Genomic DNA, 140,153 nt, shown 5'->3' with positions numbered 1-140,153 from the left:
CCACGCTGTGGCGGACATCACTAGCCGGCCACAGAACTCTATCCACGCTGTGGCGGACATCACTAGCCAGACACAGAACTCTATCCACGCCGTGGCAGACATCACTAGTGGGCCACAGAACTCTATACACACACACACACACGCACACACACGCACACAGAGCAGGCATCACTAGCAGACCACAGAACCCCCCCCCCCCCCCCCAGCTCAGAGCTCAGGGCCTTCAGAGCCTGCTCCTTCCTCTCATCTCTCCACCACCTCCCCACACCTTGGCACCCAGCCTTGATTCTCTAGCCAGGGTTGCCAAGGTCTCGCTGCTGTCTCTGTCCGAGAGGACTGAGTCTCGCTTCAGGCCTCAGGTGGAAGCTACCTTCATCTCAAGACGCCTCCACACAGGACCCCAGAGGCCCGGCAGGGACTCACCACCCGTGCCGGCCTGGGAGACCCAGCCCCGGGCTGTCGACTCCAGATCCGGCGCCCTATTCGGATGCTGCCTGGGCTTGGTTGGGCAGGAAGAAGGCAGTGTTCCCGGGCTGTGACACTTGCAAACACTCCGCCATCACCCTGGATGAGTCCACCATTAGCAGGGCCGTCGGCAAGGCCCCTGGGCTCAGCACAGCCGTGAGGTCACTGGGAAGCGCAGAGGATGGAGAGCCATCCTCAGAGTCGGGGGGAATGCGGCCTCCAGCCCCCACGGCCGCACGGGGCCTACTGTCAGCCATCCGTGGGAATTCTGTCCTGAGCATGATTCCCAGCTGCCTGGACTCCCCTGCTGACCTTCTTGACACTTCCTGCCTCTTAAGGATCCCCAATACTGAGCCGGGTGCCAATGGCTCACACCTGTCATCCTAGCTACTCAGGAGGCTGAGATCTGAGGATCGCGGTTCAAAGCCAGCCCAGGCAGGAAAGTCCATGAGACTCTTATCTCCAATAAACCACCAGAAAACCGGAGGTGGTGCTGTGGCTCAAGTGGTAGAGCGCTCGCCTTGAGCAAAAGAGCTCGGGCTCTGAGTTCAAGCTCCAGGATTGGCAAAACAAACAAAACACAACAACAACAGCAACAAGTCCAATACTGGGGGACCCTGAGCAAAACACCCCTGAGCTTCTCATTTCTTCCTTTAAGCAGACATCTTTAAGGCGCCGTTCAGAGGGGTTTCCATGCAGCATGTGGGTTTGTGAGTGGGAGGTGTCTCCACTGGTGTCCCCTGGAACCAAACCTCCTGTCCTAAGCCTCCTCCGCCTCACATCCCCGGAGGAGACACGGCTGAGAAAACCTCTGCAGCAGGAAAAGGCATTTTTGAGTTTCCGGGGTCTGGGTGTGCAGATCTGCCGGCCCGACCCCAGCCGTGGGGCCTTCCAAACCCAGCCAGCGCTCCAGGGGAAACCACCCCAGCCACGCAAACCAGGGCATCTCCGTGGAACACCAACCACGCAGTCACAGACTGCCGGGAGCAGCTCCCCCTGCGGCCGGCAGGTGGAGCTCAGCCAGCCAGCAGCAGGGACCGGAGCCTGGAAGGAGCCTGGTGCACGCACGGCCCAGGGCGGGCAGGGGCTGCCCGGCCACCGAGGGTGGACGCGGGCCGGTCTCCAGCACCCCTGCGCTCCGGCCCGGCCACCAGGCCAAGCAAAGCCCAGCGCTGAGCCAGAAAGAAAAGCTCCTCCCCCTTCCCCCCCTCCCCCCCCTCCCCCCCCCCCCCCCCCCGCCACCGGCCCACGCCGCCTCGCCCGCGCCCTCTGGTGGCCACAGTGGCACACAGCGGCCGTGGAGAAGGCGCAGCCAGGAAACCATGGTGACGCTGCTGTCCCTGCTCATCCCCCTGCGGCTCTGTCGCTCCCAGAGGCTGAGGCTTCTCAGCCTGGGCCAGGGAACCAGACCCCAGCCTGGCCCGGCCCGGCCCTGCCTCTGCCCTGCCCTGCCCTGCCCCAGCCTTGCCCCAGCCCTGCCCTGCCCTGCCCTGCCCTCCCCTGCCCTGCCCTGCCCTGCCCTCCCCTGCCCTGCCCTGCCCTGCCCTGCCCTGCCCTCCCCTGCCCTGCCCTGCCCTGCCCTGCCCTCCCCTGCCCTGCCCTGCCCTGCCCTGCCCTGCTGCCCTGCCCTGCCCTGCCCTGCCCTGCCCTGCCCTCCCCTCCCCTGCCCTGCCCTGCCCTGCCCTGCCCTGCCCTGCCCTCCCCTCCCCTGCCCTCCCCTGCCCTGCCCTCCCCTGCCCTCCCCTGCCCTCCCCTGCCCTCCCCTGCCCTCCCCTGCCCTGCCCTCCCCTGCCCTCCCCTGCCCTGCCCTCCCCTGCCCTCCCCTGCCCTGCCCTGGCCTGCCCTGCCCAGCCCTGCCCTGCCCTCCCCTGCCCTGCCCTGCCCTGCCCCTGCCCTGCCCTGCCCTGCCCTGCCCTCCCCTGCCCTCCCCTGCCCTCCCCTGCCCTGCCCTGCCCTCCCCTGCCCCTGCCCTGCCCTCCCCTGCCCTGCCCTGCCCTGTCCTGCCCTGCCCTGCCCTCCCCTGCCCTGCCCTGCCCTGTCCTGCCCTGCCCTGCCCTCCCCTGCCCTGCCCTGCCCTGTCCTGCCCTGCCCTGCCCTCCTCTCCCCTGCCCTCCCCTGCCCTGCCCTGCCCTGCCCTGCCCTCCCCTGCCCTCCCCTGCCCCTGCCCTGCCCTCCCCTGCCCTCCCCTGCCCTCCCCTGCCCTCCCCTGCCCTCCCCTGCCCCTGCCCTGCCCTCCCCTGCCCTGCCCTGCCCTGTCCTGCCCTGCCCTCCCCTGCCCTGCCCTGCCCTCCCCTGCCCTGCCCTGCCCTGCCCTGCCCTCCCCTGCCCTGCCCTGCCCTCCCCTGCCCTGCCCTGCCCTGCCCTCCCCTGCCCTGCCCTCCCCTGCCCTCCCCTCCCCTGCCCTGCCCTGCCCTCCCCTGCCCTGCCCTGCCCTCCCCTCCCCTGCCCTGCCCTGCCCTCCCCTGCCCTGCCCTGCCCTGCCCTCCCCTGCCCTGCCCTGCCCTGCCCTGCCCTCCCCTGCCCTGCCCTGCCCTGCCCTCCCCTGCCCTCCCCTGCCCTGCCCTGCCCTCCCCTGCCCTCCCCTGCCCTGCCCTGCCCTGCCCTGCCCCTGCCCTGCCCTGCCCCTTCTGAATCCTCCACACCCTTAGTCTTCCAGTGCTTTTTACTTACCCCCTTATCCCGAACCCCCTCTCCGGGTCTGGTGCCGGCCCCCCCTCCCTCTCTCCAGGCACAGAGGCCCTGACCTCAGCAGGCCATGGCCCCTGTCCCTCTTCACGACTCTCGACTCAGCCCCAACCCCTGAGCAGATACGGGACGGAGCCTCCACCCTGGAGCCCTGCACGCATCCTACGGTCCAGCAGCACAGGGCTGGACACGCAGGGCAGGGGATGGACACGCAGGGCAGGTGGACACGCAGGGCAGGGGATGGACACGCAGGGCAGGTGGACACGCAGGGCAGGGGATGGACACGCAGGGCAGGTGGACACGCAGGGCAGGGGATGGACACGCAGGGCAGGGGATGGACACGCAGGGCAGCGGATGGACACGCAGGGCAGGGGATGGACACGCAGGGCAGGTGGACACGCAGGGCAGGTGGACACGCAGGGCAGGGGATGGACACGCAGGGCAGGTGGACACGCAGGGCAGGGGATGGACACGCAGGGCAGGGGATGGACACGCAGGGCAGGTGGACACGCAGGGCAGGTGGACACGCAGGGCAGGTGGACACGCAGGGCAGGGGATGGACACGCAGGGCAGGGGATGGACACGCAAGGCAGGTGGACACGCAGGGCAGGTGGACACGCAGGGCAGGTGGACACGCAGGGCAGGGGATGGACACGCAGGGCAGGGGATGGACACGCAGGGCAGGGGATGGACACGCAGGGCAGGTGGACACGCAGGGCAGGGGATGGACACGCAGGGCAGGTGGACACGCAGGGCAGGGGATGGACACGCAGGGCAGGGGATGGACACGCAGGGCAGCGGATGGACACGCAGGGCAGGGGATGGACACGCAGGGCAGGTGGACACGCAGGGCAGGTGGACACGCAGGGCAGGGGATGGACACGCAGGGCAGGTGGACACGCAGGGCAGGGGATGGACACGCAGGGCAGGGGATGGACACGCAGGGCAGGTGGACACGCAGGGCAGGGGATGGACATGCAGGGCAGGTGGACACACAGGGCAGGGGATGGACACGCAGGGCAGGTGGACACGCAGGGCAGGGGATGGACACGCAGGGCAGGTGGACACGCAGGGCAGGGGATGGACACGCAGGGCAGGGGATGGACACACAGGGCAGGTGGACACGCAGGGCAGGTGGACACGCAGGGCAGGGGATGGACACGCAGGGCAGGTGGACACGCAGGGCAGGTGGACACGCAGGGCAGGGACCCGACGTTGGCTCGCACCATCATCTCTGTGGGAAACCACGTTCCCACCGGCTGGACGCCGCCTCCTATCCAGGCGTCCTCCCCCCATACCCTCTCCTTCCTCCCCTCCCCCTCCCTCCTTCCCTCTCCTTCCTCCCCTCCCCCTCCCCCTTCCCTCTCCTTCCTCCCCTCCCCCTCCCCCCTCCTTCCTCCCCTCCCCCCCCTCCTTCCCTCTCCTTCCTCCCCTCCCCCTCCCCCCTCCTCCCCTCCCTCTCCCCTCTCCTTCCCTCTCCTTCCTCCCCTCCCCCTCCCCCCTCTCCTTCCTCCCCTCCACCTCCCCTCTCCTTCCCTCTCCTTCCTCCCCTCCCCCTCCCCCTTCCCTCTCCTTCCTCCCCTCCCCCTCCCCAGGTCTTCCCTCTTTCTCCAGAGCCCCCGAGCCAGCCCTCCCCCGAGTCTCCTCTCTTCCCTCATCTCCTGTGTTCCTCCCCCTTCCCAGCGCACCCTCAGACCCAGCCCAGATAACGGAAGAGGAGCAGCAAACAGCGGGGGCCACGTGGCTTCCTCCGCCTCCTCTGTGACCTCTGAACCTCAGGGCTCTGCCCAGGGCCAGGGCAGCAGCAAGGGCAGCGTGGAGAGGGAGGTGGGCGCGGGCCGGGACCGCAGCAAGGGCGGCGTGGAGAGGGAGGTGGGCCGGGGCCGGGGCAGCAGCAAGGGCGGCGTGGAGAGGGAGGTGGGCGCGGGCCGGGGCCGGGGCAGCAGCAAGGGCGGCGTGGAGAGGGAGGTGGGCGCGGGCCGGGGCAGCAGCAAGGGCGGCGTGGAGAGGGAGGTGGGCGCGGGCCGGGGCAGCGGCAAGGGCGGCGTGGAGAGGGAGGTGGGCGCGGGCCGGGGCAGCGGCAAGGGCGGCGTGGAGAGGGAGGTGGGCGCGGGCCGGGGCCGCGGCAAGGGTGGCGTGGAGAGGGAGGTGGGCGCGGGCCGGGGCCGTGCCCAGGGCTCTCGGGCAGCCCCCACCCCCCCACACGCATGAGTCCCTTGGGCCTTGTGATTCTGGAAGGCGGCGGTGGGGGCAGCTGGGGTCTGGCCCACCCCGAGCAACCTGCGTGCAGAGCATAGCACCAAGCCCCACACAAACCGCTCCCGACCGTCCCCAGCGCCAGGCGGCCACCTCTGCCACCCCCCGCCCCTCCCCACCACGCAGGCCCACCACGCAGGCCCACCACGCACACCACGCACGCCCACCACGCACACGCATGTACGCACGCCCACCACGCACACGCGTGTACACACACCACGCACGCCCACCATGCACACACGTGTACGCACACGGTCCCACGCATGCACGGTCCCACTCCTGCACATGGACACACAGGTGCATCCGTGCACACGCAGGAACAACCTGAGGAATGCAGGGGAGAGTCAGGCTGGCAGGAGCGCTGGACGGCCATCGAGACCCAAGCCTGCGCTCGGGAGTGGCCGGCCCACCAAGCACGGCCGCGGGCCTCCCGCCCGGCCCAAGGCTCCCGGACAGCCGCCTCCTGCCGTGTGCAGCAACCTGCAGTGACCAGCTACAGCCACAGGAGGGAGCCAGCGGCCCAGGAACGCAGGCCTGCTGTGGGAAGAGGCTCCGGGCCCTGGCACGGCCGGCCTGTCCCCACCCTGGCCTGGGTGGCCCTCACGCGCCTGCTCCTTGTGGCCGTCTGCGCCGATGGCTCAGGGCTGGGGCTGCCCCGCATGAAGATAACCCCGGGCGGGAACATTCGCCAGAGAGCTGTACGTTTAACGCCCAGAACTTCATTACAAACCAGCAAGACCCTCCTAGCCGCCTCTTGTTTAGAGAAGAGACGATCCTGAGAGAGACGGGGATAGAGCAAGAACCGACGTCGGCGACGCATCGTGGAGACGCGTTCCCTGCACATCACGGAGCCGGCGCAACACCACGCGCACATCCACGCCCGGGTCGGCTCAGGACTGACACCAAAAACAAATAAATAAATAATAAGTGGTGCCGCGCTTCTTTGGAACACTGAACCAATGTTACACGCAGCAGAACGTGGTTTATTTGAATTTGGCTGCGGGTGAAGCAACATTCTGCCCCCGGCCCCCCCAGGGGCTGCATGGAGAGGCATAAGGACCCCCAGCCCAGGCCCGTGTTAGGGGCTCGGCCTTCTGACCAGGGAGGGGAGGCTGGATGTCAGCTCCCGGGCCCCCACGCGGCTACCATGGTCCAGGAGCTCACAAGGCCCGGCCTCCCCAGCCCAGGCTCGGTGGGAGGGAAATCACCTGAGGCCGGGGACTTGCGCCGTGGGCCAGGCTGCAGAACATCGCCCACCTAGAAAGGGCCCGTGCATGTGTGAAGAATGAGAACGCAAGCTCGAGTCGGGGGTGATTGGCGCCCCCGGTGGGGCTGGTGGGGGGGAAGTGCAGCACGCAGCCCTGCGCGTGGATTTATGCCTCAGGGGTTTGATCAAACCCAGTCAGAAATAACCAATAGAAGTCAAAAGGGTGTTCAGGCGCGTGAGCGCCGGCCTGCGCGCCGTGCGGCCAAGCCCAGGCTCACGTCCAGCCAGCCCTGCGCTCCCTCACCCGTTTACCTCTTTGCTGGCTCTGCAGAGTGGTTTCCTGAACATCTGCCTCTCAAAAAGCAAGCGGGACCTCCAGAGGAGAGTGCTTCACCGGAGGGGTGGAGCGGCAGCCCGGGGTCCCCTGAAAGGTGGCGAGGCTCAGCCAAACACGGCGGCACCGCAGGGGAAATTGAGGCACGCCTCTGCAGGGCAGCCTGGACGGTCCGTCCCCAGCAGGCCGCGTTTCCTCCGCCGCTCCCGGGAGCCACAGCCCACGGACAGCGAGGGTCTCCTGTGCTGAGTTTCTCTGACCTTTTTTGTAGTCAGGTTTATGCGTTGGGTAATTTACTTTAACAACGAGCGTTTCAAAGTTTTGATGGTTACTGTCAATGACTATTTGCATCCAAAGACAATAAACTTGAGGCCAGTTTTACAGCCATTCAAAAGTTTACAACCTCTGAAATGACAGCAGAAAAAAAAAGATCCAGGCGTTCTTGCTCTGGACCCACTAACGGAGAGACAGCCAGTATTTCCTGTGAAACACGGGGAGTCTGGCGGAATACGAGCCCACCTTTTAGGTCAGATATTTCGGAATACAGCCACGCAGGAGACACGTGCGTGAATGGGCCGTGCGGGCTGAGCTCTCGTAGCGAGATCGGGGTCTGCGTGCGGGGTCTGTGTGTTTATCAGAAGCACATCGGATGCGCAGAGCATGCAGAGGACCGTTGACCGACCAGAGCCCCGGGCCACACGGTGCCCTCGGACGCCCCTCTTGCCATTTGGGGCATTGTAGCAGCCTTTGGTCACGCCGTGGGCTTGGGATTGAAGATGCACTAGTCCAGGCGGGCAGGCTCCGGAGACACCCCCTTTTTTGTTACCCCCCAAGCCAGATGCTGGACCGGTGGACCAGGCAGAAAGTCCCAGCCTCCCGCGTGGCTGCGACCCCTGATCCCACCCCGGGCAGCAAGGGTCGGATGACCTCGGCCCGACAGCCAGGGTACAAGCACGTTGGCCGTCCCAGAGTGTATGCGCACACCTGCCTGTGTGTGCACGCACGTGTGAGAGCACATTGGGGCATGCGTGTGAGTTTATGTGTGTGCGTGTGTCTGTGTGCGTGTAACGGAAGAGAACTCATTCACAGGGAATGTCCCTTAGCTAAACAAGGCCTTCACGTCTGCTCACGGGACAGCAACACACACTGCTGTTCATAGAGCGGGTAGACAACCAGAAAGTTCAGGTCTCAAAGGAAAGACCTCCCAGGCAGTGAACTCCAGGCCCCGCCAGGCCCGGGAACAGCGCTCAAACGCGCAGGAAAGGTAGGCTGGCTCCTGCGTTGCTCTGACCTGCTTCCTGCGTCTTTCTTAGTCTTTACCAAGTCCTGTCACCTCTCTTCCAGCTGGCGGGGCCCAGCCGGGCACCGGAACGTCCCACTGTCCACCTGCCAAGGGAGCGGGTTCGAGGTGCCCCCAGAGTGGGGCTGGATGCCTGTCAAACCAGGCCTGCATTCCCCCGTTTGAAAAGCCTGCCTGCCAGGCCGCCCGCTCCTCCCTGCGCGTAATTGTGGCCAGCTGCGTCTGGGAAAGGCTTCTTTTGTTGTGCGTCCCGCTGACGCGGGAACTGCCTTGTTCACATTTGGACTGTGCTGCGTCGCTGGATTTCTGATGAGGCGTTTTTGTGGCTTTAATTCCTGCTCCAAACACCTCTCCACAATGGTTTTGTGCCGACGTGAGTGGATTTGCCTCTCTGTTCATGCGTCGGGCAGAGGTGGGCAGACCTGTCTGGGTCGGTGGCCCGGCCGGCCGAGCCTCTTCCATTGGCTCAAGCCCTGTGGCCGGACAGGTGTCTCTGCTCGGGCAGGTTCTGGAAACACCCCGAATAAACACTCCACCCAAGCACAAGGTGGGGCTCGCGCGAAGGTCAGCCACAAGGTCAACCCTGGGGTGCTCTGCCCCATGGCCTGGGCTTCGCTGTGGCTCAAATGGTGTCTCCCCAACTCTGCAGTCTTCCTGTCTCCAAGGTCTGTCTGTCTCTGAGGTCTGTCCGTCTCTGAGGTCTGTCCGTCTCCAAGGTCTGTCTGTCTCTGAGGTCTGTCCGTCTCTGAGGTCTGTCTGTCTCTGAGGTCTGTCCTCTCCTAGGTCTGTCCGTCTCCGAGGTCTGTCTGTCTCCGAGGTCTGTCCGTCTCCGAGGTCTGTCCGTCTCCGAGGTCTGTCCGTCTCTGAGGTCTGTCCGTCTCTGAGGTCTGCCCTTCTCTGAGGTCTGTCTCTGAGGTCTGTCCGTCTCTGAGGTCTGTCCGTCTCTGAGGTCTGTCCGTCTCTGAGGTCTGTCTGTCTCTGAGGTCTGTCCGTCTCTAAGGTCTGTCCGTCTCTGAGGTCTGTCTCTGAGATCTGTCCGTCTCTGAGGTCTGTCTGTCTCTGAGGTCTGTCTGTCTCTGAGGTCTGTCCTTCTCTGAAGTCTGTCTCTGAGGTCTGTCTGTCTCTGAAGTCTGTCCGTCTCTGAGGTCTGTCTGTCTCTGAGGTCTGTCTGTCTCTGAGGTCTGTCCGTCTCTGAGGTCTGTCCGTCTCTGAGGTCTGTCTCTGAGGTCTGTCCGTCTCTGAGGTCTGTCCGTCTCCGAGGTCTGTCCGTCTCTGAGGTCTGTCCGTCTCTGAGGTCTGTCTGTCTCTGAGGTCTGTCCGTCTCCGAGGTCTGTCCGTCTCTGAGGTCTTGCCCAGTGGAAATTTCTCTGGGTCAAAGCGGTCACCCTTTATGGTTATGACGAGGAGCCGGAATCATCATTTCTCTCCTTAACTCTCAAAACAAGGAACTTTCTCTGCGGTCTAATCCCCCGCACTTACAGAGCACTCTCAGGGAGAACTTGGGGAAAAGGCAATCTGTTTGTGAAAATTAAACCTCCCAGCTAATTGGATTCCCTGGCTTTCCCTGGGAACTCGTTCTCTCTGAACTTTCCCTGCTGTTCTCTTTCAAACGATAGCATAACATGTTTCCATTAGCACGGGAACGTGATGAGCGGCCTGTGTGCTAATGTTCCAGAGCATTCCATCTCCCAGGGAGAACCGGAGACGCCTCAAGGGGTCCCGGCCACCCGCCCTGCCCGCCCCGCCGCGCGGCCCCCAACCGGCCGAGGGAGGCTGGCCTCCTTCCAGGGAACGGGTTCCTTTCCTCCTACCTCAAGGATTTATAAAAACAAACCATAATTTAATTTCACGAAAGGAACCAGATGGTGATGATTAGTGGCAGGCAGAAGGCTTTCTGGGGGGAAATGGAAGGATACTGCATCTGGGACCCTGCGCTGATTAGTTGACAGTCCATTGATTATTTGACAATCTACTGGTTGGTTTTTTGGTTATGTCACAGATAAGCAATATTTGGTTTCTAGAAGCAAAGTTTCTGGAGCACATTTCCTATTAATCTATTGTTTTATTGGTGTGTCATAGTTTCTTTTAATTGATTAATTATTTGTCAGTCGTGGGACTTGAACTCTGGGCCTCAGCTCTTCAGCTCGAGGCGAGCGCTCTACCACTTGAGCCACAGCCACTTCCATTCTCGTGTGGCTCACTGGAGATCAGAGTCTCACCACCTTTTCTGTCTGGGCTGGTTTTGAACCGTGGTCCTCAGATCTCAGCCTCCCGAGCGGCTAGGATGACAGGCGTGAGCCAGCGCGCCCGGCTGTGGTTTATTTCTGAGGGTAGGGACTTCTCAGGGGCTCTGTCTGTGCACCCTTTAACGTCAGGCTACTGCTTTTATGGAACCTTTGTGTCTCAGCCGCCTCCCGTCCCTGGGGCGCCCCGGGGTGCCCAGGCTGGGGCTTCGCCGTGGGCACCGCCACACTGAGCCGCGTCATAACGCAAACGGTGCGCTCACGGGACCGTTGGCGGGGCTGTGAGCCGGCCGTGTCCGAGTGTGAGCCATGACGTGAGTGGAAGCGTCGTTTCTACCTCTCGCGGCCGTGCTGTGAGTTCTCTCTCTGTGGTTCAGGAGACAGCGCCTTCACGAGGGCCAGCAGCGAGGCTGACATGGACCGCCCCGTCTCCGGGCAAAGCCAAGGTTTGGGCTGCTAAGGGTCTCAATCCTCCAATCTGAAGTCCACCAGAAGGAAGTACCAGTTGCTCACATTCTTGTGCCACATTTCGGAGCATTACTGAACACATACTACCGGCCTCAAAGCACATGTGGGTCCCAGCACAGGGGAGAGGGCACCCTGCGAGCCCATGCTCGTACCCACGCCTAAAAACCCAGCTGAGAACCCTCAGAACTGAGCGACCCCGCGGGCCACAGGGCCTGGGCAGAGACCTCCCTCCAGGAGCGGCACCGGGCTTTCTCCTGGGCAGCAGTGTGTGCCCCGCACGGAACACACTGTGGGACCCGGAGCAAGCTGTGGTGAACAAGAAAATGGAAATAACGCCGTGTTCTCTGTGTTCAAATAAAACTAGAACTCAACAGGAAACGAGACTGCTGAAAATATGCAAGCCCATGTGGAAATGATGGGAATGTCACTGCAGGAGGAAGGGCCAGGGGAAGCCAAAGACGCCGGAATGGAAGGGGACCGCGGGGGCAGGCACGCGGGGCCGACACGGGACGGCGCGGCAGGTGCGTCGGTGGCTCTAGGCTGGACACTGCGGAAAATGAGCTGTGCAACCTGGGGTGGGGACGGGAGGGAGAGGCTGTGAGAGCGGGAAGGTGTCCAGAGAGAGGCGCTCTCTACACCCGGCGCATGTCCATAACCGCGACCCCCGTACTTCACCTTTAGAACAGCAACCAACAGTGAGCACGCGGACCACCGGCTCCCTGGAGACACAGCTCGGGGGCGCTCACAGCTCTGAGCAACCAGATTAACACGAAGAGGAGAGTGGTCTCCAGCTCATAGCCTATCCAGGCAGCTCAAGTTCTTAGCAAAATAGGACTCAGCTAAACTCCCAGTTAGTGGTTGGGAGGGAGTAATAAAGTGTAGAAAAGAAATGGATACAAACGGGTCAGCCAGGCAGAATGGAGAGCCAGGCGTGGATTCAGAGTTGACCGATTTTCAACAAAGGAGCAAAGACAGCACTACAAAGATGGCCTTTTTTAAAACGCATATATCAGCCTGCCGAGACACCCATTCCCCACCCCAAGAAATAGACCCGGGACAGCTGGGGGCCGGGGGGAATTTACCACCATCCACCCACGCAGAGACCCTGGTCCCTCCAGAGGCAGAGATGCGCAGACCTGGCAGTCATGGAACAGGGATGTGTCCCAAACACAGCCAGCCGCTGAGCACAGCACAGAGAGCTAGGGGAACTCACAAACAGCCCAGACGCTCGGGGAACTAGTCGGCTTCGTCGAAGATGGAGCCCGGCCAAAGCTATCAGAACACGGGTGGGAATGATGGACGCTGCTACGGGACCGTCAAGGGCTTCAGTGATGCACGGGGGCTGTGGAGGGTGGGGGGCGTTCCCGACAAGGCCAAGGGCGAGCCCGAGCGAGGGACCGGTCACACACGCACGCACGCGCATGTGCACAGCTGTGGTCCCGCTCCCGAGCCCCCCGAGCCTCCCGGTGCCGGGGCAGAGCTGCTGGAGCCCCCCCGAGCCTCCCGGTGCCGGGGCAGAGCTGCTGGAGCCCCCCCGAGCCTCCTGGTGCCGGGCAGAGCTGCTGGAGCCCCATGGTGCCGGGCCCATGCAGTGTGCGTGGAGCGTGCACCATCCACGGCTCTGTCTCCCTCGGCCCCCACACGCTGCCCGGGGCTCCTTGCTGGGACTGGGCCTCCCCCAGGGCCTCTGACCTGACCCTCGACAAGGCCGGGGGCCAGGTCCTCCGAGGAGAACGTGGGAGGAGGGGCGCAGAGTGTGGCCGGGGCCTCGGCCTCCACACCCCACCCCAGCCCCGGCCTCCACACCCCACCCCAGCCCCAGCCTCCACACCCCAGCCCAGCCTCCACACCCCACCCCAGCCCAGCCTCCACACCCCAGCCCAGCCTCCACACCCCACCCCAGCCTCCACACCCCAGCCCAGCCTCCACACCCCACCCCAGCCTCCACACCCCACCCCAGCCTCCACACCCCACCCCAACCCTGGCCTCCACACCCCAGCCTCCACACCCCACCCCAGCCTCCACACCCCAGCCCAGCCTCCACACCCCACCCCAGCCTCCACACCCCACCCCAGCCCCGGCCTCCACACCCCAGCCTCCACACCCCACCCCAGCCTCCACACCCCACCCCAGCCTCCACACCCCACCCCAGCCTCCACACCCCAGCCTCCACACCCCAGCCTCCACACCCCACCCCAGCCTCCACACCCCACCCCAGCCTCCACACCCCACCCCAGCCTCCACACCTCACTCCAGCCTCCACACCCCAGCCCAGCCTCCACACCCCACCCCAGCCTCCACACCCCAGCCCAGCCCCAGCCTCCACACCCCACCACAGCCCAGCCTCCACACCCCACCCCAGCCTCCACACCCCACCCCAGCCTCCACACCTCACTCCAGCCTCCACACCCCAGCCCAGCCTCCACACCCCACCCCAGCCTCCACACCCCAGCCCAGCCCCAGCCTCCACACCCCACCACAGCCCAGCCTCCACACCCCACCCCAGCCTCCACACCCCAGCCCAGCCTCCACACCCCACCCCAGCCTCCACACCCCACCCCAGCCTCCACACCCACCCCAGCCCAGCCTCCACACCCCACCCCAGCCTCCACACCCCAGCCCCAGCCTCCACACCCCACCCCAGCCCAGCCTCCACACCCCACCCCAGCCTCCACACCCCACCCCAGCCTCCACACCCCACCCCAGCCTCGGCCTCCACACGCAGCCCCGACTCCAGGCCAGCCTCCACCACCTCCACCGTCAGCGTGTTCACCAGCAGGGGGAACGTGGCTGTCCGGGACAGGGCGGCGCTGCGTGGCCTGCCTGCCGCTGTGACCACGCACTTCCTCCCCGTGAGATCAGCACCGCGTGCTGTGTGGCCGCTGCCGTGTTCGTGTGGACGGAGGGGCTGGAGGGCGCGGGACGAGGTCGGGAGGGTGGGGAATTCCCCACTGGGGTCTGGGAGTCCCTGTGGGGAGAGGGGCCCCGCTCCGCCCGGCACGGAGACGCCGAGGCCTCGCAACTCGCTGTGGGTCAGAGGCCGAAATCTCAGCATGAGGGGCCGTCCCTCTGTCCGTCTCTATCTGCAGCTGGGGGTCACTCCCCTTCCCCCGCCCTGCCAGGCCTGGCGGTGTCTGCGGTCCCCAGCTCTGCCCGCCGCTGCCCGCTGCCCACCGCTGCCCGCTGCCCGCTGCCCGCCGCTGCCCGCTGCCCACTGCCCGCCGCTGCCCGCTGCCCGCCGCTGCCCGCTGCCCGCCGCCCGCCGCTGCCCGCTGCCCGCCGCTGCCCGCTGCCCGCCGCCCGCCGCTGCCTGCCGCCCGCCGCTGCCCGCTGCCTGCCGCTGCCCTCCCCCCCACGCGGCCCCCCCTCCACACCCCCCCCCCCCCCCGCGTCCTGTGCCCGCAGAGGTTTCCGCCGAGAGAGCGGGGAGCTCCAGACGCTGCCCTGGCCTCCACGCGGGCCGGGCTCCAGCAGGGCCGGCGGGAGACGCCGCGGGACAGAGAGGACGCGCTCGCACTCGGCTCTGCAGTTGGGCTCATCACCATAACCGGAGGCAGAGAAAAGGAGACCTCGGCGCCGCGCGCCGGCCGGAGCGTCTGCAGTGCCGGAGCCCGGGAGCGGCCTTTGCTTCGGTTTTAGCTTGTGTCGCCGGGTCCTCCATCCCCCGCGCAATGTCGCAGCTCTCCGGAGCCGCCCAAGACGGAGGCTCTCACATGTCCTGTAGCTGCACCCGTTTTTATCTCTTGCTTGTGCTTTCTAGCAAGATTTCCAATACACGAGAGAAACGAGAAGATTTTCTGCCACATGTATGCCCGTCTGCCATCATGCAGCTCATATATCCATAGGTTGGATGTTTTGTGCCATTTGAATCCTACATAGTTAAACCTCAGGATGCACCATGTATATATGCCTGCGTGCATGTAAAACATACCTGTGTATGTTTTAAGTTGGCGAATTTGTCTATCAATATCCTCGTTATTTGGGGCCGAATCCTGTCCCTCAGTATTCTAACAGGAACTCCAAAGAACAAGAGATGCCGTTGTTTGACAAAATCCACCTAGTGAGCACAAGGGCGTTCTTCCCATCTGTGGCTCTTCGGTGCGTTTTTCTAGAGTCGGTGAAGGATGCTCTGTCTGTGCTGACCTGGCACCTGTGCAAACCAGCCACGCCCCTCTGCAGCTCTGCGGGGGCTCGGTTATTCACGCACAGTTCTGCGGGGGCTCGGTTATTCACGCACAGTTCTGCGGGGGCTCGGTTATTCACGCACAGTTCTGCGGGGGCTAGGTTATTCACGCACAGTTCTGTGGGACTCAGCACTTCACGGCGGGGTAAACCGAGGTAGCGGTGACCCTGGCTTGGCAGGCGGCCATCTCCGCTTCTGGTCCCAGCTCTGACACACTCAGATGGCTCTGAGGGATGGGGACTGTGAACGCAGACTCGCCGTGAAATGACCCTTCGGGCTCCCTCCTGCCCACACCCTGTGCCCGAGCCCGGCCCCTCCACAGGAAAGTTCATGTGTTCATTGGTTTGGCCGGTCGTGGGCTGAACTCTGGGCCTGGGCACCGCCCCTGTGCTCCTCAGCTCAAGCCCAGCCCCACACCCCGGAGCCCCCTTCCCAGCCCCTAGAGTTCATTCTTAAAGGGAACGAACCCCAAACACAAGAGTGAAGACAGCAGCATTTGTCTAAGGTGCATGGCAGACGTGGCTGAAGCGACAGGTTTGTCTGATGACTGTGTGTGAACAGGTATGCTCACACGCAGGGACACGCGGACACACGCATGTGCGCGCACGACGGGCTGCGGGAGGGCTGGAAGGCCAGCGCACCGCACGCTTCTCCTCGCGCAAGCCATCTGCCGCGTTCCGAGCGAGAACGCCGCGGGATCCGAAGGTCTGGAACAAACAAGTGACGGAAACACGGAGAGAGAGCAGCTGAGACACTCGGAGGGAAGGCTCCAGCCCCGCTCTGCCGGGCGCTCGGCGGCCGACGCGCCCGGGCTCAGCTCCCAGCACAGAGGCGCAGGACCCCACGCCACGGAGGGGCAGAGGTCAGGGCTGGGCACTGCAGGCTGGAAAGCAGCAGTGAGCCAAAGGCAAGGCCGGCCTTGGACCCTTCACACACGTCCTGAACAAATCCCAGACTCTTCACAAGTCTGCTTTGAATGAGCGGAGGGGAGAGGGGGGGAGGGGGGGAGAGGGAGCCTTTGTTTCCCCTGCAGATGGCCGGGCTGCGGTGGAGCGGCAGCTGTTTGGGTGGGAGGCGGGCGGGGGCAGATGGCTGGCGTCTGAGCGCAGACCCCTGTGCGGTTCTGGTTCTGCCTGGCACCGGGGGGCTGTTTCCTCAGGGGATATCAATGCGCGGAGCTCGTGGGTTTGGAGGAGAGGAGAATCCTCTCGGCTGGGCCGGTCCTGAGCAGCCGGTTTTTGTCTTACGAACATGGAGCTCCCGCCTTGCTTGCTGACCGTCAGGAAGCTCAGAAGCTAATTTGCAACCCGTTCCCAGAGGGGCCTGCGGTGTCTGCAGCCGCCCGCAGAGTCACCGACAGGATCTTGGTTGCGCTGACCGCTCCCCACTGCGGCGTTTAGGCGGGGTCCTGGCACGAGGAAGCAACAGCATCTCTCGGGGTTTTTAATAAACCTTAGCAATCCTACTTAGCAAACAAGGATCCAACAGCCCAGAATGAACGGTACCGGCCAGGAAGTTGCGCCCCATCATTAGACCCCATCCACAGACTCGTGCTGAGCGGGTTCCCACACACCAGCCAACGTGGCCTGCAAAGGTGCCGAGACCCCTCCTGAACAGAACGCAGGTTCTGGGGCCTGCCCAGGACCCAGGGCTCCGTGCCGCTCAGGGCGCTCCTCAGAGGATTTCTGTGCGCGTTGAGTTTAAGAACTTCAGGGTTACGTAACTGACACCTGCCAGGCCAGGGGACGGGCTCAGACGCCCGGGTGGGCGGCCGGCCGCTCGGGAGCCCCGTCCCGAGTGTCTGGGGCCCAGCCCTGGGGTCTGCTGCACGCACTCTGAACCAAGACTTCACCATCCACCGGTTTGCAGTCACCAAGACGTCAGCAGGCCGGATCACTGGTGAAAACTTCGTTTGAAGAGAGCAGCTGAGGCAGGGACTTCGTTCGCTCTGCACCGTCCGGCGGTGCGGGCGTGTTGGAATACTGCATTTTGGAGAGATTTTCAACGGGATTGTCTTTATTTCCCAGAAAGCCTTGAGGAACCCCAGTTGGCTGAGCAAGGGAGAGGGCTCTGTGCCTGCCCGGGGCGAAATAACCCAGAGGCACAGGCCTGGGCCGGGTCTGAGGCGGGCGCCGGAGGGTGTCTGCAGTGTGTAGGGCTGGGGTGGGCCGGATGGGACACTGGGGTGTGGCACGGTGTGTGTGTGTGCGCGTATGTGTCTGCGCAAGTGTGTGTGCGCGTGTGTGCGTGTGTGTGCGTCTGTGTGTATATGTGTGTATGTGTGTGTGCGTGTGTACGTGTGTGCGCGTGTGTGTGTGTGCGTGAGAGTCCGGGGTGTGTGTGTGCATGTGTGTGTGCGCACGCGTGTGTATGTGTGTGCGTGTGTGTATGTGTGTGTGTGTGCGTGAGTGTGTGTGCATGTGCGTGTGTGTGCGTGCATATGTGAGAGTCCGGGTGTGTGCGTGTGTGTGCACGCGTGTGTGTGCACGCGTGCGTATGTGAGAGTCTGGGGTGTGTGCGTGTGTGTGCATGCGTGTGTGTGCGTGTGCGTGTGTGTGCGTGCATATGTGAGAGTCCAGGTGTGTGCGTGTGTGTGTGCGTGCATGCGTATGTGAGAGTCTGGGGTGTGTGCGTGTGTGTGCGTGCGTGTGTGTGCGTGTGTGCATGCATGTGTGTGTACACGCGTGTGTATGTGAGAGTCTGGGGTGTGTGCGTGTGTGTGCATGTGTGTGTGTGCGTGCGTGTGTGTGCGTGTGCGTGTGTGTGCATGCATATGTGAGAGTCCGGGTGTATGCGTGTGTGTGTGCGCACGTGCGTATGTGAGAGTCTGGGGTGTGTGCGTGTGTGTGCATGCATGTGTGTGTGCGCGTGTGCATGTGTGTGTGTGTGCGTGCGTGTGTGTGTGTGCGTCTGGGGTGTGTGGACACACTGTGCGCTGGGGACTCCGTTGTGTAATTGTTCTCGGCCTCTGCTGCCAGGGTGAGTAAGGACATGATCTGGTTTGCTCCCCGGATCGCAGAACAGAGCAAAAGCACACTTGCCTCTGTTCTGCTTGAGATTAAGAAAACATCTGCAGGGAAGCCTCGATGATCCCTAAGGCCCGGATTTCAGAATCACACAGTCCGCAAGCACAGAGGGGGAGGCACATAACACGTGCTTGTAAATTTCCAGAAAGCACCGTCGCACGGGCCTGCCAACTGGGTGAACTGGTGTGCGGATGAGGAGGTGGCAGCCGGGGCCCAGGCGGAGCTCTCCCTCCTCCGACTCAAGGCCGAGCCCGGTGTGCAGACTCCGGACCCAACCTCCTCCAAGAACAGACTCCGGCAAGCGGGCTCTGCCCACGGGGTGCTGGGGTTCGCCGCGCGGCCTGCCTCCTGATCTGGCCACAGTAAAGACCTCATTATAGCTCGGCTCCTGGTGAGGCTGTAAAGCTTTTCAGGTGGGCGGAAGCTCCGGCAGCAAGGTGGACGGCGTGTGCCAAGCGGGCGCAGACCGCGCTGCAGAGGGGAGGGACAGAGGACCTGAGTCCCGGCCCCAGCGCCATGCAGCCAGCCTGCCCCGCCCTCCTGGCTCCTCCCGCTGCTGACTGACCGCACTGCTGGCCGGCGGGAGGCCCACCACCCGGGAAACCGAGGCCCAGGAGTCCCACCACCCGGGAAACCGAGGCCGGGGGTGTCTGGAGAAGGACGTTGCCGAAAGCCGGTGCATTCCCTCGCTTTACCGGTATCAACAGATGCCAGCGTGCAGCCATGAGCCTCCTGGAAAAGAGTGTTCTCGGACTGTGTGTGTGTGTCGGGCAGCGGGGAGGGGAAGCCAGACCCGGCACGGGTGAACGCCGCCCCCACGGGCGCGAGTTAGAACCACACGTCCCGCGCCCCACAGCCTGTGCATTACCGTGGAGGCCCGTGCCTGCTGTGCGGGCCGGCGGCTGGGTTGGTACATGCCCCCTTTTCTCTGTGCCTGCCTCTCTCTGGTGCTGAGATTGCGCCGCCCGGCCCCACAGCCCGGCCCGCCCGGGCCACACCCGCAGCCTCTCACACTTCCAGAAAGGTGGCGTTTTAGCAGTCTGTTTATAAAACTGCCGAAGGCGCATCTGTCACGAGGTGAGCCGCAGAGGGCCACCGGCCAGAAGTGTTTCCCCGAGCGTGGACTCGCGTCTCCCGCAGACATGTCCCCTCTGGTCGCCCGCAGAGCGCGGCTCGGCGCAGCCTGGGCTGGGCCCGGGGCTTACTAAGGGAGCGTCTGCTCCTCTGACTGTTACAACCGACAAGAGTTGGCCCGTGGGTTTGATGCTTACAGCACCAGGGAGCCGCCTTCGTTGACGCGGCCAGCGCCTCGGCCCCAGCGTCCCGGCCCCAAAGGGCCATTCATTTGCCGAGTGGCCTGCGGCCAGGGGCGTTGGTCGTGCTGCCTGCCTCGCCGCGCGCAGGAGGCCCTGGGCTGCGTCCTCTCCCCGCACGCAGGTCTCGCAACTGGACCCGCAGGAGCTCACGCTGCCCGTGTGGCCTTGGACATCGCCAGCTCCCTTCCTGCCGTGTGGGGAGTGGTGCAGATATTCCCGAGGACGTGCAGGCTGGGGGGGGGGGGACCCCGTGTGTCCCGGAGGTCTGCGGTGACCTGAGGCTCCGGGCTCCTCCCGGGACTGTCCACTGAGGCTGGGCTGCACCTGCGGCTGCTGGTGGAAGAGGCGCAGGGGCGGGGCTGACCGCTACCGAACACCCCACCCCACAAGACTCTGCCCCGTCCCCCAAGAATCCCCCTGAAGACCACAGACTGTGGAATTCTCTGGAAATTCCGGAGCCGCTGCCACCGAGCAGGAAGTCTGCAGAGACGGTGCAAGCTCAGACGTGAAGTGTTTTCTTTCCCTCAACTTGCTATTCATAATTGAAGAAATCTCGTGAACAGAGCGTGCCAAACACTAAACGAAAATTGCATTTACAGTTCCCAGGGGAGAGGGAGAGGGGCCGGTGCCAAGCCCGGGTCTGTCCTTAATAGGTCGCGGGACCGCCTTCCGCTGTGGGTTGTAACTGTGTCTAAAAAAGATGGCCACAGAGGCAGGCGCCACCTTCCCGGCCTCCCTGGACCCACAGAGCTCCCAGAGACCGAGACGGAGGCAGGGAATATCTGTGTCCAGGCACGGACACCACCTTTGCAAAAAGAAAAACACCGTTCATGATTCTCTAGAGTGAGGAAATGGGAGACGGGTCTGAAACTTGGACGCAAGCAAAGGAGGGAAGGGAATCGAAAGAGCTGTGTGGAATTGAACCCTCGGCCCTGGCACTGCCCAGACAGAGCAACACAAGCCAACAAAAATACCCGAAAACTTCCATTTTGAAATTCTTAATTCATCCAAGGTTGCTGTCGGCAGTGTGTGTGCGCGTGCACGTGCGTGTGTGTCTGTGCGCGCGCGTGTGTGTGCGCATGTGTGTGTACGTGTGTGTGCACACGCGTGTGCACGCACGTTGGGGGCCCAGGTGATGTGGAAACACTGGTCAGGAGGAGCCTGACTAGGCTCAGGGAAGACGGTTTCTTACCACGCGGCCAAGCGACTGCACGTCTTCTACTCTACCCAAGAGCAATGACCACCCCAGACCTGGACAGCGGAGCCTACGCAAGCTTCACTCACAGTGGCCCAACCGGGAAGCAACCAAGGCCTGTGTCCTCCCGTGGACAGATGGATGAACACTGTGGCCTGTTCTGACAAAGGAATACCATCCCATTTTCATAAGGAATGAGTCCCGAAGTCCTGAAAAGACACCAGAGGAGACTTAAATGCGGGTCCCAGAGGCCACAGGCCTGGGCTCCCGTTCTGGGTGAGCGTGGGAATGGCAGCGCGCCTGAGGAGGCGGTACTGTGGGCTTTGAGGTCAGAGTGAGGGCTCAGAGCACAGAGGGCGCTCGGGAGGGAGGACCAGGTCTGTACGCGCCGTGGTGGACGCTCGGGAGGGAGGACCAGGTTTGTACGCGCTGAGGTGGATGCTCGGGAGGGGGACCAGGTCTGTACGCACCGTGGTGGGTGCTCGGGAGGGAGGACCAGGTCTGTACGCGCTGAGGTGGATGCTCGGGAGGGAGGACCAGGTCTGTATGCACCGTGGTGGATGCTCGGGAGGGAGCACCAGGTCTGTATGCACCGTGGTGGATGCTCGGGAGGGCGGACCAGGTCTGTATGCACCGTGGTGGATGCTCGGGAGGGCGGACCAGGTCTGTACGCGCTGTGGTGGATGCTCGGGAGGGCGGACCAGGTCTGTACGCGCTGAGGTGGATGCTCGGGACGGAGGACCAGGTCTGTATGCACCGTGGTGGATGCTCGGGACGGAGGACCAGGTCTGTACGCGCCGAGGTGGATGCTCGGGGGGGAGGATCAGGTCTGTACGCGCTGAGGTGGATGCTCGGGACGGAGGATCAGGTCTGTATGCACCGTGGTGGATGCTCGGGACTGAGGACCAGGTCTGTACGCGCTGTGGTGGATGCTCGGGAGGGAGGACCAGGTCTGTATGCGCCGTGGTGGATGCTCGGGGGGGAGGACAGGTCTGTATGCGCCGTGGTGGGCGCTCGGGGGGGAGGACCAGGTCTGTATGCGCCGTGGTGGGCGCTCGGGGGGGGAGGACCAGGTCTGTACGTGCCGTGGTGGATGCTCGGGAGGGAGGACCAGGTCTGTACACGCTGAGGTGGATGCTCGGGAGGGAGGACCAGGTCTGTATGCGCCGTGGTGGATGCTCGGGGGTGAGGACCAGGTCTGTATGCGCCGTGGTGGGCGCTCGGGGGGGAGGACCAGGTCTGTACGCACCGTGGTGCGGAGGCTGTGGCTGGATGCACGTCTGCCCCCGCTGGGTGGCGTCTCCAGTGTGTCCTCGGGTACACTGTGGCCGGGGAGCCGGGGGGCGGGGGGGTGGCGGCAGTCGGGAGCTGTGTGAGAAACGCCGTCCGTTCCCGGGAATGGCTCATAAAAAGTAACTGTTACTGATGAAAAGACATCACGTCTCCGAACCACTAGGAACACAAACCTGTGTCTTGCCAAATGAAAGAGGGCTCTTTTTTGGAATCAGGGCACCAGGGATTAACTTCTGTGTGACATCATTTGACACCAGAATTCCCGGTGCCTTTTTACATGTATATTTAAACTAAATATAATTCAATAACGTGCTTATTATGGCTCCGACTGCCAGTCACTTTGACAAGTACTATTGAGGCATATTAATCTTAAAATACACCGATCGGAGATGCTGGATCATCTTTATTCATGAAATCATGTTCCCAGAGACCGTCTGGATTTCACTCACGCGATTCACGCGGCGTGGCGTGGCGTCTGGCCCCACACCGAATTCTCCGCCTCTCTTCCGGAACATGCTAAGGTGCCCGCCGTGGTGCGTGTGCAGTGAGCTGTTCCCATGGCTTCACGGTCTGAACTCGGAGCGCCTCAGCAGGCCATGCGCTGCTAGCCCATTACACACTCCTCCCAGGACAGTTAACAACTATTTTAGTGGCCTTATCTATCAAAAGAAGAAACCCTACTCCAGCAGGGATGCCCTGGTGTCTGAGAGACAAGAGGGCGCGGGAGAGGCGGGCCATCTCCCCACGTCCGAGCCCTGAACACCGCACTCTTGGGAAACGTAGCGTCATGGAGGCTCCTTAGTTCCTTTTATCATTCTTCTCCCTTCTTGTCTTTTGTCTGGGGACGGAGTCTCCCTGTGTCCCGCAGGCTGGCCGTCCTGCATCCGTCTCCCAGGGCCGAGACCGTAGGCACGCGCGATCTGTGATTTCTCTCTTGATCAGGTGATAACATTTGCCCGGTTTCTCATTCTACGTTAATTTACATATACAGCAGATGCTCGTTTTCATAGCTAGGTAAAAGGAAAGTTCCAGAGGTCTAGGCTGTCGAGGGAAACCACAAAGCTAGGACGCGTCTCGGGGCAGCTCCGGGCCTCAGGGGCCTGGCATAGAGGGAGGTGTACGGGCACCGTGGGCACCGCGGGCACCGCGGCCCGGAAGCCAGTGTCTCCTCCCAGGTCCACGGCGCCGGGGCCCCGCGGGCACAGCCTGGCCACCCCGGGAGACGAGGAAAGAGATCCCAGGCCCCTGCTCTGGGTGGGCCGTGGGTCCGGACCCGAGTCCTGGGGCGGTAGAAGCGGTCCCCGTCGGCCGGGCACCTCCCGGAGCGCCTCCGGCTGCCGTGACCGTGCGTGTGCGTGTGCGTGGCTGCACGCCGTGTGTCCACGCAGGCCGTCACACCGCGTGCCACGCGACGTCACGCTCTGGGTTCCAGGAAGGTCGGGTTTCCGGAGGGGACTCCAGAAGCTCAGAGAAGGGCCTGTCTCTGCCGCCCTGGTGGCCGGCTGGGGTCCCCTCCCCAGGAGGGCGCGTTGGAGGGAAGGCCACCCGTCCCCACGCAGGGCGGTCTACGACCCCAACGCGCTCATTTCAAGCTCCTGCTTGTCATTTGATCGAATAAGCACATCCCCTCCCCCCAAAAAGTACAAAGTGCTCGGCAAATACAGATGCACTTTAGCACATTTATAAGCCCGGCTTCTATGGCTTTATTTAGAGGATAATTCTCACACTTTTCTTTTCTTACACCCACCCAAAGGAACATGCATAATAAGTGAAGCAGGCTTGGCAGGAACTCCACCAATAAGGTTAATTTGAAGTGTAGGCAGAACAGAAACTCTCCAGATGGCCACCAAGGGGTTTGTTCTTGCTTCAGACCGGCTGATTTCCAAACCACTGACTTGGCCTCTTGGAAGGAACCAGAGAGCAGGAAGTCCCAGGCCTGACCTCTGAACTCAGTCTCGGCATCAGCTGATGTGAGAGGCAGCCACCAGGGTTAAACCCTGGCAGTGTCCTCATGGCTCTACAGCGTTGGGTGAGAAGTTGCACCTGCCTCAGTTTCCCCGCTGTGACGCAGCACTGTGTGGAATTGTGCCTTGTCTACGTGGTTGCAAAGTTAGGTGATCGTGAGAAACGTTCGCCATGGAGCCTGGTATTATACTTATGAACAATATGGAAGCTCTTATGAAGTGCTTCGAGCCTGATTTTTGGACAGCGTAAGTCTGAATCGTAGCGGGAGGTGTCCCTTCAGGCACGGATGACCCTCAAAGAAGTGAGGCCTGCGGAAATGGCCAGCATGTTTGATTTCTTCCACATGAATGAAATTGCTTCTCTCCAGGGCTTTTTCCTCTCCGGACCTACATTTCCACACCCTGTGGGGCCCAGGGGCCTTCCGGATGATTCCTCAGGAAGTTAAGTGTGATGTGCAGCCAAGACGGGCATCTGGGGAGACAGAGGCTTCGGTGCCTCTGGTGTCAGTTGTGAATGTTTGCTCTCCAGGGCTGGTGTTGGGTGATGCCATGCGGTCTCCGCCATCCCTGAGCACAGGGCGCCGCGGTGTTGGCTGGGGCTGGGCCATGCCCTGGCAGCCGCCGCACGGGGCGCGGGCAGCCATTTCCCCACAGGGGTGGGTGTCGCGCGGCCCGGCACTGACGCCAAGCAGGGCTCCCCGCGGGGCCCACACGCCTCCCAGCAGCCCTCAGCCAGCTGGCTCCGGATCCAGCACAGCGCCACGGAACACGAGCCTCGCCCGGCCCCGCCGCGTGGGGTGTAGGGCGCGTCTCCAGAAACGGAGAGGAGGGGAATGGTTCCTCTGTGCCTGCTGGGCCTCGGTGGGGGGGGGAGGCAATCTGCCCCACCTCCTTGTCTCTCACTCTGCGCTCTGGGGTGGGGAGTGAGGGCAGACAAGTGCTGGGAAAGGGGGGAGGTCACAGACAGGAGTCTCTGGTTTCCCCTCAGAGCCACCAAAAAGCACACTGGAGGCCGACGTGTGCTGGAGATGATGGAGGCAGGGGTGTGCTGGGGATGATGGAGGCAGGGGTGTGCTGGAGATGATGGCGGCTGGGGTGTGCTGGAGGTGATGGAGGTGGGGTGTGCTGGGATGGTGGAGGCTGGGGTGTGCTGGGGATGGTGGAGGCCGACGTGTGCTGGAGATGATGGAGGCAGGGGTGTGCTGGGGATGATGGAGGCAGGGGTGTGCTGGAGATGATGGAGGCAGGGGGTGTGCTGGAGGTGGTGGAGGCAGGGGTGTGCTGGGGATGATGGCGGCTGGGGTGTGCTGGGGATGATGGAGGTAGGGTGTGCTGGAGGTGATGGCGGCTGGGGTGTGCTGGGGATGATGGAGGCAGGGGGTGTGCTGGGGATGATGGAGGCAGGGGTGTGCTGGGGATGGTGGAGGCAGGGGTGTGCTGGAGATGATGGCGGCTGGGGTGTGCTGGAGGTGATGGAGACAGGGGGTGTGCTGGGGATGATGGAGGCTGGGGTGTGCTGGGGATGATGGAGGCAGGGGTGTGCTGGGGATGGTGGAGGCAGGGGTGTGCTGGAGATGATGGAGGCAGGGGTGTGCTGGAGGTGATGGCGGCTGGGGTGTGCTGGGGATGATGGAGGCAGGGGTGTGCTGGGGATGATGGAGGCAGGGGTGTGCTGGGGATGGTGGAGGCAGGGGTGTGCTGGAGATGATGGCGGCTGGGGTGTGCTGGAGGTGATGGAGGTGGGGTGTGCTGGGATGGTGGAGGCTGGGGTGTGCTGGGGATGGTGGAGGCCGACGTGTGCTGGAGATGATGGAGGCAGGGGTGTGCTGGGGATGATGGAGGCAGGGGGTGTGCTGGAGATGATGGAGGCAGGGGGTGTGCTGGAGGTGGTGGAGGCAGGGGTGTGCTGGGGATGATGGCGGCTGGGGTGTGCTGGGGATGATGGAGGCAGGGTGTGCTGGAGGTGATGGCGGCTGGGGTGTGCTGGGGATGATGGAGGCAGGGGTGTGCTGGAGATGATGGCGGCTGGGGTGTGCTGGAGGTGATGGAGGTGGGGTGTGCTGGGATGGTGGAGGCTGGGGTGTGCTGGGGATGGTGGAGGCCGACGTGTGCTGGAGATGATGGAGGCAGGGGTGTGCTGGGGATGATGGAGGCAGGGGTGTGCTGGAGATGATGGAGGCAGGGGGTGTGCTGGAGGTGGTGGAGGCAGGGGTGTGCTGGGGATGATGGCGGCTGGGGTGTGCTGGGGATGATGGAGGTAGGGTGTGCTGGAGGTGATGGCGGCTGGGGTGTGCTGGGGATGATGGAGGCAGGGGGTGTGCTGGGGATGATGGAGGCAGGGGTGTGCTGGGGATGGTGGAGGCAGGGGTGTGCTGGAGATGATGGCGGCTGGGGTGTGCTGGAGGTGATGGAGACAGGGGGTGTGCTGGGGATGATGGAGGCTGGGGTGTGCTGGGGATGATGGAGGCAGGGGTGTGCTGGGGATGGTGGAGGCAGGGGTGTGCTGGAGATGATGGAGGCAGGGGTGTGCTGGAGGTGATGGCGGCTGGGGTGTGCTGGGGATGATGGAGGCAGGGGTGTGCTGGGGATGATGGAGGCAGGGGTGTGCTGGGGATGGTGGAGGCAGGGGTGTGCTGGAGATGATGGCGGCTGGGGTGTGCTGGAGGTGATGGAGGTGGGGTGTGCTGGGATGGTGGAGGCTGGGGTGTGCTGGGGATGGTGGAGGCCGACGTGTGCTGGAGATGATGGAGGCAGGGGTGTGCTGGGGATGATGGAGGCAGGGGGTGTGCTGGAGATGATGGAGGCAGGGGGTGTGCTGGAGGTGGTGGAGGCAGGGGTGTGCTGGGGATGATGGCGGCTGGGGTGTGCTGGGGATGATGGAGGCAGGGTGTGCTGGAGGTGATGGCGGCTGGGGTGTGCTGGGGATGATGGAGGCAGGGGGTGTGCTGGGGATGATGGAGGCAGGGGTGTGCTGGGGATGGTGGAGGCAGGGGTGTGCTGGAGATGATGGCGGCTGGGGTGTGCTGGAGGTGATGGAGGCAGGGGGTGTGCTGGGGATGATGGAGGCTGGGGTGTGCTGGGGATGATGGAGGCTGGGGTGTGCTGGAGATGATGGAGGCAGGGGGTGTGCTGGAGATGATGGAGGCAGGGGTGTGTTGGAGATGATGGAGGCTGGGGTGTGTTGGAGATGATGGAGGCTGGAGTGTGCTGGGGATGGTGGAGGCTGGGGTGTGCTGGGGATGATGGAGGCTGGGGTGTGCTGGAGATGATGGAGGCAGGGGGTGTGCTGGAGATGATGGAGGCAGGGGTGTGTTGGAGATGATGGAGGCTGGGGTGTGTTGGAGATGATGGAGGCTGGGGGTGTGCTGGAGGTGATGGAGGCAGGGGTGTGCTGGGGATGGTGGAGGCTGGGGTGTGCTGGGGATGATGGAGGTGGGGTGTGCTGGGATGGTGGAGGCTGGGGTGTGCTGGGGATGATGGAGGCTGGGGTGTGCTGGGGATGGTGGAGGCTGGGGTGTGCTGGAAGCGATGGAGGCAGGGGGTGTGCTGGAGATGATGGAGGCTGGGGTGTGCTGGAGGTGATGGAGGCTGGGGTGTGCTGGGGATGATGGAGGCTGGGGTGTGCTGGAGATGATGGAGGCAGGGGTGTGTTGGAGATGATGGAGGCTGGGGTGTGTTGGAGATGATGGAGGCTGGGGTGTGCTGGAGATGATGGAGGCAGGGGTGTGCTGGAGGTGATGGAGGCAGGGGGTGTGCTGGGGATGATGGAGGCTGGGGTGTGCTGGGGATGATGGAGGCTGGGGTGTGCTGGAGATGATGGAGGCAGGGGGTGTGCTGGAGATGATGGAGGCAGGGGGTGTTGGAGATGATGGAGGCTGGGGGGTGTTGGAGGTGATGGAGGCTGGGGGGGTGTGCTGGAGATGATGGAGGCAGGGGTGTGCTGGGGATGGTGGAGGCTGGGGTGTGCTGGAGGTGATGGAGGCTGGGGTGTGCTGGGGATGATGGAGGTGGGGTATGCTGGGGATAGTGGAGGCTGGGGTGTGCTGGAGATGATGGAGGCTGGAGTGTGCTGGGGATGGTGGAGACTGGGGTGTGCTGGAAGTGATGGAGGCAGGGGTGTGCTGGGGATGATGGAGGCAGGGGTGTGTTGGGGATGATGGAGGCAGGGGTGTGCTGGGGATGATATAGGCTGGGGTTGCTGGAGATGATGGAGGCTGGAGTGTGCTGGGGATAGTGGAGGCTGGGGTGTGCTGGAGATGATGGAGGCAGGGGTGTGCTGGGGATGATGGAGGCAGGGGTGTGTTGGGGATGATGGAGGCAGGGGTGTGCTGGGGATGATATAGGCTGGGGTTGCTGGAGATGATGGAGGCTGGAGTGTGCTGGGGATGGTGGAGACTGGGGTGTGCTGGGGATGATGGAGGCTGGGTGTGCTGGAGATGATGGAGGCTGGGGTGTGCTGGGGATGATGGAGGCGGGGTATGCTGGAGATGGTGGAGGCTGGGGTGTGTTGGAGATGATGGAGGCCAAGGTTGGTGAAGAAGAATGAAACTCTCTTCCATGGAAAACCAAGGGGTGGTGAAGCCGGACATGGAGCCGACAGGAATGAAGGAGACTGGCTTCCATGGTGGACCGCCAGCACTGTCCGGGGCCAAGCGCGGCGGCCGCTCCCCGGGCTGGCACTACCACTGGAGCCGAGCTTGGATGCGTGCGACGTCAATATTATTAGGCACTTTCTGAAATTACCAGTTACACTGGGTTGGATGAATGCTCCTAAATGCAATTAAGAATGTATTCGATGTGAACGTCATGGACGAGCTAAGATAAACACTCATTATCTTGTCCCTCCAGGAGAACTACAACACGCTCAACACACTGGGAGCCCTGGCACACTTGTCAGCGTTATGGGGATAAACAAGGAGGAAAGCGGGAGCTCCCCAGCGGCCCCCACACCCAGCCCTCCATCGGCGTGGAGCCCCCGATGAGCAAGCAGTGTGGAGCTTGAGGCAATGCAGCCTCCCGCCCGGTTCCAAATGCAACCCCCTCCCCCCAAAAGTAAAGCAGATGCCTCTCCATGGCCCCCTGGGACGCGGTGCGGGCATGCCTGCCGGGGAGAGGCCGGTGCCGGAGGATGAGGCCTGGGCTCCTAATGAGCCGACCCTCAGGACCAGGCTCCGGACATTCCTCCACGTGTCTGTGGAGAGGACTGACCGCCGTGTCTGGCGCGTTACCTGGGGATCCTGACGCTCAGCACGCCCACAGGATGTCCTCTACGGTGCCTGGCAGGGCACTGCAATCCCAGTGCCCAGGAAGCCGAGGCAGGAGGGAGGAGGGTCGAGAGCTCCGGCATGAGCCACGCGGTGAGACTCTGTCAGAGGAGGAGGTGGCGGGGGGGGGGGGGGGAGGGAAGGAGGGAGGGAAGGAGGGAGGGAGGGAGGGAGGGAGGAAGGGGACAAGAAGAGAAGAGAAAAATGAAGGAAAAGTTACTCTCTGGCCCCTGTTGTCTCTAAGTCTACAAGCTGAGTTCCTGCCGGACCCCTGGACCAGGCTTTCAAAGCTAAGCCTTCTCAGTGACCCCTAACCTGTCCGTGAGGTGAGCCGTAGCATCCTCTCCACCTTATAGCGTAAAAATGTGCATCCGTTTTCCAACAAGCATTTATTTATTTTTTTATGGGCTCAATTTTAATGCAACATGATATAGTACAGAATGAGTAGTTACTCTATACTGTAGAACCTAGTACAAAAATAAGTGATAGAAATAATGAAATATAAAGACATTACAATATTTAAGGTTTGAGACCATCCTATATTAGTAGCTTTATTTGGTGCTTTGCAGAAAGACTCTCCCAACTCCTGAAGAAGTTATTTGAAACCCAAGAATCTGGCGACCTCAATGAAGAATTAGTTAAGGCTGCTGCCAATGGAGATGTTGCTAAAGTGGAAGATTTGCTAAAAAGACCAGATATGGATGTGAGCATTTAAAAAATTATTTTGAGACATTAACAGTCTAGTATAAATGAACCTTATATTTAGTAGTTACTAAGGTGTTCTACTGTCCATGCCAACAAGCGTTTATTATGAGCCAGTAACACGCTGGCCTCCGAGTCAAAGCGATTCCTGAAGGTCAAGGATCTTCACTGAAGCGAGACGGAGTCTGGGCGGAGCCGCGCCACCTGGTCCTGGTCCCGGTGTCCCTGCCGCCGCTGCCTGCCGGGTCCGGCTCAGGGCAGGGCTCAGCTGTCTGCGGCATGGGTGCTGCCTGCCGGGTCCGGCTCAGGGCAGGGCTCAGCTGTCTGCGGCATGGGCGCTGCCTGCCGTCCAGCTCAGGGCAGGGCTCAGTTGTCTGCGGAGGGGGCGCTGCCTGCCGGGTCCGGCTCAGGGCAGGGCTCAGCTGTCTGCGGCACAGGCCTGCGCTGGCATGTGTGGGGGGGGGAGGTCCAGTGCCGTCCTGCAGGAGCACCTCCTGCCAGGGCCTCCCGAGGGCGGCCATGACTTGCAGAAGCTGGTGGCGGGCGGCACGTCTCCAGCGCTGGAGCCCAGCCGGCTGGCAGCCTGGCAAGCACAGAGGACCCATCTTCCCAAGTATATTTAGCTCCGACTGCGTCACAGACCAGCTGCACATGGAAACACACTGGCTGCGTCCAAAGCGCTGAGATCCACGGGGACGGAGCAGGGAGCGGCCCCAAGTCCCACAGCCATCAGCACCCACAGACGACACCAGACGCGCATCGGCGCTTCCCACCTGGCGTTCCCTACCAGAGAGCATGGACCCCGCTGACCACACGCTGGGGGGGTCCCCACCCACAGACGCCTGCCCACCGACTCCGGGCCTCTGTCCACCGACTCCGGGCCTCTGTCCACCGACTCCGGGGTCTCTGTCCACCGACTCCGGGCCTCTGTCCACCGACTCCGGGGTCTCTGTCCACCGACTCCGGGCCTCTGTCCACTGACTCCGGGCCTCTGCCCACCGACTCCGGGCCTCTGCCCACCGACTCCGGGGCCTCTGTCCACCGACTCCCGGGCCTCTGCCCACCGACTCCCGGGCCTCTGTCCACCGACTCCTGGGCCTCTGTCCACCGACTCCACGCCTCTGTCCACCGACTCCGGGCCTCTGTCCACTGACTCCGGGGCCTCTGTCCACTGACTCCGGGGCCTCTGTCCACCGACTCCGGGGTCTCTGTCCACCGACTCCAGGGCCTCTGTCCACCGACTCCGGGGTCTCTGTCCACCGACTCCAGGGCCTCTGTCCACCGACTCCGGGGCCTCTGTCCACCGACTCCGGGGTCTCTGTCCACCGACTCCCGGGCCTCTGTCCACCGACTCCGGGGTCTCTGTCCACCGACTCCGGGGCCTCTGTCCACCGACTCCGGGGTCTCTGTCCACCGACTCCGGGGCCTCTGTCCGCTGATTCTTTTGGCCCTGCCTCACACACAGCCAGGTCCTCTGCCGGCCTCAACATCGCAATCATCTGAACGGCAGAAGCTTGTTTGCGCAGAGGCTGGCGTCACCCTACAGCTTCCTGTCCTGCCCATGCCCGGGGGAGGGGCTGATTCTGTCCATGTAAAGGGACTGGTTCTGGATGATTCCAAACAGGATGTTAACGGTGCTGAGTAGGGGCCTAGGGATTGGGGCTGCTGGGCTGTGGTGTGGATCCAACTCAAGATGACTCTGCTTTCTGCTTTCTGTGCCATGGGGGGGTGGGGGTAAGGGGTGGGATCGGCTCAGCCTCCACCCTCTCCTCCTCAGCCTCTGTCCCCTCTCCTCCTCAGCCTCTGTCCCCTCTCCTCCTCAGCCTCTGTCCCCTCTCCTCCTCAGCCTCTGTCCCCTCTCCTCCTCAGCCTCCACCTCTCCTCCTTCTCAGCCTCTGTCCCCTCTCCTCCTCAGCCTCCACCCTCTCTCCTTAGCCTCCACCCTCTCTCCTCCTCCTCAGCCTCCATCCTCTCTCCTCCTCCTCAGCCTCCACCCTCTCTCCTCCTCCTCAGCCTCCACCCTCTCTCCTCCTCAGCCTCCACCCTCTCTCCTCCTCCTCAGCCTCCACCCTCTCTCCTCCTCAGCCTCCACCCTCTCTCCTCCTCCTCAGCCTCCACCCTCTCTCCTCCTCAGCCTCCACCCTCTCTCCTCCTCAGCCTCCACCCTCTCTCCTCCTCCTCAGCCTCTACCCTCTCTCCTCCTCCTCAGCCTCCACCCTCTCTCCTCCTCAGCCTCCACCCTCTCTCCTCCTCCTCAGCCTCCACCCTCTCTCCTCCTCGGCCTCCATCCCCTGGCTCCAGGGTCTGACTGCTTGGTACGGTGGCTCTGACCGTGGTTAAGCCCTGCGTGGCCCTGGGCTCCCTCCCCCAGGCCGGGGCGGCCCGGCCCTGCGCTCGCAGGTCCCCTCCACACTGCCGCCTACTCTTCCGCCAGCAGTCCTTTCACTGAGGGCTCTTAACGGGAACCTTCCGGAGGTGGCGTTTTGCTCTCTGCCAGGACGCTGACTGGGAGAGGTGGGAACACACTGTTCAGTGCATGCGCTTTAGTGCTCCTCATTACTTTTCCGTGTGCTTGTAATATCGGTCCAAAATGCAAATATGAAGAATGAACCCAGCCGTGAAAAGTCCACCCCAAGCCATCTAGGACAAGAAGTTCCGAGAGCGCTGGCCGCGTGAGCGCCTCGCCGCTTCCTCTTTGGCTTTCATCTCGTGCCAAGAACGAGTTGGTCTTGTGTTTCGCTCCGTGTCTGGAGGCCAAGGAGGGTGTGGGTCAGCAGTGCGGGTCGGATCCATGCTGCCCGAGAGCCTGGGCTCCACCGACCCGACACAGACACGCCAGGACGCTTGCACCACTCAGAACGAGGTGGTGTTCGGACGCGGCCTCCCGGGCAGCTGGAAGATGGACACTCCTCCTGCCGGAGGCTTGCCTGTGTGCACGCTCCTCCTCGCCCTACGCCGCCCGGGCCGGAGCCACACGAGACGCGAAGGCGTGGAGGACGCAAGCATCTTGGGTAGATTTTGAACGCCCAGCATAGACTCGGCAAGAGCGGCGGTTTAACGTGGGGGCCGCCACATGGGGCGGCTGTACCACAGCCCTCCGTGATCCACAGCGAGACTCACGCCGTCGGCAAGGAGGGGAAGCGGCCTGCGACCCCCGGGCGCCGGGTGGCTCCCGGCAGCTTTGGGCTCAGGCGTGGAGGGCGGGCGGCAGGGTCTGTCCCTGCAGGGCCCTACCAGCACCTTCCCCATGGCCTCCTCACCCCTGCGGGGGCGCACACACATACACATGCGCACACACACACACACACACACACACGCACCCTGGGCCTCCCCCCCCAGCACACACAGCAGCTCTCCCTCCCACCCTTGCAGCCGGCCTGAGCATGTGGCACCTGTACTCCGGCTCCTTTCCCGTGCTCTCCGGTCTCTGCCGTGGGTACGGAGCCCCAGGGCCTCCTCGTCCTGGCCTCCCCGGAGCACCTCCCTGGGAGCTGGGACCCGAGCCTGGCTCTCTGTCCATCTTGTCCTGAATCCACGCTCTTAACCCTCACAGAAGCCAGGGCACGGGGAAAGGTGGGGTTCTCAGCCCACACAGCCAGGCTGTGCCCGCCCGTCCAGGACGGAGCCCACCTCGGGTCTGGGTGCCGCAGCTCCGGGTCGGCCTGCCGCCGAGCGAGGACCTCCACGCCGGCTCCCAGCTCGCTCACCCCGAGCTGTTCCCGCCGTTTCTCTCCTGGCTGTTCCTTCTCCATTCTAATCTTCACATTACAGCTTACCGTTGAAATTGCAGCCCTCAACCCCTTTCTAAGATACAGGGAAGCGTCCAGGCCAGGGAGACTTTCCGCCATGACCTCATTGGGCATAGCGTCAGGCTGAACAACAAAACAAAACAGCTGAGTAATCCCCAGGCCCGCTCGGACGCAGGTGGACATCGCGTGTGGCTCTGCTTCCTTCACAGCCTTTCGGTATTGGGGTCATCAGAAAACAAGGATGTAAAAACAGGAAAGGGGGAACAAGCCGTGGCTTGATGAGGCTGTGGTGACGTGGGGTTTTGTGGCAAACGCTGCACATGGAGTTTGCTGCACATGGAGGCGACGCAGCAAGGCTTTGGTGACGGGTGCATGTTTCGTGCCCCGGGGGCCTCAGTGAGTTCAATGTCACCTGAAAACCTTCCTAGTCATGTATTTGGTACTCGGGGAACTTTCTGCTAACAGGACACGAAAAGCAGCCGTGAAGGATTCGTTCTTATTTGCATGGTTTGTGCTTAACTGTAGTTTTAATTATTGGGGGTCATGAAAGTCTGGGACACACAAGGCTCTTTTGAGTGCTACCGTGTGTAAGATGGCCAAGGCAAAGAAGAAATGGAAATTACAAAGTGCACGGCCATCTCCACAGCCCAGCCCTCCTCGGGAGGCCACCAGCTCCCACTCCCGTCTGTCATGAGCAAAACTCGGCTATTCGCGAGTCTTTGCTGTGGAACGGGGGCTTTTCTCCTTGGAAATCATTTCAGGACATTACAAAAATAAAAGTTGCCCGTTTTCTTCTTGACCGTTCTATAGAGCAGCCCAGGTGGGGCTTACTACAGGGCTGCTTCTCCCCAGGAGAACACGAGCCGAGGTCCAGATTCACCAGCAGTAGACACTCTTCCAGTGAGTGAAGCTGCCCGCAAACAGACATGCAGGCTCAAGGAATGCAGACAAACGGACGGAAGATGAAGATTAGAGCAGAAGGGAGCACTGGAACTACTGGAGCCCACGGCTTCTGGGAGGAAAGAGAAGCAGTGGCCCTTGTCAAGCAAGTCAAAGCCAGGAAAAAAGATAACACCAAATAACTAGGGAGCACTCGTGCAAATCACAATTAACACTGTCAAAGCAGACATTTCAACGAGGAAGGGGCGAAGGGTCGAGGGCGGCAGAGTAGTAAAATCCAGGGAATGAACTCTGAGTAGAGCACAAGGAGAAAGAAAGTGGAGATTGAGAGAAACGGCGGCAGATAGCAAGGATCCGGCAGTGCCTCCAACACAGGGAGGAGAGGAGGGGTGCGTGGGGAGGCGGCGGGAAAACTGCACAGAAACGTCCTAGAGGCAAAACTTCTGATGGGCAAAGGTGGGCCGCAAAAGTCCTGTGGTTGAGGGTCAGGAGGAAAGGCTGCGTGCATGAAGGACAGAGGGGTCTCTCCAACCGACAGGAAGGCAGGTAATGCCTGGCAGGAGAATCGGGTACCAGGCCCATCGGGGAGATGGGTGATGGGGGGGTGTGCCCTGGGGAATCGGGTACCAGGCCTGTCGGGGAGATGGGTGATGGGGGGGTGCACCCTGGGGAATCGGGTACCAGGCCCGTCAGGGAGATGGGTGATGGGGGTGTGCCCTGGGGAATCGGGTACCAGGCCCATTGGGGAGATGGGTGATGGGGGGGTGTGCCCTGGGGAATCGGGTACCAGGCCCGTCGGGGAGATGGGTGATGGGGGGCACCCTGGGGAATCGGGTACCAGGCCCATTGGGGAGATGGGTGATGGGGGGGTGTGCCCTGGGGAATCGGGTACCAGGCCCGTCGGAGAGATGGGTGATGGGGGTGTGCCCTGGGGAATCGGGTACCAGGCCCATCGGGGAGATGGGTGATGGGGGGGGTGTGCCCTGGGGAATCGGGTACCAGGCCCGTCGGGGAGATGGGTGATGGGGGGGTGCCCTGGCCCGGGGCCCGGGGGAGGGGGAGCAGGGGAGGAGCTGCCCAGAGTGGACTACAGTCAGAGAAGCCGACAAAATGTCAAGGGAATAAGCCAAGGCGCAGCTGATGTTATCTTCAAGTAATTATTTTGAAACAAGACAAGAAAACTGGATGTTTATCTCCCTCATAGTCTCTTATTTGGGCCCAAATAACATCTGGAGCTGTTTTCTTACACAACGGCGTTACAAAATGAAATGTCTTCCTAATAATCACGGGCAGCCACGGCGGATTCTGTTGTGGTTTTGTGAACAGGACTTTGGTGCGTTATTCACACTAGGACTTGCAGGTCTAGGTTCAAACTGCAGCTGCCATGTTAGAGATCTCAACCTCTCTAAACCACATGGCCCTCATCTGAATAGTCGGGTGCAGTGGCTCACACCTGTCATCCCAGCTACTCAGGAGGCTGAGATCTGAGCATCACGGTTCAAAGAAAGTCTGTGAGACACCTGGCTTCAATTAACCACTAGAAAGCTGACAATGGAGCTGCGGCTCAAGTGATAGAGCGCTAGCCTTGAGCAAAAAAAAAAAAGCTCCAGGACAGCAGCCAGGCCCTGAGTTCAAGCCCCAAGATGAGCATAAAAACAGAAAAAGAATTAGAACACTGCGTGTCACACAAATGTCACATAGCTATTATGACCTGGTCCCGAGGGAGATGCCATTACTTTTATGATCCATGGATTAAAGGCGCGAGTAACTTCAGTGGGAAAGTATATCGTCATTTATCATAGCACAGACAAGGAGCTAAAGCACACTGTTGTAAGAACGCACAGCAGGAAATCCGCAGGCTGGCTGGAAGTCATAAAACACTAGACTTCTACAGGGCCTGCCCTGGCTGCGCGGCCGGCGGCACCCATGCCTCCTTTGATGGTGGGGGCTGCGGGAGCTGGACGGGCTAGGGCAGGGAGGCCTGTGCCCCTGGCCCGCCCAGAGGGCCCGTGGCTCTCCACTGCTGGGGTCTTCCCCTCAGAGCTCCCTCCTGGAATGGAAAGGGCACACGGGCAATTGATAGACCAAGGCCAGCCCACGCCCGAGACCTCTCAGGGAGGACCGCAGGCCGGCGGCGGCGGGCGATTCACGGGCCTGCTCCGGTTTCTGATGTTAGAGTTGACCGTGGCCACCGCAGCACAATGACAAAGTGGCCAAGAAGAGGAGGAAATCCACCAGCCTTTGTGTTAGTGCTTTTTGAATTTTGTGCTTTGCCCCTGTGTGGCTGAGGCCTGGGGTGCCGGCAGGTCCTTATCGGCCTCTGACTAGCAGCCGCAGTCGGCCTGCTGGCCCCCGGGGGACTAGCACGACCCCACACCCCCACACCTCAGCAAGTTTCCATGACAGCGCCCGGCGAGCAGAGCTGGCGCTCCCACACGGCCTGGTTACGGGGCTGCGAGCAGCCGGGGCTCCCGCTGCCTGCCGCTCCCCGGCCCCCGCCACCCCAAAGTGCCCTCGGAGGGCCCTTGGAGACCCCGGGGAGCAGGGATGCGGGGCCCGGGTTCCCTTGGCTGACCCTGGCATTCACAGAGGCTACAGCCGGAGGGGGAGAGGGAGCGATGATAAAGCTCCATTCAGCAATAAAGAGAAACAACTTGCTGATGCCTGCGAAGCCCCGGGCGAGCAGGCCGAGTCACAGGGTCACACACCACCTGACTCCAGTCCTGGGACCTTCTCAAAAAGACAAAGCTGGCTGGGCGCCGGAGGCTCACGCCCCTCATCCCGGCTACTCAGGGGGCTGAGCTCTGAGGATCGAGGTGTCAAGCCAGCCCAGGCAGGAAAGTCTGCGAGACTCATCTCCAATGAACCACCAAAAAGCTGGAAGTGGAGCTGTGCTCAAGTGGTAGAGCATGAGCCTTGAGCACAAAAGCTTAGCTTAGGCCCTGAGTTCAAGTCCCAGGACTGGCGCATGCGTGCGCGCACACACACACACACACACACACACACACACACACAGCAAAGCTAGGGGGACAAAAGCCAAATCAGTGGTTGCAAGGTTGGGCTGAGCGGAGCAGATGGAAATGTAGCAAGGGTTACAGAACCTCTCTATATCTTCATCGTGGGTGGTTGCAAGACTGTCAACACACACCCAGCCGCGCATCTACAGCGGGGCCTCTTTGCTGCGTGTGCACTGTGCTCGACACGCCAGACAGCCCCCAGCAGCAGCTGGACTGGAGACGGCTGGGCAGCATTTGGCCTGTGCCACACATTAAGACGTTGCAATGCTTTTCTTGCTCCAACCATGTCCTTGATCGCTTAATCTAACTTCTTCTAGGACCGCAACCCAACTCCCTCACCCCAAATTCGCACAGCTTCGAAGTACCCTTGAGACGAAGTCCAGAACCCCTTTATTTCTCACCGCCCCCGCCCACCCCATCCCCTTCCCTGGGGCCCACCCCGTCTGCACAACTCTGCCCAGGGAGGGGGTGCGGATCTCTCCCTCTCCTCTGAGCCTCCGTTCAGCCTGGGATCCTGCGCCGCGACTGAGCTCCACAAGCCTGCGCACCGCGCCACCACAAGGAACCCTTTACACGTTCGTCCCGGCTAGCGGTGACCACGGGCCCCCTCTTTCCCGGCAGGTCCTGGGGCTCCAGAGACGGAGACGTCTGAGCTGACGTGAGCCGCGAGCCACAGTGAGCCCCGCGGTGTGCCCCGCGGTATGCGGGGAGGGTGGAGAGCAGCGGACGTGAGCAGGTGGGCCGAGGGGACGCCGGGCGGCCTCCAGCCCGCTTCCCCCACCCCAGAGCCAGCTGGCCGGAAGGCACACTCTGCGGGACGCTCCTTGTCCTCATCCCGTTGTCGTTCCAATAGAGACGCTGATTTAAAACGGCGTGTGCTAGGCTGCTGCCATCAGGCCAGCCCTCTGCTGTATGGAAAGCTAGACAACCAGCGGTGCCAGCCAGACAAGAGCTGGGAGATTCCGGACAGAATCTCCAGCTGCGGCGCTGGAGCCCGAGGCGGCTCAGGAGGCTGCGCTGGAGCCCGAGGCGGCTAAGGAGGCTGCGGAGCTGGAGCCCGAGGAGGCGCAGGAGGCTGCACTGGAGCCGGAGGCGGCTCAGGAGGCTGTGCTGGAGCCCGAGGCGGCTCAGGAGGCTGTGCTGGAGCCCGAGGCGGCTCAGGAGGCTGCGCTGGAGCTGGCCCTCCCGGAAGGAGAGAGCTTTCAGAGCCAGCCTCTCCTGCTGCACCCAGCCCAGACCAACGCCAGAAGTGGATGGCACCAGGAAGTACTGGGCTCCCAGCTGCGGGTGGCACCAGCCTGCGCCGTGGCCTCGTGGAGAGGCAGAGAGGACACTTGCCCAGGCACAGAGCTTCCTGTATTCAAGATGGTCGTCTGGGCTGCTGTTTCAGATGCAGTCATCGCAACTCCAGCCTCGGGGAAAGAAGCCCAGTGCCCCTTAGAGGGCCGCGCTGAGAGGAAGGCAGAGCGGCCAAGCGAGGGGAGGCCGCAGGCGGGGAGATGACCAGCCCAGGTACCGGCCAAGCGTTCTGAAGAAGCCTGCGCCATCACCCACCCACAACCGCAAAGGGGAAAGGGGCCGGAGCACCCGCCATGGAGCAGGAGGTGGGAGGTGGGCATGGAGGGCTGTAGGGCTCCCCGGCGCCCGCTGCGGCTCTGGGGCTGATCAGGGCAGCCGGGAGCAGCCCCCAGCTGCCCGCTGCATCATTCAGAAAGCAGAACCTGTTCTGGGTTCTTGCGACCTGCTAAGTGTTCCATAGGTGTACTTTCTGATATTGCCTTGCTATTGGACACACGTGGCGAGTCTTAGGTATGGTTACTTTCAAGTCAGGTCCACGGGGCTTTGAAGGCCTCTCAGTCTCTTGCGTGGGCCACTGGAGTTCTCTAAGCTCTCAACTTTTGCATCAATAAAACAAGGACAATTAAACCTACACTCAGGTTTCTGTAAGAGCCCTAACACCATGTTTGAGGATAGAGCATGCTCCATCAACCTGCTCCATTACAGCCAGAGTCCAACACAATCAGAGGAGTGCTCTGCACCCTTTCTTCCTGTGGGCCTTCAGCACCCCCAGGGACCACGGACCATTCCAGAAGCAGGACGCACAGCAGGGAATGAGGCGGCTCTCCCAGGAGCAGGTGTGCTTAGGAGATGCTTAGACAAGGAGGTAATTTCAGATACCCACAGGCGTTGGGAAGCCAGGCCGCAGCGGTGGCAGTGGCTTTGTGAAGGCCCGTGTAAGAAGATGGCGGTGGAGGTAACGCCGCCGGGGAGAGATGGAGAGGGAGCCGGAGGAGGGCGAGATGGAGGAGTGGACCACGTCCTGAGCCTCCTACCCCAGACCTGCTCCTCCAGAGCTGTTTGGCTTCAGAGAACTCTCTGAGCCTCCTGGATCCTCGTGCTTCTAACTGAAAAAACAGAGTGGGCAGAGTTGACACAGACAGTCACTGCAAAACACCGCCGAGTTCGAGGAGTAGGCGCCCAGGACCAATGTCAGACAGGAAGCCCAGGTCTCCGCGACTGAGCGGAGGGAAGACGGAGCATGGACACTCGGTACTGGCCACCGGACGAGGAAGCCCCCAGGCCACCGACCCGGGAGCACTCTGACCTCCAGAGGTAGAGGCCCAGCTCTAGCCATGGCGGGATGGGTTCTGGGGGCTTCCACCCATCCTGGCAAATGGAAAGCCCTCGTTCTGGCACAAGCCAGCCTTGGATCAGCCTGGCAAGCTTGGCGCAGCCTTCTGCGGAGCAGAGTGCAGCGGGGAACACAAAGGGAACATGCAGGGATCCAGGGCCCGTGAGCCCGGGAAGTTCTGTCGTGCCCGATGGCAGTCTGTCATCTTAGGACGTGACATCTGGCCTCCGGAGGTGGGTGCGTCTGTTTCTGTGCTGCCCACGTTTGGTCTTCTTGTGCCGTGCTTCTTCTCTTAAATCTCATCTCCCCGGGCTCCTCGCGGCTGCCCCACCTGGAGGACCTGCCCCCCCTCTGCCCCCCACCCGTGGTGTCCCCCTGTCTAGACGCCTGTGTCAATCACTGACGTTTTAATTTGATTTTTGGCTAATGCACCATGTCTTCCAATAATGTAGGAGTCGGAAGCCTACGTGGGGAACTGAAGCATTTGTTACCAGCTTGCATTAACTTTAGCCCCCGCAGACAGGTCCGTCCAGCCCATGTCCATCCCCCCTCCGCAGGCCAGGGCTGGATGGCCCAGGGGGGCCTGGCCCAGCCTCCGCCGCCGGCCAGAGCACAAGGCAGCAGAGCTGGGTAGAGCTGCCTGCTGCCGGGCCCAGGACATTCCATCCACGGCCGGTCATGCGGCTTCTTTTAGGCTGGGGTTACCCAGGGCCCCTGTCCTGGTGAGCATCTATAAGGGCTCCGGACGACCTCACCACCCGAACGGCAGTCGGCCCGGCCCTCTCAAATATCCCTGCACACGTCTCTTCTTTAAATCTTCTGGCTGGCTGAGGGCTGCCCGCAGCCAAGAAGGAGAGGACTGTGCCCCCGGCAGGAAGAGGCAGCAGCACCTGGACGCTGCCTGCCGTGGACGGAGTGGAAGGTGTCATCTCCTCCCCAGCCTGGGGGAGGGAGCGGCGATGAGATCTCCAAAGCTCGGGCCTGCAAAGGCCGCCGTAGGAGCTTTGTGGCCGGGTCCACCTTGGGATTTATAAATACACTCAGCCCAAAGTGTTGTCCTAATTGTTTCCCGCCCCCTTTGCCACCCACCTTTCCTCCAAAGCAAGGTAAATCCTACCTGTACCTGCAGGAGGCCAAGAAGAGCAGTGCGAGCAGGCGCGTGCGTGTGTGTGCGTGCGTGCGCGTGGGGGGGTGAGCAGTGCGAGCAGGCGCGTGCGTGTGCGTGTGTGTGCGTGCGCGTGCGTGCGCGTGCGTGCGCGTGGGGGGCTGAGCAGTGCGAGCAGGCGCGTGCGTGCGCGTGCGTGTGCGTGCGTGCGCGTGGGGGGGTGAGCAGTGCGAGCAGGCGCGTGCGTGCGCGTGCGTGTGCGTGCGTGCGCGTGGGGGGGGTGAACAGTGCGAGCAGGCGCGTGTGTGTGCGTGTGCGCGTGCGTGCGCTTGCGTGTGCGTGCGTGCGCGTGGGGGGTGAGCAGTGCGAGCAGGCGCGTGCGTGTGCGTGTGTGTGGGGTGCACGGACACGCGCGTGTGCACGCACAGACTCAGGACTGGCTTCCCCGGCCGTCCTCTGGGGGTGGGTATGGATTTCTGGAACCATCTCACTCCTGAAGGAAGGGGCTTTGGGAAAAGGCACACACATCGCACAGTTCTCCGTCTCTTGTACCCGGGTCTCCAAGGCGGTCTGGGCTCTCTCCAGCAACCCCGGCGTGCGTGTGGGCTGTGGGACGCCAAAGGCCGATGGGGTCCGGGGACATGGGGGTCCCCGAAGCCTAGGGGAGGAGCAAGGGTGGCCCGATGGCCCCTACCCCGCTCATCTCTGCCCGAGCAGAGGAGGGAGGTGGAAACCAAAGACAAACGAGAATTCCTGCTTCCAATTAACTTATCCAAACTCAGTAACCACTTTTTAAAATAGAGGGGGGGAAAGGAAGGCAGAAGGAGCTGTGGCTTCGGCCTTGACGTCCCAGCTGGGAAAGTGTACCTCGTTCCACAGGTGGGTCTGTGACCTCAGGGCAGTCCACAGGCACGGTGGCGTGACCTGGGGCGGGAGGAGCAGGGAAAGGCTCGGCCGCGGAGACGGCCCACGCCCGGGCACCGCGCCCACCACAGCCACCTGACCCTCCGGGAACTCGTTGATGGGCACAGCCTGTCACCGGCGTTCCCATTCTTCTGTGACTCGATTCGAGCCAATTAACACACCCTTCATTATTACTCCTGTGGCCCTGTGTTCCCTCAGGATCTGTTCAACTGTCTGAAGCTCCTTCCCCCCCCCCGAAATATAATGGTAACTTAACTTACTCTGTTTTCTAGTTTGTAAATGAGCAAACCCTAAAACAGGACTCTTGGCTGGTTCTTTCCCCGCACCTCCCAGGGTCCCCTGGAAATGGGAAGAGCCAGGGCGGATGCAGAGAGGCCAAGGCTGGCTTCCAAGCACAAACGCCGGCTCTGGGAGCTGGGCAGGCCCGCGCGGCTTGTGTGTGCTTCCCACCTCTTGGCCATTGGGGCAGCCATCATCCACTTTCGGGGTAATTACTCCATCCCAGGGGCAATTACACAGGAAAACACTTCTGCACGTGCAGCTAATTGAAACAAGACAAAGGAGGCGGAGGATGACAATTTGGCTCCTCAAATCCTCTCCGCAGCCCCACGCCCATGCCAGCTCCGGGCAGGGACAGGCAGGGACTCCAGTTCCGGCTCAGCAGCCCCGCCCGCCGTCACGAATGGATTTTCAGAGGATTCGGTCGTAGACTTTTTTCATCAAAAGCAACCTGTCCTGCCTTTAGTTGAAGTACATTCTAGACAATCAAATTGAGCCATGGAACCTCCTAATAAGTAGCCAACCATTCAGAAAATGCCCTATTTTAATAGAACTCTGCGGCTACACTGTACTGTGCCCTGATCCTGTCCCTTGGGTCTGCCGGACACCACACCGCAGTTGCTGAGGTCCCGGTCAGCAGAGCGGGTGAGCGCTCACCGCGCAGGCTGGGGTCCTGGAGCAGCTGCTTCCGGGGTGAAGCGCACCAGGCCTTCCCCGCGCCGCCTGGGCCTCCCAGGACACAGGCGTGCAGTGGTTGGACCGCCTCTCAGTGCCAGGTCCCAAACTCATTCAAAGGAAGGGCAGGAAGCCGAAAAGCAGACCGCTCGGGAGCGTCCAACTAGCCTAAAAGTCACAGCTCAGGAGGCAAGGCCCTGCCTCAAAAATAACCAGCCAAACCAGGGCTAGCGGAGCGGCTCACGTGGCTCAAGCACCAGCCTAGCAACTGTGAGGCCCTGAGTCCAAAGCCGACACAGTCCCAGGACGGTCTTTCTGGGGTGAAAGGCCGTGGAAAGATATTGAACAGGTAGGTAACAGACCAGCCATTTCAAACTCCCACGAGCTACTGACTTCTTCCTTTTCAATGGAGAGAGGAGGAGCAACCAGGGTGACGGCTGCAGCTGCCTGTCCACCTGCGCCTGCACGGACGAGGCCACCTCCTGCCTGGCGTCCGGGCAAGTCCCCGGTTGGCCCCTCTGCACCCCGCACAGCGACCTTCCCTGACAGTCAGCATGCTCAGGCGGCCGGCCAGGCACCCGAGACACCAGCCGCCCAGACCCGTCTCTCTGGAGCCACACACACCCGGAGGTCAACGTCCCAAGGGAACTGGAAAGGACTTGGGGAAGAACCAGGCCCACGGTGAGACACAGTGCACGGCCTGCAGCCAGCACCTTTCCCTGCCCAAATCCAAGCAGCCGCTCAGAACTCCCCCTGGCTCCGTGCCCGGCCTGCTCCCTTGAACTCCTCCCAAGCCTCCAGTCCCGCCCGCCCCGCCGCGCCGCTCAGTGAGGCACAGCTGGCTTCCCCGGGCCTGGTCTTTTATCCCAAGCAGTGGCACACGGCCAGGCTCCAGCCTCTGCTAGGAAGGAGGCAGTTCCTTTCCCTGAAAAAGCTTTGTTGTGCCATCACACTGTCCGGCTCTCCCTCCGAACTCATCACGCACCCGGCACGCCGGGAGCCCTTCTCTCGGAAAGGCTGAGCCAGCTTCCTCCCTGGCCGAGGCGTGAGTGAGGGGGCACTGGGAGGGAGCGAAGGGTGCGTGGAGGCCTGGGTCTTTCAGCGTTCCTTCCAGAACAGTGACTTTTGGACTTTCTTGTGTTCACAAGAATTATGTTTGCATCGCAGCCAAGTGCATGACACACATACACACACAACCAATGCACATACGTACAGAAGCCGCCACAGGAGAGCTAGAACTCTCTGAATAGTTGAGAGCCAGGCAAACATTGTGCTGTGACATTTATGATCCACACAAATGTAAAGTACATGACAATAACAGAACAAGAGTGCGGGTAGGCTGCTGAGCTACATCCTTGGCAAAGCAAGGCCCCAAATACAACAAAACGCAGCAAAGGATTCAAAGCAAGGGATGGAAAGCGAACACTCAACATCTTTGGTCAGCTCAAAAGAAGGCAGGCGGAGAGGAGAGAGGCGAGCAGGAGTAGATAAGAAGCTGTCAGAGTCAGGTCAGGATTGCTCAAGGCTAGTGAGCAAGCAGGGCTGACTTCATTCAGCTTTGGGAAGCTGACCTTGGGGTGGCATGGGGGGGGGTAATTAATGCAAGGTCCTGGTGTACAACAGCACAATAACTGCGTTGAGATCTGGGTGATTTCATGTCTTTTGAGAGTGCAATGTGTTGGCTGGACTTGGCTACAGGCCACGATTTCATGACATCCCGGCACTAAGTCTGTCAAAGCAACTTCTGGTTTTATAGCATTGATCAGCCTGAGAGGAGTCTCCAAGCAGGTCTCCCAAAAATGGCACTGGAATTTCTCACTTTTCATACACGAGGTGTTGTCCTAAAAACGGTTAATGTGATTAAAATACTGTCTGTGTGTTTGTGACATGTCACAATGAAACCCCTGTGGCCAATTATCATACACTTACCCCCCCACCCCCAAATAAAGAGAAGATGGACAGGAGCGTGAAAGAGAGCTTGTCTGCGATGTGGGAGGGAAACAGGAGAGAGGGAAGGACGGACTGGCCGGCACTTCCCGCACATCTGCGCAGGCGGCCAGAGGCGGCTTGCTGAGTGAGGGAGGGGAACAGGGCAGCGGAGGTCTACACATTGTATGCGTGGATGGACAGGGCAAAATGGACACACTCAGGGGCTGGGAAGGTGGCTCAGTGGTAGAGCGCTTGCCTTGCATGCCTGAGGCCCTGGGTTCGATTCCTCAGCACCACATAAGCAAAAAGAAAAAAGCTGGAAGTGGCTCTGTGGCTAGTGGTAGAGGGCTAGCCTTGAGGACCAAGAGGCCCAGGGACAGCACCCAGGCCCTGAGTTCAAGTTCCAGAACTGGCAATAATTAATAATAATAATAAATACAACTTGAGAAAGAAAGAAAATCATTTCTGAGTCACCAGAGTTCAGAATTTTGTCCTTTTGGGCTGTTCAGCACAGCTCTGCCTGCAGGTAAGAGCTGAGGAGGTGGGTCTTGGATTCCCGTTGCTTCTGTAATAAGAAGCCACAGCTCACTCACTTAACATAGAATGCTTCAGGACCAAATGTTTTGTTTGGATGCATTTGAAGAGTGAAAATATTTCTCTTGAAACTGTCCGTGAGAAACAGTCTAGATGTGAAACATCTAGTTTGGGTCATTCCTAGTGGAAGACTAATATTTGCACAGGCCAGGGGGTCGGTGGCCATACTGGGTTGTGAATTCTAAGTGTTTCTGAAGTCAGGTAGCTGTATTCGCCTCATTAATGTGGTTCAAACATTCTAGCCAACCGACCTTACCCTCTTCCTGGAGACAGGGAAAAGGGGGCCGGGCACAGCAGGACCCGCGGCAGACAGAAGCCTGTAGGCTCTGTCTCTAGGGTGACCATGACATTTCCCCAGTATTTTTTGTGTGGATGTGCTCACTGTTCACAACCAACACGATAAAAGAACAGACTGAAGGGACGGATAATTAAATCTAGAAATAAAATCTTCAGAGCCTGTCACAGTGAACACTTAAGTTCAACATCCTTCACGATCGCTCTGGGTCGCTATGCACCGTTTCAACTTACTGGATTATAGGATGCATGAAGGAAGAGCACAAATCCCGGGTATAAGTAAGTTGTCCAGTTCTCCTGGGTCCTATCCTCCGTAGCCACTATGAAGTTTGTTTTCTGCACTGGTCCCGGGCTGAACTTGGGTCCGAGCTCTGTGCCCTTTCTGCTCAGAGCTAGCGGCTCCACCACTTGAGCCCCGGCTCTGCTGCTGGTTTTCGATGGGGCTTTCCTGCCCGGGCTGGCTTCGAACCCCGATCCTCAGGCTCAGCGTCCCGAGCAGCTGGGGTGATGGCGTGAGGCACTCACTTCTCAGGCGGTGAAGTCCGAGCAATGGGGATTCGAACACCCTATGCGTCACGAACGCCAACGGGACCGCCGAACGGGTGCGACTCACGCCCGCACCGGAGTGAGGGCCTCGTGGGCCGTTCACAGGCCGCATTTACAGGACGCACAGCACAGCCCGGCCCGGTCGGGGGCGCGCGGCCTGGCCACCTCTGTGCCCGGCCTGGTCGGGGGCGCGCGGCCTGGTCACCTCTGTGCCCGGCCTGGTCGGGGGCGCGCGGCCTGGCCACCTCTGTGCCCGGCCTGGTTGGGGGCGCGCGGCCTGGCCACCTCTGTGCCCGGCTTCGGGGGCGCGCGGCCTGGCCACCTCTGTGCCCGGCCTGGTCGGGGGCGCGCGGCCTGGTCACCTCTGTGCCCGGCTTCGGGGGCGCGCGGCCTGGCCACCTCTGTGCCCGGCCTGGTCGGGGGCGCGCGGCCTGGCCACCTCTGTGCCCGGCTTCGGGGGCGCGCGGCCTGGTCACCTCTGTGCCCGGCCTGGTCGGGGGCGCGCGGCCTGGTCACCTCTGTGCCATGTCGGGGGCGCGCGGCCTGGCCACCTCTGTGCCCGGCCTGGTTGGGGGCGCGCGGCCTGGTCACCTCTGTGCCCGGCTTCGGGGGCGCGCGGCCTGGTCACCTCTGTGCCCGGCTTCGGGGGCGCGCGGCCTGGCCACCTCTGTGCCCGGTCGGGGGCGCGCGGCCTGGCCACCTCTGTGCCCGGCTTCGGGGGCGCGCGTGCGCCCAGGCGGCGGCCGCGAGCGACGCGCACAGCGGGGCCGCGGCGGCTCGGCCCCGGGGGCTCCGGGAGGACGGGGTCAGGAGCGCCGGGCGCCGCCACAAAGAAGCGCGCAGAGAAGCGGGCGCGGCGCGCACCCCGGGCGACCGCCCGCACCCCGCCCCGCCGCCCGGCCGGACCCCCGGCGCCGCGGAGGGAGCGCGCCCGCACCGCCGCGCCCGCGCACGCCGCCCCCGCCGCCGCGGAGAGCCCCGCGCCGCCCTCGGCCGCTCTGTCCGCCCCGCGCTCCGCCCCGCGCCCGCCCCGCGCGGCCCCGCGGAGGGGGCGGCCGGGCCTGCGCAGAGCCGCCTCCTCCCGCCCCCGCCCCGCCCCGCGCCGCGCCCGCCGCCGCCGCCGCTGCCGCCGCCGCCGCCGCCGCTGCCGCCGCCGCCGCCGCCGCCGCCGCCGCCGCCGCCGCCGCCGCTCGCCGTCCGCGCCGCAGTGCGAAGGGGCGAAGATGGCCGGCTGGCAGAGCTACGTGGACAACCTCATGTGCGACGGCTGCTGCCAGGAGGCCGCCATCGTCGGCTACTGCGACGCCAAATACGTCTGGGCGGCCACGGCCGGGGGCGTCTTCCAGAGCATCACGGTGAGCCGGGGCGCGGGCCGGGTCCCCGCGGCTAGGCCGGGCTGGGCACCCTCCCCGGGGGTCCCCATCATGGCCAGGCCGGGTGGGCAGGGCAGGGCCGGGGTCCCCGCGGCTAGGCCGGGCTGGGCATCCTCCCGCGGGGTCCCCATCATGGCCCGGGCGGGTGGGCAGGGCAGGGCCGGGGTCCCCATCATGGCCAGGCTGGGTGGGCAGGGCAGGGCCGGGGTCCCCATCATGGCCAGGCTGGGTGGGCAGGGCAGGGCCGGGGTCCCCATCATGGCCAGGCCGGGTGGGCAGGGCAGGGCCGGGGTCCCCATCATGGCCCGGCCGGGGTCCCCGCGGCTAGGCCGGGCTGGGCATCCTCCCGCGGGGTCCCCATCATGGCCCGGCCGGGCGCGCGGGCGGCGCGGGTCCCGGCCCGGCCCCGGTGACTCGGCGAGGCCGCCGTGCGCGGCCCCGGGGTGGACGCGTGCGTCCCGGCTCCGGCTTTGCGGGATTTTTCGTGCTTTAATTCTACAAGATGGCGAACTGCCATGGCTCTCCCCGTGGAGGGCCCCCCGCGCCCCGTTACCCCGCCATGCCGCGGGGCGGCCTCGGGCGCTTCCGAGGGTCCGCGCGCGGGCGGCCGCGGGCCGGGGCCCCCGGCGGGGTGGCGGGGACGCGCCGTGGCGGGGACGCGGCGCCCGGCACGGCCCGCACCGCCCGCGGCCTCCGCGCTCTCCCGGCCCGGGCGCCGCTCATTGTTCGGCGAATCTGCGCGGGGCCCCGAGCCGTGCGAACCCGAGACCCGGCCCGCGTCCGCGCGCGGCCCCGGAGTCGGGTGCGCCGTCCCCCGCGGCGGCGCCCGGGACCCAGCCCGCCGCCCCGCCGCGTCCCTTTGTGTGCGGGCCGCGCCGGGCGGCTGCGGGCGCCGGAGCGCGGGGCCTGCTATGACTCGGCAGTTCCGGTGGGGGCGACGCTGCCTCGGGAGCGGGGCGCCCGCGGCCCGGCGCCCCTCCTCCGCCGCCATCCTTGCGGGCTGCGGGAGGGCGGGGACCCGCTCCGTGACTCTGACCCCGCACCCCCCCCCCCCCCCCCCCGCCGCCGCCAGCCGCTGGAGATCGACGTGGTCGTCGGGAAGGACCGGGAAGGGTTCTTCACCAACGGCCTGACCCTGGGCGCCAAGAAGTGCTCGGTGATCCGGGACAGCCTGTACGTGGACGGCGACTGCACCATGGACATCCGGACCAAGAGCCAGGGCGGCGAGCCCACCTACAACGTGGCCGTGGGCCGGGCGGGCCGAGGTGAGCGCGGGGCGGCGGGGTGGGCGCGCGCAACCCCCGCCAAGGAAGGGCTAACCCTCCCCCCTCCTCCTCCTCCCCCCTCCCGCCTCCTCTTCCTCCTCCTCCCCGGCCTCCTCCTCCCCGGCCTCCTCTTCCTCCTCCTCCCCCTCCTCCCCGGCCTCCTCTTCCTCCTCCTCCCCCTCCTCCCCGGCCTCCTCTTCCTCCTCCTCCCCCTCCCCGGCGCCACCGAGACCCCCGCGTCAGGTGGGGTGAAGCCGTGTCCCGCAGCCGCGGGGTGACGGTCCTCCCGGGCCGCATCTCAGCCCCTGGCCCTCCCGGGTTTAGACCCTGCGCCTCCCCTCCCCTCCAATGAAGGTCCCTGACCGCCCCCCCTCCGCCAGGAGCATGCTGGGAGAGGGGGCGTCCGACGCGGGCTGGAGAGGGAGCTGATCAGGTGCGGGTTGGAGAGCTGATCAAGGTTGTAGAGAGCTGATCAGACTCGGGTTGGAGAGCTGATCAAGGTTGTAGAGAGCTGATCAGACTCGGGTTGGAGAGCTGATCAGGATTGTAGCCAGCTGATCAGGGCAGGTTGTGAGTTGATCAGGGCAGGTTGTAGAGAGAGTTGATCAGGGCAGGTTGTAGAGTTGATCAGGGGCAGATTGTAGAGAGTTGATCAGGGCAGGTTGTAGAGAGTTGATCGGGGCAGGTTGTAGAGTTGATCAGGGCAGGTTGTAGAGTTGATCAGGGCAGGTTGTAGAGTTGATCAGGGGCAGGTTGTAGAGTTGATCAGGGCAGGTTGTAGAGTTGATCAGGGCAGGTTGTAGAGTTGATCAGGTGCAGGTTGTAGAGTTGATCAGGGCAGGTTGTAGAGTTGATCAGGGCAGGTTGTAGAGTTGATCAGGGCAGGTTGTAGAGTTGATCAGGTGCAGGTTGTAGAGTTGATCAGGTGCAGGTTGTAGAGTTGATCAGGGCAGGTTGTAGAGTTGATCAGGGCAGGTTGTAGAGTTGATCAGGTGCAGGTTGTAGAGTTGATCAGGGCAGGTTGTAGAGCTGATCAGGGCAGGTTGTAGAGTTGATCAGGGCAGGTTGTAGAGAGCTGATCAGGTGCAGGTTGTAGAGTTGATCAGGGCAGGTTGTAGAGCTGATCAGGGCAGGTTGTAGAGTTGATCAGGTGCAGGTTGTAGAGTTGATCAGGGCAGGTTGTAGAGTTGATCAGGGCAGGTTGTAGAGTTGATCAGGTGCAGGTTGTAGAGTTGATCAGGGCAGGTTGTAGAGCTGATCAGGGCAGGTTGTAGAGTTGATCAGGTACAGGTTGTAGAGTTGATCAGGTGCAGGTTGTAGAGTTGATCAGGGGCAGGTTGTAGAGTTGATCAGGGCAGGTTGTAGAGTTGATCAGGTGCAGGTTGTAAGTTGATCAGGGGCAGGTTGTAGAGTTGATCAGGTGCAGGTTGTAGAGTTGATCAGGGCAGGTTGTAGAGTTGATCAGGTGCAGGTTGTAGAGTTGATCAGGGCAGGTTGTAGAGCTGATCAGGGCAGGTTGTAGAGTTGATCAGGTACAGGTTGTAGAGTTGATCAGGTGCAGGTTGTAGAGTTGATCAGGGCAGGTTGTAGAGCTGATCAGGGCCGGTTGTAGAGTTGATCAGGGCAGGTTGTAGAGAGCTGATCAGGTACGGGTTGTAGAGAGCTGATCAGGTACGGGTTGTAGAGTTGATCAGGGCAGGTTGTAGAGTTGATCAGGGCAGGTTGTAGAGTTGATCAGGGGCAGGTTGTAGAGTTGATCAGGGCAGGTTGTAGAGAGTTGATCAGGGCAGGTTGTAGAGAGCTGATCAGGGGCAGGTTGTAAAGTTGATCAGGGCAGGTTGTAGAGAGCTGATCAGGTACAGGTTGTAGAGTTGATCAGGGGCAGGTTGTAGAGTTGATCAGGGCAGGTTGTAGAGTTGATCAGGACAGGTTGTAGAGAGCTGATCAGGTACGGGTTGTAGAGTTGATCAGGTGCAGGTTGTAGAGTTGATCAGGGCAGGTTGTAGAGTTGATCAGGGGCAGGTTGTAGAGCTGATCAGGGCAGGTTGTAGAGTTGATCAGGTGCAGGTTGTAGAGTTGATCAGGGGCAGGTTGTAGAGTTGATCAGGTGCAGGTTGTAGAGTTGATCAGGGCAGGTTGTAGAGTTGATCAGGTGCAGGTTGTAGAGTTGATAGGGGCAGGTTGTAGAGTTGATCAGGGGCAGGTTGTAGAGTTGATCAGGGGCAGGTTGTAGAGTTGATCAGGGGCAGGTTGTAGAGTTGATCGGGGCAGGTTGTAGAGTTGATCAGGGCAGGTTGTAGAGTTGATCAGGGGCAGATGTAGAGTTGATCAGGTGCGGGTTGTAGAGTTGATCAGGGCAGGTTGTAGAGTTGATCAGGTGCAGGTTGTAGAGTTGATCAGGGCAGGTTGTAGAGTTGATCAGGGGCAGGTTGTAGAGCTGATAGGGGCAGGTTGTAGAGTTGATCAGGGGCAGGTTGTAGAGTTGATCAGGGCAGGTTGTAGAGAGAGTTGATCAGGGGCAGGTTGTAGAGAGTTGATCAGGGCAGGTTGTAGAGTTGATCAGGTGTAGGTTGTAGAGTTGATCAGGTGTAGGTTGTAGAGTTGATCAGGTGCAGGTTGTAGAGTTGATCAGGGCAGGTTGTAGAGTTGATCAGGGCAGGTTGTAGAGTTGATCAGGTGCGGGTTGTAGAGTTGATCAGGTGCGGGTTGTAGAGTTGATCAGGTGCGGGTTGTAGAGTTGATCAGGGCAGGTTGTAGAGTTGATCAGGGCAGGTTGTAGAGTTGATCAGGGCAGGTTGTAGAGTTGATCAGGGCATGTTGTAGAGAGAGTTGATCAGGGGCAGATTGTAGAGAGTTGATCAGGGCAGGTTGTAGAGTTGATCAGGGCAGGTTGTAGAGTTGATCAGGTGTAGGTTGTAGAGTTGATCAGGTGTGGGTTGTAGAGTTGATCAGGGCAGGTTGTAGAGTTGATCAGGGCAGGTTGTAGAGTTGATCAGGTGTAGGTTGTAGAGTTGATCAGGGCAGGTTGTAGAGTTGATCAGGGCAGGTTGTAGAGTTGATCAGGGCATGTTGTAGAGAGAGTTGATCAGGGGCAGGTTGTAGAGAGTTGATCAGGGCAGGTTGTAGAGTTGATCAGGTGTAGGTTGTAGAGTTGATCAGGTACAGGTTGTAGAGTTGATCAGGGCAGGTTGTAGAGTTGATCAGGGCAGGTTGTAAGTTGATCAGGTGCAGGTTGTAGAGTTGATCAGGGCAGGTTGTAGAGTTGATCAGGTACAGGTTGTAGAGTTGATCAGGTACAGGTTGTAGAGTTGATCAGGGCAGGTTGTAGAGTTGATCAGGTGCAGGTTGTAGAGTTGATCAGGGCAGGTTGTAGAGTTGATCAGGTACGGGTTGTAGAGTTGATCAGGTGCAGGTTGTATAGAGTTGATCAGGTACGGGTTGTAGAGTTGATCAGGTACAGGTTGTAGAGTTGATCAGGGCAGGTTGTAGAGTTGATCAGGGCAGGTTGTAGAGTTGATCAGGTGCGGGTTATAGAGAGTTGATCAGGTACGGGTTGTAAAGAAAGTTGATCAGAGGTGCAGCATGTCAGAGATTCCAGTTTGAAGTCAGTGCATGCTTGGTCCAAATATTCTGTGGCCAACATCAAGTATTCCCACTTTTTCAAGAGAAATCTGAGATTGAGGTTTTTTTTCCTGACATGTCATTTGTATATCAACCTGTGTGCGTCATTTAGAAGAAGGTCCTGCAGCCTGTTTCTGAGGAGCCGGAGCAGGCCTACCCATGAGCAAAGGCCTTAGAGCTGGAGCAGGAGCTTAAGCCCTTCCCACCTCCCTGTGGCCACCCTCAGGCCACCCCTGCTAGCTATGAGCCCCAGTTATCTATGGGGGATCGATGCGATTTGAAATAGAAGACAACTGTAAGCATGAGCTGCTCTCAAAAACCTATTCTAGAAAAAAGGGAAGCCTCAGCCACAGATTTTCAGACGGCAGGTGCTGCTGACATCTAGTGGCAGTGAATGTGGAATTGGACAGAGCACCCGTACCTAGAGCTAGACCTGCATTAAAGCTGTTTCAGGACTTTAGACTCAAAAACAAGTGAGGATTATGTGTATGGATGAGACTTAAATACTTTAGGTTTTCCTAGCTGTTTAAAATTGTCACATTTCTCTGGAAATAGTGTTTACTTGTTTATTCACACTTAACATTCTCACTGGTATGATTTAGTGGAGTTTGTACTAAGTCTGTTAAATCTGAGAATTTGTAAACAAATTCTTTAAAGCTTGTACTTTGGGGGGCAAATATGAACTTGTCACATCAGCTAGAGCTTTTCGCCTTAAAATGGTAGATGTGGTCACCTTTTTCTCCAGCTAGCGTGGACAGTGGTGTGCTCTACTGAATGCGAGATGACCCCGCTCTGCCGTTTCAGGCTGTTTGTAGGTTTCAGAGCTCTCCATTCTGACTTCAGTGCTTGATAGTTCATGGGAAACTAACTTGTTAACTCACTAATCAGGATCTATCTGCTATGTGAACTTTCTGGATTAACACTCTTTTTGAAACCCCTTTCTCCTTTCTCTTTCAGTCTTGGTCTTTGTAATGGGAAAAGAAGGGGTCCACGGAGGCGGATTGAATAAGAAGGCATACTCAATGGCAAAGTACTTGAGAGACTCTGGGTTCTAGCTGCTAGGCAGACTGTGAAGTATTAGGGGAAATTGCTCTTACACTTTCCTAGCTGTGAGCTTAAGTCTTATTCTGGAAATGTTATTAGCAATGCAGGGTGATGGGGTATAAACCTGTGTCTCCTTTGTATCCCTCTGTCGGTGGGGAAAGGCGTCTTTCTTTATGCTCCCCCCCTCCCCCCCACGCCCGCCCCCCCTTGGTAATTCTGTTCACTTCTGTTTTGTTTCCTTGTGTGCTCCAGCATTGGTTATAGTCATGGGAAAGGAAGGTGTCCGCGGGAGGCACACATAACAAGAAAGCGTGTGAACTGCTTTATTCCCGAGGCGGCCTCGTGTGTGAGCGGCCTCTCCCCGTCCACCTAGCAGAAGCCATCACCACCCCAGCTATGGTCACACTGCTACCACACTAGGCTTGGTGGCTAGTTTTTCTTTCCCTGTTTTCTAAGGTCATGATTCCTGTTTGCCCAATGGATCATTTGTATGTTAACCACTGTTTGTAACCAACCCTTATCTGGCAACATAATTGCAGCACAATAATGATTTGCATGATACCTTGAAATTGGGGGGAGGGGGCATGCCAAGTTGGGCATCACTTTGTCTTAGCAATTAATGGGATATTGATTACTAAAATAAGTTAATATTAAGCAAGGTGCCGGTTGTACAATCTCTAATTTGATCGACGTCTTGTCCGCACTTTGAGCATTTACTTGGCTCATTTAGTCTTCCTTTTGTAAGGCATGGTTGGGAGGAAAACGTGCATGCATCTTTCCGTCACTCCTTCCTCTTCTCTCAGCCCCTCCCTTCGCAATAAGGTATTTGGTTTGCTTCCATCCTCTTCTGTGCAGTGCCTGGTTTATTTAGCCAATTAATGCCCCTTTTGTTGATGAGTGAGAGCTGCAGTATTTGCTTTTAGTGTTGTGGGTGCACTTGAGACAGTCACTCTGTAGTGTCACAGGAGGTGACACAGGAAGAGCACAACTGCAAAACAAGAGCAAAAGGCACTTCCTCCCATGACCTTATAGTAACCATAGCGACTGAATCCCCATCATTTTGAACTCCATCTTTGCAATAGCTCAGATTTGTGTTCCTGTCTTCTGCTTTGCACACCAGCTCCACTCTTTAGTGACATTGAGCAAGGTTGCCATTATGGAATTAGGTACCCCACATAACCATCTGGAGTGCGTCCGGTTCGTTCCTCATAGGACCAATCTTTATTTGCCGCTTTGGTTTTTATATGAAGTTGCATTATTGTGGATTGGCTGTCTTGTGATGATTTTTTTTCATAATGTACTGTGTGCCATACTATTGTTCAAATGAACTGTCGCTATTGTGAGATGGATTTTAACTGACCTATTAAAGGGTTTCTTTCGAATGGCACTACCTTAGGGATATTCTAGTAACTGCTTCTATTGTTTGGGCCTTGTGGATAATGTACAGATTTAAAAACAGATCTTGTTGCTGGTTTGTCCATTTCTTTCCCTGCACTTTGTTACATCTGGGATACAGTCTAACTCATCTGATTTAATATGCATTTAAAAAAATGCCATAACTATTAAACACCTTGTTTACAGACAGATGAAATAAATTTATTCCAACCAAATATTCTAGGCTCATGTTGTTTATGCAAATTGTTGACTTACTGAGTGTGTGTGTGTGTGTGCATGTGTGTGCGTGCGTGTATATGGATCTCAAGTGTGGGCAGCCATGCTTGGCTATAGTTGACTTTTGACACAGTGGGAATATAGAAAACAAGCCAAGTCCTAGGAGGGCCAGCATAAAATTTGAGTACCTACAAATTTACTTTTAGTAGGCTTTGGTCTATTAAATGTGGCTTTTAGTCATTTGGGGCTTGTTTTCAGGTTTATAAAAAAATGGACCTACCTACTAGAAAGAAAGTATTTTCCTCTGTTAATCTAGTTGATTTTGAGAGGCCCCAGGAGACATTACGGGTTCTCCTGGGTTGAACTGTCAGGGTTCTTCTACATCTGAGCAGAAGCCAGTCCAGAGACTGACTTCAAATCTAAGAGCATTGAGGTGCAAGATCTTGCGCTTTGTGGCTTTTGGAGTAACCTATTGACCATGATCAGATAGTTTAATTCTGGAGTTTCTTAAGTTTCCTGGTCTGTATGAAAGTGTAGTCAGTTGTGTAGATTTTGTCCTGTTTGGTCATTATTACCACGAGATATCAAGCATACATTTAGAACAGGAGGCTCAAGTCAGTGGGTCTGAGTGAAAGTGGAGCTGTACAGACTAAAGCCCCACCGTGGCAACAAGGTTCTGTCAGTAAGCCAGGAAAGCCCGTCTCAGAAATGATCACCAGGGGGCTGGGAAGGTGGCTCAGTGGTAAAGCGCTTGCCTTGCATGCCAGAGGCCCTGGGTTCGATTCCTCAGCACCACATAAGCAAAAAGAAAAAAAAGCCGGAAGTGGCGCTGTGGTTCAAGTGGTAGAGCGCTAGCCTTGAGCTGAAGAGCTGAGGGACAGCGCCCAGGCCCAGAGTTCAGGCCCCACGACTGGACCCAAAAAAAAAAAAAAGAAATGATCACCAGGGCCCTTGCTCATCCTCCAGTGGCCTGTCTGCTGCCTTTGAGCAACAGTGGGCTTGGGGTTGCTTTCCTTGCTTAAAATGCACTGTACATGAACCGTTTTCTGAGCAGCTCTGAGCATTCATTCCGAACTTGTACATGCAGGCTATGAGAATACATAGATTTAGGGCAGACATAGCCTGGAAACTGAAATCAATCGATTCAGCCTTTTATTTCCCACAGTGCAGTGTCTTTTTTTTTTTCCCCCTCATTATTTTTCTTGAGGAAAAAGTACATTTCTTTTAAAATACATCATTTTTTTGGTTACAATTTTGGGCAAATGAAAAACTTTTACAATTAGGTGGTAGTTAATGATCACCATGGTGAAATCCTTAATGGAACCCCTGAGAGAGTAGCAGGCATGTGCGCGGCAAGGGTATAGAAGGGTGTAAGAAGGATGGCTGACGCTAGAATAGGAAAAGCTGGTCACTGGCCACCTGCCCACAGTGTCAACAGAAAAACACAAAAATACATACATGTATACTTTGTACTTAATTCTGTGAAGTTGGCATAAAGAAATGGATATACATACTTGTACACCAAGATCTCCATACAGAGCACATAGGATAACCAGACTCAGAACACAGATCGGGGCTCAACGTCAGACAGGAGGTGGATAGATGATTTTGTTCTTTGAGCAAAATAGATATTAAAGAAAGACAGAAACATATTTTATGTACACATGTCTGAAGGCAGAACGTCCAGGTAAGTTTATCCCTAGGCTAAGTTTCTGAGTGACTACATTTTGATTTCCAGTGTTTTAAATGTTTCATAATCTCCTGAACTGTAAAATTTGTTTTTTAGTAAGTTTATTTTCATTATTATTTATTGTCCCATTCAATAAGCTTATTCAATGAAATGATACGTAACTTTAAGTAAATAATAAGAAAAAGGACAAGTCTTAGCAAGTGCTATTAAAAAGTACCTCATAAGTTGTTGTTTTACAACTAAAGTACAGATTTGGAACTTGAAAAAAATCTTTGACCCGGAAAAACAACTAATTCAAATGGAAAGGACTGTGGATTAAGAACTGAAGAAGTAAAACATACAATATATATAATAATACACTACAGTGACTTTTCCAGTTTTTATTGAAAATACTCCATTTTAAGCATGACTTTAAAAGGTTCTTAAAGCTAGTATTTATCATGAAATTATTTGCCACACACTGGTAAGTGCTTTGAAACCTGACTTTAGGTTAGATGAAGTTAAGGTAATGATCAGAAAGGTTAAGGCCATATAACCAAGCCATTTCAACTTATGCGTAATCGCCGTGGCAACTGTTTCTCAGGCCCATGTTCCTCTTAAAGAAGCAAGGGGTGAGGTAGTAGCAACAATGTGTGTTACATTCAACCTTTTTAGAGCACATATTTGTGTGCATGTGCTAGTCCTGGGGCTAGAACTCAGGGTCTGAACTTTTGGTGGTTAATTGGAGTCTCACTGACTTTCCTGCCCTGGCTAGTTTCAAACTGCTATCCTCAGATCTCAACTTCCTGAGTTGCTGGGATTACAGGTATAAGCCCACTAGTGTCTGGCTTCAGATTATACATACATATGCACACTTCTAATACTTTTTTTTAAGCCACAAAAGGGTCATATCTAGTATATTTGCTCTCTTCCCTGACTTGATTCAGTTTTCCATGTCTTACAGCTATTGTGAAAAGACACTATCATTACAGCACGGTATCAGGATATAACTTATTTGGGGATGGTTTTGGTTGTAGTCCAAATGCCATAAACTTCTAAAGTGATCTGTTTGATGTAGGCCGTGGTCCTTCGAGAGCACTCTACATGTAAGTAAGGCTAACGTGACAGTACAGTAGACACTCACTGGTCCTTAGAGTGGAAAACATATTTATTAACATCCAGCGCCCCTCACTCAAGGCCATATAAAAATCCTTGGCATTTTGATTATACATAAGTATTTTTTACATAGTTACACTAATGTATGATTTAGCTTTTTCATAATACATTGTTTCAATACATTAGTTGTTAAACATAAGCAGCACTTACTTCCAAATCCAATATTTGGGTAATTTCCTCCATACGTAGTTTATTAGCAGGGCTAGCTAGCACGAGATGCTCTTTATCAAGAGGTATATGACCAAGTGTTATCAGCTGCTGAAGTGTGGTGTTCACATGCAGTGTCTTGACCTTGCTCTGGCCACAGCAGACAACCCTTGAGGACACTGGAAGCTGTGCCTAACGGCCAGACAGTGCTTTGAACAGCGGAGTCAAGTTCACACACAACACTGCAGTACTAAAAACCAAAAGAAAAAAAGGTAACTTTGAAATCCACACTAACTGCAGGTCTTTCCTATGTGGATAAGACAACTTGAGAACAGGAAGGAAAGACAGTTTGGTGTTTCTCTGTGGGGATGAGAGGAGGAGAAGTGCACAGTTACCTTGCTGCCTCTTAGTAATGATGGCAGTCTGGGCAAATGGCAGAGCAAGCATCCAGCTCCGCAGGCCGGGTGACTTTATGGAGGTGCGCTGGCCCAGGTCACGCCACATGGCCATGGCACTGACTTCCTGTGTAACACACACTATGCATACTGCAGTCATCTGGGCCTTCATCACAAGCTGTACTCAGGATTTAACAAAATTGTCTGGCTGTATCTGACCCCCCAAAGCACTAATTTGATGCCTGAGTTACAGCACTAGTCTGTCACTTGTTAGTAAAATGAAGTATGGGGTCAAAGCCTGTGTCAATCATCTGATGAAGCTAGAATAGCAAATAAGTTATTTCTACAGAAATCTAAAGGGGGCAGAAAACCAAGTTATATACCTAAATGAACATTCTGAAGACAGTAAACCAACCACCACCTCAGTCACACGGTGTTTGCTATGTTGTAATCATGTTCACCAGGCTGCAGCTGGACCACAACACTGTGGTCGCTACCTTCGTTCTCAGCGTCACTGCTGTCCGTGTCCTCGTATTCCGAGGACTCGGTCACGTTCTGCTGTGAGTGTGCTTCCGACAGTGCTCCGAAGGACGGGGTGCTGGCAGAGGCGAATGGCCTGAGCAGAGGGGTGTGCTCCGACACTTCGTTCTCTTCTCGGCTGCTGTCGGTGTCAGAGTCTGAATCGCCTTGAGAAGGAACAACTTTCTGCTTGCAAACAGGACATGTTTTTTTGGTTTTTGTTAACCAAGGGTCTACACACTTGCAGTGGTAAGCTGTTAAAGCAAGAGAGACAACTTGAGTAAGGGCTCTATGGCTGAGGACATTGTATTTCACCTGTGTTTTACATCACACTGTGAGGTACAGACATGAATGTGCACACCACCATTCTTCCTAGTAGAGAACCTGGCCTGTGATGTTAGTCCATCTTTCCTGGATGCACCAAACCAAATGCAATTATTCCACATGCAAATTCAAGGCACCACGTGACCTCTCCTACCATGGGAACAGGGGAGGATCCTGAGCTTGTCTCCATCCTCATACTCATCCAGACAAATGGCACAGACATCATACTCATCTCCTGAAATGGAAAATCATGAGCAAAAATTAAAATACATACAGCTTTTTTTGGTACTGGAGTTTGAACGCAGGGCCTTGTACTAGTGAGCCACACCTCCAGGCCTTACTGCTTTCGTTCTTTCTGGATAAGGGCATATGTTTTTACCCAGGACTAGCTTCATACCTATTTGCTTTCTGTGTAGCTGGGATTGCAGGCATTAGCCACTGCACCCAACCAGTAGAAAAGCTTTTTAGCTTTTCATCATCTGCAACCTTATTTTCCTTAGTTGGTTATTTTGAATTTTTTTTAATTATCTGATCTTTAATGATACCTTTGTTGGTTTCTGTCAGACGCAAAAGATCTGACATTTTAAGTGATTGGCCTTTTAGCTAAATGAAAAGTGGATATTAAGTTTGTTCATCCTATCAATGGTTTTGATAAGATTCATATTAGAGTTTTACATAATTATTCAAGTGCTACTTTTGAAATATTTTATGCAAAGAACAAATTTCTTTCTCTAAGACATTGATTAGTTTTTCCATGCTGAGGACAGGTCCCAGGCATTCTAAGCAAGCATTCAGACCAACCAAATATTTTTAATATATCAATGAATAAATACAGATTTGAAACCACTTCTGCATTTCTGTGGTGTTTTGTCAAATGTGTAATCTGACATCCATTTTCATTCATACAAGTGTTTTCCCAGCTTTGGGTGGTGAGGAAAATGAGATAAAGCAAATTGCTGGCCACACAGAGCCAGTCTTGGTATTTATTCCTAACATCACTGCCATTTAAATTATCTTACTTCTGACTGTACCACCTTTATCATCACAAAGGTGTAATTCATAGCTTCTTGAAACTCAAATTGTCCATTTTTAAAGGAAGCAGCAGTCTGGAAGTCTTTCTTAAACACAGCTGCTTTTCCAAAAAATTGACTAATGACTTAAGTTGCCTTTGTGACTGCTTTCACTTCAGAGTCTTCCACTGGACAGACATGTGAGGGACCAAAGGCAGTTAAGTAAGCTCTGTCAACACTGACTCTATAGCACTGGTTAAAGGTCTGTGCCTCTCTGACCTTTTATTTCCTCATCTCTAACTAGAGGAGACAGGGTAAGAGGGATAATAACAGCACCCACTTCACAGAACTCTGAGAATTAATGTAAGAGGTAAGAATTCAACAGCTGCTGTGTTTAGCTTAGCACCACGCTACACAGGCTTGATGGGGCAGGAGAACAAGAGGAAGTCTAGAAGTAGGCCTGACCCAAAGAAGTATTTTATTTAAGACATTGTTCAGAACCGCTACACATGGTGATAATAAAAAGCATTTCAGTCATTCATTATTTTCTTAAATTTCTGCCCGCTGGGCACCAAGTGGTGTATGTCTATAATTTTAGCTATTTAGGAGACTGAGATCTGAGGATCGTGGCTCAAAGCCAGCCCGATGAAGAAATCAGACATCTCCAATGAACTAGTTTCAAAAAGCTGGAAGTATCACTGTGACACAAGTGGTAGAACACTAGCCTTGAGCCAAAGAAGCTCAGGAACAAGGACAGCACTCAGGTTATTCAAGCCCCAGGACTAGCAAAAATTTTTAAAAATATATGTACATACACACATACACTCTGCCAGAGCAAAAGAGCACCCCATAAACACTGTTAGCCATATACAGCAGTGTATCAGTCATCACGTACATGCAACTGAACTAAACCTAACCACCCACCTTTCTTGAATTTATGTACAGGGAGTTTCTTGAGTTGGTCTTTACGAAGCCTGTTTCTTCTAGCTCTATGTCTGTCCTGGACAAATTTTGTGATCTAAAAATAAAAAGGAAGAAAAAAAGTCAGATATTAAACATACAAAAAGAAAATGGCCATTAAAATAGCAAATCTTTTAAGTGTCTAGATTAAAATTAAAAGATAGTTATCAATCATACACTGATTAGTTATTGTACTTTAATTCTAGCAGCATAACTGGACAGAGATAATATAGAATACCCAACTTTCAAAATTACCAAGTAAAATAAACAAAGCACTTTACACTGTAATTTCCTAGGTCTCCAAGAAGGAAAAGGAAGTCCACAGAACCAGAACCAAGAATCCAAAACACCACCCAAACTGGGCTCTGTAGCTCACACATGTAATCCCAGACACTCAAAAGACTGAGATCTCAGGATCGTAGCTTGACAGGAAAGTTCATGAAACACTTACCTCCAATTAACTAGCATAGAGCCACAAGTGGAGGTAAGAGAGAGCGCACCCGTTCTGAGTGAAAAGGCTAAGTGAGGGCACCAAGTCCTGAGTGTAAGCCCCAGTACTGGCACGAAAGCAAAAACCGCTCGCCATCTGTCAATGTGCATTTATCATGTCCACTTACCATTTTATCCCAACAAAAAACAAAAGTATATGGCCACACACCATACATAACCAATCCTGCTTTATTTACTAATGCTAAAAAACTAAAAACAACCTAATGTGCATCAATAGGCAAATGTACAAACTCGTATACAATCAAATACAATTCAGCAGTGAAAGGAATAATGTAGTCAGTGACAGGTGAATTCATGCCGTGTTTAGAACACAGTCTCGTTAAGAGTGCACAGTTCCACTTACATAAAGGAAAAAAGGAAAAGTTAACCAATCTAAATTTATAGCGATAAAACAATCAGATGCAAACATTAAAATACAGAGGCACACAATAAATGTAGATTGACTTCACCAGATTTTTAAAAAAATAATTGTATCACAGTGTATAATGAAAAAAATTCTAACTATATGCTATTTAGAGACAAGACAAAAGTGAATGCCACATTTAGAAAACAGTAGTGCAGCTCTGTAAGCCTAGCACTTGGGAGATAGAGAAGGCACTTGCAAGTTCAAGGTCAGCATGGCTAAGTTGTCAAAACATGTCTGGAAGCTGGGCGCTGATGGCTTACACCTGTAATCCTAGCTACTCAAGTGGCTGAGATCTGAGAATCGCTGTTCAAAGCTAGCCCGGGCAGGAAAGTCTGTGAGACTCTTATCTCCAATAATCCACTAGAAAACTGGAAGTGGTACTGTGGCTCAAGGGGTGGAGCACTCGCCTTGAGCTGAAGAGGGCAGGGACAGCGCCCAGACCCAGAATTCAAGCCCCACGACCCGCAAAAAAAAAAAAAAAAAGTCTGGGAAAAAAATGCCTGAATGACACATGAAGGCAAAAGAAGCAAGACAAAGTAAAAGGACAAAGACACACCAAGAATACAGTAAGCAAAAGAAGCTGGCATGTCAGATAAAATAGAATTTAAGGCAAAGGTCACTAGGAGACAGTCATGGCAAAGACAAAAATGACACTTTACCTAGAAAATAGCAAAACAGAGGAATGAAAATTCATAGACTGAGCAACGTATATCTGAAAGAGGCAACAACAACAACAAAAAATCCACCAGATGAAACCTGCCAGGGACATGTGACTAACACCTGAAACCTGGCTAGTCCAAACAGATGTGCACGTACATACAATGCACACAGGATGGCAAGGCCTTCATACCGCTCGCACATAAACCTGCCTAGTCCAAACAGATATGCACGTACATACAATGCACACAGGATGGCAAGGCCTTCATACCGCTCGCACATAAACCTGGCTAGTCCAAACAGATGTGCACGTACATACAATGCACACAGGATGGCAAGGCCTTCATACCGCTTGCACATAAACCTGGCTAGTCCAAACAGATGTGCACGTACATACAATGCACACAGGATGGCAAGGCCTTCATACCGCTCGCACATAAACCTGGCTAGTCCAAACAGATGTGCACGTACATACAATGCACACAGGATGGCAAGGCCTTCATACCGCTCGCACATAAACCTGCCTAGTCCAAACTGATGTGCACGTACATACAATGCACACAGGATGGCAAGGCCTTCATACCGCTCGCACATAAACCTGGCTAGTCCAAACAGATGTGCACGTACATACAATGCACACAGGATGGCAAGGCCTTCATACCGCTCGCACATAAACCTGCCTAGTCCAAACTGATGTGCACGTACATACAATGCACACAGGATGGCAAGACCTTCATACAACTCGCATATAAAAACATACTAGTTTTAAATGTTGAGATACATTTTACACATGCTAGGTTAAATAGTAACAGTATTCAGATTAGTCTTCTGTGCTAGTGCTGGGGCTTGAGCTCAGGGCCTCACTCTCAAACCTTTTAGCTCAAGGCTAGTCAGTACTCCACCACTTTCACGTCCAGTTTTTTTGCTGGTTAACTGTAAGTAGGAGTTTCATGGGCTTTTCTGCCTGGACTGGCTTCGAACCTTGATCCTCAGTAGCTAGGATTACAGATGTGAGCCACCAGCACCCACCTCACCTATTTCCCTCCTTTTTTAAATTTGCTACACGACAATGTAATAATAAAATGTGGCTCACAATACTGTTCTATTGCTTTACAGAATGAGAATCTCATTTAGAAAATGAGAATACATACTTGCCTAATATTAAGCATGAGACTCTGAGCTCCAACAACAGTACTACCAAAAAGAAAATAAGAATATAAAAAAACTATATGGTGAAGACCATACAATTCTGTGAGTATACTAAAAATTACTGTAGTGTGTGCTTAAATGGGTCAACTTTATACTATCTGAACTATATCTTAATAAAAATGTTAAAATACTAAAAAAAAGATTAGACCAAAACAAATGCATTCTATAAATCTTTTCATGTACGTGGGTAATATTTACAAAATGTGATACAAAATGATGGTTCAGAGGTGTTTGAAAGTAACCAAAGAGTCTATATATAGCAAAAGTGGCATCTTCTGATCACAATGCAACTGAATCAGAAATCAGTAGAAAAAAAAGGATACTGAAGACCAAGTATTTTGTCAATTTCCCACCTTCCTAAAATATTTCCTAAGACTTGGGACTAATCCTGGTGGGTGGGAGTGAAGAGGCCGGGCCCTCAGCCTGCCTTTCACCACTACGATTCTGAACATGAAAAACAAGCCAAAGAACTAAGGAGGCCTTCCCTGTGTTCTGTTCCACACCTGGGAACAACTGAGCATCAGGACAACAGAAAGGTCTGGGAACAGATAACCTCAGTATATTGTTTAAAATCTTAGAACACATACAATAGACAAGAACTTTTGATTTCATAAGGCTAAGAACCATTTTACTAAACTTGTTACTGTAAACTATCCATTTCTGTATTTACTCAATACATCTTACATTTCTGCTCTTAATTTTTACATTTCATTTCAAAATAAGTAGTACGCATATGTATACTTTCCCCAAAATATTACAGCATGTATATTATTACTTAAGCCATCTTACAGTTCTTTTGTTTTCTTTTTGAGGTATAATGTAAATACAATGGAAAACACAAAGCCTAAGTACACAATTTGGTGGGTCCAGACAATCCAATTATATATGTTAGGTGTATATACACTTATACAACCCAAACCTCTTAATAAATACAGAATGTGAGCTGGGCACCAGTGGTTCATACCTGTAATCCCAGCTATTCAGGAGGCTGGGACCTGGAGGATCACAGCTGAAAGCTAGTCTGGACAGAAAAGTCTGAGACTATCTTCAATTAACCACCCACTGTAAGCATGGCCCAAGTGGCAAAGCACCAATCCTGAGTGAGCAAGCAAACTCAGAGTGGAAGGCCCTGCTTCCAAGTGCCAATACTAGCACAGACACAAAAAAAAGACACAGAACATGACTTTAATCCCAGAAATCCCCTCACGTTCTTCTCATTCTGCCAGAAAATCACCTCACTGATTTTTCCCCACTCATTCTTTTTTTTAGCCTTTCATAACTTCATACAAATGGGCTCATATAATGTCTACTGTTCAGGCAGGGCTTCTCTCTTGACAGTGCTGTGTGCTGAGATCCATCTAAGCTGTTTTCAAAGTTACTGTACGTTAATTTACCTACCATGAAAATGACTATCAAGATGAGACAGATGCCCACGATGATGAGGAAGGGGATCAGATAGTACTCCAAAGGAAGGCTAAATTCAGGAACTAAGATAATGTGGCCCCTAGAGGAAAACAAAAATTAGTAACTGAGGTCAGTAACAGTTATCAAACTATGACGTTAATGAAAACAAAGAGAACAATTTTTTTCTGAATAGCCTGAAATATAATTAAAAGAAGTTCTTGGATTAGGCAAAGAGAATAAACCAGGATGGGCATACAGCCATTACATTCAATGTACATTGAAATGGAAACACATAATGTGAGGGTTTGGGAAAGATGGAGGCATATTGGCAGAAGCAACCCTTCTCCACTCTCCACATTCTCCACTTCATGACTGAAGATAACCATGGGATCCTATGTGCTGTGGAGTTGTGCAGAACAGAATGCTGCTTAGGCCCTCACTAATCACATCAGTAGTTACTGGGACAGCACTGTGACACAAGTTGACTGCAACTTTGAAATAGAAACTGTCATCAGAGAAAGCACACTGCTGGTGCTACATGAGCGAATATGACGTGGCCTCAGAACTTTCAGTAACCTTTATTTGTCTAGGAGGGGGTCACATGACTCAACACCAACTGTGCTACTAAACTAGCATGTGCCAGCAATGAATGTGACCGTTTCCCATGCTGGATGCTTTTTATTTTAGAGGTAGTACAGCCAAGTACTTCACAAGACAGGGGGTTCAAGGTAAAATAGTAATTTGCAGTAAAAGGGAAATTCAAACAGGTTGATTCCTTTCCTCAAAAGAATGATGCTTAGAATCCACATACTTAAATAACATAAATGCAAGTTATTACGTCCAAAGAATTTGGCATAGCTTTACCAAATGCAAACAAGAAATGCTAGTGATTCCCTCCCAACCCTATTGGAATTCTGGATACAGGAGCTTGGCTTGCTTCTGTCACTTTCAGCAGAATGGAGTAAAGGGTTTCACAAACGTGCACCAATACTAAAGTAAGACATACACTAGCATAAAAAATGAGAAAGCAACAGCCCGCCTGGGCTTAGCTCTTTGTGGATAATGTCCCTGGTTCATGGCACAACTGCTCTGAGCCTCTGAACCAATGGTACCATTCGGGTCTAGGCGGCCTTTCTATGAGACAGTAATCATCTGTAGCCCCTGCTTCACTCTCTCCAACATGCTATAAATGAACACTGCTGGGGCGCAGAAGCCAGACTACTGCACAGCTGAATTCACCAAGTGTAGCTCTGTAATGTCTTAATAGTAGGAATGCTTATCCTCATGCATTTTCTTCTCTTTTTATGCAGATGTCTTCCTAAGACACAGCTGTCCTGTGTCCTAGGAGGCAAGAAATAAGGGCTGCTAGGATAAGAATTGAGAAGTCCTAGCCAGGCGCTGGTGGCTCACGCCTGTCATCCTAGCTACTCAGGAGGCTGAGATCTGAGGATCACGGTTCAAAGCCAGCCTGGGCAGTTAAGTCCATGAGACTCTTATCTCCAATAAGCCACCAGAAAACCGGAAGTGATGCTGCAGCTCAAAGTGGCAAAAAGAGCTCAAGGAACAGTACCCAGGCCCCTGAGTTACCCAGGCCCCTGAGTTCAAGCCCCACAACTGACAAAAAAAAAAAAAAAAGACTCACTGGCTTGAATTTTAAATCTAATATTCTTGGGGCTGGGAAGGTGGCTCAGTGGTAGAGCGCTTGCCTTGCATGCATGAGGCCCTGGGTTCGATTCTTCAACACCACATAAGCAGGAAAAAAAAAGCCGGAAGTGGTGCTATGGCTCAAGTGGTAGAGCACTAGCCTTGAGCTGAAGAGCTGAGGGACAGCGCCCAGGCCCAGAGTTCAGGCCCACGACTGGATCCAAAAAAAAAAAAAAAAATCTAATTCTTCATAACCAAATAATGTTGACCTGTGGTGTTTCAAAGCATTTCAGTTCATGATCATGACATACTGTGGGAACCTGGTACAGTGGTGCACTTCTATACTCGCAGATACTCAGGAACAGCAGGTCCAGCAGCCAAAGCAAAAAGAGCAAGACCCAGGCATGTGGCTTGAGTAGCAACAAGGATTCATTATGAGGATTTTAAACCACATAAAATTAATAAAAGGCTTTAAGCATCTTAAAAAGCTCAATGCCCAACTGACCCATCTTTTTCTTAGCCAAACCAATGGCAGAGGTGATGAGGCAGAGAATGGTGGCAGTAATCAGTCCTTTGGCCTCACTTCCTCCCTGTCCTGGTCTCCTACTGCTAAGCCTGCAGATTCACCCTTGTCCTCATCCCAGGTTAATCTGGATTTGAAAAAAGAGGTATTTAAGCAGCTTCAGTAAGTATCTTGCCACCCTACCTTCACATCCACCTCTGCATACAGTGCACTCCACTCCCATCGGCTCTGCAACTAACATTTGACCACTCAAGCAGCATCCGAAGCAAACTGGAGAGTAAGTCTAAGTCTCCTTTGCATGCATTCCCAAGCTAATTTCAAAGTGAGTGTCAAGGTCTACGTTGCTTAACAATAACCTGTTTATTTCTCTCATTGATACAGGAAGAAGCCCTGATTTGTCTGTTTTTTTCCTGACAGCCAACACCTGCTAGCCAAATCTCTGAGCCTTCAGTGGACCTGCAGCCACACCCCAGACCAACTTGCCAGCAACACCTTGAGAGCAGTTCAAGTACTGGATACCCCCACAACGCTAGCAGTACGTGGCTGAACTTGTCCCTTTCGGACAAAGCTCCTGACTGTCTCCCAGGACATCGGGCAGACCCAGCCCTCACACCCTCTTCCTGCCAGCACAGGGGGCTCCTTCTTGGTTAGGACTCCTGAAGCAGCACAGGATTAGCATTTACTGATTATCTGCTCAAGAGTCCTGTGCCCAGAGGTAGGGTTGGACTATGACAAAATAAGAGTCCCTTGCCATTTACCATGAGAGAGAAGCTAGGGAACCTCGAAGTTTCCATATTCTAAATCCCCATTCTCAAAATGAAAATGAGTCCACAGAGACAACATGTTCCCCTGAAGGCCGTATTCCAGCAGTCTTTCCAATGTCTGAACAGCAGACAGGGCCAATCTACATGTCTAAGTACATAACATTGTACGCACAATTAGGAAACTTAAAAAGCTTTATGACATGTTTGCATGAATCCAATCTCTCAAGAGGAGGCATAAACTAACATGGGAAATCACAGTAGGTAAAAAGATGGGGCTAGAGCTCAGAACAGCTCTGGAGGAGGGCAGTGCCAATACCTTCTTTTTCAATGCTTCGTGTATTTTACCAGCACATATATTATCTTTTAATGTGTAAGATACAATTTCAAAGTTAAGATCAAAAAGATTCTAAAGTATGTATTAAACTATGAAGGATTTTTCTAATGATGGAACAATATCAAGGTAAGAAGTATTCATTCCTCCTCAATTACACAAACCTAGCTGACAAACAATCATATAACTGTGTTTTGATACATCAAAAATTAGATTCTCCTAAAATAAAGATACTTAGCATATATATGAACAGTACATTCGATTAGGAACACTGTGGTGGGAAATGACAAAAACAGTTGACAGGTAATACTCCCCCTCTTAATCCATGTTCAGCTCGGATCTTTATGGGTTCCCCACTCTCCACCTCACGCTTAGAACTGGATTTCAGAGCACTGGTTTCCCCTTGGCAAGCCTTGCTGATACATGAGGGTAACAGCAACCAGAGGCTGCTGTGAGAAACAGATATGGATATAAACCTTGTGCTCGTGAATACCTAACACTTGCTAAATGCACAATCAATTTTAGTTGTGCCTTCGGTTAGTGTTTCTGTGATAGTCCCACTTGGGTTCTGGGGGTCTCACGGCACAGCCCTATGAAACGCTGCTCCTTAAGTGAACTGCAGGCTGTATACGACGGCTGTAAAGATGTATGCAGCAAGTTCTCCATCCAAACTTTTAGAACTTCAAAATACTAATTTCATCCATTTTACTAATTTCAGCTAATTTATTATGCAAATTTTACGAGAGTATAAAATGGACAGCTGTATCTTTTGAGCAACATTGGTTCCAACATGAGCCTCCGTAGCATTGAATTTTTGCTATATAGTTGTACACAAAAGAAACGGGATATCTGAGAACCAGCGGCTCATGCTGTAATCCTAATTACTTGGAGAAAGAAGATGGGAGGACAGTGGTTTGAGGCCAGCCTGGGCAGAAAAGTTCACACGTGCCTTTCTTAACCCATACCAGCACACAGCACCAGGAGCCTGCCATACTGTGTTATGTGGGAGGCTCAGAGTCGGAGGATCATAGTTCCAAGCAGAAAAGTTTATGAGACTCCATCTCCACAGAGGGAAGCCTGACACAATGGCTTAGATTTTCATAGCAGCATTAACAGGGTTGAAGCATAAAACAGGTGGGTCATGGACCAGGCAGAGAGGGAAACCTAGAAAGGGAAACAGGCGTGGAGGCATGGCTCAGCAGTAGAGACTGCACAGCAAGCAAGAGAGCCAGAGTTCAAGTCCTAGTACCACCCCCCCCCCCAAAAAAGAAAAAAGTAACACTATATACTAGAGCACCACGTATCAAGTCTTAAATTCAGACTTAAAAAGTGAAAAGTTAGCACAATAGAGTTCATCTAAAACATAATCTTGATTACAATTAACATTATATAATTTTATCCTTGAAAAAATTATAAGTTACATGATTATTTCTATTATTCATTACTTACCCTTTTTCATATGTGAACTCATCTTTCAGAGAATTTGCTGATGATTCACCAATAAAGACAGATGGAATGTCAATTTTCTTTAATATATCAACTGTAGGAAAGAGTAATGAAATTATTTGTAAAAGCCTGTTTTCTTAGTGTACAATCAACTCAACTTTCACAACAGCAAAAACAACTGGAACCAATTACAGTCAACATGTCTATCAGTTGATTTTTCCAGACTGCAGATTTATTCTCATCATTGAAGTAGTTTAGTTTAGAAACAAAATACCATTTACAATAACAAAGCTAGTATTTTACATAGATACATTACCTCACTAAATTCTCTCAACAGGCCTATAAGGTTGAGACAATGTTTGAGACAGACTTTTTACCTTTAATGTTTTCACCTGATTTACAGAAGGAAAATGAGGAAGAAAGCCTAGGTTTTCTTCCTACAGATAACTTAATTGCTAAATAACAAAGATAAAAAGCTTTGACAAACCCATTTCCCTAAGAGACAAACAAGCAGAGACCGGGAGCACCTTCCAACAGTTCACACAGAAGCACGGCCATCATCTCAGGCCCTCTGTGGAGGCAGGCTGAGAGGAAACTCCATCAACCTCCACTACCCCTGGAGCTCTTAAAGCCTCACATCATGACTGGTATCGAAAGAGATGTGAAACTTATACCCACAGTCACACCAAATGCCACCAAAAGAATTCTGTAAAATGACCCATCACTCAGGAATAGAAATGAAAACTATCATTTTTTAATGTTACTACTAGAAAAAACAGCCTTACTATGTATGTGCTGTGAGTTAACAGACTTGGCCTTAGGGAAAGCCCTTTACTTTCTTTTCAGTTTTCAAAATCGTTTTATTGTATCTTATGCATAATATAGAACTTTGTTTTATAATGCATAGTCGGTATGCATTTTTTGCAGGAGAGCAACAAAAAACAAAGCACACCACACTCCTTCCTTCCAAAGACACATTATATTGGGAGTCATCAAACGTTCTTGTAAGCGTTGGCAAATGAGTACAATTATCTACCACCACGGAGACTCAGAGTGTCCCACCAGCCTCCAAAATTCCCCCACTGTCTTTTAAATTAAATCCTGTCCTGACTATAGCAACCACTAAGCTGGTTTTCTTTTTGATCCTTATGAGCTGGTAACCTTGGCAGATGAAGGATTTTGCATACACAATACTGTTTCATGTTAATATAAGCACTCATTCCTACACACATCAGCCATTACCCCCCCTCCAGCCACCCATAGTCCATGGAAACCCCAAGGAGGGAGGAAGCATCATCACTATTTCTTTTTTCTCCCTTACCCTAGAAAGCTAAATGTTCTAGATGCCTCACAGTTCTCACCTACTCAAACCTCACAGCACCCTCTCACAGATGAGAAGACTGTCATGTACCCAGCGCCAACCTGGTAGACAGCATCCAGAAAGCACTTCATTAGCTTAGTGACCAGTATGCAAGCAAGCACACTTTATCACTGCCTGGAGCAGTGCCAGATGCACAAGAGTAGTGACTACAGGAAAAGGGGAGAAACAACTCAGAGGCATGTTCTAGCGTGAGGAATGGGTACCACCTGAATCCAGGTACAGTATCCGGCTCCCTTCCAGACCCCTTCCACTCTGCCTGCCAAGGCATTTCTCATAGACCCTCCTGCATGCAATCCTTCCAACCCAGACAAGTCAAATAAAACGTCAAATGATTCTCTCTTTTATAGGTAAAAATAACAGGTGTAGAAAAGTTAGATAACTTTTCCAAGGGCACAGACTAGTTTGTGTGTTAAATAGCTTGGGATAAATCCACACTTCTTGGCTCTTACCACTACACTGGCTTATTCTGGGGTTCCAGTATGTCACCACTTTCTGGCTGAAGTACAACCAGCACACTTAGTACCTGAAGTGTTGGCAGCAAGATACTCTGAGAATCTCCTTCTAGACATGACACTCTCTACTCATGGACACACCAATGCTGCTTATTGCTAGGGACTGTCTTGAGAAGAGGAACAGACACATGCCTCCTCTGATATTCTTTTGCTCTTCAATGATGGCAATGGGATTGTGATTTCCACAGCATTTGTGCTGGAATAAATGAAATGCTTAAACACACACATATGCACAAGTATGGGGTAAAATATCTCAGAAGATGATCCAGGCAATAAAGTCCAGATTAAAAACTGAATGATGTTTGTAATGTAACAGCTGAAGCATTTCCATGGCAACAACAAAATTATAGCGTTATATGCTACTTTTAATATTTAGCACATTCTCCTTAGGAACTGACAACTATGACAAGAAAGTTTTATGGTATTACAATGACATTGTACGGACATTCCTAGCTTGTATTTTTTGGAGGAGGGGACATTACTGCAGTTTGACTTCAGCTTCACACTTCCAAGGCAGACACTGCTGAGCCTTGTCTTCAGCCTTTTTTGCACTGATTATTTCTCCTTTCCTCCCAGGCACACACCTGAACCACGACCTGCTCATCTGAGGCTTCCTGTCATAGCTGAGATGATAGACAGATGATAGATGTACTCTGCTATTAGTTGAGAAGGGGTCTCAAAAACTTCTCAGCACAGGCTGTGCTCAAGCAGTGATTCTCCCAAGCTCAACTTCGTAAGTAGCTAGGAATACAAGAATGAGCTCCTGGTGCCTGGCCCCTACAAAACTCTTATCAAAAAACATGCTGAAACCAGGCCACTAGTGGCTCACACCTGTTATCCTAGCTACTCAGGAGGCTGAGATCTGAGGATCTCAGTTCAAAGCCAGCCCAGGTGGGAAAGTCCGTAAGACTCTTATCTCCAATAAACCACCAGAATACTGGAAGTGGTGCTGTGGCTCAAGCGGTAGAGTGCTAGCCTTGAGCTGAAGAGTGCAGGGACAGTGCCCAAGCCCAGAGTTCAAGCCCCACGACCAACCAAAAACAAAAACAAAAAACAAAAAAAACCATACTTATCCCAAAAGGACTGATACCTGGGAACTACTAATAGAGAACATATTGAGCTGAATTTAAGGGAAATGGAAGAAGGCAAGCCCAGTTTCATCTTAGTTTCTGTCAAACAGGAGAGAAGAAAAGTGATACCTGTACTTACTGTCGTTGGATCCCATGCTAATGAGGTCCTCAGACTCAACATTGTGAACTATGGCTGCTTTGTAGCCTGCTCTCTGTGCATTTAAAACCTGCAAGTCAGAAATCATGTAACATTAAAATAACATATTTACAGATAGTCTTGAATATTAACTATTTTAAGAAAATTGAAGTATACCATTTTATAATCATTACCTACTGGTACATTCCTCAAAGTGTTTCTTTAATAATTAGGCTTTTAAGAATACAGAAGGTGGCTCAGTGGTAGAGCACTTGCCTTGCATGCATGAGGCCTTGGGTTCGATTCCTCAGCACCACATAAGCAGAAAAAAAAAAAAAAAGAGCTGAAAGTGGCGCTGTGGCTCAAGTGGTAGAGAGCTAGCTCTTGAGCTGAAGAGCTGCGGGGCAGTGCCCAGGCCCAGAGTTTAGGCCTCATGACTTACAAAAAAAAAAAGGTAAAGTAACTCCCTAAAATAATTTCCAAGTCTAGTCTAGTTCTGTTTTAGTTATCAGCATTACAGACATTCAAAACTCTGCTGTAATTCACTAATCAATTTAGAAAAACTCAGGGAAAGCCCCCAGAACTAAATTACTGATAGCCAAAAAGATGTCTAAATGTCTGTCCAAAGAGACTAGATCTGACAGCTAGGTAAAAGAAATGAGGCCCATGTATTCAACCTGTCAGGCAAGTAGGCTTAGCAAAGAGAAGCTCTTCAGTATTACCCTCGACTTCTCTAAAATCACCCGTAACAAAGACTAAATTTCTGAAAGGGACAACAGTGCGGGTTAATCAGAATAATTTTATCCTATTACTGAAAACACTGAAGAGGAAAAATGAGCCCAAGAAATGGATTCACTTATCCTGTTAGTCTCCACAGCACCAGCAATAAGAACTCATCAAATGTCACTTGAACAAGTTGGATTAACAAGGTCACACTAGAACATTATAAATACAAGTGATTAAACTGGAGCGTCAGGAATTTTTAAAGAATTAAGGTAAGCAGTTCATCAGCACAGTTCCTACTACTCTAATGTAAGGAATAAAAGCAGAACAAGGAATGTTTTATATTAAGTGAATTTTATTACCCAACTAAAACTGAGAAAATTCCACTCACCACAGCTTCTTCCCCACAAATCACTACTTCCCAAAAGAAGGGAAAAGATTCTTAAAAAGAATATTATAGTTTCTAACCATTATTATTTAGCATATATGATAACTTATTATTATATTAAAACAGCAGTACAGTCTTCACTTAAATTTTATTTAAAACATACTTTTAGGATTACTGTTGCTTTTTCTGATGCTTTAATGACATTCTAACTGCTCTCCAAAAATTAACCAAAGTAACTGAGCTATGTTTCTTACTACATCTAAAAAGCACCTTCTGCCGGGAGCTGGTGACTCATGCCTGTAATCCTAGCTACTCAGGAGTCTGAGATCTGAGGCTCACGGTTCAAAGCCAGCCTGGGAAGGAAAGTCCATGAGACTCTTATCTCCAATAAACCACCAGTAAATTGGAAGTAGCACTGTGGTTCAAGTGGTAGCTTTGAGCTGAAGAGCTGAGGGACAGCGCCCAGGCCCAGAGCTAAAGCCCTACAATCAACCAAAAAAAAAAAAAAACCACCTTTTGCTATAGACATAATTTTTAAATAAAATATTAGATCAGTATAAGTTATTTACTAATATAACTTTCAAGTTTTAATTTCTTTAAATCTGACTAATACACGTAATTACTCAAATTGTACAATTTAACTTATTTTTTCTCCACAGAAGTTACAGATAGCAGAGTAAAGATGTAACACATAAGGAAACATACAGCTGTAAGCCCAGCCTGGGAGGCAAAGGTGGAAGGATCAAAGTTGGAGGCTGGCCATAGGCAAACGAGACACTCCAGGCAAAAATGAGAGCTTCAAGCAACTGAGGAGAAATACTTCACTCATCCAAATGCAGTTGTTCTCAGAGATATAATACAAAATTATATCACTATCAAAAACTGTCTCTGATAACAAAATAATAAAATTCCTAAAATAGAAAAATTCCTAAAATCGGAAGCCACTAAAATGGCAAGGAAATTTGTAAGCTTACGTGTGAACTCTCAAAAATAGAAGCATGTTTAAAATTTTAACAAGTATGGATTTGTTGTTGTTTATATTGATTTTCAAGATAAATTAAATCAAGGAACACATTAACATATGGACTAAAAAGCTTATGAATACAAACAAGGAAAATATATTCCTGTTTAGGAACTATAAAACTCATATGTCAGTCAAATTAAATTACATTCCAACTAAGCAGCAGCTGGTATTTTTAAGAACACACGAGGCAGAAATAAAACCTAAATCATTTAGCAATCATGTGGAAGATTTCACATTCATAAAATGCAACCTCAAACACATGGTGTCAGCTGGAAGCAAAGGATTCAAGACTGAGGAATAAAAAGTGAGCACAGTGAACAAAATCCTAAATCCAAAACAGCCGTCAAAACTTAAAACTATATTTAAAAGCATTCTGAACTGTACTGCCCATCTACCTTGTTAAGGAGACTGATCAAAACTTTTAGATCGTTGTAGACCAAGTAATGCATTTTATATCTAATCAACACATTAGGTATAACTGAATAATGAAGCACCTAACCAACAGTGCCAAAGAAGAGACTGTAAACTTGTTATTATAAACAGCCAGCACATCAGAAGACTCTAGACCGCTAACGGAAGAGCTGTCTGAAATAAGCCCAATTGTGAAAGAAAAGCTGGAAATGACATAGTAGTTCATCTTTTTTCCAGTCTAGACAAACTGATACTACTGACACTAAGAAATATACCTTGTATGAAGAAAGAAGAACTTGTAGTTTCAGGACCATCATGAATAAAGACCATTTGAAGAACACACAGGTATAAGGAGTTGGAGGAATCATCAACACAATGCCTATCATATGGCTCTAAACAAAAGCTGTAAGATGTCTATTTGTTAGATTTATATTTACTAGCTCCAATATCAACACAATCCTACAGCATAGGTATTCCTTCACATATTTTAGAAATAAGGAGAGGGCCTAACACCACACTCAGGCCTAGCTGGGATTAGAACACTACTTCTTCACCAGGTCAGGCAGAGAGGCACAGGCTATCATTTGAATCTGAATGTCCCCACAAAAGTCCCAAGCTAAGGTTTGGGTCTTAACCTGGTACTCTCAGAGAGTGGTAAATCTTTATGAGGAAAGGCTCAGTGGAGCTCTCGATGCACGGATCCCTTGAGGACTGTGAGACACCCTGTCTCATTGCTCCCTTAAGCTTCCTACCAGCAAAAGGCGAGCAGCTCCACTACATTTAACTTCCTTGCTGCTGGCTCACAGGGAAAAATAAGGCTTTTCTCTCTTGAACAAGCCAGTTCTCTCCAGTCTTGGTTATAATAGCAGAAAGCTGGCTAATGTAACTGGTTTCCCAATGGATCAGGATAAGGAACAGAATCACCAACCATAATTAATACTTTACAAATATCTGGGAAAGAAAATTAAAGGAAGAAAGTTGAGACTTCTGTAATGTTAATCTCAAAGATTCTGAGGGAAAAACAAAATCTGTAAACAAAACAGCATATGGCAAGAAGGAAAGTGTTAAAATAATGTGCTAAGTTTACAGAAACTTAGAAAAGAATAATGACAAGACAAATGTCATATTAAAAACAAAACAAAATGAGAGAAAACACAAAGAATGACCTGAGTGCTACTGAGGGGTAGAACAGCCAATTAATTATAATTATAGTCTTGAAAGTATGTAATCTGTAATTAAATCCTGCTTTTCTTATACGTAAGTTATATAAATTTAAACAAGTAACTATGATAATATACTCAACTTAAAAGGTTCAGCGCTGGGAAGGTGGCTCAGTGGTAGAGCGCTTGCCTTGCATACCTGAGGCCCTGGGTTTGATTCCTCAGCACCACATAAGCAAAAAGAAAAAAAGCCGGAAGTGGCGCTGTGGCTCAAGTGGTAGAGCGCTAGCCTTGAGCTGAAGAGCTCCTCGGCTCTTCAGCACCCCGACCCAGAGTTCAGGCCCCACGACCAGACCGCCCCGCCCCCCCTTCCCCCCAAAAAAAGGTTGTTCTAAGGATTTAATCATTTAATATACACAAGGCACTTGTTAGTGCTTAGACAGTGCCCGGCATATACTAAGTAAACTGTAACTACTTATTCAGCCCCATCCAGCAAGATAGTCACAAAAACAACATGTCCTTGTATGCCGCTTAGTTCTGCTAAAAAAGCACACACACAAAGTTTTACTTTAGTCATTGTGTACAAAGACATTACTAACAAATGCTGCCATTCCCAAGCTTTCTCAAGTGAAGACCACCGATGATCTGACCTTCCACAGCTTTCCAGTCACTCAAGGGTCATCATGTGGCCGCTTCAACAAAGCTGCCCTTCTCCCAGCAGCAACTGTGAGATGTGACTTCTTTTTTTTCCCTGTGCTAGATAGAGTGTATTACCAACAGTCCTTCCACCTCCTTGTAGCCTCCTTCTGCTCTGTGTAGAGAAACACACTAAACCTGGTAAGAATTTTCCTTTTTTAAAAATTAGCTACATAAAAATCCCAGAGAACACTATTAGAAGCACATGGTTTTAATGGTTAAGCTTTGTGACATTTATTATGAAGGAACAGAGACATGTTCCCATATCTTCTCAAGTTATGCTCTGAGAGAGTTGACCTTTTGATACATGACATATTACCCACTGTATGCTTATTTAGGCTAACCAGTAGTTGAATTTACTTATTTCATTAGAAAATATTTTTGGTAGGGCTGGTAAAGTCTTCTTTGTTGAATGAAAAATGTCATGTTTATTTGTTTTAAGAATACCAGAAGCCAGGTGCTGGTGGCTCACGCCTGTCATCCTAGCTATTGAGGAGGCTGAGATTTCAGGATCGCGGTTCAAAGCCAGCCCAGGCAGGAAAGTCCATGAAACTCTTAACCTCCAATAAACCACTCAGGAAAACACAAGTGGAGCTGTGGCTCAAGTGGTAGAGCACTAGTCTTGAGCTGAAGAGCTGAGGAACAGTATCCATGCCCAGAGTTCAAAGCCCCATGACAGACAAAAAAAAAAAACAAAACAGAAAATGCCCAGAACTTAAAAAATAAATAAAGGTTTTATGTTCTAAGAACATCATTGTGAAGTCAAACATGGTACAAGGGAAAGCAATTTTTAAATGCTGTGAAAAATAATCTAATAATCAAATTATAAATAAAAACAAGTTTTAAATTTAGAAGTACTTAGAAGTATACTTTAGTTTCCAGGCCAAGTCTTATTGCTACCAAGAAAAACCTAGCCTACATTAGCATCTTCAAACTATAGACTGTGACCAGTGATGGCACAGCAACATCACCTAGTGGGCCCAAGTAAAACCGGCTTTTTAAATTAAAGTGAATTTCATACATCAAAAATTCTAGGTAGGGGCTGGGAAGGTGATTCAGTGGAAGAGTGCTTGCCTTGCATGCATGAGGCCCTCAGCACCATATAAGCAGAAAAGGCCAGAAGTGGCGCTGTGGCTCAAGTGGTAGAGTGCTAGCCTTCAGCTGAAGAGCTGAGGGACAGCACCCAGGCCCAGAATTCAGGCCCCACAACCGGCAAAAAAGAAAGAAAGAAAGAAAAAAATCTAGGTAGTGAAAGTGCAACTTCATGAAACGTTCTTGTCAACCTGTGTGCTGTATATTCCTGAAGAGAAATCCTCCAGCTGTGGACTGCACCGCCATGCGGAGCTCTTAGTGTTCTGTCACTGTCTGCAGTCAGAAGAGACTGCTGCCTTCGCATGCACTGCAACAGTGCCTCACACAACACGCCACACGGAAGCAGTCCCCATCTCAAGGACTTGCAGCGTGGCTGCTTCCAGAGGTTTAGGCTGTGTCTGTCACATGACCAGTACCATAGTGTAAAATACAATTAGTAAGTCCAAAGTAAAAATAACTCTTTTTATCTGGTGACATTAAAGAAAACCTCAATGAAAAAATATGGAACTATTTATATTTGCTGTTAGCTGGACGTAAAGGTAAATCTGCCCTTAAAACAAACAAACAAACAAAAAAACCCTCCTTTACTTTGTAATAAACTATACAGTTAAACCAAACAACTATTAAAATGCTGCCTAAATATTTAATTACTGGAACTGCAAGTCTACCAGGGTAGTGAAGGATTTGGTTTACTGTATGCTTTTTGGTTGGCTATGATCGATTCATACTCCAGACAAATTTTATTTCTCAACCTATCACAGCAGAAGCTCCACTGCAACCCACTCACCACTGAAAATAAAGCTTTGGAAGAACTTTTTGTTCAACAAAGGGATAACTGTCTGTGCTTGCTATCTACCTACCAGGAACACGGTAGTGACAAAGACTCATATTACACTTGAAAAATCAGACAGAGCAGGGGCATCCATTGCATGGACGCTCACTGCCACCCAGTGACAGGCCTGAGTACTGCTCCTTTGCTGGGCTCTATTCTCCAAGTTTCAGGACACAAAACTGGATGAAGCACATTCTACTAAGAAGCCCAAGATAGAAAACCATATCTATGGGTTTTCTACACAGAATCAGGCAAGTGAGGAAGATGTGGAGCAGAGAGAAAGAAGTCAAAAATACACAATACTGCTGAGGCTTGCTCAGGCCTCCGCAGAGAATCTTTCCCATTTCAAGTGTTTCAAATACAAGATGAAAAGCCAGTAGGTATAAAAAGCATCAACATGTGGTAAACTTGACATCATTACATTGAAGACATGAAATCAATTTACAGATATTTCAAACAGAAAACTGACTGTGAAGATCAAATATTAGTTTAACAAGATCTGCAGATGTAGGATAATGTAAAAGTTAAAGAATTTGGGCTGGGAAGGTGGCTCAGTGGTAGAGCGCTTGCCTTGCATGCCTGAGGCCCTGGGTTTGATTCCTCAGCACCACATAAGCAAAAAGAAAAAAGCCAGAAGTGGCGCTGTGGCTCAAGTGGTAGAGCGCTAGCCTTGAGCTGAAGAGCTGAGGGACAGCGCCCAGGCCCAGAGTTCAGGCCCCATGACCGGACCAAAAAAAAAAAAAAAAAAAAGAATTTTACCAACAGTGTCCTTTATGACATTTATTTCCTAGTAATGTAACATACTAGAAATATATTTATAATTAGTCATCTGTGAGCACACATTTATTTTTATTACTTAAACTGCACGTTTATGAAGGATATATGAAATGCTTATAGTATCCACGTTCTATTTCAAAACACACAAAAAACAGTTAAAACAAAAGGACAAAGCAGACGTGAGGGTGGCACAGCTGTAACCCTACTGCTTGAGAGCTAAGGAGAGCAACACGCATTTGAATCCAGCCTGGGTTACAGAATGAGACTCCATCTCCAGACGCCAACTCAAACCTGACCACCTGACCACACACAGGTCTCTGCAGTGCGGACTGGGTTACAGAATGAGACTCCATCTCCAGACATCAACTACCGCAAACCTGACCACCTGACTACACATAGGTCTCTGCAGTGTGGACTGGGTTACAGAATGAGACTCCATCTCCAGATGCCAACTCAAACCTGACCACCTGACCACACACAGGTCTCTGTAGTGCAGACTGTTAGTTTCCGTCCAATTTAACATTTATAAGGTCCTCAATGGATCCTCTCCAAAAAATACACTCTAGCTTCTGATTCTAAATCTTTCCAAATGCCAAATGATAAAGTTCCCTGGAAAATTATTGGCACCACAAAGCAACAGTAAGCCCATCACCAGCTCAGGCACACAAAGCTCTTTCTTCTACCTCAACATCCACTAGAGATAAGAAAAGTATTGCCCCTACAATGTAGGGAAGAAATGAAGAAAAGATGATTAAAAAGAGGCTTGGAAAATAAGATATGTCTTAAAATCTGGCTATCATCCTCCTTTTTCAGTCAGAAGCAAAACTTATATAGAATCTTATTCTCACATGATCAAAACAATGTAGGTAAAAAGAAGCAACAGGAAGACTCAGAAGAGAAAACAGGCATCAATTCTATCTATGGGATAAAAATGTCTTTTTAAAATGAATTCCAGAACGGTAGCAAGCCAACCCTGCCAATATCAAAATCCTTTCCAGTACCTGCTAATACCAAACTCATTCTCTGCACATCAGTTTAGGAGCACTGTAGGCACTCTGGAAGAGCTGTCCCTTAGAAGACAGTGCAAGGCTCTAAATGACATTTTACACTCATTAACAATCCAGTGACATAAACTATCTTTTCCCTCAGGTCTCTGAATATCCCTGAGGCATCTGAATATCTTTGGTGTGTGTGTGTGTGTGTGTCAGTCATAGGGCTTGAACTCTGGGCCTGGGCGCTGTCCCTCAGCTCTTCAGCTCAAGGCTAGCGCTCTACCACATGAGCTACAGAGTTCCTTCGATTTTCTGGTGGTTTATTGGAGATAAGTCTCATGGACTTCCTGCCATGGCTGGGTTTGAACCAAAATCCTCAGATCTCAGCCTCCTAAGTAGACAGGATTACAGGTGTGAGACACTGATGTACGGCAAGACTTTTTTTTTAAATAACTAATTTGTTTATAATCACAAAAGTTGTATAGTTACAAATGGTTCTCTTTATGATTTCAATGTTCTTTCAGTAAGTGGGCATTTTCAGAGGAAACTGACTTTTTAGCAGTATTTCCTGTGAATGCCTTAGGGTCAACTTTCTAACTGAAAATTTTAACTCAGGCTAAATTTATTTATGAAAAGGCTAGCAGAAGTTTTTAACCTCAAATGTGCTCACTCTTAGCAAAAACTAATAATCGCAAACAATTACGTTTTGTCACAGAAAAGAACACTATTGTACAAAGATAACAAAATGGCATTGTTTTTGCTTTTCCTCTGAAGAGCTGAGCTTCTAGAGAACACAGTTTGTCAGTGTCAGTGTTGTTTCTGGCTGCTGGAATATCCCACATAGTCACATGTGGACTCTGAATTCTTTAGCCTCTCTTCAGATGAGGGCCAGACAGATGAGAAGACTCAAACAAGTCTCTTCCAGCAGAAGACAAATGTCTCAACAACAGTGCTCTCAGTGTGTGGAATCCAAACCCCTACCATCCAGGAATCACTGAGAATATTCCTGCTGCCTTGATGGCTGAGTCACAAATCATTCACTTTTAAAGAAGAAATATGAATCTGAACATTACTAACGAGAGTTTGTGGTTGAGCCTTGTCTGACAACCCTTTCTTACCCTCCCACTATGCACTTTGATAGAAAATGAACACATAAACATACTTAAGGGGCTGGGAAGGTGGCTCAGTGGTAGAGCACTTGCCTTGCATGCCTGAGGCCCTGGGTTTGATTCCTCAGCACCACATAAGCAAAAAGAAAAAAGCCAGAAGTGGCGCTGTGGCTCAAGTGGTAGAGCGCTAGCCTTAGCTGAAGAGCTGAGGGACAGCGCCCAGGCCCAGAGTTCAGGCCCCACGACCGGACCCAAAAAAAAAAAAAAAACTTAAAACATGAACTTTACAAACACTAACACATAAAGAAGTGCAATAAGCATAATAAAATAAGGTCCTAGAAGCAAGGGACATATTTGCCAAGTGAACTGTGGCACACCTAGACAGCTAAGTCCCCTGCCAGAGGGAACATTTCCCCAAGAAATGACTGACATGTTTCCTGGCACATGCCAATTGGTAGTGGGACAGACAGCAAGATAACCAGGGACAGTCTAATAGATATAAAGGCACCAGCAACATCAGCACAGCGCACAACAGTTTACGGACTTCAAGAAGGTAACATGGCAACAATGTGAAACCTAGGGCAGGGAAGAGAAAGGGATGAGCTAGAATAATGGAAAAATCACAACCTATATCATAATATTCAGATTAATGGTAGATTGTCAAAGGAATAGGACAGTTTTCATCCTCAAAAAAATATATATACTCTAAGCCAAGTGTGGTGGCTCATGCCTATAACCTCAGCTACTCAAGAGAACTGCAAGACTGCCATTTATAGCCACTAAAGTGAGAACCTCATCTTCTCAAACAAGCTGGGCAAGATGATATATGTCTGTAATCCTAACTATACACAGGTAGGAGGACTGAAGTTTAAGGCCAGCCCCAGGTAAAAAATACAAGACCTATCAGAAAAATAACTAAAGTAAAAGAAGGCTGGGGCATTGCTCAAGTGGCAGAGCACCTGCCTTGCAAACCAAGAGGCTCTGAGCTCAAACTGCAGTACCATCGTAGACAGACAGACAGACAGACAGGTGACAGACATAGATAAAACTATATTTCCTTTTCAAAGTGAATAACCATACATCCCACCTAACAAGTTAAGTTCTAACAACTAGCCTGCTTTCTTGTCACTAAAGACTTCCTATTCAGACATTACATATAATAACCAAATCACAGAATCAACAGAATTAATTTATTTTCATTCCTTCTTGGCAAGAAATAGAATGTTATGATACTTCCTTTTATTGTTGAAACAATCTGTAATTTCTACAATTTAATTCTGGGTTAATTCCTGTAAGGATTTAACCTAAAGATATAGATAACTTTGAGGAGCAAGAAATCTCGATTTGATTTCAATCTCCAATTTACTTCTCACTTAAGACAACTGAGAGTCTAGACTGCATTAAGTACACAATCATAATAGTATGTGTTACGTGGCAAGCATCCTACACTTTCACACCCGTTACCATCATTTTATCCCTTTAATGGGTTTATTATGCAAGTGTCCCTTCTTCCATGTAATGAAAGCTAGTCAAAATCCCTGCACAGCAGGCATGTGAGCAGCTTTTCCTGCTGCCTGGTAGCCCACCAGCAGCCACGCTGTGGAAAGTACAATTTTTTTTTGGGGGGGGGGGGGGTCCGGTCGTGGGGCCTGAACTCTGGGCCTGGGCGCTGTCCCTCAGCTCTTCAGCTCAAGGCTAGCGCTCTACCACTTGAGCCACAGCGCCACTTCCGGCTTTTTTTCTTTTTGCTTATGTGGTGCTGGGGAATCGAACCCAGGGCCTCATGCAAGCGAGGCAAGCGCTCTACCACTGAGCCACCTTCCCAGCCCTGGAAAGTACATTTAGCAATGTGTGTCTTGTAAATACGGTGCCACACTCGCCCCAAAGTAGTCTACTACAAGCAACCTCAAGGATGCCTCGGACCAGCCTCAATGTGGTCTTTCTGCCAGGACCGAGCTACAGACAGACAGACTTCAGAGCAACCCTGGTGACACACACAGTGTTAACTAAAGTAAGCTTCTGCACTGGACCCAAAACAACACAAAGGTCAAGCACAGCACTAAGACTGGTGAGCTGCACAAGGCCTGGAGGCCAAGGGGCTGAGCCCACTGACTAACTGCTGCAATCAAGTTTTTTCTACATCTCACTTGAATTTTTCTAGTCTTGGAACTGGGTAGACTTCTCTCAGTTCTGACTCTTGCAGTACCTAACCACCACTATTTGGGTTTTGCTTTGTTTGTTTGGTTTGCTTTTCTTGCTCAAATAAGCACTCTGGGACATATTAGCCTGTGGACCTTTCCTCCAGCAGTAGTGAGGGAAGTTCTATGTGAGCTTTGCTTCCCTCTCTGAAATGCCAGCTTAAGCCACTTCCAGGAGGAACAGAATGAACTTATACTAAAGGAGAAATGTCAGTGTCAACAGAAATAAAGATAGGATTAAGTCATTAAAGTGAAGGCTGAAGTTTCCATTCCTAGTTTAGACCCAAGTAATATTCCATTAGTAAGCCACACTTCAAGATACCTGCCCATGCCAGGTGCTGGAGGCTCATGCCTACAATCCTAGCTACTCAGGAGGCTGAGATATGAGGATTGAGGTTCAAAGCCAGCCCAGGCAGGAAAGTCCATGAGACTCTTATCTCTAATAAACCACTAGAAAACGGGAAGTGGTGCTGTGGCTCCAGCAGTAGAGCGTTAGCCTTGAGCTGAAGAGCTGAGGAACAGTGCCCAAGCTCAGAGTTCAAGCCCCACGACTGACCCAAAAAAAAAAAAAGATACCTGCCCAACACCTGAAAATTCTTAGAATTAACAGTAGTTCATTTGTCCTATTCAACTTACTCATTTTCAGCTTCACTAAGTGGAGAGGCCTAAAACAAATGAACTGTTGCTCTTTCTACCAGCTCCTGAAAAGGTGCAGCTGAGACAAGTGTGGAGGCTGTCTCCACGACTTCCCTATCTCCTCTCGTCAACTCCTTGCCTCCACTTCTGTTTAAGACTGAATTATCTTGTACATTGGCTTACATCTTTTCTCATAAGACAGAATTTAATTCACAAATAAGGAAACAGTACCTTTATATCAAAATTACAGTCCAATCTTCTAATTAGCACAACAAAAGTGCCAGATGAATTGTCTTTTAGTGGTGGAGGTGCTATGGGTTCACAAGCATTCTCTGGCTTTGAGTTAATCAAAAAACCCTGAAAAAGAATTGGTAATAATTATCTATTTCACTCAACAAACCAAGTTACCTCTACAGATACTTGTAGTTTGTTTTATATATTTTGCAATATGATAGATGTATTATCAGAAAGCAATGCAGAACTTCTCAAGTAGTTTTAGTTCCATAAGAGCATTTGTTTTTCTTAAGTGAGCTCAGTCTCTCTTAGTATTTAAGTTGGTTTTTTAAAAATCTATATGTAAGATAGTACTCCATTAATCAAAATGCCTTATACTCAAAAACTGACATGTTGAATTCAAATACCTTTATACAATAACTTAAACAAAAAATAGATGGTTACTCCAAAAATAACCAGTTTCTACGTTGGTATTTTCTTCAACAACAGCATTTCTAAAGCAAGAAATGTTCTTATAAAGTTTTAACTACTCTGGAGACATAGACAGTGGCACTGTGGTTGAAGCTAGCCCAATGTGCTGGTGTCTCCTAGCAGTAGTACTAGCCACTCAGAAGGCTGACATTTTATGAAGGCAGTGCGAAGCCATGAGTCTCTAATCTCCAATTAACAACCAAAAAGCCAGAAGTAGAACTATGGCTCAGGTAGAAGAGCACCAGCCTTGAGCAAAAGTGCTGAGAGCACTGAAGTTCAAGCCAAAGAAACCAGCATACACACACTAAAAAAGAAAAGAATAAACCAACATTCAAAACCTACACTGTTCCATAATATTAAAAAATCATAGTCATTAAAAATAATGTAAATCCTTGTTTTTCAAGAAGAAGAGAATCCGAATACACAATTTAAAAAGGCAAATAGCAAATTTCTATTAGTGTTGTATATACATTTGTAGTATATATAAACATTTACATAAATATATCTATACACACATCTACAAACACACATGGCATATATCCTAAAAAAAAATATATCTGAAATATACCAAAATGTGTGGCTACTGCAGAATACAATAACAGATGATCTTCACTTACTATTTTTTTGTTTTTTGGTCGGTCATGGGGCTTGAACTCTGGGCTTGGGTGCTGTCCTTGCACTCTTCAACTCAAGGCAAGCACTCTACCGCTTGAGCCACAGTGCCACTTCTAGTTTTCTAGTGGTTTACTAGAGATAAGAGTCTCATGGACTTTGCTGCCCGGGCTGGCTTTGAACCTTGATCCTCAGATCTCAGCCTCCTGAGTAGCTAGGATAACAGGCGTGAGCTACTGGCACCCGGCTATATAAGGATTTGTTGTTATTGTTGTTGTTGGTCATGAGGCCTGAACTCTGGGCCTGGGCGCTGTTCCTCAGCTCTTCAGCTTAAGGCGAGCGCTCTACCACTTAAGCCACAGCACCACTTCCTTCGCTTACTTTTTTTTAAAACTAACTTCAACTAATTGTACAGGAGGCGTCATTTTAAATATGGCCTTTTAAGTCCATTTACAATACACCAACATCAGAGCAGCCGACACCCTTCTTCCCTCCCCCACTGGCATGTTCTTCACACTCTTTGGGTGAAATTCATATCAAGGGCTCATATACCTTATGGGTTTTAAGGTTAAAATAGTTAGAAATGTCATTCTTTAAATAAATAAGGAACAATAAAAATCACTATTTTCTTACCTTTAAACCTTCCGTTGGAAGTCTATAACCAAATCTTGCTGGGAGATCCTCAAATGTCTGAGATGCATTTTCAAAATTATACTAAATATAAAATTAAAAGTCAAATTTAAGCCAAGTTACATCTGGCATTTTAAAAATTATTAAGCTAGATATAGTATTTCCAAAAGTCTGGCTTACTACTGTAACTTATTATAATAAAATCAGTTTTGTGAATATTCATCCACTAAAATAGCAAGGAAGATACATAATTTATAACATACAACTGTTCAAATTTGAATCTGACTTCATCTAGGGAAGGAAACAGTATTAACTCATACTTTTAGAGCATTGTCAAGTTCATATAGGTTGAACAATTTTACCCAGAGCTGAGCAAAGGGGGAAATAAACTTAATGAAATACAAAGAGAAAACTCTTTGACAACCTTCCTCTTAAGATATTCAATCTGTTCTGCTCTTCTACTAAGTCAACAACAATAAACAAAGAAAACCACTCTGTGCTTTTAGAAGGTAAAAATAAGGCTAGGAGTATAGCTCAGGGGCACTTTCCTAACACACACCAGGTCCTGGATTTGATCCTCAGCATCACTCACTCACTCGCTCACTCAGACACACCACACACACATACATGCACACACGATAGAATGGCAATAACATAATTGTAAGGTGAGCTTGCTCAATCATTTGTAATTTCCAACCTGCTATGTAGAGAACAAAAGAATAGGAAGACAGATAAAACCAAGCAAAGATAGGAAACAACTAACTTTTGAAACTGGTGAAATTTGTCATAGATTAGAGGTTAAGATACTTTTCATAACCCATAAGTTCTGACTAGTAAACATCAAAGAACATTTTTTAACCATAGAGCAAAAAGATGAGATAAGTGGGCACACCAGTAGTTCATGGTTGTAATCCTAGCTACTCAAGAGCCTGAGATCAGAGGGTCAAGGGTTAGAGATAGCCCAGGCAGAAAATCTGTGGGATTCCTTCTCTAACTATCCACAAAAATATCAAGCTGGAGGTATATCTCAAGTAGTAGAGTGCCAGCCAAACTTTCACAAGGCCCTGGGTTCAAGCCACTATATTAAAACAACAACAATAAAAGATAGGATAAAGCCAGGGCAATAGATAACACTAATTGTAACATGGATAGAAAAGGAGGCAAGGATCAAGTGAACCTTAGAGCATCACAAAAATAGGTCACACATCCAGTTTATTTACATCACTCCTAAATCACACTCATTGGGGAGTCCCGGTCTAGCTTCTTGTGTCATCTTCAGAAATGCAAAAATAAACACTTCCACCATAAAAAGTATTATATAGAATTACTCTGTGTGTGTGTGTGAGTGTGTGCATAAAAATAGCACAATGAGGGGCTGGGAAGGTGGCTCAGTGGTAGAGCTCTTGCCTTGCATGCATGAGGCCCTGGGTTCGATTCCTTAGCACCACATAAGCAAAAAGCCGGAAGTGGTGCTGTAGCTCAAGTGGTAGAGCACTAGCCTTGAGCTGAAGAGCTGAGGGACAGCGCCCAGGCCCAGAGTTCAGGCCCCATGACCGGACCCAAAAAAAAAAAAAAAAAATAGCACAATGAGGGCTGGGAAGGTGGCTCAGTGGTAGAGTGCTTTCCTTGCATGCATGAGGCCTTGGGTTAGATTCCTCAGCTCCACATAAGCAGAAAAAGCTGGAAATGGCGCTGTGGCTCAAGTGGTAGAGTGCTAGCCTTGAGTGCCCAAACCCAGAGTTCAGGCCCCACGACTGACAAAAAAAAAAAAGGCACAACAAAACCCACCAAAAACTGTAAAAAAGGAAGAGGATGGAGGGAGACAGGTTAAGAAAGAGTAACAGATAGATGCAGTGATCAATCTGTGAAATACAGATTGAAAGAAAAGATATGGAAGTAGAAAGGGGACTGTTTTGGAAAAAGGAGAAGAGGATACTATCTTTTCAATGTCAGAACTGCTCTAGTGGTCTATGAATTCTCTTACATCTCTCTCTTGGGAGGAACTGGTCTCTATTACTTCCCTACTAGCATCAAGCAAATCAGCTGCACACAGCAAGACTCAGAGTATATCATATGTGCATATATACAGAGTTAATTCTTCTTTTCCTAGCTTTACAGAAATGAAATATAAGACGTATCTCTACTTCCAATGTAGAGGAAAGAAAAAAACATGGCTGAGAGAAGACTACTAAGGTTTTGGGGAACACTGTTCCCCATTAAAACCTTTTTTCTTTTCACCAACAAAGATAAGACATCTATGTTTCTCTTTGGACTTATTTATTCTTAGATTGAGTCTTTCAATAAACATCTTTTAGAATGTCTTAAAATACCATCAATATAATATTGAGATCTTACAGCCTTTAGAAATATGCTTGGCATCAAGAAGCCAGCAAAACTTGACATAAGCCCACAAGCATGTAGATGTGTGTGCTGAGTATAAGAGGTACACATGCTCAAGAACAACACCACTTCTCAGATGTAGCCTGTGCATGAACTCATGTTAGACATCAAGCAACACAAATGAATCAGGCTCCACTTTTAAGTAACGGTGTCTGTGCTTGGGTATACTTATAGGTAAATGCCTGTAAGATTCTATCATGGAGGATTTTTAAAAAGAATGTTTTTAAAAAAACATTCCCTATGGGATGTTTTTAAGACATAAATAATGTACTTACTGCTAAAATGCTTGCTTCTACAGGCAGTAGGTTTAGAGATGCAAAGAGCTGGACAGTCAGGATGGTGTAGATTTGTGTGGCTGACAACATGAGCATTCCTATGGAGAGCAGCATCTCGTAAAGTCTCCTGTAGAAAAGGACAAGAAAGGCCTTAAAAACTGTTGATTTCTTTCCAAGAATACACCATCTGTTATCATGAATTCCTAATATCCAAAAGCATTCTTTTACAATCATACAAATGCTAAAATTAAAACATATTTTAAAGCATTTAGGCAAATAACCAAGTGTTTTTTCAAATGCAAAAACTCCTAAATCTTAATCTCTTCTAGACTCAAACATCTGAGATAAGCAGATAGATAAGTGATACATATACACACACACAAATATATATACCTATTACTTTTTAACACTATGCATTTCTATCTCTATATCTAAATGGCAATAGGGCAGTTCTCTGTATCAGTCCCTATTTATCTTGCAGCAAATCAAGATACTAAGTGTTAAACAGTAAATAATAAATTCTCATCAGCAAGCCTCCATCAATTGTATATAATGCTTGTAAATAAGCACATTGTTTACAAACATGAGACACAATAATGAATTACTAAATACTACCAATTTATATAATATCATTTGATGATGATTACTGTTGCTAAGTGCTCTAGATTTGGAAGCTACTTCAGAGTAAAACTGAATCTTTGACTCATTGATGTTTTTGACTCACTACTTTGACTGAAAACAAAGTATCTGTGAATAATTTTTAACTACCATCTTTCAAGGCCATTAATATCAGAGATGAAATCAAGGTGAAAATAAGCTAAAATATAGATTTGTTCCACAGACACAAGGTAGTTTAGTGGTTGACATGGACCAAGACAAGAAGGCTTGAGGCAGAGAAGAGGGGCAGATAAGAGTGGGGAATGACTGTTAATGGGTACAGATTTTGGAAGAAGGATGTTCTAAAATTAGACTGCAGTGACAGTTGCAAAATTTTATATTAAAAATAACATCTGTAAATTCCAAGTGAACAACACTTTTTTTTTTTGCCAGTCCTAGGACTTGACCTCTATGTCTGGGTCCTGTCCCTGAGCTTTTGTGCTCAAGGCTAGCACTCTACCACTTGAGTTACAGCTCCACTTTTTTGGGTAGTTCTTAGCGGAGATGAGAGTCTCACAGACTTTCCTGCTCAGGCTGGCTTTGAACGGCAATGCTCAGGTATTAGCCTCTTAAGTAGCTAGGATGACAGGTGTTGAGACACTGGTGCCTGGCTCAAGTGAGTGAATTATATCATAAAACTCTTCAAGATGTGTAGCTTTGACAATTGCTTTTAAAGGTAAAATACATCTGGTAACATTCTAACCCAGCAGTACTGAAATTGCTGCCCTTAGGAAGAACAGCTATCCTGATTATAGACTGGCCTTTGGCTAGCATCCCACCATCTTCTTCTAAGAATCGAATGCCTAAATTCTGGAAGAAAACATAGGGAACAGCTCTACAATATTAAACTGGGCAATAATTTTGGATATGATACCAAAATACTGGCTATCAAAGGAAAAATAGATAACCTGGATTCTATGAAAATTAAAGACTTGTAGGTATTGAAGGACATTGTCTGTGCTTTGGCTAGCATCCCTGTCATTTCCTGGTTTAAGAAGTCTAGAAGGAAAGTTATAGTTCTTGTTTAGATCAAACAGATCAGCTGGGTGCCTATTTTTTCTTCCTCATAAAATGGATTAGCATCTATACCCTACTTTGTAAGAATACTTTTTTTATGTCATTTCTGGTCAGAATTTGCTCATGTTCAATAGTATGGATGAATCTAGAGGACTCAGCATGTGGTTGTACTCTTGGCTGTGATTTATTACAGCAGAAGTAAACTCAGCAAAGGGAACGGCATGTGAGGTAAAGTGCAGAGTAATGCAGGTGTAAGCTTCTAAGAGTCCTTACCCAGCAAAATCACACAGATGAGCCCAGTTCCTTCTAAAAACTCATTTGAAGCACCAGAGTTTCACATATTGCCTCTTAAGTCTTTGATACATTTTGAGTTAATTCTGGTATACATTATAAGGCAGAAATCTAGGTTTTACTCATTTTGCAAATGGATATCCAATTTTCCCAAAAGTACTCATTGAAAGAACTATACAGAACTATACCCCCACACATGTACCTACTTAGTCTTGTTGTCCTTATCAAAATGCATTTGACCATGTATCTTGGACTTTATTTCTGGGCTCTGTGTTCTATTCCATTGGTCTGTCTATATGACAGTTTCACACTATTACTGTAGCTTTGCAGTAACCTTAAAGTATGAGACATCCAACTTTGTTATTTTCAATATTGCTTGGCCTATTTGGAATCCCTTGAGATTCCATAAGAAGTTTAGAATAAATTTTTTCAATTTCTGCCAAAAAAAAAAAGTCATGGAAGATTTTGGGACTGCAATAAATCCATAAGCTGTTTTGGGTTGTATTGATATTTTAATAATACCAAGTTGATTCATGGATATATTTATTTGTTTTCAATTTCTTTCACTTAAGTTTTATAATCTTCAGTATATAAGTCCTTTTACTCCTTGGTTGAGTTTATTACTATATATTTTATTGAGTTTTGCTGCTATTATATACAGAATTGTTTTCTAAGTTCCCTTTTTGATGTGCTCACTGCTAATGTATACAACTGCAGGTGATATTTTTGTGCATGTTCTGAATGTGTGTTCATGTGTGTGTTCGTGTGTGTGCCTGTGTGTGTCTCGGACTGGGGTTTGAACTCCAGAGCCTTGGCACTATCCAACCTGTGAGGTTTTTGCTCAAAGCTAGTGCTCTACCACTTGAGCTACAGTTCCACTTCCAGCTTTTTGGTGGTTAAGTGGCGATAAGTCTCACGGACTTTCCTGCCCAGGCTGGCTTCAAACCACAGCCCTTAGATCTTAGCCTCCTGAGTAGCTAGGATTACAGGTGTGAGCCACCAGCTCCAAGCTCCCAACTTATTTCCCTTTTTATAACTTGACTTATTATTAAGTTGCTTCCTAAGCTGTGTTTCTGAATCACTGAAGTCTTAATTGCTCTATGGAATGTTATATGGATGTCCCCCAGAAGCTCATGTACTGAAGGCTTGGTCCTCCACACAGTACAGCCAGGTTCAAAGGTGGAGCTTTGGGAGGCAACTGGATCATGAGTGCTCCAACTTTATGACTGGATTAATACATTTAAGAATGAGAGAGAAGCCAGGATCTGGTGGCTCATGACTGAAATCATAGCTACTCAGGAGGTTGAGATCTGAGGATCACAATTCAAAGTCATTCCAGGCAGGAAAGTCTGTGAGACTCTTATCTTTAATTAACCACCAGGAAATTAGTAGTAGAGCTGTGGCTCAAATGGCAGAACATTAGCCTTGAGCAAAAGAGCTCAGGGACAGCATACAGGCCCTGAGCTGGGGGGGGGGGGGAGGGGAGAATTGTAGTTTTGTTGATTTTTCTCTTGACCTCATTTGGAGAACTAGAGCACCCTAGCTGGCAAACGTGATTATCTGCATGAGGTAAGGGCTCAGATGACAGTTACTCATCCAGTTCTGGTCTGGTAACTGCAAATTTTAAAAGTTCCCAAGATTCACAGCAAATCCTAACTTTACATTTAAATCTGTGGCTAGACTATATACCTCCCCCATACAAAATTAACTTTTTAAACTTTAAGAATGACAGAAATATTAAACAAGAGTTGAAGATCAATATTCCTTCCAGAAATTTTCTTTGGATGACTCAACAATCTTGTGCCAATGAACACTCATGTGACAGCCGTGTCCTGAAGAAAGCCTCAACGTAAGCTGTCATCCATTGCTCAAGCCACATTCCTTAGCATCACTGGCTTTTAAAAACTGGACCAAAACACTCTACTAAAATAACTATCTCTAAAAAGCCAGAAGTGGAGTTGTGGTTCAAGTGGTAGAATGCTAGCCTTGAGTGAAAAAGCTAGAAGACAGTGCCCAGGCTCCAAGTTTGAGCCCCAGTATCACCACCAACAACAACAAAAAAAAGGTTTTTCATTCTTATCTTGTACTTTTCCTGCCCCAATCCTGAAGGTTTGTAGAAACCTTAAAAATATTTAAAGTTTTAGAGTACTAGAGCAAAAAACTTCCTCTCAAATGATGGGGAAAAAAGATTTGAACTGCTTTTATTTCACTCTAACTTTATGATTATTTTTGAACATCATTTTAATTATAAAATGTCTTCCAAAGTTTAAAATAAACAATTGAGACTTAACTATTATCCCCATACTGCATATTGCTGAAATTTATATGATATAAAAATCGTTGTGGTTTCTCTCAAGAGTTTGTTGTTGTTGTTTTAACAAGTACACTTTACCAGTCCTGGGGTTGAACCTCTGGGCCTAGGAACTGTCCCTGAACTTCTTTAACTCAAGGCTAGCATTCTACCATTTGAGCCACAGTGCCACTTCTGGCTTTTTGAGAAGTATATTGGATATTGGTGATAAGAAGCTCATGGACTTTCCTGCCCAGGCTCCTTTAAACTATGATCCTCAGATCCTCCTGATTCATGAGGATTATGGCATGAGCCATTGGCACCAAGCTTCTCAATAGATTTTGAGGTTTAATTGCTAAGACTGTACGGAGAATATAATGTCCAGATCAGAGCTCTAATCCTGATTCCATTACTTACTGACTTAAGTTAATGCCACTGTATTAGCGTCTTCATATATTATTACATTGCCATTTAGTAAAATTTTTATGATTCTAAAAATAATGCCCATCAGAAGATAAAAAGCACTGATTACTCATCTTAACTTTTGTGACATCTTTATCCTGTGTGCTGCCACGGGTTCCAATTGACCCTTGCTCTCTACCTCACCTTGAGCTCTCCATTCTGAATTCCAGTAACCCACAAAGCCCTGGGTCACCCAGCACAAGGCCTTGTACATTCACCTTAGTAGGCTGCCACTGTTTTTGTATCATTCATATCAGTCAAAGTGCTTCTGCCTTTTATCTAACCATGACTGCTTTTTATCTAACCATGCAGACTTTACATCATTGGTATCTTACTATGACATATATGGTTTTTAACTTGAAGCTATATCAAATATTTCCTCTTATTAAAATCCTACAAAATCATCACCTTAATAGATACTGATATGGCTAGTTCATGACTTTCACTATTCCTTCTATACATAATATTAAATTGAAGCCAACTATTGCTATTACAAAGCTTTATTAAAATATAAATTTTGGGGCTGGGAATGTGGCTTAGTGGTAGAGTGTTTGCCAAACATGCATGAAGCCCTAGGCTCGATTCCTCAGAAAAAAAGCCAGAAGTGGTACTGGGGCTTAAGTGGTAGAGTGCTAGCCTTGAGCAAAAGAAAGTTCAGGGGCAGTGCCCAGGATCTGAGTTCAAGCCCCAGGACTGAAAATCAATCAATCAATCACTTTTTTTTTTTTTTTTTACATTTCTGACTATCTTATGGCAGATTCTTACATGTGGAATCACCACATCAAAGAAACATCTTGTTACTGTTTGAATAGGAAATGTCCCTTCAGACTCAAGCATTAGGTTTGGTCCTAGCTGGTGGAGCTATTTGGAGAGTTGGTACTTCTACCAAGCTCATGTCAGTTTCCAGTATTTCAGCCTTTTCAAATCCACCCTTCCTGCACTTAACACATCTTGCCTCAGCTGCTGTTAACTACTCTGCACTGAATTCCAACCTCTCAGCTTCTACTTTAGCCCTGGGCCTTTATTCCCAGAATATTGAGAACATTGCTCTGGGTTTCTCGAGTGATCACCATATATAAAATCCTTAGCCTGGCATTTAAGGATTTCCCTAATCTGCATCCAGATTTCACCAGCCTGCTCCTTCCACATATAGCCTTGGCAAATGCACCCTGCCTTTCCCACCTCTACACCAGACTCTGGAGTGACCCTGTGTGGAGCATTTTTCTTCCCTCCCTTCTCCCACTGACAACAACTATTCAAATAGCCATATCCTCAATGAGAAAGGAAGGAGGCTGAGACCCATCATTTGCTGAACATATCTTGTGCCTGACAAATTATACTAATCTCCAAATACTAATAAGGAGAAGTTAAGGAAACAAGTTTACCCAAAGTCACCAGCAAGTAAGAATCCGAAATAGTCCACTGGCATTCTGTAACTTTTAATGAAATAGGTCAGTAGAGGGGCAGGCTACAGTTAATCCAGCATCAGCAACTCTACTACTTAGCTGTGTGTGAACTGAGCAAGTTATATATCTAAGATGTTTCAGAAACACAAGAGCTGGTATAGGTCTGAGTTTCACTTATGAAAATGGCAGAACTCAACTATCTGCCACATTGATGACTGTGAGAATCATTTGAGATCAAGTACTTAGAAGTCTATTTGGCCTATGGCAAATAATGTTAGCTGTTATTACTGTTTGGCTACTTATACACTATAAGGTAGAAACTGACAATGTCAATCATATGCTGTCAATATTCACAAGTCTATTTTTATGCAGTGTAAAAGCATAGTAAGGTGTTTTTATGTATGTTAATATTTATAGAATACTTGAATTTTTAAACCATGACTGATCAACCAACTTTATTAAAAGGAACTCACTTGTCTACTATTTACTCTTTTGAGACAAAGGGAAATGCATTACCAACTCTCTTCCCCTTTTTACATGTGAAACTGGCATATGCAATACCATACTGGTAGCATGTCAAAGGATACAAACTGCTATGTTTATTTAAACTCCTTCTGCCCTTTAATAAATATTACTAATTTCCAGATTTTAAAATGTCCAAAATCATACTTTTTATTTAAAGATCAGACTATGAACTGAACTGGTTTGTTAGATACTATGGTATGCTTACCTAAAAATGGTTTACTCTTGGCTAGGTGCTAGTGGCTCACGCTACTCAGGAAGCTGAGATCTGAGGATAGTGGTTCTAAACCAGCTTGGGCAAGGAAGTTCATAGGACCCTTATCTCCAATTAACCACCAAAAAAACTGGAAGTGGTGCTGTGGATCAAAGTGGTAGAGTGCTAGCCTTGAGCAGAAAAGCTCAAGGACAGCGCCCGGGTCCAGAGCTCAAAGCCCAGGACTGGCACCAAACCCCCCCCCCCCCACACACACACACAAATAGTCCCCTCCAAAGTGCTGGAGAGAAATGAAGAGAAATGAAAGCTTAACCCCATAAGCTTCAGTAGTCAACTGAATAGCTGAAATTAAGCAATAGCTTAGGTAAAACACACATATATTTAATATATGCACATACTAATAAGACAGTTGTTATGCCTTATGCACAGAAATAACTGTTTCTACTCAACCAATTAAAAAAATACTTTAAAGCTTAGCTATGTAACAGATTTTCTTTTTCAGTGCCAGACTTTGGACTAGAACTTGGCCTGGACTCTGTCCCTGAACTTTTTTGCTCAAGGCTAGCACTCTGTCACTTGAACTGCAGCTCCAGTTCTGGCTTTTTTTGGTAGTTAGTTGGGGATACGCATTTCTTGCCCAGATAGGCTTTGAATCACAATTCTCGGATCTCAGCCTCCCGAGTAGCTAGGATTACAGGGGTGACCCACCAGATTTTCTTTCATTTAATCTCTGCAACTTTTCCCTCATTTATAGATATCACAGAATTAATAAGTGGCAGAGGGGAACCTAACCTGACTGAAACTCGGAATCCAGTATTTTGAAACATTTGTTTTCTGTAATCCATGATAATGCATTTAAAATTTACATCTTCCTGATGATGCATGCACACAGAAAGGTGGGAGGGGACCCCCTAAAGGTTTATGAAAGGTTTACTCCTCCTCCACAAACTGATGAGGAAATCCACTCGCGGACCCTTTGGGGCCTTGCAGGGCAGCGCGGCAGGCCAGCTGAACTCCAGTGTAAACCTCCACAATCCGGGGGTTATTTTGAAATGGACCTATCTGCTTGACTCGCCAGAAACTGTCCTAAAAGCGGATGAGAGACCCACAGGGCGCCCCTCCCTGAGCCGGCCCGACCGGCCGGGGAGGAGGCCCGGGAGCAGCGCCCCGCCCGCGGCCGTCCCGGCTCCGCACCGGCCCCCGGGGGCGGCCGGGCCACCGCGCCGTCAGCGCAGGGGCGTGACGGCTGTGGGTGCGTGCGCGCCGGACGGCCTCGGGGGCAGCGCGGCGGCCTCGGGGGCAGCGCCCGCCCGCCCGTCACCGGTGCCCGCCCGCCTCGGGGGCAGCGCCCGCCCGTCACCGGCGCCCGCCCGCCTCGGGGGCAGCGCCCGCCCGCCCGTCACCGGCGCCCGCCCGCCTCGGGGGCAGCGCCCGCCCGTCACCGGTGCCGCCCGCCTCGGGGGCAGCGCCCGCCGCCAGCGCGGCCAGCCCAGGAGCCCCGGCGGGCAGCGGGGCGGGGGGGGGGGGGTCGGGGTCCGGGAGGGACCGCGCCCGGCTCTGAGGGGACCGAGGGAGGTGGGGTGCCGCGAAGGGCGTCGCGGCCTCCGCCCCGCCCGCCGACAAAGCAGCCCCGCCAGCCAAGTCCCGTGACGGCGCCCGAGGCCGGGACGGCGAGGCGCGGGGCCCCGGCCCAGCAACTTCAGGCGCGGCCGGCCGGGCGCGGGGCCGCGGGGGGCGCGGGGCGCGGGGGGGCGCGGGGCCGCGGGGGGCGCGGGGCCGCGGGGGGCGCGGGGGGCGGGGGGCGCGGGGGGCGCGGCGGGCGCGGGGCGCGGGGGGCGGGGGGGCGCGGGGGGCGGGGGGCGGGGGGCGCGGCGGGCGCGGGGGGCGCGGGGCGCGGGGGGCGGGGGGCGCGGGGCGCGGGGGCCGCGGGGCGCGGGGGCCGCGGGGCGCGGGGGGCGCGGGGGGCGCGGGGGCCGCGGGGGGCGCGGGGGGCGCGGCGGGCGCGGGGCGCGGGGGGCGGGGGGCGCGGCGGGCGCGGGGGGCGGCGGCCCGGGCTGCGCCCTCCTCCAGTCGCCGCGCCCGGCTCGCGGGCCGCCGCGGGGACCCGGGCCGCCGGGCCGAGGCGGAGCTCGAGCTCCGGGGAGACGTGCGCCCCGCCGGGCCCCGCCGCCGCGGAGCGGGGCGGGCTCTTACCTCACGCCTGGCCCCGAACACGGGCTCGCGGCCGCGCGGCGGCGGAGGAGTCCCTACCCGGACCTCATGACTGGAGGTCCGCGCCGACCCACCGCCCCGAGCCCGCCGCGGACGGCCGCAGCGCCACGCGGAAGTCCCGCCCCTCGACCCCCATTGGCCCGCGCCGCGGTTGGCGGAAGGCTATTGGGCCTCGGAGGTGTCAGTCCAGGCTCCGTCCCCCCCCTCCCCCGCCCCCACCTCTTCGCGCCGGGGCTCGCGGCTCGCCTCAGCCGCGCGGGACGGACGCCCGGTCCTCGGGTCGCGTTGCCGGCCTCGTGACGCGGGCCCCGGGAGGGAGGGAGTCAGGGCGGGGTGCGGCGCGGGGGCTGCTCCCGGCGGAGGACCGACTGCGGCCCCGGGAGAGGGGGCCCGCTTGGGCCGAGGCCTGCGGGGGCCGCGGCAGGGCGGCGTTGAGGGCCGGGCGGGCCGGGCGGGCGCGGAGCCGCGCTGCGGGCCGGGAGGGCCGGGCGGGCGCGGAGCCGCGCTGAGGGCCGGGAGGGCCGGGCGGGCGCGGAGCCGCGCTGAGGGCCGGGAGGGCCGGGCGGGCGCGGAGCCGCGTTGCGGGCCTGGTCCGGAGCCGCGCTGCGGGCCGGGAGGGCCGGGCGGGCGCGGAGCCGCGCTGCGGGCCGGGAGGGCCGGGAGGGCCGGGCGGGCCGGGCGGGCGCGGAGCCGCGTTGCGGGCCTGGTCCGGAGCCGCGCTGCGGGCCGGGAGGGCCGGGCGGGCGCGGAGCCGCGCTGCGGGCCGGGAGGGCCGGGAGGGCCGGGCGGGCCGGGCGGGCGCGGAGCCGCGTTGCGGGCCGGGAGGGCCGGGCGGGCGCGGAGCCGCGTTGCGGGCCGGGAGGGCCGGGCGGGCGCGGAGCCGCGTTGCGGGCCGGGCGGGCCGGGCGGGCGCGGAGCCGCGTTGCGGGCCGGGCGGGCCGGGCGGGCGCGGAGCCGCGTTGCGGGCCGGGCGGGCGCGGAGCCGCGTTGCGGGCCTGGTCCGGAGCCGCGCTGCGGGCCGGGAGGGCCGGGCGGGCGCGGAGCCGCGCTGCGGGGCGCGGGGCGCGGGGCAGGCCTGGTCCGGAGCCGCGCTGCGGGGCGCGGGCGGGCCTGACCCGGCCGGCGGGTCGGTGCAGGGAGGGCCTGGCCTGGGCGGGAGGAGTGGGCGCGTTGTGCGGGGCGCGGGTCTTGCAAAACAGAAGTCAAGCCCCGATCTCCCGTGAACGCAGACTCAGCTCTGACCCACGATTGAGCGAGGCGCCCGGCGTTGACATTGTCCGCCCCATCCTCACCGACCACGCACCAGGGTAGAAAGCAGACCGGCCAGAGACGTCTGAAGTGCAAAGATTGCAGCCCCGGGAGTAAAACGTCAGCAAATAGGAGATTCTGGCCCTTATTTAAGCCAGGAGGTAACTAGCGCCGGCCTCAGACCCTTTAATGGGGCAGAGAAGTCTACCTTGTGACCAGGGAACCCCACTCCATCACCCGGGACCTGTGAAACGCAGGACCTAGCGGCCCTGGAGAGAGTTCCCCCAACTCTGCTTTTCCTTTGTCCTTTTTAAAGTTTAAGCTCAGAATTTAAATCTCATTTAGACATTTAGAAATCATTTTTTAAAGGCTATCAGAGGAACTTCTATTATCCATGTATCCTATGACCATCATAGATTCTGTACATTCTTAAATTTTCACTGATTGAGATGACAGTAAATGCTCAACTATTGTATAGTCCTTTTAGGAAAATCACAAGTAAACTGGGGGTGATGGCCTCACCTATAATCCTTTCTATTCTGGAGGCAAAACTGGAAGATTGCAGTTAAAAGCCATCTGAGATCTCACCTCAAATCAATAACCCGGCATGACAGTGCCGGCTTTGAACCCAGCTACCTAGGAGGTATGGGCAATGATGTAAGATTCTCCGTGAAAATTAAGTAAAGCAAAAAGTTTTTTTTTCTTCTGTGGACTGGGAAAGAGGGTAGATTATCATTAACACCTCATATATGATCAACCTTGCCATTAAAGATTGCAGGACCAAATATATTTATCAAGAAACAGGGAGTTGGGCACTAGTGGCTCACACCTATAATCCTAGCTACTCAGGAGGCTGAGAACAGGCAGAAAAATCCCTGTGAGAGACTACTTATCTCCAGTTAACCACTAGAAAACTGTAAGTAGCCTTGTAGCTCAAAATTGTAGACTGCTAGCCTTAGAAAAAGAGCTCAAGGACAATGCCCAAGCCCTGCAAGCCCCACAACCTACAAAAAAAAGCGGGGGGGGGGGGGGTCCACAGAATAAGCAACACCACAGAAAAGGTGAGAACACAGATTGAAATGGTCCTGTCTTAATCCTTGGGTAGTTGATGAAAATGGAAGCCGTCTACCATTTAGATGCTAGAGAGGAGTGAGGCACAGCCTGAGGTATAAGCAGGGCACTAAGCATGATGCTTGGACTTCTAAGTAGAGAGGTTAAAAACAGACTTTCAATTTACAAACTTGGTTATAAAGCTTTCCAATCTACCACAGTGATGAGTTGTATTTCAATTAGTGAACTTTTTCATCTATTTCAGTTAAGTTGACAATGAACTGTATTTTATAACTTTTTCCAATGCTGCTTTTGTCTTTCTAATTGTAGACTTCTTTCCTGTTCACTGTAGATCTCTTCCTGTACCAAGCACGAACTTTCAACTACCAGTTGTACAGTTTTGCTTTCTGGAAAGAGTCTGCCTCTGGTTATGAGCTCTGTAGTCAGGAAATTCTCCTGGCTTCCATCTTTATACTGACTAAATCCTATCAGTCTTAGCAATTTATTTATTTATTTATTTATTTTTTTGGTCCAGTTGTGGGGCCTGAACTCTGGACCTGGGCGCTGCCCCTCAGCTCTTCAGCTCAAGGCTAGAACTCTACCACTTGAGCCACAGCTCCACTTCTGGCTTTTTTTTTCTTTTTGCTTTTGTGGTGCTGAGGAATCGAACCCAGGGCCTCAGGATGCAAGCGCTCTACCACTGAGCCACCTTCCCAGCCCCAGTCTTAGCAATTTAATGAGATACTTCTGCCTCTGGTTTGTTCATCTTCAAAGATAAAGACTTGAGGGTACTGCTTAGTGACATTTGCCATGTGTTTAAATGATCAAATGAAAGGCAGTAGGTAGGCTTAGTAGGAATAATAATGAAATCATATTTAAATATTAAAAACATTTTAATGCCAAAGCTAATATCTATTCTTATATATATGATATGATATATATATTAAATATGATATATAAGAATATATATGTGATCTTACCTATGATACTGTGGACCTGCTCTTCTCATATATATAATATATATTATTATAAGTGCTAGTTCTGAGTTTCTTGGTAACCCTATTTAGCACATGACATACAATTTTTGCTTTCATTCAATATTTACCATAGAGCATATTATGTATCACGAATCAGAAAATATTTTTATTTGTTGTGCTGGTCCTGGGGCTTGAATTCAGCCTAGGAACTGTTCCTAAGTTTCTTTTGTTCAAGGCTAGTGTTCTACCGCTTGAGTTACAGCTCCACTTCTGTCTTTTTTGGTAGTTAATTGGAAATCAAAGTCTCCTTGACTTTCTTGCCTGGACTGGCTTTGAACCAGTCTTCAAATCTCAGCCTCCTGAGTAGCTATTACAGGCGTAAGCTACTGGTTCCTGGGCAGAAAATATGGTAAAATCAGTGTAGACATATAGTTATCTCAGAGCTTTAAAAATGAACATATATACAAAGGCGCATTGCCTATGTGCATCTAGTCATACAAAATAATATTTATCTAAATGAATTCCAGGAAGTGGAAAACTGTCCAGACACAATGGCATTAAACCAGGGGAGTCATACAAATTACAGAGGAGAGTCTCCTTACATTCTAGTAAAATGCTTACTGGATCTGCTTGACTAAAGACATTTATATCGTTGCTCACTCTGAGTAGTGATTGAAATAAATCCCAGCAACACCAAGTGGGGTTGAAGAAGATCACAATTGTAAGTTGCTATTTAAATAAAGGCAAATACTTTTAAGAAATCTCAGCTGCATTGTGTTGCTGTTCAGCAGCTCCCATTACGCAATAACAGGATGAACACATACACATTCATCTCCCTGGTGCCAGGAATGTTGTCCCGAACCCTTTGGCAGGATCAGAAATACTGCCAGAGGACGAATACAGAAAGTTGTTATGGAAACAAGCCTGCTTCAACTCAAAAGTTATTTACAGACGACTTTCAGGATTATCTCATGCTACAAAACCAAGTCTTGCTTCATCCAGGCCAATACTACAAATACCTATTTTTAAGGTTTCTTCAGACAGCTGTCCTAGATTTAACATGGTCTCCAGAGACAGGGTGGTGATGACATCACCAAGGGTGATTTGTGTGTAGCATTTTTGTGTCCCACATTCGAAACTTGTTCACACTTGCCTTGCCATTGTCCAGTGTGTAGGCTGCCCTAATGTAGGAACAGGGTGGCTGTTGACTACAGCATGTAGCAGGGAAACATTTCCTGTCTCTCTGGACCCACCTATGATAACTGTGGACCTACCCTTTTCATTCTCTCCAGTTCCCCTCCAGGCTAGACAGTAGCAGCCGCTTCTGGCCGTCAGTTTTGCCCTTAATTTGTTTTTTGTTTTTCCCCTTCTCTGTCCTTAATTGTGAATTGGAATTTTTCCAGCTATTCAGGAGCATCTTTGAAAAGAGGAAGCTTTTTGTTTTATTCCTCTTGTTTCTGAGAAAGTGATTGAATAATGAGGATTTTCATAGCTTTTGAAGGATCTTTTGAACCTTTTGATGTTTCAGCAGATGAAACTGTGGAAACTGTCAAGCTGATGATAAAGGTACGCACTTTGTCCTAGAGCCACTAAAATGTATATTGATTTTAATTGTGCAGTATAGCTTAATGAATGTGTTGGATGTTTTCAGCAAGCAGTAAACTGATGAAACCATTTGAAAGTATCACTATTTGTTTACAAGATAGGTTGGTAAGAATCTAGTAGCTTTGGAGAGGTTAGTACCAGTATCACCAAATAATAGTAATTATTACCATATTATATTATTATACATATTATTACTGAAGGAAAATCTCAGTTTCTTAGAGTTGGTGAAAATGAAAGTGAAGGCCTCTCCCTCTTCATAAACTTTTGGGATTTCTATAGACTCCAGGTTAACCCTGTCTAATATTTTTCCCCTTATCAGAAAATAATTATAATACCAATTGGATACATATGGAGATAGAGGAGAAAGACACACACAGAGGACGGAAGGCAAGGGAGAGAAATAGATTACAGTTCTGGTCTAGTAATACAGAGACGTCCTGTCTTCATAATATGCTATTGATTTTTAAGGATTATTTCCACATTCCTCTCTCTGAGGACAAACAAGGCCGGCGGTATCTGGAGCTAGTGTATGCTGGAGCTGCTCTAAGGAACAGCTGGAGTCTTGCTGATGTTGGAGTATCTTTCTGCTCAACTCTTAAATGCTTTGTTAAGGTATGCTGATCAGAGTAACATGTGTCCAAGGTGTCTATTTCACTTCAAATTAAGTTGTGGATAATCCACCCGAATTAGTCTTAACCTGGAAGGAGGTGGCTTTAGTTTGCTTTTGTTGCCTTCTGTCTTTTGTAAAATGCACTTAAACATACTTTGTGCATGGACAAGAATTTTGCCCTCCTGCCTACTCTTTTTTTCCCCTTTTCTTCTCCATCCCCTTGCTGCCTGCCTCACCCCATCACCACACACCAATATTAGAGCAAGACTAAGGGGCAGGTCTGAAAGATTTACAGAGGAGCGTGGCTCAGGTGCCAGAGCACTGCCTAGCAAGTACGAAGCCCTGAGTTCAATCCCCAATCTGGAAGAATTTCACGATACTTTAAATGAGAGGCAATGAAGAAATTAGGTCACTCCCAGAGGCCACAATAATTAGGGCAGTATAGTGTAGAAGAAGAAATTCTCAGTAATGGTATGAATGACAGGACTGTTTATGTATCCAAATCTAGCCAGAGCAGAAATTGAATTTGATAATAATCGTTAACACACAGCCCTTTCCACTTCTAGAGTGCCCTTAATTAATGATGCATAACTTGGGACCTCTGGCTAGGCTTTCTATTTCACAGAAACATAAAATGGTAAAATATACAAAATTTTGTGCCTAGAGATTTTCTGGAGTTACTGTCTTTAACTTGCAACATTTTTTTAAAGGGACAGGAACCAAAAAAATTTCAGAGCTAATTGCTCTAGCATTTATCAAGAACAAGCTTAGTTGAAAATAGATTTGAAAATCAAAAGAAATTTAAAAACCAAATTTGTTAAATTCCCACACCTGAACTGTTCAGCTTGCTGTGGAGAGGTTCTCAGTCCCATGTTGTCAGTTGTTTTAAATCTTCATGTAGTCTGCTGAGTGTGATCCTGCCCTGAGTGTTGTGAAAATCTGCCTCCTAAAAGGCAAATGGTGTCCCCGAAGCAAGGTAAAAATGAATGCGCCTAAGTGCCTGAAGTGATAAAGTGAAAAATTGGGTTGTTGAAAGGTGGCATGTCTTTAGTAGAAGTTGGTTAGTGTATAGGAGTCAAGTATGAGCATTGGAGGTGTTTCCTTGGCACTACACCTCCCACAGAGACCCACAGACTCTCACCAGCCCCACAGAGACCCACAGATACCCAGGGTCTACTATACTCTTTACCCCACAAGAAAACATGAGCCTCAAAGAACTACTAAAGTACAAAGTCTCCATTAAGTGGGCACTTACTTTCTCATATTTAACATTAAGTTTTTTTTCAGGGGTTGAAGGCATGGCTCAATTGGTAAAGCATCAGTCAATGAGTAAATGCATCAGGTACAATGGTCTCAGATGGAAAGAGAGAAAAAGATGGGGAAGAAAAAAATTTTTATTTCTAGTAGTCCTTTAATATGTTTTAGTGCTTGACTAAATTTAAAATAATCTCCAGTATTAAGTAGTAAAGACATGTAAAATAATAAGCATTGCATGACCCCACTTGCATAAACAAAAGACCATGTTATAATGTTTTATAAACATTTAGGCCATGTTATAATGTTTTATAAATATTTATTGATATATATTTTTTCTATCATTGAAGAATGTTTAATTTTCCAAAAATGAATTAACAGCCAGATGCTGGTTGCTTGCACCTGTAGTTCTAGCTACTCAGGAGGCTGAGATCTGAGGATCATACTTCAAAAACAGCCTGGACAAGAAAGCCCATAAGACTCTTATCTCCATTTAACTACCAAAAGGCTAGAAGTGGAGTTCTGGCTCAAGTGGTAGATCAGCAGTCTTGAGTAAAGAAGCTAAGGGACAGTGCCCAGGCCCTGCGTTCAAGCTCCAGAACCAGCACAAAAACAAATTAATAATTAATCAACAAAACAAAGCAACATCTATCTCAGTGATGTAAACTTCTCACAGAGCACTAATATTTTCTAGAATTTTAACACCATGAGTAGGATACAGAGGTAAAATAATTTATTCAAGAAGGCCAAACTAGAATATAACTATGTTCACAGAATTGGCTGACATACAAGTTTCAATTAAAACTCTCAGGTTCTGTGGAAATCTTCCTGAGTATATTCTTCTGTGTCTAACAGAATCACATTTAGGAATTGTTGTCACTCATATTCGAAAGGAAAATAATGCCTTTATTCTGAAGGAAGAGAATCACCTAATGTTGGCTTACCTCTAAATAAATTTCTGTTTAGACAGTAAAATAAGTTCATTTCTAAAGTCCACACTGCTTACTATACAAATACAAGTTGAAAAAAATAAGCTTATAATAGCAAGTTCTCTTCATTAAAAAAAAAAAAAAAAAAAAAAGCCAAGCACCTACACCTGTAATCGGAGCTACTTAGGAGGCTGAGATCTAAGGCTCACAACTTCCAAGCTAGCCTGGGTAGAAAAGTCCAGACTCTTATCTACAGTAAACTACTCAGAAAAGGCCAGAAGTGGTGGTGTGGCGCAAGTGGTAGAGTAGTAGCTTTGAGCACAAAGAGGCATAGTACATGAACATTTTTATTGAAAAGTAAGATGTTTTGTGTGTATCTCCTACCATGGCATCTTGGTTTGTTTCTTTTTTCTTTTTGGTTTGTTTCTAAAAGGAAAAAATCTAATATTAGGTATGCCCAGCAGTGACCTGCATATGGTATTGTTTACTTAATACCATCTGACTTCATTGGGTATAATTAGCCAGCCAGTCCTGATTCAGAATACTTGGGGAGCAGTCTCACAAAACAAGGGTGGAGAGGCGCCTTTCATGCAAGGTGGCAGTTGCCATTAATTGGTACCTGTCTGCTCTCTGAATGCACCCAGAAGGCAGAAGCATCTGTCAGCCACAGCAGACTACTTCCTTTTGCCTGCTATATCCTTCCATTCTTTCTCTCCTTGCCCATTCGTGAAGAGTTACTTGAAAGCAGATTTAGATCGCCTCTCTATCTCTTAATCTTGTAGCTTAGCATTAAAGATGGAGATTATCTGCTTTTTTTTCCGACTACCTAAGAAAGTCATGATTGCTAAATCTACAAAACAGGAAGCACAACCAGTTTCCCTTTTCATTAAGAAAGAGGAAATGTAATCATCTTCTCCTCCCCACCCACTTCTCATATTTGCTGGTTTGGGCTTGATTAAACTTTGCTAGCAGGATTAATATTTTCCTCCAACTTTTCAGCCTGCCTCCACTAATGATATCTCAGCGCCACTCTCTTTCTCATTTGGGTTGTAAGATAAAAGGAACATTTAAAAAACTTATACTGTACAGGTGGACCCGTTGCAACAATGAGAAGTACAAGTTGTTATGTTGAAAACAAACTTCACAACCTTGGTGGGGGGGGGAGGCGGGGGGGGGGGGGGGGGGGAGGAAGGGAAGGGATGGGAAGGGGAAACAAAGGAGGAGGCTACAATGCTTGATAAGAAATGTACTCATTAGCCGGGCGCTGGTGGCTCACCTTGTAATCCTAGCTACTCAGTAGGCTGAGATCTGAGGATCGCGGTTCAAAGCCAGCCCAGGCAGGAAAGACTGTGCGACTCCTATCTCCAATAAACCACCAGAAAACCGGAAGTGGCGCTGTAGCTCAAGTGGTAGAGCGCTCGCCTGAAGAGCTCAGCTGAAGAGCTGAGGGACAGCGCCCAGGCCCCAGAGTTCAAGCCCCACGACCGACAAAAAAAAAAAAAATGTACTCATTATCTTGCCCATGTAATTGTAACCCCTCTGTACAGTATTTTCACAATAAAAAATAAAAATTAAAAAAACTTATACTGTAGTTTTAATAGTAAAAATACGGGATTACTGCATTTAAAAAAACAACAACAAAGCAAATAGACAATGGGGAACACTGAACAAGGAGAGAAACTTTCCCTGCCCCTCTCCCTCGACTCAGTTCAACTCCTGTTGCCTTCTTAGACAGTTTTTAAATCAACCAAAAATTTAGAACCCACCGTATTCCAAATCAAAGCGCAGGAGAAGGGAGGGCTTCACCCAGATCACACCTCTGCCGGTACAGTGTGGGTGTAGATTGTCCACATCGTCCAGGTGTCTGCTGTGTCCACTAAGTGAGAATGGTCTCGGAGCCCTGTCAGGTCTCCAAGCAGGGCCTTCCTTAAAGTCACTAGTGTCCCCAGAGGATGGATGAGGGGCTCCACACACAATCACAGATCCTTCAGCTGGACTCATGAAAAATATTCCGAGGTTTCTCACAAAAAGGAGTCCCACAAGATACATTTTTTTCACAAACATTTAGGATAATAAGGTAGTGAGAAATTGATCATGAATCATTTCCTGCTCCTCATGCAGCAAATGGGAGTTACAGGCTCAAGATGGTAGCTCCTATCTGGTGCTTTTGTCCCTTTTGAGGTGGGCCAATTCATCTAGTCGTGTCATTTAGCAACTCATCCTTAGACAGTAGTTCAGGGTGGGCAAGGCCCGGGTGGCCTTCCAGACTTCCTTTCATTCTTCTTTCCTTGCTCAGTCGTGAAGTTACTGAAGAAAGCAGATTAAAATCGCCTCTCTGTCTCCTAATCTTGTAGTTGAGCTTTAAAGCGGAGATTATCTGGTTGTTTTTTTTCAGTTTACTTCCTTTTTTTGACTTCTGAGTGTGGCCCTCCTGATGGATAGTTGTTTAATCTTTTTGTTTCTCCTTCCCCATTCAGGACCGGGGAGCAGGACAGTCAGAACTAAACTGGCCTTTGTTTTCACCCTTCACTCCCTGTCGTGGAAGCAGTGGCGGCTCCAGGACCCTCTCACACCTCTGTCCCTAACCCCACCACCCAACAGTGAGTTCCTTCCTGCTCCTTTCTGTCACTCCCTAGGAAGAAGATAAGCCTGTTCTCTATGTGTTCAATGCTGTGACCCAGGAGACAATGCCAGTCTTGGAAGACATTTCTCTTTTGGATAAAAAAGTGTCCGATCTACGGACACTTGTGACTGGGCAATGTGGCCTCCCCGTGAGTGTCTACTGTCTCCGCACCCCACAAGGACTGGAGATGTATGACCGCAACACCCTCAGGGACTACCAGACGGACCTCGGTACTGCACACCACCCTCCACAGCATAAAATACTATTCTGAAACCGACTTTGTGCACCCTTATCTTAAAATGGTGCCAGTTAGATTAAAGCAATCATTTAACAGCGAGACACCAATACAGTGCGGGATGAGGTGCCTCACCACACAGACATTTGCCCTAGAGTCAGATTACAATCTCTCTTTAAGTATTGTACTTTCAGGTCTTAGCTGCTGTAGCTAGCCATCAAGAAGACAAATCCAAATTTGACAAACTCTCCATTGAGTGTTAACCCTATTAGACCATGATTTGAATCTGAAAGAGAGTATTGCATGGGGGGGTAAAAAGATTATTGCTTATTGCTTGGGGAGAGTGAGTCCTGCTGACGTTAGCAGGTGAGGCTGCAGCTGAGTCCTGAGTTCTCCCAATTTACCCCAGGGCTTTGCAGGCACACGGGTGAAGTAGGCTTCCTTCCTGTAACTGCTAGTGAGGCACTGATCCATACTTCTCCTGGCTACTGTGTCTGCCTGGCAATATTCCTCACATTGTTTCAAACTGAGGCAGCCAAAACTTTGAAATCAATTATTGTCCCCATTTCTGACCAGAGAGAGTGAAGTTGTAAGATCTGTCCCTGGCGTATCTAACTAATTGTGCATGCTTGCTGGAGGTTGACCCCATCTGGAGATGATTGAATTGTCCAGAGAAATGCCAGAAGACAAAACGAAACTGGGAGAAACGCTCATACTGTCCTCAGGTCCTACGCTGTTCAGATCACAATGACATCGTAGAGCTGAAGAATTCAGAAATGGCCTAACCTATCTTTTTTTAAAGCATGGTTTTTGAATGGCTCACTCAAGATGTAGGTTGCATGCTTTAGATATGAAAAAAATCCCATTTTAAAGTCATGCAGCCAAAAAAAAAAAATAGTTCAGGACAAAGCTCTTAGTACAAGCAAAGTCTTTTAATTCCCTTGCAGGGAAAATGTGGAGAGATGGGTTGAGTTAGCAGATTTAAGGTGGGCATTCTGCCTGTAAAGGTGGGGTGCTGAACACCGTGAGAAGTGCTACTGAGAGCCGTGCACAAGGGTCGAGGCCAGCATTGCCAGGGCTTGGGACATGCTGACATGAAGGCAAGCAGGCGTCAGTGGAGGCAGACGGTGCGACATGGAGGCTGTTGGAGTCAGGAGGGAAGCAGGGACTTTGTTCTTTGACAGATGATGAAGAACACACTTTCACCAGGCAATCCCAAAACCTTTGATCCAGTGAAAGGTTCTCAGTGAGCTCAGGGAGAACAACTTGACAAAGCAGATGGGGACAGAAAGATTGTAAGGCTTACAGTGAGAAGTGCGGGACAAAGGGCTTTTTGGGTGACAGAACATTTAGTAATCCAGTAACTTACTCAGAATCTGTCCAACTAGCCAGGTATGGTGGAATCTAATCCCAGCTCTTCAGGAAGGGAAGGCAGAAGGATCAGGACTTGGGCTGCATAGAGTAAAAAAGAAAAAAATATATAGTACATATACATTTTTTTTTTTTTTGGCCTGGGGCTTGAACTCAGGGCCAGGGCTCTGTCCCTAAGCCTCTCAGTGCTCAAGGCTATCGCTCTACCACTTGATCCACAGTGCCACTTCTGGCTTTTCTGTGTCTGTGGTACTGAGGAATCAAACCCAGGGCTTCATGCATTCTAGGCAAGCACTCTACCACTGAGCCACCTTCCCAGCCCACCTATACATTCCTTTTTTTTTTTTTTGTCAGTAATGGTGCCTAAACTCTGGGCCTGGGCGCTGTCCCTCAGCTCTTCAGCTCAAAGCTAGCGCTCTACCACTTGAGCCACAGCGCCACTTCCAGCTTTTTCTGCTTATGTGGTGATGAGGAATCGAGCCCAGGGCCTCATGCATGCAAGGCAAGTGCTCTACCACCGAGCCACCTTCCCAGCCCCCACCTATACATTCTTATATAAAATTATATAGGACAGATGTTCATTTTAGCCCCATTTCTAGTTCTTAACTCTGCCCAGGTTTTCCTCTCCTCTGCTTCCCTACATGCTTATCTGTTTGTTATTCTGTGTATGTTTTCCATGTGATGATAAGCAGACACCAATCCTTTCTAGAACAGAGTGAATGAGTGTGTGCCTGTTTTTCACCTTCTGATGCTGGTGACTGGTTTTTACTTCAATGCCTCCTGCTTGTATTCATGACCAGCTAGAGTGCATGGCCCCTTGGAAACTAACCCAGGAGCAGAGAGAGTCCTTCCAGTTCAGATACTGATTTCTGGGCCAGCTCCAGGACAGCTCTGCCAACACTGGGAAACCTACTGTGCCATCTTAATTCCCTTTATTTATGAGAAAACTGGGGCTTAGAGGGGTGACCTGATCAAGGTCATACTGCCCACAAACAGTGACCAAACCCACAATTGGGTTCTTTTCAATCATTTATATGGCCAAACCAGCAAGCTTTTATTGATGTGCTTTAAGTTCTATGTTTTACTTTGATTCCTCAGTGTAGGGAGCTCCAAGCCAAGGTAAAGGTTTCCATATTCAGGAAGAATGCAGACATGGGGGAGACAGGAAGCCGCCACCGACAGTGTTGGGACTGTGGTCTGGGACAGGCTGGTGGCTCCCAGGTGCTCCCCAGGCTACACTGTGTATGGTGGATGGGTTTGCAATGGGAAAACAGGGGTAGCTTTGCAAAGCTCAATTTCCTGGGTCCCCTATTTGAAAAGAACCTACAGTTAGGGTAGTTAGGAGACTTGCATAGTGTGGGGTCCTGAGACTTGAGTTTTCCTACTTTTTCTGTCCTCTCAGTGAAAAGCTTGGGAAGTATGTCCTGAAGCAACCCAGCAGTTTTCAGGAGGTTCCAATAGAACCCCTAAGCTTAAGAAGGAATTTAAGTGTGAGACAAAGAAGGCATTAGAGACCTGAGACCCTGAAAGGCTAAAAGGATTATTCAGTCAAGGGTGATTAGAAATTCTCTGAATATTTAAAAATTGAGCATTTAAGAGAAAAAACTCTCAATTGCTACCTTTGTTCTTTGAAAAATAAGGACCACTTTACTACAAGTAATTGAATTGCTTATTTGCTTACAATTGCTAGCAAACAGGGAATTGATGTCTGTTCTCTGTGTGTGTGTGTGTGTGTGTGTATGTGTGCATGTGCGTGCGTGTGTCTGTGTCTGTGTGTGCTGGTACTGGGACTTGGAACCAGTTCCTTAAAGTGGAACAAAATCCAAGCTCCATGGAGGTGCCCTCCTGATGTTAAAGAGGATTAAGCCAGAGGCAGCTGAGAGCCTGGGGGCAGGGATGGACAGGTAGGCGGACAGGAACCCCCATCCCTACATCTGATAGAGGGAAGTTAGCCTCCAATAAGTCTTGCTAGTGGAAGTCTACAGCTGGCAGCTGGAGAGCAGAAGACCCTCTGGGCAATCAACCTAGCAGGACAAGGGGGTGGCTGACACTGGAGACGCTGGAACCATGAAGCAGAAATGTGACCCCTGAGATTAAGGCTCAGAGCAGGAAATTTAAGGATGATTCTTCAGTCCTGAAAACCCAAAGACAGTGTAGGCTGGTGGGGTTCACCACAAGGGGCTCAGGAGGGGCTGGGTCAGACAAGGCAGGTGGGATGCACAGGGGAATGCCAGCTCTCCACCCTGGAAGGACCAGGGCTGTTCTCTGTGCCTGGAGCCCAGAGAGCTCACGCAGAGGCTGTGTCGCCCCAGCTATGGGAGAACAGTGAGGCTAGCGCTTTCCATGGCTCATCTGTGATGATTAGGGTGCACAGAAGGGAAATGGCTTTCCCAAGCTAATAGAGGCTCAAGTTTAAACAACAACAACAACAAAATCTCCTTCCAAGGTTACTCCTCCTTGGGCATCTGGCTCATGTCTTGGTTTGGAAAAGCTTTCCTTATCACTAGAAGTGTTGTGGACTGTCAAATCATAGTGATAGACTGAGCTAGAACTACCTTTTTTTTTTTTTTTTTTTTTTTTTTTTTTTTTTTTTTTCTTCTTTTTTTTTTTTTTTTATTGTAAAGCTACTATACAGAGGGTCACAGTTACATGAGTGAGGTTATGAGTACACTTCCTCTTGAACATTGTTACCCCCTCCATTGTTTTCCCCCTACCATCCCCTCCCTCCCTCCCTTCCCCGAGGTTCTTTTTTTTTTTTTTTTTTTTTTGATTGTGATTAAATGATTACATAATTTCAAAGTCACAAGTTCATTCTAACTTCCCTGGAGCAAATTGTCTACCACAGTCTGTAATATATAACAGTGTTCACATGTTATATACCATATTTGTGATCAGCAGCATGAGGATATTTAGTAGTGGTTCAACCAGATGAGCGGGAGTTCTTTGTTTCTTAAGTCCTGTTAGTTTTGTCGTATCACTAACCTTTTGGATTTAGCATCCACTTATGAGGGAGACCATGTACCGTTTGTCTCTTCGTTCTTGGCTTACCTCGCTCAACATGATTCCTTCTAGCTCCATCCATTTCCCTGCAAATGCCATTATTTTGTCATTTCTAATGGCTGCATAATATTCCATTGTGTATAGATACCACAATTTTTGGATCCATTCATCTGTGGTGGGGCACCTAGGTTGTTTCCATATCCTAGCTATTGCGAACAGTGCTGCAATAAACATGGAGGTGCACGTGTCCTTGTATATTGGTTCCTGTTGTTCAGGGTAGATGCCTAGAAGTGGTATGACTGGGTCGTAAGGGAGGTCAATCTTTAGCTTTCTAAGGACCCTCCAGACTGCTTTCCAAAGTGGTTGTATAAGTGTACATTCCCACCAGCAGTGTAATAGGGTTCCTCTTTCTCCACATCCCCTCCAGCATTTGTCGTTGGCTGATTTGTGGATGTGGGACATTCTGACTGGGGTAAGGTGGTATCTCAGGGTTGTCTTTATTTGCATTTCCTTCACCACCAGGGATGATGAACATTTCCTCATGTGTTTCTTTGCCATTTTTATTTCTTCATTTGAGAAGTCCCTCTTTAGTTCCCTTGCCCATTTAGTAATTGGTTTGTTAGGTTTGGGAGGGATTAGTTTCTTGAGTTCCCTGTATATACAGGATGTTAACCCCTTGTCTGATATATTGCTGGTAAATATTTTTTCCCAATTAGTTGGTTGTCTTTCTAGCTTAGTTGCGATAGATTTAGCTGTGCAGAAGCTTTTTATTTTAAGGTAGTCCCATTTGTCGAGTCTCTCTCCAACTTGTTGTGACCCTGGGACTCTGTTCAGGAAGTTCCTTCCTGTGCCTATTAGTTCAAGTGTCTCTCCTACTCTGTCCTGCAGTAGTTTCAGAGATTCAGGTTTAATGTTAAGGTCTTTAATCCATTTTGAGTTGATGTTGGTGCATGGTGATAGGCTGGGGTCCACTTTTAGTTTTCTGCATGTGGCTGCCCAGTTTTCCCAGCACCAGCGGTTGAAGAGGCTGTGTTTCTTCCATTGTATGTCTTTGGCTCCTTTGTCGAATATCAGCTGGCTGTAGGCCTGTGGATTTATATCTGGATCTTCTATTCTGTTCCATTGGTCTTCGGGTCTGTTTTTGTGCCAGTACCATGCTGTCTTTGTGATTATAGCTCTGTAGTAGAGTTTGAAGTTCGGCATGGATAGCCCTCCCATATTGTCTTTATCCCCTAGAATTGTTTTGGCTATTCTAGGTCTTTTGTTGTTCCATATAAATTTTTGGACTGTTTTCTGTATTTCAGTGATGTACGTCATTGGGATTTTAATAGGAATTGCATTGAATTTGTATATTAATTTTGGAAGTATCACCATCTTTACTATATTAAGTCGGCCTATCCAGGAGCATGGGAGGTCTTTCCATTTCCTAGTGTCTTCTGCAATTTCTTTCTTTAACTTTTTATAGTTCTCATTAAATAGTTCTTTTACATCTTTGGTTAGGTTAATTCCTAAATATTTTATTTTTTGGGAGGTTATTGTGAATGGGGTTGCTCCCTTTATTTCCCTCTCTTCCTGTGCGTTATCAGTGTATAGGAAGGCAACTGATTTTTGTGGGTTTATTTTGTATCCTGCTATTTTGCCGAAGTGACTTATGATTTCTAAAAGTTTGGGGATGGAGTTTTTGGGATCGTGGAGGTATAGTATCATGTCGTCTGCAAAAAGGGATAGTTTCACTTCTTCTTTCCCTATGCGGATCCCTTTAATGTCTTTTTCTTGCCTTATTGCCCTGGCTAAGGGTTCTAGGACTATGTTGAAGAGGAGTGGAGACAGTGGACATCCTTGCCTTGTTCCTGTTTTTAGGAGGATTGGTTGTAGCTTTTCCCCATTAAGTATAATATTGGCTATTGGTCTGTCATAAATGGCTTTTATTGTTTTTAGAAATGTTCCTTCTATTCCTATTTTCTCCAGAGCTTTTAGCATGAATGAATGTTGAATTTTATCAAAGGCCTTTTCTGCATCTGTGGCGATAATCATGTGATTCTTGACCTTGGCTCTGTTGATATGCTGGATTACATTTATTGACTTACGTATGTTAAACCATCCCTGTGTCTCTGGGATGAAGCCTACCTGATCATAGTGTATTATTTTTTTTATGTGTTTCTGGATTCTGTTAGCTAGAATCTTGTTAAGGATCTTTGCATCTGTGTTCATCAAGGAGATTGGCCTGTAATTCTCCTTTTTGGTTGGGTCTTTGCCTGGTTTGGGGATGAGTGTGATATTGGCTTCGTAGAATGAGTTTGGGATAGCTCCCTCCTTCTCTGTTTCTCTGAAGAGCTTGAGGAGTATGGGTATTAGTTCTTCTTTAAAGGTCTTATAGAATTCTGCTGTGAATCCATCTGGTCCTGGGCTTTTTTTTGTTGGAAGACTTTTGATAGCTTCCTGTATCTCATTATAGGATATTGGCTTATTTAATTGGTTAACTTCTTCTTTGCTCAGTTTGGGTAACTTGTATTTCTCTAAAAATGCATCCATTTCCGCCAGATTTTCTTCCTTTAGAGAGTATAGCTTTTGAAAGTAGTCTGTTAGAATTGTTTGGATATCTTGGGTACGTGTTGTGATGTTTCCCGTGGCATCCCTAATCCTATTAATATGGGTTTCCTCTCTTCTTTTTTTAATTAATCTTGCCAACGGGCCATCAATTTTGTTTATTTTTTCAAAGAACCAGCTTTTTGTTTGGTTTATTTTGGTTATGGTTTTCTGATTTTCTAATTGGTTAATCTCTGCTCTCAATTTGGTTATCTGGCTTCGTCTAGTAGCTTTAGGTCCCATTTTTTCTTGTTTTTCTAGCTGTTTTAGTTGCAACATGAGATTATTTACTTGGTCTGTCTCCATTCTCTTGATGTGGGCACTGAGGGCAATAAATTTGCCCCTCAGGACTGCTTTTGCTGTGTCCCACAAGTTTCTTTGTGAGGTGTTTTCATTTTCATTGAGTTCTAGGAAATGCTTTATTTCTTCTCTGATCTCTTCTGTTACCCAGGCCTTGTTAAGGAGTGTGCTGTTCAATTTCCATGTATTAGAGAAATTTCTGCGGTATGCTTTGTTATTGAGAGCTAGCTTGATTCCACTGTGGTCAGATAGGATACAGGGGATTATGTCGATCCCTTTGTATTTGCTTAAGTTCCTTGAATGAACTATGATATGGTCTATTTTGGAGAAAGTTCCATGAGCTGCTGAGAAGAATGTGTACTGTGTTGTTTTAGGGTGAAATACTCGGTAGATGTCAGTTAATTCCGCTTGAAGTATGGCCTCACTTAATTCGGTAGCTTCTTTGCCAATCCTCTGGTTGGTAGACCTGTCCTTTGGTGAGAGTGGCGTGTTAAAGTCTCCTAGTATTATCGAATTGGGATCTATTTTATTCTGTAAGTTTGAGAGCATTTGTTTAACATATCTGGGTGCACCGATATTTGGGGCATATAAGTTGATGATGGTTATATCCTCCTCTTGGATTGTTCCCTTTATTAATATGTAATGTCCGTCCTTGTCTTTCTGTACTGATTTTAATGAAAAGTTTATTTTGTCAGATATCAGGATAGCTACACCTGCTTTCTTATTGGGGGAATTTGATTGGTAGATCCTTTTCCACCCCTTCACTCTGAGTTTGTTTGTATGTTTGGCTGAGAGGTGGGTCTCCTGAAGGCAACAGATGGATGGGTCTTGTTTTCTGATCCAGTCCTCAGTTCGTTTTCTTTTAATTGGCGAATTCAGCCCATTTATATTAAGAGAAAGTATAGAGAGATGCATTGTTGTCCCTGCCATTCCTTTTTCCTAAGTTTTTCTTCTTTCCTTTCCTCCTGTGCTTGCTCAGTTAGACTTTGAGTAATGCCTGTTTGGGGCAGGTCCCAGTTCCTGGTTGCTTTCTTCAGGTTGTGTCCCCCCTCTTAGAATTCTTTGTAATGCTGGCTTAATGTTTATGTATTCATTTAGTTTTTCTTTGCTATTAAAAGTTTTCAGTTCTCCATCGAATGTGAATGCTAGCTTTGCCGGGTATATCAGTCTGGGTTGGCAGTTATTGGCTCTCAGGGCTCGTATGGTGCTTTCCCAGGCTTTTCTTGCATTCATTGTTTGTGTGGAGAGATCTGCAGTGATTCTAATTTTTTTCCCGTTGTAGTATAGCTCCTTCTTCATTTTTGCTGCATGCAGGATTGTTTCCTTATTATTCAGATCCATCATTGTTACTATTATGTGCCTAGAAGTGTTTCTCCTGGGATCTTGCTTGTTGGGTGTTCGATAAGCTTTTGTGATGTAGTTAAGATGGTCGTTTTTGAGGTGGGGAAAATTTTCATTGACTATCTTGTTAAATAGGTGTTGCATTCCCTTGCTCTGGAATTCCTCACCTTCGTCCACTCCGATTATGCGAAGGTTAAATTTTTTAGCATTATCTGCTTGCTCTTGAATTTCCCTTTGGTTTAATTTGAGTGATTTTTCCATATCTGTCACTTTTTGGTCCAGTTGGTGTATTCTGTCTTCTGTATCTGACACTCTACCTTCCATTTCATTCACTCTGTTGACCGTGGCTTCTATTGTGGTTTGCATGATGGAAATGGATCCCTTTATGGATTCAATGTTGGTTCTCAGAGTACTGATCTCACCTCTCAATGAGGTGATATCAGTATGCATTACCTCTAATTTGGCGTTTATCTCACTTCTTACTGAGGTTTGTGCAGCTTCTATTTTTGCATCCAATTTTTGTTTGATATCCTGTATATCTTTTGATAGTTCATCCTTGTGCTCTTTCAATTTCTGATCCATTTCTCGCTTTATTTCTTGAGTCATTGCCTCCAGCAACCCTTGGATGTAGTTTTTGTCTTCCATTCCTGCTTTGCTCCCACTGGGGCTCTCCCCTGCGTGGCTGCTGGCTTTTGAGGTGAGCTTGCTGTCCTGGGTAGTGGTAAACCTTGTGATTTTTCTCTGTGATTTTCGCATGGGGGTTCAGGAGACTGCTCTTCAATCTTGTTTTGGTGTGTCTGTCTTTGCTTGGTTGCTGATTCTCTATTGGTAGAGAGAGTCTGTGTCTGATCTGGATTCTGTTGGGAGCCTATTTCCAGCTGCTATTCACTTAGGATTCTCAGCTCTCTGCTGTAGCAATTCCCGCCTTTGGAAGGGTTGAGCAGCCTAGACTGCTTGTGTTTGCTCCTGCGGGTGCTCTTGGGAAGATCAGATGCTCTGGATGCACTCTCCCAAATACTGGAGTCTGCTATGGGCTCCTGATGTGTTTTTGTTTGTTTTGGGCTGGTTGTGGGCTTGAACTCTAGGTTTGGGTGCTGTCCCTCAGCTCTTCAGCTCAGGGCTGGCACCCTACCATTTGAGCCACAGCCCCACTTCTGACCCTTTTTGCTTTGTTCAGGCGCCGGTCCCCTGGCCTGGTTCCGGCCCCAGCCTGGAGCGCGCTCGTTAGGCCTGTGCTAATGTGTATACCACCTTGGTTATGCAGCCTGGAGGACACAGTTCAAATTTCTTCTACTGTTGGTAGTCTTGACCCAGGGGCACTGTTCCTGGCTTGAGCATTTAAGCTCCCTTCCCGGGGCGCTCTTGCTCTGGCCTGGCCAGCAGAGTGTGCTCCACCGGCTGGTGGGGCTCTCGAACAGTTCCCAGTTTTAGTGGGTCCTGTGGTCCGGGTGTTGGGGGGGTAGGGAGTCTAGGTCAGGGTCTGGGGATTCCCTCCAGCTCTGGTCTCCCTTGATGGATTCCCTGTCCCCTGATGGGTACTCACCCTGTAGGTCGTCAGTTGTTGTTGCAGTCCGTCAGTTGTTGTTGCAGTCCGAGTTCAGTTGGGGTGGTTGCGGGCTGGGTTGGGCGGCCCCCCGCCGGGTCGTTGCGATCGCGTCAGGTCCCTTTGTGGCGCAGCTGTTGCCGGGCGGCTTTGGCGGGATGGAGCCTCTCCGCTCCGGTGGAGAGTGATGGGTGGGGTGGGATCCTCCTGGAGACTCCCGGCTGGTAGGTTTCTCTGTCTACCTTTTTAAAAATACTAATAATATTAGTACACGTTACTTGTACAATGGAGGCTTTATTGTGACACTTGTAGCCTGTAAACTAAACTGCTTCCTTCTCGTGATCCACAGGTACAACACTTCGTCTGGATGTCTGGGATGGATGGAAGGAATTTCTGATGGGCTGTCTCCTTGGACAAAAACTCAGAGTCCAACGCTATTTATCAAAAGAAGGACCGGTACTCAAGTAGGGGGATAAAGCAAATGCGGCATTCATGGACTTAACTTCTTACTAAGGCTCTGTTACAGCTGAAGCTCCACGTGAATGCTGCTGGCCCCAGTTACCCAGATACTGGCTGGAGTGGGGCTACAGAGGTGCCATGAAATAGTTAAACAGAGACTGTTTAGTGTGGTTTGGATTTTACACTTTGAACACTTTTGAACATACTTATTTTCAGAATAAGTAGGTTGCCACTCACATTCTATTATTATTATTATTATTTTGCCAGTCCTGGGGCTTAAACTCAGGACCTGAACACTATCCCTGAGCTTCTTTTGCTTAAGGGTAGCACTCTACCACTTGAGCCACAGTGCCACTTCTGGCTTTTTCTGTTTATGTGGTACTGAGGAATCAAACCCAGGGCCTCTACCCAGAGCACTCTACCACTAGGCCACATTCCCAGCCCTCCCCCCCCCCCCCACATACTTCTTAAAGTATGTTTGATGTGGTCTTTATCTGAGTGTTCACAATCTGCACCGGTGAAGTTGCTCATATGGCTGGTGAAGAGGAGCAGGTGGGTTAGAGGAGGAGCCTACACAGTAAAGCACTCTGGCCAGCTGCTCCCACCTGCCTAAGCTGCATGAACCTTTAGGGTTCAACTCAATGGTGGTTCAGGACAGTGCCCCTTCCTGAGAGATTCAATTCAATGTTACAAAAGGCCATAAAGTGACAGGTTAGGGGAGCCACTTTTTCAGTCTTAGGAAATGCTCAAATAGTTTACACTAACTTCTGTTTGGAAATAGTGATCATTCTCTTTTCTCATGATCAGGATTCAAACACGTAGCTGTGTTTCAGAAGAATTGAGTGCAATCCGAGACCAACACTGTTACATGTACTGTCTTACTTCATGCTGGCACCTTATGAGGTGTTGCAGGTGCAGTACAAAGGCCAGTGCAAACCCAAAACAGGGAAAGAGGAGGTGAGAAGTGGAGACAGGAAGCAGATGAAGGATGGGGTCCTTGGAGGCCAGAGGAGGAGTCTATAAAGTTAAATTTCACCAGGAAGCGACTGGAGGCTGCAAAACAGTAGACAGGCAGCCCCCAGGGTATGGAATACAGTGTTCACTGTGTGCCACATGGCTCAAGCCTCGAGGAGAATAACAAGACGGGAGGCCAGCACGGGGAAAGTGGCAGGGGAAGGGGAAGGTGGGACGCCAGCACTAGGGAAGGCTGAGCAGAGAGGAGGGGTGTAGGGAAGAGAGAGAGGTCAGGTCAAGATAATAGTACTGACAGGGAGAAGCCAGAAAATTCTAAACCATGCGGCATTGCTTGCAGTCATTTCCATGTGCTACTACATGTGAGTAAGCAGGACCTGTAAAACTTAACCTTATGTTACCTAAGCCTTTTCTTAAACATGTTAAGGGAAACAAACATGGTGCTGGTTTTTGTGTTGCTGACTTACCAACCCCCCCCCCCCCACCCGTTTTCCTCATCCAGGTATCAGAGAAGGGTGGCTCTGTACATGGCCGCCTTTCATGGCTACACTGATCTCAGCGAGTGGGCCCTGAAGCAGGGTGCCAGGCCCCACGAGGCAGTTGGTGCTCACCCCTACCGCGCTTGGTGCCATGAAGCCCTTCACGCAGATGTCTCCAGATGCCCGGTGCATGCCGCTGCAGAGACTGGCCAGCTGCTCGTTCTGAAGGCCTTTGTCAACTGCAGCGTTCTGTGTCTCGTATGCAGAGACGCTGGGGGACAAACCCCACTGAGCATCGCGACCAGACACAGGCACAAAGACTGTGTGGTATATTTGCTAAGCAAAATGTGGTCCACGGTGCCTTTTCTGAAAATCGCAGTCCCGATGATGCTTTATATTAAAATAAAGCAATGGATCCTCCGAGCTCAGAATCACAGCCTCCACAAAAGCCAGCTTAGCAGAGCAAGAGGTTTGGGGGCAAAAGTGGGAGACACTGTGATGGTGGATGGCTTTACCACCCCAAAGATGACCTCCAAGAGCTGGCATAAGGCTGGGAACAAGGACTCACAAAGCACCCTGAGCAAGCTTCCACCCCTTAAGGGGCAAGCTGCAAGCAGGAAAGCTGGCAATGCTCTGGTAGTTTCACAGAGGAGCTCCAGAGAACAGACCCTCACGTTGCCTCCGCTGGTAGATGCAGACAGGTTCTCTGACGTACAAAGACCCCAGCAAGAAAACCAGAAGATAATTACTGCTCCATCTGGGAAACAAGAGGCGCACATAAGAAATACATACCTTCCCCAAGTCCCCCTCCCTCCATTTTCAAGAGTGGGCTGCTCCCACCCGCCCTTCTACTATGCATCGCCACGTGCTGAGGGTCTCCTAAGGTCCTCCTTTGCGTCTTTCTCACAGTACAGTGGGAGGACCCCCCGGGAGAACGCGGTCTACTGCCTAGCTGTGGCAAGGTAATGCTTTCTCCTTTGAGCATGCTGAGTAGACTTTAACACAGCAGGTCCTGGGCAGAGAACGTTTTGTAAAGTGCTCCTATGAAACCCAGCATCAAAGACCACATCTTGCTGCACATGGCAGTTCATGCGTACAATATGACACTCAGAACACTAAGGCAAGAGGATCACAGGTCCAAGGCCAGCCTGGGTTACATAGCCAGGTCATGTCTCAAGACACCATGTCTAGGACACAGGCTCATGTTTAGGACACAATGGTAGTTGTGTATATTCCCTTACTCCTCCAGCTCTCTGGAGGAAGAATCATGAAGAACTGAGCATCACTCTGATCTGTTACTGAGGCTGGGTTTTTGGAGCTAAGAGGAGAATGTTAATTATTGCTCAAAGGAAAAGAAAAACTTAGCCAGGCACTGGTGGCTCACGTCTGTAATCCTAACTACTCAGGAGGCTGAGATCTGAGGATCATGGTTCAAAAAGCCAGCCTGGGCAGGAAAAGCTGTGAAACTCCTTTTGACCACCAGAAAAATCCTAAGTGGTGCTGTGGCTTAAGTGGTCGAGTACTGGCCTTGAGCTGAAGAGCTGAGGGACAGTGCTCAGGCCCAGAGTTCAAGCCCCATGACCGACAAAAAAAAAAGAAAAGAAAAATGAATTATGGGAAGAAGCTGTTGAAATGGTCATGGAGAATGGATATTAATGAAAGTAGAAGGAGAGAAAGGAACAACACTGTTGTTTAAGTAACAGTTTGAGTACAAAGACTGGAGCACATGTACCCCGTAGTGGACAGGGTGCTAGAACTGACAGTGACGGAGAAGGAGAGTTAAGAATGCAGTCCACTGAAGGGGACTTCAGGCACACTCATTTGCACAAGGTAAGTTTAGATCATTCAAATGCATTTCAAAGAAAATTCACATTAAACCACAGGACCTGCGCATTGCCAATGAACTGTGTGGATGCCTATTTTAGAAAAGCATAGTTGCATGGTTAGCTTTTCTCAGTATGATGAAAGGGTAAAAGAACAAAGCTAGATTTTGTAATTGGCCGTGCATTTCAATTCAACTTTATTTGAGCGAGTTTGTTGCCACCTAGTGGTAAGACGAACCTGGTCTGTAAAACACAGAATTTTAAGATCCCATCTGAGGTTAACAGTAGATGAAAACTACTTACGTTGCAGTGCTTCAGTCTTTGTAATTTGTGAGAGATCTGTGGAATGCGCAAAAGAAGATCATCTAACTAAATTAAAATATAGAGCCAGGCGTGGCGATACACACCTGTAATACCAGCACTTGGAAGGCTGAGGATTTTGTAAGTCCTTCCATAAGTGCCTATATGGTCCAGTGTACTGTGAGGTAGAGTGGAAATATATGAGTTTGTTTCTGAGAATCTAGCCCAGGCCTTGTGCATGCCAGAAGCATCTTACCACTGAGTTACATACCTAGCCCCTGAAATTCATGCTTTAAAGGTGACATATGTATAGTTTCAGATGACAGCGGCCACCAGTGCTTCCTGGGTGGAGTACTTCCTGAGGGAGTAGCATGTGTATAAACACTAACACTCATATGCCACACTCATATCACCCATAGAGCTTGGTGGATGTGCATGCTTCCATATATCCATGTAAACACCACCCAGGTCAGATGCAAACTATCTTCTGCACCCCCAGATTTTTCCTCATGTCCCCTACCACACCCCCTTCCTGGAGACCAAGAGATAGTTGGGTTGGGCTGGCTTCTCCATGTTTATAAATGCTTGTTATCCTTGTCCAGGAAATTGGCTTAATTTAATCCAGTTTATAGTCTCTTCCCACAGTTACACTGTATTTGTGCACATATTCCTGAAATTACCTTCTATAATTTAAAAAACTTTTAAAGCAAAAAACCCCACTGGTTGGGTCCCAGTGGCTCAAGCCTGTAATCCTAGCTACTCAGGAAGCTGAGATCTGAAGATCCAGGTTCAAAGCAGACAAATCTAAGATACCCTTCCTTATCTCCCAATAACCAGTGAAAAGCTGGAAGTAGAGCCATGGCTCAAGTTGCAGAGTGCCTGTACTGAGCAGAAAAAGCTAAGCAAGAATACAGAGTCCTAAGTTCAAGCCCCAGTACTGGCACCAAAAAAAAGTTCCTACCGTGAGTCTGGGGGTAGGCAGTGATCAGGGAACAAACAAGTGGTACATAGGAATGCCTACGGTTTCACATGATACCAAGTAGTTTCTGTTTCTAGTTGTAGGTTCTGAATTCTAGTGCTGCCTGCAGGAGAAGAGTCATTCTCTAGATAGACCAACAGCAGCAACAAAACCAAGCCAAACATTCCCTTCCTTTCAGCTATGGACAGAGGTGAGAATGAGCTTCCTTATGAATCATGTTGTTGTCTTGCAGTGCCTTTAAAGAGAAACGCTGGCTTCAGCAGCTAGGAATAGCTAGAGTCCTGGCCAAAAAGAGCATTTCTACTCTGACTACCCAGGAAGGTCTGGCCGTGTGTGAAAGCCATCCACAAATCACGCTTTGAAGTCATGGCAACCCTGGTTTGGGCGAAGACCTGGTAAGATGGAGTCTCCGGTTCTCCCATGAAGACCACCCTCAGCAAGTATGGAGTGTTTGCCGGTGTTTCCTTGGATCCCAAAACTCAGGAGAGATTTTGAGGAAGAACTCACAAGCAACAATGGCAGTTGCTTACCATAGGATAGAGGATGGGGCATTTATTGTTTGATTTTCTGCTTTTCTGGATTTTTTTCAGTGCTTTGAAGTTTTTAAGTTTTACAAATGTAGAACATAATAAAAAACTAGACCTAAGTTTAAAACTTTTACATGAGAAAGTCCTTAGGAGAGTTACAAATAAGGACTGTAGACATCTTTTCAACTTCTGCTGGAAGTCTCTATTAACTTAAATGAAGGTCATGTTTACAGATAATGTATTGGGTGGGTGGTAAATGTAAGGACCAAGGGTCTGACATAGATCTATGCAAACAACATTGGCCCAATCTAGATGTGGACCACTTTATTTGCAATCAGAAGGTGTCTTCAAGCCCTGTAACTTTATTTGCAATCAGAGGGTGTCTTCAAGCCCTGTTACAAGGCAGTCTCAGGCCAGATTCCCAAGTCACTGTGCCTGGGTTATTTTGCTCTATTGATGTTTGGGGATTCAATTATATGGTCGCATGTGCCAATGCTAATTTGTTTTATTGCTTACTGTGCATTACTCAATTGTACAGATACAGTATAATCTATCTGTTCAACTAGATGGAGATTTAGATTGTCTTTGGTTTTGAGATACTATGGATGAAGCCCTTAAGAACATTATTGTAAAAGCTTTTGTTTTCATTTCTTTGGGTAAACAACTAGGAATTACTGGATCATAAGATGAATGCACACTTAACATATAAGAGTGGTCTAAGCGTTCTCCGGTGCTTTTCCCATCTCACACTTCCACTAGCAATACACAAGCGCAGACCTTACCTCATGAGCTTCACTAACGTTTTCTGTCAAGCGCTGTCATTTTAGCCATTCCGTGGTCCTCCTGCTTCAGCGCCCTCAGTGGGATTATGGGTATGTTTTGATGAGTAAACGGTTTTAGATTTAAGTACAAGTTACTGTTTTTATCGTCCATGCTTTGTTTCCTTTCTTTTTTCTTTTCTTTTTGTCGGTCATGGGGCTTGAACTCTGGGCCTGGGCGCTGTCCCTCAGCTCTTCAGCTCAAGGTGAGTGCTCTACCACTTGACCCACAGACCACTTCCGGTTTTCTGGTGGTTCATGGGAGGTGAGAGTCTCACGGGATTTCCTGCCCGGGCTGGCTTTGAACTGCCATCCTCAGATCTCAGCCTCCGAATGGCTAGGATGACAGGCGTGAGCCACCGCGCCCGGCCTGTTTCCTTTCTATTAATACTTTTTTTGGTGATGTTGGAGCTCACTTGGCTGGCTTTTGGCCGGTCCCCTACCCCTTGGGCCACACCTCCAGCCCTGCTTTCTGCAGGTCATGTTAGAAACGAAGTCTCACAGGCTTTGTCCATGGGCTGGCTTTGAACCGAGGTCCTCTGACCTCAGCCCCCGGAATAGCTAGGATTGCAGGTGTGAGCCTCTGGGCTCTGACAATTCCTTACCTACCCCGGACTCGGGAAGGTACCTTCCTACACTTTCTTCTGGAAGCTTCACTGGTTCAGTATCTCTCTCTGTGTCTCTCTGCCTGTCTCTGTGTCTCTGTTCTCTCTCTGTCTCTGACTGTCTCTCTGTCTCTGTTCTGTATGTCTCTCTGTCTTTGTGTCTGTCTCTCTGTCTCTGTCTGTCTCTGTTCTCTGTCTGTGTCTGTCTCTGTTCTCTGTCTGTCTCCGTGTCCGTCTCTATTCTCTGTCAGTCTCTGTCTCTCTGCCCCCCCCCCCCCCCGCCTTTCCTCCCTCCCTATTCCCACTCTTTCCCTCTCTCTCCTCGGGCCCCGCAGCTGGGTTTGGGGAGCTCCGGGGAGCGCGGGGCCTCCCGCAGTCTCGGGTTGGCAGCGCACTGCCGCCGCGGCCCGCGGCCCTGCGCGGGGCGGGCTGGAGGCTGGAGGCTGGAGGCTGGGGTGCGGGCCTCGGCCGTCCCGGCCCCCGCGGCGGCTCCGTCCCCGGAGAGCCAGCCGGGCCGGAGCCGGGACGCGGGGAGCCGGGACGCGGGGAGCCGGGACGCGGGGAGCCGGCCGGAGCCGGAACGCGGGGAGCCGGGACGCGGCGCCACGCCGGAGCCTGCCTCCGCCGGGCCGCGCCGGAAGTGCGCGGGCGGGCCGCCGGAAGTGCGCGCGGGCGGGCGGGCGGCGCGGAGCGGCCGAGATGCTGCTGGACCTGTCCGCGGAGCACCGGGCGCACCTGGCCTTCCTGCCGCGGGTGGACCGCGCGGGTGAGCGCGGGGCGCGGGGAGGCGCGGCCGCCGGGGGGCGCGGGCGCCCGCGCTCACCTTCCCGCTTGCTTTTCAGTGGTCGCCGAGTTCGGGCGCATCGCCGTGGAGTTCCTGCGGCGGGGGACGAACCCCAAGGTGTACGACGGCGCCGCCAGTAAGAGGGAGCGGGCCTGCGGGCCGGACGGGGGGCTGTGCTGCGGGGGGGGGCTGCGGGGAGCTGCGGGGGGGGGGCAGGCCCGCCAGCGCGGGGGGGGCTGCGGGGGAGCTGCGGGGGGGGGCAGGCCCGCCGGCGCGGGGGGCTGCGGGGGAGCTGCGGGGGGGCAGGCCCGCCGGCGCGGGGGGGGGGGGCAGGCCCGCCGGCGCGGGGGGGCTGCGGGGGGCTGCGGGGGGCAGGCCCGCCGGCGCGGGGGGGGCTGCGGGGGAGCTGCGGGGGGGCAGGCCCGCCGGCGCGGGGGGGGGCTGCGGGGGAGCTGCGGGGGGGGGGCAGGCCCGCAGGCAGTGCGCGCTGCTGGCCATTCTCTGGCCGGAGAGGGAGTGGCTTATGAGCCCCGGGTTTTGCTCCTGTCACAGGAGGTCACCCTCCGTGGTGATCTTCTGTCAGGCCGCCATCGCTCTGGTCCCCCAAGTGGCTGGGGGCGGAGGGGGGGTGGAGCATGTCAGCACGTCTTCTAATAGTCCCTTACATCAGGTTCTTCATACTTAAAAAGGCACTGGTGCCCTGAGCCGGTAATCCTGGCTACTCTGGAGGCTGAGATCTGAGGCCTGCCTTGCAGACAAATCCTAGAGACTCTTAACTTCCAGTTAACCAGCAAAAAAGCTGGAAATGGAGCTGTGGCTCAAGGAGTCGAGCACCAGTCATGAACAAAAGAAACTGAGCATCTGAGAGGTCCAGAGTACAAGCTCCAGTACTGGTACAAAATAAGTAAACCTAGTATCATCTGCCTTGCAGGAGTGCTGTGATGCTTAGTAAAATACTGTGTGAAGGCTGTGGCTAGCTGGTTGGGCTGTGGGGAGCTTTCTTTTGCTGTAGTGTGTTTTCCCTGGAGGACTGTGGCCTGGGGGTGAAGTCAAGTTCCTCCTCTGCCAGGCTAGTAAAGGAATGCTGGCTTGGAACTGTGCTTCACTCTGCATGTTGTCATGGTTCCTAGGAAGGAAATGCTGACAGCATCTGAAGGGGAGAGGAGACTCGCCCAACTTAGTCTCCTTCATTGCAGGGCTTGAAAACACAGGAGTACCTGAAAGTATTTACTTTTAAATGTAGCTTGAGTAACAGGAAAGAGAATACACAAAAATGTGTCCACTTTCACTTCTCTTTCTTAGGAAAACTCAATGTGAGTAGTGACACCATCCAGCATGGGGTGGAAGGATTAACATACCTCCTCACAGAGAGCTCAAAGCTTATGGTAAGGGCTTCTGCTGACTGCTTTGATTAACCTGGATTCTGTGTGTGCATGTGTGCGTGGTGGGACCAGAGTTTGAACTCAGGGCTTGGGTGCTGTCCCTTAGCTTTTTTGCTTAAGACTACAACTTGTGCCACAGCTCTAACCTGCTTTTAATGTTTAATTGGAGATAAGAGTCTCACTGACTTTCTGGCTAGGTCTTCGGGTCTCAGCCTCCTGAACAGCTAGTATTACATGGGCAATTAAGTGTTTGCATGTATCACTAAGTCAGATTTTGGAAGAATAGGCTGTGGTTTCCTTTTAACTATAAGGAATCTTGTAGGCAAATAAATTATGGGATATCCATGTACACCTCTTTTGTATTTTTTACTCTTTTTCTGAACTTTAAAGATTGTACAAGGGGGTTACAATTTAATATGTCCCTCTTAAGTGTGTAGTTCTCCAGTGTATTTCAGCATTTACTGGACAAAAATAAATCTTGATACTCTGTTAAACTCAATTCACTTTAGATTTCTGAACTGGATTTCCAAGATTCTGTTTTTGTTCTGGGATTCTCTGAAGAGTTGAACAAATTACTGCTTCAGCTTTATCTGGACAACAGAAAGGAGATCAGAAATATTCTGAGTGAACTGGCGCCGGCGCTGCCCAGCTACCATAGCCTTGAATGGAGATTGGATGTACAGGTACGGCTTTTTTTTTTTTTTTTGGGGGGTCCGGTTGTGGGGCCTGAACTCTGGGCCTGGGCACTGTCCCTCAGCTCTTCAGCTCAAGGCTAGAACTCTACCACTTGAGCCATAGTGCCACTTCCGGCTTTTTTCTTTTTGCTTATGTGGTGCTGGGGAATCGAACCCAGGGCCTCAGGCATGCAAGGCAAGCGCTCTACCACTGAGCCACCTTCCCAGCCCAGGTACGGCTTTTTCAACCTGACATAAGATACAGATTGTTTAAGAGTTAGCCATGCTTATTGTATTCTTGACTACCCTAACCAAATTCTGGTTGGAAACTTTGATTTAATGTCCTTTTTCAGATATTTACAGTAGTTTGTTTCCCTTTGTTTTCAATGTGTTCAGCTATTTCACTTGTGTAGTTTTTAAGAAATAGGTATTTGGGGTAAGGAGAAAGGTGTGCAGGTTTCCTCTTGCAGTGTAGCACATACAAAGGGAAATAAACAGTCCAGTGCAGCCGGATGAGTTGTCACAGATGGAAGGGACCAGACAGGACCCATGCCCTCCTGCCGGCCAAGGCATGTTCTCCTTTAATCCTGCCTTCCAGTGCATAGACCTGCTGGCCTTGCCCCTCCCTGCGCGCACACACACACACGCACGCACACACAGAGTACACGCGCAGTGATCCTGTGCATGCTTCGTGGGGGTGAAGTTTGAGAGTACTTGTCTAGCCCTGCATTCATCCCCAGCAACATAAATACAGATACTTCATGTCTTCCTCTCACATTATTTTTGTGAGATTCATCTTTTAGCTTATTTTTTTCAAGTTTTATCAAGGATTTATTTTAGTAAAAAACGGTTAAAGTAGGGAGAAGCAGAAGAAACATTTCTTGCTTCTTGTATAGAAAATGTAGTTAAAGACTCACTTTGAGGTTGAGTGCCAGTGGTTCACACCTGTAATCCTGGCTACTCTGGAGGTTGAGATCTGAGAAACGCAGTTTGAAGATAGCCAGAGCAAGAAAGTCCATGTAACTCTTACCTCCAACTAACCAACAAAAGGCTAGAAGTAGAGCTGTGGCTCAATTGGTAGACCACCAGCCTTGAGCAAAAGTATCAGGGGACAGGGCCCCAGCCCTGAGTTCAAGCCCCAGGATCAGGATTAGCACAAAAAAAAAAATTTCTCTATTTTTAAAGCCATAAATAAGAGGAGGAACCAGGCATAGAAACTTGCGCCATGAGTCCCACTACCTGGGAGTCTGAGACAGCACCTCTTGAGGCCAGGAGCGCGAGGCCAGCCTATTTATATATGTACAAAGAAACACGCACACATACATATAAATAAATATCACAAACACACAAAAGCATAGATGCATTTATGCAGAGTTTGAGGTCTTTGCTACACCATCAGCATTACAAGTGAGGCCCAGCCCTGATACTGGGCCTCAGGAATTTGTTGTACACCCTGGGTACTGACTTCTTTGTTTCATGAGTGTTGCTAAATAGCTTCTTCCAGTTTGGATTGACTTTAAGGAAGAAAATATATTAATGCAACCTTAAACTAATTAGTTTTGTCTCTATGGTTTGTGCCTTTTGTACCATGTTTAAGAAAGTTTTCCAAACCATAGGCATCATTTGTATTCTTATTTTTCTCTAGAGAGTTTAAGGTTTGCTTTTCATTTTGAAGCTTGTCACTTTATGTTTTGAGTTTTGTATGAGGTGTTCAGGCAGTGTTCACTTGTTACTGTGCTTTTTCCATGGACAATCCAGCTTGCCAGCAGAAGCCTCAGGCAGCAGATTAAACCATCAGTGACCCTGAAGCTGCACCTGGATCAGAACGGAGGCCACAGCACCAGAATTGTGCAGACGGACCCGGCCACCCTGCTTCATCTGGTCCAGCAGCTGGAGCAAGCATTGGCGGAGATGAAAACCAGCCACTGTAGGAGGGTCATCCGCAACATCAAGTAGCGGCAGGTTCAGCGTTGTTCCGCGTCCGGGGTCTGCCTTGAAGGCCGGTGTCTTGTTGAGCAGTGGCCACTCGTGTACTGCCGGTTTCCAGGGGCCGTTTTTCAAGAGCAGTTTCTTGTTGAGTGATGGCAATGAGCATATCCCTGGGTTTCTTCTTCTGTTCTACACTGAGGCTATGGTCAGAACTGTCCTTAAGTTCCTTCCCTGGTGCTACATACAGACAGCTTCGGGACAGATGGAAATTCTTTTGTATTTTAAACATGTAAATATAGTTGAAGCAGCCATCTTCTATATATGAGTATTCTGATTTCAGTGTGTTTTTGTGTCTGCTTACCATTACAATTTTCTCCTTGTTGATCAAGCTTTGAAAACAAAATTCACAGTTTAATACTATTTAGGAGTTTAGTGTTTTGGGATTTTAAAAGCACCCTACATATTTACTAGCATAGAATCATTTAAAAGAAAACATAATTTTTCTAACAATGTGCCTCCACTATTGGCAGCCTGTGCAGCTTTGTATGTGATGACAAAGTAGTATTTTCCATCCAGATTGTGATGGCTAATTCACTTCAGTCATACTCAAATTTGAGCAGTCATGTACTACATTTTTGAAGGATAATTTTCTTGATACCCAGGGCAACTAAAAGACAATATCATTTGCATCTTTAAATTCCAAACACAGACACTTGATTATTCAGGTATGAATTGCAGTCACTGTTTGAAGGGCATCTTTATTATGATACAAGCAAATATTGTTTCTTCCTTGCAAACTTGATTTCTTTTTGCCTGTACTGAGACTTGAACACTTGCTCGGATTGTTTGCTTTTCTGGTACTTTGCCATAATTAAGCCATATTTCCAGCCAGGCTTTTTTGCCAGTTATTTATATATATACTTACATCTATATATACACACATATATGTACACATACATACATCTAGTATTTTGTGTCTGTTTATGGGTGTACGTGTATGTATATATATGAGTGTGTGTATGTGTGTGTGAGTGTGAGTGTGTGTGAGTGTGTGTGTGTGTGAGTGTGTGTACTTCAGGTCTGTTCCCACCTCATGACCCTTCAGGCTCAGCCTCCTGGCTGCTGTGCAGGCACCACTACTAGCTTGTTTTTTATTTTTACAATTCCTTTCTACCAGAACTCAAACAGCTGTACGTGCTAGCCACAAGCCCATAAATGGTGTGTACAATAACGGAACTGTAGGATTTGGAACTATCAAGGTTTGAACTTGAGTCATCTCACTTGATACACAGGTGCTTCTACCATCACACCACACCTCCACCTTTTTTGGTTATTTTGCTTTTTTTTTTTGTCAGTTATAGGCCTTGAACTCTGGGCGCTGTCCCTCAGCTTTTCAGCTCAAGACTAGCGCTCTACCACTTGAGCTTCCAGTTTTCTGAGTGGTTTATTGGCGATAAAAGTCTCACGGACTTTTCTGCTCGGGCTGGCTTTGAATCTCAATTTTGAGATCTTAGCCTCCTGAGTAGGCGTGAGCCACCAGTGCCTAACCCCAGGTTAGCATTTTCTAAGTTGGAGTGTTCTGTTGTGGAGTGTGCATCGGTGCCATTACTGCATCACAGTACCATTGAGCACACACGCTTTCCTCTCCTGAGCTTCACTCACTACTCTTCAGTGGCCAACGAACTACTCTTTGGTTTTCCTTCATTGCCAGTCAGCTCTGCAACCCAAACTCAAAGGATTTTTGCCTCTTCCCATTAACCGTGTGAAGTCTTTTGCCTTATTTGTTTTTTCTTTCCTACATGGACCTGTAATCCAGTTATGTGTAGCATTGTATGGGGAGAACAAAAAAAACAAATTTTGAACCCTTTCCTAGCTCCTTTGACATCATCCAGATTGAATTTTGTTAAATATTTATTAAGTGCTGGGAGTGTTCGCCGTTGTGTGTTGAGCAAAGGATAAAGTCCTAATCTTCTCAGTTTAGTGTGTGCTCAGGTCATTCCATCCTGTTTAATCCATAAGCTCATTAGGATGGAAAGAATCCAACAGCTGGGGCGGGGGTGAAGAAGGGGCTCCTATGGTTGGTATCTGCTGGAAATGCTTTCTTTAGGCTGCAGGAAAGACTCTCCTGAGAGGTGTTAGTCTGAAAAGGGGCTCCTTCGGACTGGCGTCTGCCTGAGATGCCTGGAAACCCCAGGGTGCCGAGGTGGAGCTGTGGCATGCTGGGGGGGGGGGGGGGGGAGCTGAGCTCCGGGCACAGTGCGGTGGGGGAGGGGGCACTCAGGCACAGAAGTGGCAGGATGTACTCTCCCCACCACTCAGGTGGGGCTCCCTGGGGCGCCCAAGGTGTGCGTGGAGAAGCCAGTGGAATTCTTTTTCACCTGCGTGCTGGTGTTCAAGGAGAAGCAGATGCCTGTGGTTTTCAGAGGAATGTGCTTAGTTCCCAGAACTCTCAGTTAACCCAAAGACTAAAAACACAGATTAAAATTCAAAGAATGAGGAAAAGGGAATACAGGGAAGTCTGAGTTTCAGCAGGGAAAGTATAGATGGCGAGGATAGGATTTTCTGGCATGGTTTGAAGAACCGTGTCTTTATGACACATGAATATACCTAGCCCAAGAGACTTAAGTGAGTTGAAGGCTGAAGGAATTTTTTTTTAAGTTAACTAAAAACAAAAAGCATTGGTTTTTGTTTTGTTTTTACCATTTTGACTATGCTCTTCGAGAAGGCAGAAATGATTTATCATTGATCATGAGCAGTGGAATGAAAGTCTTTTGTGAAAAACCATCAGCTTGCTAGGGTTTAGCTATTGTGTATTCCATCCTGGATATTTTTGCTTCCACTCTGCAGTTCTTAAACCCTTGGAGTCATTTCATGTGAAATCTCTCACTGAGCCTTGCCTTAAAAAGTTGTTTTTATTGAGCTGGTGATATGACTTAGTGTTAAGAGCACCTGTCTAGCAAGTGAGAAACTGATTTCAAACCCCAGTACCTGGGGGCTAGGAGGACACAATTAGGCGGACAATGGTAGCTTATACCTGTAATCCTAGCTACTTAGGTGGTTGAAACCTGGAAGATCTTGGTTCAAAGCCAACCTGGGCAGAAAGGTCTGCCAGACTTTGTCTCCAGTTAACCAGCAAAAAATCTGGTCTGGGGCCATGACTCAAGAAATGGAGCCAACAGCTAGTAAGCCTAGTGAGAGCCTAAGGCCCTGAGTTCAAGCCCCTTCTCCTCCCCAAAAGTGAGAAGTTAGAGGAACTGTGGATAAACTTAGCTAAAGTCAGTCCACAAAAGGCTATTTGTATATCCTTTTACTTGAATGTCAAAGATTTCTTACTAAGATGAGATGTTGTGTGGATGTTCAGAAAAGACAGGGAAGCCTGTGTTTACTTCGTCTACTTCCCTAACTTGGAAAGGTAAAAACCGTTTTGAGAACAGAGCGGTTGCTTTTGTTGAAGTTTACTCTGCAGTCTTGCTTTTCTTGGTGGTTGGTACTGAGGTTTGAACTCAGGACCTTGTACCTGCTAGGCTGTTGCTCTGCTACTTGATCCTCCTCGCCCTTGCTTTTGCTGTTACTGTCTTGAAGTTCAGTCATCTGATGGCTTCATTGAAGCCCTTTTGCTTTGCTCTCTTAAGGGAGTACCAAGAGACAGCTTTCTCTTTTTAACGAGCCGGTGGCTCTTTGGACATTGTGCCCTTAGGTTCAGTTCAGGGGGAACCTTGATCCTTTCATTCTTTCAGTTTCCTGGTAGAAACAAACACCATCACATAAATATCAAATGCTGCAGTGTACCTACCAGGGAGTGGACATGCGTGCATGTCCTGCACTGCCAGGATTTCTTGGTGTCCCACCTTAGTCTCCCATTTCAACAAGGATTTTACCCCCCTCACCTCTCCTCCCTGCCTCCTCCCCCAGCAGGGCGGGGCGGGGAGCCGGGAGTTCTCCCTCCCCTGGCCTCCAGCCTGTGCTGCTCCTGCTGCCTGAACTCCTCCTGCTCCTCTCCCCCTGCTCCCCCAGTGGGACGGCACCCCCCCCCCCCAGCCCTGCTCTCCAGCATCCTGACACTGCTGAGGCTTCTACTTAGCCATCTTCCTTACCATAAAGATGCAACATTTTCCATCTGACTCGTGCTCACATCCCCTGATTCACACCCTGCTCCTGATAACTATTCTGATGACTTGTTCCAAAAGCGCCTTTCCACAGAGTCTCTGGCTTTGCATCTCCGTCCTCACCTTATGAGCTATTTCGGCAGCATTTGCCATGCTTAATTGCTTAAGTGTATACTTTTCCTCAGCCATTTCTGGGGGAACGGGGTCTTTTCCCCTCCCTTTGTGGTCATTCTTCATTTTGCATTCTGTATCTAACACCATATTCTCATTTTCCTTTGTAGGATTCTCCTGTTTCCCAGAGTCTTGTCCTAAGCCATTTTTCTTCGCAGACTGGTGCCTGGTAATATGGTTTGTTCCACAGTGTCCCCATCAGTTTTCTGACCATGTTAACTGTGGGTCTCTGGTCCATACTGCCACCCGGGTTGACATGTATGTAGCCCTCTACCAAATGCTGCACATAACACTCAAGGTGAGTACAGTTGTTCTACAGACTTGAGCTTCTTTCTGTGCCCTGTGTTGAGGAACTGTGGGGTCTTACCACGTGGTTGCTGGGCCCACGGCTGTGCCGCTCTTGGTTCCTCTGTCTACTCACCACCTATGGCGGTGACCTCACCTTCCCCGTGTTCTCGGCTCCTGTGCTTGTTGCTTTGGCGTTCTCTTGCCTGGTACCTGTGCGACGTCCAGCGTCCCGTCTCCCTCTCCCCTCATAAGAAGCCCCATCTTCCCAGACCCCAGTACGCTCCTCACCCATGGTCAGGATTATTTCCACAGAGATGACCCATGCTCTGGCTGCTCAAGACTCTGCAGGTGATAAAGTCCAGATGTCTTTATGTGGCTCACGTCTGGCCCCGGCCTCCACATGCTGCCTCCTCTCTCTCGAGTCCTCCCTCCAACCTCCCGCTCCGGATGACCACTCTGTGTGGCTCACTCATCTGCCCACAGCCACAGCCCCTTCCCTGCGCACACATGCTGCCATCCTTGCCAGGGATCCGCCAGGCTTGACTGAATACTAGACTGGTTCTCTGTTTCCCTCGCAAGTCACCCTCTTGCTATGAAAGGAAGACGGGGGAGGAGAAGGGCGGCTGGGATGAAATGTGGAGGCCACAGTCTTGTGCATAGACGCCGTTCTGCACTGACCTCACAGACTGCGTCAGCCTTTCTTTAGCGTAAGAACACCGTTTGGTCTGCAGGGCCCACTCAGCTGGAAGGCCCACTGGCCAGGGTTCTCGGTTCAAGCCGCTCATTTGCGATTCTGAGGGTCTTGGGAGTGTTTTGATTCCCAATCCCAGCTTTGTGGATTCTGGGATCTATGGAGTCTCTGCATGTGCTTGTAATGTACAGTGTAAAGTTAAGAACAGGCAATTTTACAGCCTCCTCCTCTACCTCTGTGACTTGCTTTACGGACTCACGTTGAAGTCTACTGGAGAATGAGACATTCAGATCATCGCAACTCAGTGGCTCCCTGATTTGCCCATTGGTGCCCCCTTCAACTACAACTGAAAATGGCTAAGGACGATTAGAATCCCTTGGTGGGGTAGGTGTGGGGCCCAAAGGCGAGCTTAGTCCTCTGACTTTCTGACTTTGGTTGGTGGCCCTGAATCTTTCTCTTGCTTGCCTTTGTGGTTGATGCCTCTCGCTGTCTTCTCCTTCTTCTCTTTCTTCTTCTTGCTGCTTTTTCTCTCTGTGCTCTTTTTCTTTGTCTGTTTTGTGAGATCCCCAGGTGCTCTCTGATTGAGCTGCGTTAGGTCACAGACCATTGGGTGATTTGTTAGACTCTCCCGAGATAAGAGTAAGGTCCTCTTCCCAGAAAGCATTGTGGCCCCCAGATGACGGCGGGAAATGCTGGAACTGCCCGTGTCCGTCACTTCTGCAGTCTATCCGCCGAATTGGTGACAATGCTGCTGCCAAACTGTGTGGTCACCTGTTAGGCGTGTGAGATGGTCCCCGTGGCCCAGGCGTGTTCCTCCACCAGTCCCCACGTCAGTCACTAGTAACAAGCTAGATGTAACTGTATTCAACCCAAAACTGTGCCGTAAGAAAGAAATGGAAAACAGAATTTGATTTCCATCCCACCAACGGATGGCTTTTGTTCCGTGATTCCATAAACCATGTTTCTTGCCTCATTTTGAAAGACAAAAAAACAAAAACGTCTGGACCCTCCAGAGAGACTGTTTTATAGATAGCTCCTCTCCAGGGTTGGGCTGGGCTTTTACTGTTCATAGTTTTAAGTATGAAAGCAATAGCATTTACATTTCTCAAAAGTAACTATTGAATTATAATATTGGCTGTGCCTTTTAATTACACATACTAAGGAAAACACCAAAAACACACAAATTCCCCTAAAATCCCTCTCTCAACCTGTCCTCGGGGACAGCCAGTCTCCTTTGTTGAGAATTCGCTGCGTGGATCTGCGCTCCACAAATACCCTTCTGATTACAATTTGGCATTGCATGAAAAGTCTCCCACAGACAGAAAATGTGCTAACCAGCAGACATGGATTTGGGTCCTGCTTGCAGTTATGTTTCTCCTTGCAAGTTAGTTAATTGGCATCCGTCGGCCCTCAGAGTCCCCGTGGGTCTGTGTGTGGCGACATTTAAGTTTATGAGTTAGTCAAGCTGAAGACCAGATTCTAGAACAAGGCTTCGTCGGGGATCTTGCTGGGCTGGAGAGGCTGTCACTCAGGTAAGCCTTTGCTATCTCTCCTTACCAAATTGCTGGTAAGTAGCCCAGCAGGATTCCTCTTTACCATCCAGAAATGCAGAGCCTCAGCCCTTGGGGTATTTACCCAGCAGGGTGCCCGTGGCCTGCTGCAGCCGGTGAGTGGAGCACCTCCCAGGTGCTGGCCAGACCGCAGGGCCAGATAGGACAGGGCCCGGGGAGAGGAATGCTTGTGGTGAGGACAAGCTCAGTAGCTAGAATCTGAGTTTGGAGCAAATGACTCCAGAACATAAAATCGCCATGTAGCGCAGGCTGGCCTCAAACTTGCTACCCTCCTACCGCAGTCTTATGAGTGTCGGTGCTACAGGAATGCACCACCATACCCGCTCACTCAGAGTTCCTGAGTGCAAAATTTATTATAAAGCGGGCACAATTATGCTAGTGTGTTGATGGCATAAAGACTGACCCATAGACTGGAGGAGTAGAATAGAGAATGTAGAAACAAACCCCTACCTGTGTGGCCAGATAAATTTTTATAAGGAAGACGAATCATTCTATGTGGAAAGGATGGTCTTTGCAGCATCTGCTGCTGGGGAGGACATCCCGCTGCACAACAGTGAAGTGTGCCCTCCCCCAGTGCCACCCGCAAAGCTCAACCCGACACGCTTCCTGAACGCAGCACCTAAAACAGGACAGCGCATCACAACCTCGGGTCTGCCAGCGGTCTCTGGTCGCATCAGAGGCGTAGCTAACAAAGAAAACAGACAAATAACACATAATCTAAAATTTTGAAAAAAAACCCAGCTGAACTGGACTTGAGGAGAATTTTAGCACGCTGTATGAAAAGAGGCTGTCAGCAAAATGAAGCGGCAGCCTGTAGAGTGTGGATCTAGTTCATGCACGAGAATATATTTTAAATTAAATAAGGAGAACCTGGAGGGAGCGCCTGAAAATCAATGACGAAAGTACGGACAACCCAGTTCAAAAGTGAACAGAGGCTGGACATTTTCCCCAAGAAGTATGCAGATGGCCAGTAGCACTGGGAAGACCCCCGGTGTCCACTCAGCATTAGGCAAATTAAAACTACAGTGACGCTCTGAAAGAGGCGGAGCCCGCAAGACCTGTTTCTGGAGGATGTGAGCCAGTCTCAGGACGCACGACCCCTCCTGTATGACATCCTGGAATGACAGACAGAAAGCAGCGTGTCTCCCGCACCTCTCAGGACACTGGCCCAGCCTCGCAAGGCCTGAACGCCACTCCCCAGCTCAGCTGCGGCTGACCTTTGCCCGTGGACACCAGAGGGCGTACACTAAGTCCCAGATCCTTCACTGGAGCACGTAGAGGATTTTCTCAACTGGACTTGCAAACTTGCTCATCATCTTGAAGAGCTTTAGGGGACAGTTGGACACTGGGCTTTCTGATCTACAGAAGCCCTCACTAGCAAGCACACCACACACCCGAGAGGGAGGAATGCTTGCACAGGACCCCCCCTCCCCCCCCCATCCATCCACACATTCCAGGGAGCTGTGGCTCTTGCTAAGTAGGAAGACAGACCTGCCTCCTGCCTCGCTGGGCACGGGGCTCACGTGTGCCAAGGTGCCATG

General features: G+C 50.7%; 5 protein-coding genes across 10 annotated transcripts; 3 read left to right on the top strand and 2 right to left on the bottom strand.

Moving 5' to 3' along the window:
• Positions 1-24,919: 24,919 nt before the first annotated feature.
• Positions 24,920-28,558, bottom strand: LOC122095222 (proline-rich extensin-like protein EPR1). The gene has a single exon (XM_042665678.1). The coding sequence runs from the start codon at positions 28,556-28,558 to the stop codon at positions 24,920-24,922; it is 3,639 nt and encodes a 1,212-aa protein (XP_042521612.1).
• Positions 28,559-47,719: 19,161 nt separating this feature from the next.
• Positions 47,720-69,571, top strand: Pfn2 (profilin 2). 3 transcript variants are annotated; one of them, XM_042665668.1, is made up of 3 exons: positions 47,720-47,900; positions 48,991-49,183; positions 69,456-69,571. In XM_042665668.1, the coding sequence occupies exons 1-3, from the start codon at positions 47,769-47,771 to the stop codon at positions 69,560-69,562; spliced, it is 432 nt and encodes a 143-aa protein (XP_042521602.1). In that variant the 5' UTR covers positions 47,720-47,768; the 3' UTR covers positions 69,563-69,571. The 3 variants fall into 3 exon arrangements, with proteins under 3 accessions (XP_042521602.1, XP_042521604.1, XP_042521603.1); XM_042665670.1 differs by lacking the exon at positions 69,456-69,571 and adding an exon at positions 54,101-55,458; XM_042665669.1 differs by lacking the exon at positions 69,456-69,571 and adding an exon at positions 53,762-55,458.
• Positions 58,279-99,480, bottom strand: Rnf13 (ring finger protein 13). 4 transcript variants are annotated; one of them, XR_006145065.1, is made up of 11 exons: positions 99,365-99,480; positions 90,313-90,439; positions 87,641-87,721; positions 85,922-86,047; positions 73,656-73,743; positions 70,557-70,647; positions 65,840-65,945; positions 61,624-61,717; positions 59,844-59,924; positions 58,847-59,619; positions 58,279-58,701 (listed from the first exon to the last, which is right to left on the bottom strand). XR_006145065.1 is itself a non-coding variant. In XM_042665649.1 (11 exons), the coding sequence occupies exons 2-10, from the start codon at positions 90,424-90,426 to the stop codon at positions 59,273-59,275; spliced, it is 1,128 nt and encodes a 375-aa protein (XP_042521583.1). In that variant the 5' UTR covers positions 90,427-90,439; positions 99,365-99,480; the 3' UTR covers positions 58,279-58,701; positions 59,230-59,272. The 4 variants fall into 4 exon arrangements, 3 of the variants coding, with proteins under 3 accessions (XP_042521583.1, XP_042521582.1, XP_042521584.1); XM_042665649.1 differs by having other exon boundaries at positions 59,230-59,619; XM_042665648.1 differs by having other exon boundaries at positions 58,279-59,619.
• Positions 99,481-100,595: 1,115 nt separating this feature from the next.
• Ankub1 (ankyrin repeat and ubiquitin domain containing 1) lies at positions 100,596-126,458 on the top strand. Its single transcript, XM_042665672.1, has 7 exons — positions 100,596-100,791; positions 104,061-104,223; positions 104,731-104,874; positions 109,692-109,908; positions 120,404-120,518; positions 121,988-122,926; positions 125,299-126,458. Exons 2-7 carry the CDS (start codon positions 104,134-104,136, stop codon positions 125,426-125,428), a joined length of 1,635 nt encoding a protein of 544 aa, XP_042521606.1. The 5' UTR covers positions 100,596-100,791; positions 104,061-104,133; the 3' UTR covers positions 125,429-126,458.
• A 1,221-nt stretch (positions 126,459-127,679) lies between these two features.
• Commd2 (COMM domain containing 2) lies at positions 127,680-132,105 on the top strand. Its single transcript, XM_042665666.1, has 5 exons — positions 127,680-127,782; positions 127,859-127,936; positions 129,103-129,185; positions 129,692-129,865; positions 131,615-132,105. Exons 1-5 carry the CDS (start codon positions 127,716-127,718, stop codon positions 131,810-131,812), a joined length of 600 nt encoding a protein of 199 aa, XP_042521600.1. The 5' UTR covers positions 127,680-127,715; the 3' UTR covers positions 131,813-132,105.
• The last annotated feature ends 8,048 nt before the right edge of the window (positions 132,106-140,153 follow it).

The sequence above is a fragment of the Dipodomys spectabilis genome, unplaced genomic scaffold, assembly GCF_019054845.1.
Source record: "Dipodomys spectabilis isolate Male_0828 unplaced genomic scaffold, ASM1905484v1 ptg000340l, whole genome shotgun sequence".
Lineage (NCBI taxonomy): Eukaryota > Metazoa > Chordata > Mammalia > Rodentia > Heteromyidae > Dipodomys > Dipodomys spectabilis.
The sequence above is the reverse complement of the archived record's forward strand: the minus strand, read 5'-3'. Positions and strand labels throughout refer to the sequence as shown.

What these genes read in the sequence shown, in the direction of transcription:
- LOC122095222 (XM_042665678.1), bottom strand. Translation starts at nt 28,558, where the DNA reads ATGGAAGCCAGTCTCCTTCATTCCTGTCGGCTCCATGTCCGGCTTCAC.
- Pfn2 (XM_042665668.1), top strand. Translation starts at nt 47,769, where the DNA reads ATGGCCGGCTGGCAGAGCTACGTGGACAACCTCATGTGCGACGGCTGC. An exon ending in GCGTCTTCCAGAGCATCACG is followed by an intron (nt 47,901 to 48,990) that starts GTGAGCCGGGGC and finishes CGCCGCCGCCAG; the next exon opens with CCGCTGGAGATCGACGTGGT. An exon ending in CGTGGGCCGGGCGGGCCGAG is followed by an intron (nt 49,184 to 69,455) that starts GTGAGCGCGGGG and finishes GGATCTTTATGG; the next exon opens with GTTCCCCACTCTCCACCTCA.
- Rnf13 (XM_042665648.1), bottom strand. Translation starts at nt 90,426, where the DNA reads ATGCTGCTCTCCATAGGAATGCTCATGTTGTCAGCCACACAAATCTAC. An exon ending in ACTGTAATTTTGATATAAAG is followed by an intron (nt 73,744 to 85,921) that starts GTACTGTTTCCT and finishes TCTGACTTGCAG; the next exon opens with GTTTTAAATGCACAGAGAGC. An exon ending in TAGCATGGGATCCAACGACA is followed by an intron (nt 70,648 to 73,655) that starts GTAAGTACAGGT and finishes TCTTTCCTACAG; the next exon opens with TTGATATATTAAAGAAAATT.
- Ankub1 (XM_042665672.1), top strand. Translation starts at nt 104,134, where the DNA reads ATGAGGATTTTCATAGCTTTTGAAGGATCTTTTGAACCTTTTGATGTT. An exon ending in CTGTCAAGCTGATGATAAAG is followed by an intron (nt 104,224 to 104,730) that starts GTACGCACTTTG and finishes TTGATTTTTAAG; the next exon opens with GATTATTTCCACATTCCTCT. An exon ending in TACTGCCTAGCTGTGGCAAG is followed by an intron (nt 122,927 to 125,298) that starts GTAATGCTTTCT and finishes GTTGTCTTGCAG; the next exon opens with TGCCTTTAAAGAGAAACGCT.
- Commd2 (XM_042665666.1), top strand. Translation starts at nt 127,716, where the DNA reads ATGCTGCTGGACCTGTCCGCGGAGCACCGGGCGCACCTGGCCTTCCTG. An exon ending in GGTGTACGACGGCGCCGCCA is followed by an intron (nt 127,937 to 129,102) that starts GTAAGAGGGAGC and finishes TCTCTTTCTTAG; the next exon opens with GAAAACTCAATGTGAGTAGT. An exon ending in AATGGAGATTGGATGTACAG is followed by an intron (nt 129,866 to 131,614) that starts GTACGGCTTTTT and finishes TGGACAATCCAG; the next exon opens with CTTGCCAGCAGAAGCCTCAG.